Here is a 133,303-nt window from a genome sequence, read left to right as displayed (position 1 = left end):
TTTGTTGAAGTATATAAGCAATTTCTTTTATGTTTCTCCATGGAAAGTCAGTTCAGACAGGCAAGTAACTTCAGCATTCACCTTTCAAATAAGCTGTTCATACTGATAGATGATTTCTTTCATGTTTTCCTTTGTGATGCTAATAAACAGAGGAGAAAAACAGAGTCTAAGAAATGGCTCCACTCTGTGGAAAGATAGATGGAAAACCAATCACTATCTACAACTTCAGACCTTTTTTGAGAACACCTTTGCTAAAATAAGCTAATTTTCTAACTCCTTCCATGCCTTTTAATATTACCAGCAGCTGTCTTGTATGAAAATGAAGTAGGGAGCTACCGAAATGGAGCCTGAAGCTTCCAGGCACCAGCTTGTTTCCAGCAATTCCCATGACTCAGCCATGTGAAAGAATTGTGTTTCTGGATCTTGTATTGTTCCTTTGTCTAATGCACGTAGAGACATGACATTTCCTAGGAACATAATTGGAGCAGAAGCCTCGGGATCCCTCCTGGAAACTGTCCAGTGCTGGATGCCTCAAAGGAAGAATCAATATGAAGTAAGAGAACTGGCCCAGGCAATTAGGAGCTGACCTGCACACGGCGGTAGTTTCTTTACTCACATTAGTTAAGAGGCTGAATATTCTCAAACTTCAGAGTTCTTGTCTTTAATAACTGATGAGGAGTCCAGGAGCCAAGAGACGAGAACTCACAGCACTCACAGCTCTGCTATACAGCATTTTAAAATTCCTATAATGCTTTCACCACCTGAAAAGCACAGCGTTCCCCTTGCAGTTGTCCTCATGTGGTAAGGACAGTGGGTTGCCCTAGTAAGTTGTGGATGCCCCATCCCTGGAAGTGTTCAAGGCCAAGTTGGCTGGGGCCCTGAGCAGCAGCCCTGAGCTCGTGGGGGGCAGCCCTGCCCATGGCAGGGAGTTGGAACAGGGTGGGCTTTAAGGTCCCTTCTGACTCAAGCACCATTCTGATTCTGTGACAAAGTAGACAAGAAAGTCTAACTATTTAATGAGACAAGAAGGTGACACAAGACTCTGTGCACTGAGGAGCTAAAAGTAAGCAGTGTGGTCTGTCAGCCTGTCCTTCCTTACTTACCTGGTAAATTCATCTTGGGCATCTGTACTAAACATGTCTGGATCATCTAGATGGGTCAAATCCCTACCAGAAAGCTGTACTCTGGATTTCTCTCTGCTATAGTCATCTGAAAAAGAAAGCAAAAATGGTGGGAGCAGAATTATTGCTCCAGATGACTTGGTTAAGCCTGAGAAGGTGAGGACAGAGAAGATTATCCATCATTAAAGAGCAGTCGGGCCAAGATTAAAGAAAAGGAAAGGACAATTGTCAGTGTGGACGGAAGCCACTTCCATTCAGTTGGAGCAGCACATCAGAGATGGTAGGAAACATCTGAAATATGGAGCTAGATGAGGTGGCTTAAAGATAGTTATAGATCTATATTTAAAATAACATTCCCAGTTTCAGGGTACAGAGCCTTTTTTTTGTTGTTTTTGGTTTTTTTTCCCAATTCAATCATCAGCTTTTGGCGTATCTAAATCAGGAAATGTCTTAACCGAGTTACACTGTTCCCATGGCAGTTACAATGTAGAGCTAAAGTAGTGTATTGTATTGGCACAATTACACTGATGTATTTCCTAGCTCAAAAGCTGGCATAGAAAAAGATACATAGATGTCAAGTAGGGACAGCACGGGGATCTTCTGGATGAATTTAGTGAGTAAAATTGAGTGAAATTCTTCCTGGGGCAATCCAAGCAATTTTCTATCTTTCTGCAAGTTTAATCTGGTGGTAATTACATACCAAACATCACCGATAAATACATGTATGGTATAGCTCTTTTCTTGAGCCACTCGTTGAATTAGGGAAAGAAAAAAAAAAAAAAAAAAAAAAAAAAGCAAGAGAGAAAGAGAAAGAGAAGAGAAAGAGAAAGAGAAAGAGAAAGAGAAAGAGAAAGAGAAAGAGAAAGAGAAAGAGAAAGAGAAAGAGAAAGAGAAAGCCCTACGTGTTTGGCTCTGGTGTTCCAGATCATTGCCACCTACTGAACAAGCAAATAGTGCTCACCGTATGTAAGAATTGGAATTTATCAGACAATGCTTTCAGCTTTTTACTCCCTAGAGTAAAAATATTCACCAAGAAGAGAAAGAAACATTTTTTCATGTAAAATGTTCATGATGTTTTTCGTCAAGAAGCTCAATCTGAAAGTATTTCCACTGGAAGAAATATTGGCTTCAGTGGAAAAGTGCTACTGGGCTATCTTGTGGAGAAAAGGCTGAGCTTGATTGTTCTCTCAAAAGTTACCAAGTAATCCAAGTGTTCTCTAATGTGCACTTTACAGTGAAAGACCTTAGGAATAGAATCCACTTGGGCCTGGCGCTAGTTGTACCTCCAGTGCCTCTTTTGCCCCTTCTGTCCATGGCCTTAAGGCAATCTTAGCACGTTGGTGGTCATCAGATGACATCAAATTAAGACAATGTCTCCCATTTTGACCCAAGATTTATGTCACAACTCTCCATGGGATTTTTGGTTGACTGAACCAGCAAATGTTGTGCATTAGTTTTTCGACTGTATTCTTAAACTTGTGTCTATTAAATACCTAAAGAGTTATGTCTATAGAGAAGAGTAAGGTTTTGATTAAACATGATTAAACAGTACAAGGAGGAATCTTTCAACAGCTCGATGACTGTAAGAATGAAAATTATGTTTATTTTAATGTTTTTGTGGGCATCTCCTTCCTTCTGTGGCAGGACTACAGTGATGCAGCGCCATACTTGGGTAAGAACTGTGCAAACTGGGACAGTTAGGGCATGACTGAGTGCAGATGATTGTGTGTCTTCCATATGTACTCTAAATGAGAAGAAGAAGCGTGCAGCTGGGCTTGACAGCCCAGTAATACAGATATAGCTTCCAACAAAACTACAGTCTGCATGGAGTCTTGCCAATAAAATATAAAGTTTATTATTAACAAAACGTTCTCACTGTTTTTTTTTTTTTTTTTTCTGTAGTATTTATTGTGATTCACAGGGCTGTTATTTTCAGGGAACAGTGAATATTACGTGGCAAAAAGTTTTCTTTTGCATGTGTATTGAGAAGCAACTGCCACCTCAAACCTGTGTATAAATTCACCTGCAAACTACAATTACTAATAGTAAATACCATCAGCATTATCTGATCAGCATTACCCTCAGGCTAAGGAGGATAAGTCTTCCATAAGTGATTATTCAGTGAGAAATAGGAGTCTTGTTTGGAGGTTCGTCATCTCAGACCCTGTCCATGAAATGCCCAAGAGCATACAAAGGTTTTATTACAAAGTCACCAAATGATCAGCAGTCCAGGAGAATGGAAACACAGAAGATTTGCATCATGAATCCTTGCAAAGCTGTATGGGACCAACTGACTTGAGGCCAAAGACCTCAGCTCAGCTTGAGAGTTGTTTTGTAATAGCGGTATAAGGGCTATTACTACAGGGGTAAAATTAAATATAAAACTCAAACCACAACGGAGAAAATCGGTGCTGGAATTTCTGACAGGCTCTTGCCTTTGGCTGCATCTTCACTGTGAGTGATATTTCCAGCACTAAGAAGCGCTATGGTGGCTCCAGATCTGTTCTCTGTGGTTTTACTTCAGGTCTGAGCAGACTGTGAAATCTCTCTCCAATGGAGATTCTGTCCCAGGATACAATGTCAAATCATATATACATGCACCCATATCTGCACACCACGTGCATACACGGCTGTGCTTGCTGTGCAGGGCTGTTTATCCCAGGTGACAGGCGTGCACTGTGGCAGCACATTGCTGCAGTGCTTTTGCTTGTAGACAGGTGGAGGATGCATGCCAGAAATGCAGTGCTGCTGCTGGCTCTGAGCAGCACTTGGTACAATATGGGCATCACAGTTGTGTCATCCTGGTCTCTTGTTTCCCACAAAACTGAGGCAATGCAAACCCTGCTTCAGGCCTGGGGAGAGGAGGCAGACCTGGAGACATGTCTGTGGGCAGACATTGAGAATCATCATTGCCGTCGCTTCGGCTCTCCATTTCTAACCATGAGAGGGTTTGAATTTTAGAAGAGACTGCTGAATCAGTCAAAGCAGAAGGATGTGTGTCTTTTTTTTAATGGGATGTGTTCTCCTGACAGTAATTGTGTAATTGCCCTTTATGAACTACGCTCTTTTCTTCCTGCTGTGCCCATGTGACTCTCTCCAAACTGGGTTAGGGACTGTAATTGAAACACAAAGAGCTGGCCTTAAAATGAAAATTTCTAAAGAAATAAGTAATGAGGGGAAGGAAAAGGCTGACTGATACAGCTTCATCTGATTGGTGGGTAGAAATGAAAGCACTTTCTTTAAGGGTTTATATGATAGTAATCCCGATGCCCAGCCACTTGCTTTTCATATAATATTTCAAATTGCAGGACCGAACAGGAGTCTTAGTTGAGCACATGAGTAAGAACAGGGTAAGACCTGTTCACTTTTTCATTACTGGTATCTGTACTGAAAAGCATTTTAAGGACCACTCTGCAAAGGAAAGGATATGTAAAATTAAATGTATTTCAGAGTACAGCAGTAAGTTTTGTATTGGTAGTAGTGATTGAACGATGCAATTAAAATGTTTTTTTTTTCTTTCTTGTTTTGAAGTCTGCTTTAGGATAAACTGCTTCAATTTAAACCGTATGATGTACTCCCAGGATTTCTCCAATTATTTACACAAAGAATATGTTTAGAAAGCAGTTTTTTTCCCTCCAAATTGTAGAAGTCTTAGTTGAATGCACAAAATATTACTGAGATGTTATGCTCATTCCGACCATTAATAATTCTGTCTTTATTTCAGAAATAAATATGCTGAGTACAATACTGAAAAATTAGTTTTATATGTTTCACAGCTGGCTGAGACTGTTAGCCTCCTGTGAGCTGTGGTGACAGCCCAAAATACTATCTGTATCTGGCCAGTTGTGCCAGCAAGCTCTCAGCGAGCTCATGCAAAGTCGACAGGGAATAAGGAATCACTTGCTTCATCTGGTCATTCTTCCTGGTTTAAAATGTTCATTTTGAATCTGTATTTGTCAGCTCTGGATTCCCTCTCTGGCTTCTTTCCTTGTGTTTGTCCCAGCTATACCACTGATCTACTTCCTGTTCTCTGCCTTATTTTCACGCCAAATTTCAGCATCATTTTTACCAATGATATATACAGAAATAATTTTTACTCTGACATTTGTATCAAGAAATTACCACCATCCTTTTACTGCAGGCATACGCAGAGATGCCAGTCAGGCTTTGACACTCATGCTCTCTTTGTTGCCTAAGAGTTATCACTCTTACACCCCTTAGATCCTCAGGCTTTCCAGTAGACATCTTGTCATGCACTGACAGCCCAGTTCTTAACACTGCGCATCACACTGACAGCACATTACTTTACTCTTGATTAGGAGCAATTTTATATGTGCTTTCCAGACAGTTTAGGAACCCCAAGGAACTTCAAAGGAAACATCCGTTTTCAAAGCCAACAGTCCCACTGACAGCTGCTTTGAGTCACTCAGTCTGTTCTTGATGCACTGCATCTGTGCTTATCACTTTATGAAGTAATTATTTTTCTGATCATTAACACATGGTGCTAAGTCAAGCAGCTTAAAAATTAGCACAACTATGTAATTATCTTCTAACAGCTGAATCTGTAACCTCATCACAGCTTTGTTTGACCAGACCTACTTTTCCATTAGACATTGTTGACTGGCACAGATAATATACCAGTGCCTCACTTAATTGTCAGCTATTCTTTCACATCATTACTTCTCTCCTTACAGTCACCTGCTCCTGCCACAGCTGAAGATACGAATGCCATGCTGAGGAGTCATCAGTGGAGGTCTGCGTGTACAAAGGCAGTGCAAGACCGTACACATTAGACACTTGTCAGTACCCAGGAGTTGGTCTCTGAATGGGCTGGTCACTGTGATGCTGCTGATGAAGGTGTGTAATTGATTTAGGGAGCTTCCAGCAGGCTGGTTTTCTTAGAGGAGCTCATTTATTTCCTCCCTGTGCAATTAGCACCGCCTGGCTGCAGCTCAGTAGTGCTGGAACAAGTGGGCTTTAGGCTGTCCCCAGGGAGTTCTATTAGCATCCACCCTTCCTTGGCATGTTCCTGTTCCCTGGGTAGGTCCTTTGGAGGATTTACAGGCCGATCATCCATCCAGAAAACATAAAACCTCTAGTTTATTGCTACTGTTCTCTGGGCCTCACCATGGACCTGCTCCCACATCCGTCTCACTGGGAGCACAAGGGAACCTGCAGTGCCCTGACTTCCCCCGTCTCTGCCACACATTGTGGCAGCCTGTGACTCTGCTGGAAAGTTCCATCCTTTATACACCCTGAATGGTAAAATGCAGGCCTGCCAGCTGCTGCACTGGCCTTCTGCGTTTGCAAACATGGGCATGATTTTTTCAACAAGGCATGATCTTTCCAGCAAGGTTTGCTAAGGACTGAATGTGTTCTAGGTAGCTTATAATTACATGGGTCACATTTTCATGTGTGTTTTTGTTTTTGTTTTGTTTTTAATTTATAGTCTATTTTGACATAATTCCTTTGTTTCTGCCTTCCTCTGGAATTTCCCTGGTCTAGCAGTGTTTAGAATAAGCACTTCTGCTTTTCTTTTTTTTTTTTTTTTTCTCATTCTTAATGCTGTCATAGCCCATATCTTGCAAACGGACTTTTGGAGAGGGAGCTATTTGCTTTTGTTCCTATGACATTTTAAAACCTATTGACTTTATAAGCAGTGGGTTTCCTTCTACTTTGTCTGAGCAGATCTACTTTTCCATTAGACACTGTTGACTGGCACAGATAATATTCCAGTGCCTCATTTAATTGTTAGCCATTCTTTTACATCATTGCTTGTCTCCTTGTGGTCACCTGCTCCTGCCACAGCTGAAGATATGAATGCTCTGTTCGTGTTCTGCCTATCATTATGGTAAATGGCTAACAATTGCTTTCTACTTCTCCTGCCTTTCATGTCTTTGTTTTAATTCATATTTGTTTAATTACTGCTCCAGCTCATCCATGTGGGGCGTTTAGTGTAAGTTACCTCTGTATCCTTCTTTATTAAATCATGGAGTTTGTTTTTTCTAGCATTATATGCTCTTCGTAGAGAAGTCTCAGTTATGACTTCCACTTTTCACAGATCCATAAGATCATTAAGGTTGGAAAAGACCACTAAGATCGTATACTCCAACTGTCAGCCCACCACCACCATTCCCACTAACCACGTCCCTCAGTGCATCTACATATTTCTTGACCATTTCCAGGTTCTGTGACTCCACTGCTTCCCTGGGCAGCCTGTTCCAATGCCAGGCAGAATACAGACATATTTCTATGAAGAAATTCAAACTTATTTTCTAGTTTGTTTGGTGGCCTTTTATTGATTTCCAGCAATATCCCTTTATTGAGTTTTTCTGATTGAAATGGTACACTGAAAGCTCTCTGTAGCTGAGTCGTTAATAATAATGACACGTTATAGCATCTTCAAAACAAGTTACAGTGTCCCATGAGCAATTTTTCACAATCATTATGACTGTTAAATAGATTATATCCTATTATTTTTATATTTCAGCCATTCAAAACGTCCACACAATTTTCAGAAACACTATTCATATCACATTTTGTTAGTAATTTTTTTCCCCTTGCTCCATTCCCAGGCTGCTAATATAAACATATCGGAAAGTAGATGGACTTGTAATGTATTTATCCTCTCATTGCCCTCTTCTGATTCCCACTTGGTTGCCAGCCGGGAGGATCAACCCTCAAATGAAACCTCCAGACCACCTGCTGGACTGAGGACAAATTCCACACAGCAGGGAGCTCACATTTGCAGCAGCTGAGGATCCAACCATTTGCATGGAATATTTTCTGCTCTCTTGGGGTGCAGCTTCCCCGTAGTACTGCCTGGGGACATCTCCTCAGAAGAAAGGGTCAGGCACCAGCTCCATACTGCCCCTGTACCCAAGAGGGCTAAAGAGTGGGAATGTGACTTAACACTGAAAGAGATTAATCAATGATACCATTGGTCGGGTCCTCAGTTCTTTCAGAGTCTGTCTAGTTTCTGTGGGATTCCAATCTGTTTGTTCTAACGTCTCATAAAGGGAAATGTCCATATCTTACAGTCTCGATTAATCTTAGAAACAGAATCATTTGAACTGGAAGAGATCCTTAGAGGTCTTCTATCCAAATTTTTCTATTATTTCCTGCTTTTCTGTCCTCCCCCCCACACCCTCCCAAGAGATCCTATCTACATGTTCTTTGCTTCAATTTCTGAATAAAAACTCACACTGAAGGCCTATAGGAAATGAAATGGTGTGTGTGAATAGTTACAGCCAGATAACCTTAGGAATACCTGGGCTAAAGTTAAGCTTTTCTGACAACAAACATTTCTGTGGATGACAACTTTTCTCTCATGTACATATGTTACAACTTACATGCTTAATTTCCTACAATAAACATGGTACATCCACAGATCATTTTGAATAACATTGTCAAAGAACACAGTAATTACTATTATTATAGCTTAATTATTACTAATACAGTAAGAGCTGGAGTTACTTTAAAAACATACTCTGATCAGCAAAACATACTCAAGATAATGGCGAGATTTTCCCAAACTGAAGAAATGTGAAGAAAAATCTTAGGTATGATTAGGAAAGGATAATCTTAAAAAAGAGGAGGGGGAGAAACTGAGGAAAAGTTTACCTCCTTCTCATTCTTAGCCTAGAATATTACTCACTCTTCTTTTCTTCTTCTCCTGAAGAAGTAATGTATGTAAAAAAGTATGGCAGAATTACTCAAAAAATGAAAAAAAAAAACCAAACATTGACCTGACTGCTTTATTTTCGATTCCTGCTTCTCTTTTTTATTTGCTTTTTTTTTTTTTTTTTTTTTTTCTCCCCAGACCTCCAGTACCTCTTTTTCTCTGAGCCTGCTCTGAGCATCCTGATGTCCTCAGCTTCGCTCTTTCTTTCACCCTTATGTTCCTTTACTATAGGATTTGAGGAGAGCCCATTCCAGAAACAGCAGGAGAAAAAGAAACGTTAGACAGAGCACTTACAGCCTGAAAAGCACCTTCATTCCTGCAAGTGAAGATGCCTAGAGGAGGTGATTAATGTATGAACAGTGGAACAGCGGGCTGCTTGCTGTTCTCAGCATGTGCTCGTCAGTGAAGTGTTCTGTCCGAACCACATGGGGATGGAATTTGGCACAGCCTCACGTATGCCAGTGTACGTGTGAAAAAGACAATGTGAAGAGCAAGTGCTTCAGAACTGCTTATCCTGGAAGGAATTACATTTACAGACAATTACTCTTCAATACTGAACTTTTAAAAAATAATCATCTTTTTCTCTATAAGAATAAAGAAACAACAGCAAAACAGTTGTCCTCTGTTGGAATTGTTTTTTAGCTAGAAATCAGTTTCCATGTTTCACTTGTTTCTACAAATTGGAAACAAATTTCATACTGTGCAAAGTCTCCAAGCACGTTACTGAACCTGTCAAGTACATCACCATACATCAGCACTGAGTGAGTTGGTAAGATATGGGTAAAGAAAGTCCCGCTGGGTCAAGGTTCTTCCTGATTTATTTGTTCTTTTCTGTTTCGATTCACATGCTTTACATTTCTCCTTTATCTTTGCTCTTCATCTTAGGTGCCTGAATAGTCTTTCTTTTTGCAGCAGAATGCACCATTTTAATATGTGGACATTTCTTCCAGTATGCTTACTGAATTATCATGATTTAAGCAACCCAAAGTATTGCTCTCACCCTAGATGAACACATCTACTATACTCTCGATGGATAGGTTGATATTACTCATAATTGCCATATGATGGAATAGTGATTCCTGTCTCTTCTATGCTGGATGTTCATATCAGTTGTAATGGAAACAAACACACAAATTTCATTCTGAACATCTCTCATCTTGCTACTGTTTTATTAACTTCACGATAAGCTGGGCTTTTTTAACCTGCTCTTATGTCTTCATTTCATGGACAATTACACCGTTTCAAGGAGACATTTGATCCTATAAAACTACATATTAATTGGATAAGATTTCATGCTGTCTTTATTTTCCAAGTAAATCCAATACAATAAGAGCATTTTAGTGCAACATTGACAAATGGTGCTCATAAATGTTCCTCAAAGGAAAAAAATGCTAAGATAAGATTCACATCATCACACCATCTGCACAATAACTTCCACCTTTGTAGTTTATGCGGAACTGATAATTACCCAGAAATCACAGAATCACAGAATACAATCACAGGTTGAAAAAGGTTGAAAAAGACATCCAAGATCATCTCGTCTAACTGTGCTCCTACCACCAGTATTTCCTCAGTAAACCATGTTTCTTAGTATAACACCTAAATGTTTCCTGAACACCTCCAGGGACGATGACTCAACTACCTTACTAGGCAACCCATTCCAGCAAAGAAGAAATTTCAGAGAAGAAATTTTTCCTAATATCCAACCTGAACCTCCTCTAGCACAACTTGAGGTCATTCCCTCTCATCCTGTCTCTAGTTACGTGGGAAAAGAGGTTGACCCCTACCTCATTACAATCTCCTTTCATGTAGTTATAGAGGGCAATAAGGTCTCCCCTGAGCTACCTCTTCTTCAGACTGAAAAATCCCAGTTCCCTCAGCCACTCCCATAAGATTTGTGCTTCAGCCTCTTCACTAGCTTTGTTGCCCTCCAGTACACTCAATGTCTTTCTTACAGTGAGGGGCTCAAAGCTGAACATGGTACTTGAGGTTTGGTCTCATCAATGCTGAGCACAGCAGAACCATCACCTCCCTGCTCCTGATGGCCACACTATTTCTTAAACAAGCCAGGATGCCATTGGCCTACTTGGCCATGTAGGCATACTGCTGGCTCTGCTTAGCTGAGCATCAGCCAACACCTCCAGATTCATTTCCTCCACACAGTCTTCCAGCTACTCTGCCCCTAAGCCTGTAGCATTGCCAGGGATTGCTGTGGCCAAAATGCAGTACTCAGCATTTGGTCTCGTTGAATTTCATCCCACTGGCCTCAGCCCAGCTATCCAGACTGTCCAGATCCCCCTGAAGAGCCCTTCCTACTCCCAGGCAGATCAACGCTTCCCCCCAACTTGGCGTCATCTGCAAACTTACTGAGGGTGCACTCAATCCCCTCACCCAGCTCATCAAAACGACATTAAACAAGACAGGCCCCAGTATCAACACCTGGGAAACACCACTCGTGCCCAGACACCAGCTGGATTTAACTCCATTCACCATCACTCTGTGGGCCCGGCCATACAGCCAGCTCTTTACCCAGCAAAGAGTGTACCTGTCTAAGCCACGGGCTGCCAGCTGTCTTCTGCAAGGAGAATACTGTGGGAGACTGTGTCAAAGGCTTTGCTGAATTACAGGTAGACTACATTAACAGCTTTTTCTTCATCTACCAGACAGGTCACTTGATTAAAGAAGGAGATCAGATCAATTTCGTGAGGTCTGTGGCATGAAAAGTGTTCATGCTGTTGCAGGTATGACCAACTAGACCATAATCTCTGATGCACAGCTACTAAATGCACTTTATTTTACACTGGAATTGAGACATGTAACATTTTATAATTAAGTACATGATTTGCATTCTCAAAGATGACCTGAAGCAAAGGCTTGTGTAAAGTTGTGTAAACTACAAAAAGTAGTGGCAATAGACACAATGGTGCAATCAGTTTTGGTACCGTAATATCTGGGATAGGTTCTACAGAGGGGTCATGATAGACTGGATCAAAGGACCATGTCCAATTGTTTGATGTTCAGCAAGGTTCAGTACCGGACACTGCATTTGGGCCGTAACAACTCCATGCCCTGGTATGGGATTGGGGAAGAGCAGCTGGAAAGCTGCTCAGCAGAGAAGGACCTGGTGGTGCTGGTCAACAGCCATCCGAACGTGAGCTAGAAGTGTGCCCAAGAGGCCAAGACAACCAACAGCATCCTGGCCTGCATCAGAAATAGTGCAGGCAGTAGGGTTGGGAAGTGATTGTCCTCTTGTACATAGCACTGGTGACAGCTCTTCCACTGAAGCTGCGGGGGAAAAACACATGCTGCCAAGTCAGCTGCATTCCTCTTCAAACAGATTGAAGAGAATTAACCTGACTCCATGCAGGTGTCCACAAGTTAGATGAAAAGAACTCCAACCCAAGGGGCCATCAACTACATCCTCACTGTGCAGGGCATTTGTAGTCCTGGAGCTCATGCAACAAAAGCACTACTTTGTGTCTGACTGCTTCACTACAAAACCACTATCACAGTGCTATCGCCTCAGGGCCAGTGAGCTACAAGCTCCATTTTCAAACACATCTATTGACTGCCAGCCCTGTCTGCAGCAGCAGATATCCTGAATCTCAAGGGCAGTGATGAAGGAATACAGGGCTGTAAGTTATCTACAAAATAGATTGCCTTGTAAAAATAGTTTCTTTAAGAGTTTTGAAAAATGGTATGAAAAGATCCATATGAAAGAAAAATTAAAGCAGAAGTTTTGTAGAAGTATTTTTAGGAAGCTAGGTAAAAAGGGGAAGCACACCATATTAAGTGGAAAAAAAGGCGTTCTCAAATATTCTGAAATAAAGCAAGGACTTTCAAAATTAATTACCACTATAAAAATAAATTGATAACCATCACAGATATTTAGATTTGCGGATTTTAGTATCGCACACGTCAGATTAGAGTCAAATGTGACACTTTTTATAGCTCATACAGAATTTTCTGTTCTCAGCCATATCAGCCTTTTAATTTCATTTAGTACTGGTGGCTGAAATTTTGGATATTATAGTTTTTGCTATGCAAGCGCATCTGTAACCACAAGTTCCAGACAAGAGAGAGGAAAACAGTAATGATGGAACCAAGTAGTAACTTGAAAGTGCTTATCATCAGTGGGAAGATGCCTCTTCTGGCTGTGCAGCATGGCGCAGGTCTGTTGGAGAAATGCACTCTGACAGAACTAACTCCACATGGTGTCTTATGCTACGCTGTGCTCTGTTAGAAAAGCAGTGCTCACAGTTGTGGTCAGGAACGTCAGCTCATGGACTTTGTGCAGTGACTCTCCCTGATGACTCTTGTGGAGCTGTGCCAGCAGCTCATGCCCTCAAGCATCGACTTCCACTGTCTGTGCAACCTTCATCCAAGCAGATCTCACTTCTTCATCCGTTTGGCCTAGAAGACTTACTGACGTGCTGGGCAGTTGTACAGCTCAGACATGGAAGGCAGGATTGACAGAAGTCAGTGTCACTTTCCAGCAAGACAGTATTTTTATCCTAACTTGCTGAAATAACTCATTGCTGATAAAACTAGGAATGCGTTTAAAGAAAAGATACTCTTAGAGATTTTGACTGCATTGATTTTTCACCTTGTCCTGTTTCTTTCGCTTACATCAGGGGAAAACAAATCCATTTTCTATGTGAATGTAATGCTGCTCATTAATGAGGCTTCTTGCTCCAGGAAATTTGATCTTTGTTCTCCTGGAAGCGCTCTCCGTTCTTTCCTCTATTCGTTCTCACACAACAGAGCATTAGTCTTATCTGACAAAGGAAATTGCACTGTGATGTCTTTTCATAAGCATTACTTTTCTTACCACTAAATGATCACTGGAGAGGAGTTACATTGCAGCAGTTTGGATTGCTATGCGCAGAATGCTTTTAATTTAGGAAGAATATTCAATTTTACAAGACAGTTACCCGGTTCTTGGATGTATGAGATGCTGCTGGAGAAATACAGGTTAGTGAGCTGCCCAGAGGAGAGTGGGTGCCCCAACCCTGGAGATGCTCAGAGCCAGGATGGATGAGGCCTGGGCAGCCTGACCCAGCGGGAGGTGTTCCTGCCCACCACAGAGGAACTGGATGATCTTTAAGGTCCCTTCCAACCCCAAACATTCTCTGATTCCAGGAAGGAGCCCAGCAATCAAGGAGTTCTACAGAAGAACTGGGAGCTGTTGGAGAGGGGCCAGAGGAGGTCCACAAAGATGATCAGAGGGCTGCAGAACCTTCCCTGTGAAGACAGGCTGAAGAAGCTGATCAACCTGGAGAAGGCTGCAGAGAGACCTCACTGCAGCATTTAAAAAGCAGTATTTAAAAAGGGATTATAAGCAGGAAGGGAATCAACTTTTTACTTGGGTAGATAATGACAGGATGAGGGAATGGTTTAAAGTTGAAGGAGGGAAGATTTAGGTTGGATGTCAGGGGGAAGATCTTTACTATGAGAGCGGTGAGATGCTGGCACAGGCTGCCCAGAGAAGCTGCGGATGCCCCGTCCCTGGAGGTGTTCAAAGCCAGGTTGGATGGGGCCCTGGGCAGCCTGGTCTAGTACTACATCTAAAGGTTGGTGGCCTGCCTGTGGCAGAGGGCTTGGAGATTCATGCTCCTTGAGGATCCTTCCAACCAGGCCATTCTGCATGCGTTTTTCTTCTGCCTTTTTCACTGCCTGTTCCCACATCTCTGTTTCAAAGCATTTTGTTACTGACTGTTCATGGGCAGACAAATATTTAAGTACCAATAGTTTGTACGGATGGAGCTGCTGGCAGTGGGCAGATCAAAAGGCATGCTTACGTTTATCACCTGTTGACAGAGGTTTTATCTTCTCACTCACAGCACCATGGTTTTACCACAGGTGGAAAGCCTCGAGGAGACATTTAAGCACAAATCACATGTGCGCACGAACCTTGCGTGGCTTTGTTGGCTTTGTTTCCCTTCCAACACTGTATTTCTGGCTAAGGTAATCTATTGGTAAACCCCGAGTGCCTCATCGCTCCGATTTACAGGGCACCCAGGGGACTGCTCGGCCCCTTCACCTCCCCACACGACACCGCCGCAGCCGGAGCCGGGCGGCACAGCGCACCCCGCCCGCCATGCCCCGCCCTCGCGGCGGATGGCCCCCGCCCACGAGCAAAGGGCGGGCGTGGCCTCTCGCCGCCGCCGCTCCCGCCCCTCCCATTGGCGGCGACGGGGCGCGTGACCGGGCGGTGCGTGACGTAGGAGGAAGAAGACGCCATTAGGGGCAGCGGGGCCGCTTGCTGCGGGAAGGTGTTTGTGGTTGTGTCTGTCTGTCGTCCCCGCGGCGCCTCCTCCCGCCTGTTCCTTGCGCTCCTCCTCCCTGCGGGCGGCGGCGCCCCGCGGCCGCAGAGCGGGGCGGTGGATGTGAGACGGCCCCGGCGGGCGGCGGGACGCGGATGGCGGCGGGGACCGGAGCGGCGGCCGGTGGTCGCAGCTTCTCCTTCAAGGTGGTGCTTCTCGGGGAGGGCTGCGTGGGGAAAACCTCCCTGGTGCTGCGCTACTGCGAGAACAAGTTCAACGACAAGCACATCACCACGCTGCAGGTGCGGGCCGGGCGGGAGGCAGCGCGGGGCTGTGGGGGAGGGGGAGAGGGCGGCGCGGCTGTCCTTCCCCTGAGGGGCAATGCTGGGGGCTGCTGTTGAGCTTCTTCTCTTCGGCCGTAGCGGAAGGCGGTGCTTCGGGGTCTCGCTTTCCGTCTGGTGGCTCTTGCCTAAGCGTGTTCGTGCATATGTGCCTTCGAGTCTTGGGATGCGGAAGCGCGGCTTTAAAGTAGCGTGGCTGCTGTTGTGATCGTCGGCGGTAGGCTGGTGACTGAGTGCTACGTGTGTGCTGCGTTTCTGGTAATGACAGCCTTCCTCTGCTTGGCAGACGCGGTGCCTGAGTTACCTCAGTGCCAGCAGACAAGTGGGTCTCATCATAAGTGAGATTAAGGCTTATGGTTTAATAACTGACAAGATTCACGAGGCCCTCGTGTAATCTCCCTGAATTTTAGCCCGAGTTATCGCCGAACTTACAAACATCTGAGCAGCGAAATCACACTGGTGAAAGGGTGATGGGTGCCCACTGGAAAGCAGTGTTTGTCGCTGCCTGCCAGTGCTGAGCGGTCTGCATCCCACACAGCAAAACGCACATGTGTTCTACGTGGCCTTGGAAAATGTGTTTTGAGTTTCATGTTGTGGATTGTACAGTCGGCACGTGTCTCTTGAGCCCTCTCTGCATGCTTAGCCTCTTCATTTGCAGCTGCATGGCATCTTTTCTACCCATCATGGGCATGTATCTGATTTTAGCACTGCAGTGTATGCTATGCTCGCTATGTTTTCTTGTAAATAAAGAAACAAACCTTGCCACTAAGTGGGTTCTGAACCGCTTTTGAAGTCCTGTGAAATACAGGGTAGATGGTGGTGCCTCAGGGTAGCTGTGTGCTATCCATGCACATCTTGGGGGAGATTCCAGCAGGCTGGATATCTTGAAGTGTGTAATCCTGAAACTTTATAAAGAAAGGACGTGTTAGAGGCGTGTTGGAAACAGTATGCTTAATATTTCATCGACAGGTACTGTTGCTCCGTATTTATTTTAGGTAACTGAAAATATTTTGCAGTTCATTTGCCTGTGCTCATACATGGGCTGTTAGATGTAGCTATTAGTAGGTCTACTGAGTGTGATGCATGGCAAGTTAATGGTAGATCTGATTGCTACGGAGGCACGCTACAAAAGCAATCAGCGGTTGGTAGATGTCAGAGCTGCAGTTGTAACTTCTGTTGCTGTACCACCAGAAGCGTAGTGTTGAGCAAACGTGTTTAGAAGTGTGCTGCAGTGATTGTGTGTAGCTGAATTCTGATATCCTGTGTAAAAAGAATAGCTTGTCACGTGATATAGCTCTGGTTTTGTTGTCTCTTAAAATCTGCAGCGGAAAGCCTAAAATTAGAAACCAAAAGTGAGCTGGGTCACAGGCATTATAAAATGGAAATATAAGTGGCCCCAAAACACTGACAGTAAAATGTCTGTCTAGATGCTACAGCCCAGAGCTTTTGCTTGAGGCTGCCTGTAAAGGAAGGGGAGCACATGCTCACATGTGATATTGAAGTTCTGTCCCTCTGCTGTGATTAGGTTTCTAGTTGCTCTCTGTATATTTTAACTAGTTGCAGTGTATCTTAATTCACCCTGTTTACTTTTGTTCTGAACCTCCTTAGTTCTGTGTCTTATTGATTGTTAAATGCGGTGTCAGTTGTTGAATCTTACTGTATGTGCTGTGCGCTTGTGAATCATCATTCTTGTTTTTCTGCATCTTGCAGTTGTAGAAGAATGGCAGTGGAAGGAGTTACCAAACCTAATGAAAACATTCATTTTTAAAAAAAAAAAAAAAAAAGACAAGCTAACAAAACAGTGACATTTTTGTAAGAATTTTTTAAGGGCTTAATTTGATAAAGTGACTTTGCTTTGTGGCGTCAGTTCAAAGTATTGAAGCAAATAGGTTTCTGTTCCAACTAAGCCAAAATTAGATAAATATTGGATTCCTATTCGGCAAAGGAGCCACAGTGATGAGCCATATAGAAACAAATTACTGGTCAGTGGGAAGAGGGCCTCGCAATGCACTGTGATCTGATTTAGCAGGGAGTGCTGAGGTAGAGGTGCTGTTGTACTTCATGCCAACCTTTTTGCAGCAAAAACATGGTGAGACTACAACTTTCTGAAGTATTGTAGGTTGGGTTGCACCCAGTTGGCTGGGGCTTCCTGCAGTGGGGCCACAGTGATTGAGAGAGCACAGGAAGACCTTCAGCTGGTCAGCGTGAATCTTCTAGCACTGTGCAAGTCTGTACTTTCCAGTATCCTATTGTGAAGGTTGGTGATGTACTAGCAGTGGGGAAAGTCACCTATTTGTAGGTAACAGAATGCTTTATTGAAAGGGAGCTGTCTCTCTCTCCTCTCCTGCTCTTTTTCCATCTGCTGGTTTTTCCATCTGCTGGTTAGAAGGGAATAGTAAACTGGGACTTGCTTCTATCAAGATTAGGAGGCTGCAGGGCATGTTACTGGAGTTCTGTTAGCTTGGAGTCATTTACATCAGATACCAGTGATATGCAGATTGAAATTAAGGCAGCCTTTGATCTGCTGAAGGAAAACATAGGAAAGGTAGCCTTGTTTTTGTTGCGGCTTTTCTTTCTTGACAATGATGACAAGCCATAACCTTCTGTTAGGACTGGTTGGAATTGGTTCCCATTGATCAAAATATGGAGGTCAGTATTTTCTTCTTAAAAGGATTCTAAGCTGTAAGATGAAACCAAGTGATAATAAAACCTGTTATCTTTTTAAAAATGTAGATGGGTACTGTCTGTTAATTACTCAGGATAAATACAGCTTTTGTGTACTAAGCCACTGACACGATGATGCTAGTGGTATGTACTGATCCTCAGTGCTTCGGACTCATGTAACCAGGAAAAGTTGTCTTGGATGTGTAAGACAGCTTAGAAGAAGCAGTACAAGGAAGTCCAGTGCTGCAGGTAGTGTTTGTATGCCTGGTATAAAGCAGTTAAGGGGCAGATGATGTAAACCTGCTATATTCTAGAGACTTTCAAGTGTATCTTTTCCAGCTGAGTCTTCCTTGTGTTCTTGTCAGGTCCCTTTGTCAGCTCCCAGCATGGCATCACGCATATGTGGAACTGAGGTCTTAAAAGAGAATTAAAAGAACAAAGTTTTTCTAGGAGCGCACAAAGAGACTGATATTTTAGTGCTCATAATTGCATTATTCTTTCCTTCTAAGCATATGAGCATTCTTCACACTAGTCATAAGGCACTTGCGTCAAAACACCAAGGTTAGTTTACTTCAAAGAGCTGCTTGAGATTACTTATCTTGGAATAAACTGTAGTCCCATACACTTGTTTTTTGGAAGTCAGAGCTAAAATGAATTGCCATAATAATGAAAAGAGTGTGGAAAGGAGTCGCTGATTATAAATTAAGTCATGACTGACACTTAACTCCCTATTACTCAATCGGGTAAATTCTCAGGAGATGAGAACACATGTTGATCCTCTTCAGTGTGCAGTCATATAATGCTGTCTGCATGGCATTGCTTCCAAAGGCTTCCACACTTGGTAGCTGATGCTTTCCCTCACCTCAGAGCTGGGTTGGACAGGAGAACTCACAGTCGGTAGTGAAGATTCTCTTTACTCGTTGGACTCCCCAGATTTCTAAAAACTTAAGTCCTGCTGCTCCTTTGATCTTTAGCTTTTTGATCTCTTATTTCAGAATGAATGGAGAGCAATAACCTTGCTCTTCCATGAGACCAATGGAAATGTGTGTGGGTATAACTACAGAATGTCAAATATTAGCTGTTTTGTCTTTGGAGTGTATGGCTCTGTAGCTTTTAAAATACACGTTACTGATGCTAATTATGCCAGACTTAGCTATAGCTTTTAATTTAAGAATAGGACCTGCAAACAGTATTCTTCAAGTATATAAACACATTAGAGGAATGAGGCATTTAAAGTGTAATATAGTATTGACTGTTTCTCACAGCATTCGGCTCATTATTAGCTATGACTATCAGCCTTGTTAACAAGCAAGTTTATATATAAACTTCATTCTAATCAGGGTATCTGATATAGACTATCATCACTTTGCTTAGGAGTCTAGGATTTGATTGGACTGTAACCTAAAACAGTACAAATTCATCAAGTTTTGATGCGGAGTGCAAATACAGTAGTCAATCCTAAATGCCCTTGCTGCTGACTCATGTCACTTCTTGCAGGAAACACTAAAAGACTTGTCTGGGAGTATTGGCCTTCTAATGTTTGGATCTATAGAAAAGGAAATGCTCTATTTTCAGTGCTAAAAGATAATGTTTAATCCAAAACTATGGTGACCTGTGGGGTGTGTTACTATAAAACAAAACAGGAAAAAGAAACCACAGTGCCTTATCTGTGTGATGAAAACCTATTTTAATATTTGATATGTCAGGCAACTAAAAAGCACAGCTATCCTTACTGGGTCAATGTCCAAAATGATGACTTAACCTCATGAATATTGTTTTTTTTTGTGGTTTTTAATGCAAATCCTTTTTCAGTGAATATTTTTTTCTTTCCAGAGGTCCATAAATGTGGTTCTAGAGTGTTTTTTTTGTTTTTTTTTTTTCCAATCTTGCATCAACTGGGCAGAGTTGAGCTTTATTACAGTGACCAAAGCAAACAGTGCTCTGAACAGCTTTTCCTCTGAGATGTACAGTAGAATATCAAATGTTTTAGTGCAGTGGATCAATAAAATGTTGGCAGGTAAGCTTGATTCAGTATGGCTAGCTCATAACTTTTCTTAATATGATCCAGGTGTTGGTCTATTAAAATGTCTGAGCTTACAACTTTTAAACTGATGCTGTGGAACAAATTATGAGACTAGACACTGATTTTATGATCCTTAGGAACAGATGAGTGAAAGCTGCAGAAGAACTTCTGCACAACTTGCCCTGATGTTTAAGACTTGCAGCTCTGCTGTCAAGCTCTTTGTTACAAGTAGACCAGTGTTTTAAATACCTCAAACTTGCTCTCTGGAACTCTTCCTGAAGTTGATTTCCACCACCATACTGTAGACTGAAGGGGTTTTAAACCCTAGGTGTGTTCAACACAATGGTCAAGATTAGTTCCTTTCTGCCTGCGCTTGGAAAGTCTCAGGGTGTTTTTCTTTCCTGTGTTCTGTCTTTCTGGATCTGCTCCACTTTTTTTCCCAGACGTTGTGGGAACTTTGCAGGGAGGGTATGGCTTCTTTTAAAACACAGAGGGAAATTACTGACTCATCCTCAGTCAGACGCATGCCAGAGTTGATGCTAGATTAGTTTAACACAGGAAGGACTCGAGGAAGATACTTTTAACAGCAGTTTATGCTGGTGTAAATTAAGCAGCAAACTGGTTCATGCAGCTGACCTGGCCGATGACGTTTTCCCTTTCTACATACACATGATTTTTAGTCCGCTCAGTCCCTGATTAGAGCTCTTACACAGAGGGATTGTGCTGAGAAGCTGCAGGCCAGCCTGAAATGATCTAAGATGAATGTTTATTCACTCAGTACTTGATATCCAAACGTATGCTGAGGTGAAACTGAATGGGAACCAGATAAACTTGGGAAACATACTGAAGTTAATCTTGGCAATTGAATTGTCTGTTGTTAACCTGTTGCTGTTGATCTTCAGGATGGAGCTATAGGTTCTTAATGCATTGACTGCTTCAAAGCCTGTTCTATCTATTGAACTAATATCAATTTTTAATACTTCTTTTTGGCTGGTGAGTTATCTAATGGGTAGCAGAAGGATAACATTTGAAAATTGCATCATGCAGGCTCTGAGAGCAGACATCTTTTTGAGTTACAGAAATCAGGCTAAGCTTGCAGTATGCACTAGTCATGTCAAATGTTTTCAGAAGACAGTGTAGTAGAATATGTAGAGCAACGTGTATGCTGCTTCTGAAACTTTTCACCCTACCACTTGCTTTCTTTTTGTGTGTGTACTGCTTCTCCTCCTTCCTCTGGTTCTGTTATTACTTGAGAAACATTAACACGAGGCTTTCAGGAATGGTATCTGAATGATATTGAGGGAAGGAATAAAATGAAGAGAGCTGTGAGCTCATTTCAGCAGGGGAAAAAAATGCAGATGAAGGAACTTCTTGCAAAATACTAATGTTTTGAGAATTCTAGCTCTAAACTTGATTTATTTTTACTGTTTCACTAGTATTGAACTGTTGTGCTAATGCCTGCAGCCTTAAAATCCCAGTAGGTTTGCTTACTCTTGTGAAGTGTTTCAAGTTCATCTTAGGCTTATCCTTATTCAGAACTCAACCTTCTTATCTCTCCTAAATCATTCAAAGCAACAGCAAAAGATGTAGGAAACAACTTGCTTAAGGCAAATTTATTTAGAACAGACTTCTGGCAAACTGTAGTGAAATGACTAACCAGCTTAGTATTGACCCAGCCTTCTGGCTCAGGGAGTATTTAGATTCAGAAATCTGTTTTCTGTTGATTCGAATATTTTCATTAGTAAATAAACCTGAAGTCAGACAGACATGTTTGTATGAAAACTTAACTCTGTTTTTCTTTCCAGGCATCCTTTCTTACAAAGAAGCTGAATATTGGTGGGAAAAGAGTAAACCTTGCAATATGGGTATGTTTGCTTTCCTAACTGTCCTCCCCACTATGCACTCCCTCCCTAGATAAGTTATTTTTCAGGAAAATATTCTGTTTGATTGAACTCAAATGTTAGGCACTTCATAATAAAGTAGGGGTTAGAAGTCATTGGGATCTCTCAAAGTTACAGTGTTACATACTAAAGTGTTGTTTTTTAAAATGCAGGATACAGCTGGACAAGAAAGATTTCACGCACTGGGGCCGATCTACTACAGAGACTCTAATGGTGCTATCCTAGTGTATGATATAACAGACGAGGACTCTTTTCAGAAGGTACCAAACAGATTTTTATCTCTATGCAAAGTCTGTCCTGATTGGAAGGGAATCTATGATATGAGTGCGCTCATGGGGAATCTTGTGTTTTAGGGATAGCACCAATGCTTAATTTGCCTGAATAATAGGATTAATACCTGATCATGTCATGTGCAGATAATATTATGTCTGTAGAATCAGGTCATGTAATTTAAGTGTGCACCTTTATTTTTTTTTTTTTTTTGAAGCCCACTCTTTATAAAGATCTAGTGGAGTTATTCAAAGAACACCAGAGAATTAATGTGTGACAGACTATGAATGTGAAATGAGTACTTTTGTGATAATATACTGTTTTCTACTGCATAAATCAAATTGTTCAAATATATTAAGTGATGTTAAGCTTCAGATTATGAACACTCGAAATCACAATACACAGCAGCAAGAACATTGCATTCTTGATGATAATAGATATTTGAACTTCCTAGTCTTCATTTAATCTGAAATTTGATCATTAACTACTTTGAAGTATTAGTTCATCAGGTTGAAACAGGTGAGTTTTTGTCCAATCCTGTGTCATGCTGTTGCTCCATAGGATGCCCCAGCTGAAAACTGATATGCTTTCCTGAGGAGTCTGGTCCTGATGAGTTTGTGGCAAGAACAGTAGGACTTCCCTCTAGAGGAGTAGGAAATGTTTTGTCTGTCTCTGTTGCTCTGAACTTAGACTTAAGCAGTTAAAGAAGGATGTGGGCCATTTCCACAATGCCTAAACTGGCAGGGTGTCATGAGAAATCAAACTTATATCTTTTCTTTATGCAGGTAAAAAACTGGGTTAAGGAATTAAGAAAAATGCTGGGCAATGAAATCTGTTTATGTATAGTAGGTAAGTTCTCTTTAACATGTGATTCTAGTGACTGAATTGGAAATGTTTAGAAGATAATATCAAAAGAAACACTACTGTAACAGCTTGTGCATATGAAGGGATGAATCTTAAGTGAATTTGGCAATTGAAAACTCATTTGGAGCTAGAAGTTTCAAGGGATTGCAATGGAGGAAATGAGAGTTAATTTGGGAAAAGCTTAGTGATGCACTATGGCTGAAGCGCATGGTTAAGACAAGTTGCAAAGTTCATAGTTGAATGAAGAAAGATATATCAAATGTGTCAGATCCTTCTGGCAAGTACCTTGACTCCTTGTTTTTTCTTTATGACCTATTTGCAGTGGCATAGACTCAGTACTTGCTGCTTTCAAAATTAAGTGCTTAGGTGTGGGGATAAGACTAAAACTTGGATATTTCAGTGAATTTTTACAACTGCGTGTAAATACTAAAATTTAATCATTAGATCTGATTTAAACACTTTCAGGAGGATAGGTATGTATGTGGATATTCTATGAAAACAAGATTTTTGCCTAGTAAAAGCCATTGCTTTTCTTTTTTAACTAATCAAGGTACTCAGCTATCTTAATCAGGCTGCAGAAGTTCATGGTTTCTAAATGTTTGACTGAAAGGGGTCTTCTAAATGATGTTGTTGTCTGAATAGACTTGAGTAAGAATCTGTTTTTATTGAAGCTGCTTGTAGGAGGGGAAAAAAAGATGAGGTACAGTGATTGTGACTTTTGTTAACTTCGAAGTATGAAGACATGAAATATTAACTTGTTCTCAACAGGTAACAAAATAGACTTGGAAAAAGAGAGACATGTTTCAGTGCAAGAAGCAGAAACGTAAGTCGCACTAATTATTAATAGAAGCAGTCATTGCAGAATTATGTTGGAGTAATAAATTTGTGATGCTTCTAACAACTGGCAAGCATAACTAGCTGTGGCTGGCTGGCTTCTACAGAGTGTTCTATTACTATCTTAATTTTGGAGTGTCCTTAATGATCAAAGTGTAACTTTAGTTTTACATCGTTTCTGACAGAAGTCAACATTTCTAGCTCATGTCATGTCTAGAAATGCACGTAAGCTAATATTTTTTTAATGGCTCAATTTTAACCGCAGTTCCCTTTGTTAAATCAGCATGCGTGAATTAAGAGTTAAGAATAGAAAGCTCTCCTCTTTCCACTTCATGTAAAGTGGCTTAGAAAGACTGAGTTCTTCAATGCAACTTACTCTTCTGCATCTGCATTCTTACAGGTATGCTGAATCTGTCGGAGCAAAACATTATCATACATCAGCTAAGCAGAATAAAGGAATTGAAGAACTCTTTCTTGACCTTTGTAAAAGTAGGTACTATCTAATTTGTTCACAAGGAGCTTAGACACAGAGTTTTCAAATCCTATTTAAAAAAACAAAAACAAAAACACCCTTGATTTAAATAATTGAGAAGAACTGTTCCTCTGAGTGTACTTCAGTCCACTTCTGTATTGGATCAGCTATGTGAACTTGATGTGTGGATGGAAATTCATGCTGTACTTCAAGAACATCTTTCTTGCTCTGTTGGAGTCCTGAGCATTCTGTTTCACTCAACATGCTTTAAGTAACTTCAGATCAAGTTTAGTGTGATTGCTCTCACTGCTGTCTACTTCATACTCTGTTTCAACGTATCTCAAATATATTGTCAGATGATGTCAATTACAGTTCATAAACTTGAAACTGTACAGATGAAGCAGATGTTAAAGAATACTGAATCCAGGAAAAAACACCACACAGGGAAGCTATCCTATTTGTAGCATTCTTATAGCAGGACTTCACCTCCATGGTTGTGTGTGGTTTTAGTTGACCAAATGTTTCTAATATGGTTGGGTAAATCTAGCTTTTGAAGGTCAGTAACTCCAGAACATCAGAGCATTTAAGTCAACAGGAATTTCTGTATGTTTTATGCTCTAGGAAAAAGACTTAAGATTTTCTCTCATCTACACCTTGAGATTCCAGAGTGTTTACTTGTGCATAGTTGAGCGAATCGGTCTTGCTGAACTTTGTGCATGTAACTCAGATTAAGATCTTAAGGTCTTATGTCATAATAGAATGGAATGCTAATACATTTCATCTAATAAACTATATTTGCAGGAATGATAGAAACTGCTCAAGTGGATGAAAGAGCAAGAGGCAATGGATCCAGTCAGTCAGGAACAGCGAGGCGAGGTGTACAGATCATTGATGATGAACCACAAGTACAGAGCAGTGGAGGGTGCTGTTCTTCTGGATAGTGACAAAACTGTGCATCACTGCCCTCTCAATATGAAGACTGCCATATTCCAAGTCACGCGTTCTTTACCAATGGAGTAATAGAGTTAACAGTATTTAAAAGTAATCACATTTAACACTGCAGAGACCTTAAGTGCTAAACTAGTGGCGTCTGTGACCAGAGAATTGGCATTTTCTACAGTGGTTAACAAAGCAATTACCAATGGCCTTTTTACATATTTTTCTTTAATGAGGAATAATATGCATGTAGAAAAGACCTACTTAAAGGCTTCATTTATATTCTTTTAAATCAGATCATTATTTAATAACTTATATACGTTGTTGTTGGAATGGTATACATTTTTGCAGCTCTTTGTATTTTGTGCTAGATTGAATTGTATCACTTCTAAAATGCACATTGATTTTTTTTTTTTTTTTAAATTAGCAGATATATGAAGTAATATTTTTGCAGGGCCTCCACAAACCTGTAACTGTCAACTACTTTGATATATTCTGTTCATCCTGTATGCCAAGCTGGTAAAATACATTGTAAATTACCTATTAAATATTTTATCTGCTTTTACAAGTGCAGGTGCAGAAACATGTACATCAGTCTTGTCAGTGATTGTGAAGTGAATAAGTCAGTGAAAAGATGCAAGCTTTTCATGTGTACTGTTGAACTGTTGATTCTATTTCCCCTTCCTGAAAATTGAAAACAGCTTTTTTTTTTTTTTTTTTTTGGTTATGAACTCATAGCTACGGTATTTTTTTTTTTTTTCTTAAGCTTTTTTTTTTTTTCTGGCAAGCAGCAGTATTTAGAGTACCCCATTAGTAGGAAGGGAATGCTTCCTTAGCCTGCTGTTAAACGTTGAGGCATTTGACTTCCAGCTGAAACAGTTGGAGTGTGCATTTATTTTGCCTCTCAGAATATCACTAGAAAACTGGAGCAAATTTAGCCCTTGTCTATCTGGTAGCCACCTAAACCAGTTGCATGGGGAAACTCTTAATCTGCATTAGTACATTTATGCACCAAGACAGCATTATTAAAAAAAAAAAAAAAAAAAAAAATTGAGCATAAGTTTTTCTTGTGTTTCAAGGCTTGTGTGGGGAAAAATGAATTGGCATTAATTAGAACTGCTTCTGACTTGGAGTCATTATGTGGAAGTTAAGAAACTTGCCAGACACAATTGTAAATTTGGGAATACTAGACAAAACTGAACTTACTCTTGACTTGCTCTTTTACTGTAATGCTTTTTGAAGCCCACTTAAAGCTCTGGGAGGAGGGATTTCAGAAATAGTGTATAAATTACTATCACAGAAAGATCACAAATGGCAGTAGTTAAAACTTCAAAGTGTTTTGTGCTCTGGATTTTTTACTTAAGTTGTCTTGCTTGGAAAAACAGTAAAGGTGATGTCTATGACAAAATAGAGTATTTCTTGGCCTTCCTTTTTCTGAAGGGTAGTATTAGTATTGCATATAAATGCACTGAATGGTGTGAGTATGTTACAGTGCACAACAGGAGTAGTACTTACTAATCAGTCTGACATGTAAGAAATGCCTTCATCTGGTATCTGTTTTCTCTGAAATAATAGATGGCTTTGCTACAGACTGGTCCTGATGCTTTTATTTCCTTTCTGCTTAAACTAGTTTATAAACTCTCTCTGAAGTTAACATTGGTGTGCTCTGCCCATCATGCATACAACTATGTTAAAAAAAAAAAGGGTGTTTTCCTCGCTAGTGAAGACAACACTACATGACTGCACAGAGCCTTGCTCTGATTCTAAAATTCATGACTGTGTCAATATAGCAACACTTAAGTAAACACTCCAATATTACACCCAACTTAAGTGAGGCTTGCCAAAAATTAAAAACAGGTCAGTTTTTTAAAAATTGCCTCCAAATACATTCACTAGATAAGTCAGTCATGTAGGTGATACAGTACTAGGAGAAGTGAAGTTGAGCCCCTGTGTTCAAGATAGGAATCAGTATTAGGCTTGGTAAGTTCTCCAGAGCTATCTGCTTCCTTAGCTGTTCCAGAGTGTGTCTTCCCATCAGAGCAGAGCATTCTCTGCTTTGTGGATAGCTGCAGCAATGTGAACTTGGGTAAACACTGCATGAATTTGACCACAGTGAAGCAGTCTGCAGACATGCATTGCTGAGCTGCATGCAAAAAAAAAAAAAAAAAAAAAAAAAAGTATTCTGTAATAGGGATGTTGTGACTTCCGTTAAATACAAAACTAACAAAGTCATGTTGATGCCAACTCTTAATTCACTTGCAAAACTAAAACAATTAACTACTGAAAATTTGGGACAGGATAAGAAAGCTGGGTTTTTGTACTTAAAAATAAACAAAATATTTGGCTGCTATTAACAAAATGTTACTTTAAAAGGAATTCTCAGAAGTTAGTGAAACTACAACGTGACAAAGCCTGACTGGGAGCTTTGCTGTTTAAGCTGCAGCTTGGCTGGACTTGAGTTGGAGATCGAGTCTGTTTAGCAAGATATCATGTCTGATAATATGAGCATGAACCTGAGTATAGTTCTTAAAAATCCTACTTCTGACACATGTATTACAACACATTTAACAACCTAATGTCTCAGGCAAATGTTATAAAACGTTACAAAGACTGTAGTACAGATCGTTATGGCAGTTGTTTATAGACACTCCTATACTAAGATTGATACTTCCTTGAAGGGAAGGAAAGGATGGCCTTCAGTCAGTCACTTTTCTTAGCAGTAACAGTTTAATTGCATGAATAGTAAAACAACAGTCACCTGAAAGCCTGTTTCCTTAATATTACCTATTGACCCAGGGTGTTATCTGGAATACTTGTTCCTTAAAGTTTGAAAACACTTGATTGGACTGTGCATCTAAAAGGCTGGGATAGTAGAATTTGAGAGTAAATGTTCAAGTTGAGCATGAATTTATGGAAGCTAGCTTCCTAGATGAGTGAACAAATGATTGATTGAGACTGGTTTATGTGAGACTTGAGCTGTTCGTTCTTGCCAGGCAAAGTACAACTGTTACAGAAAAATCACTTTTACAGACAATATCTGGACTTGGTTTAAATATGTGAGAAAGCACAAATAGCACTTGATTTTTCTGTACTTGAGCCGAGTGTTACTTGAGTAATGTAGTACTAATACTTGTGTACTGAGTTTTTAAAAATCTTGCCTTTGAAGTTTATCAAGATTGACTAGTTTGTATGTCTGTATATATACGTATATGAGAAGGGTTCAAGAGAGCAAGTTGACAAAGTACATCTAGTAATGAATAGGTAATACCAGACTCCTAGCATGTAAGTCTGGTTGCAAAGAGTGTTTGCAACCTTGAATGCACCTACTCAGTGTAAATTTTGATAAGGATAGCATGTGGGACTACTTTTATTGTAGTATGTGAGTACAAACGCTTTACTAAAGCAGTTTTAAGTAGCTGCTCACAGTTTTGCTGTTACTATGAATACTTGAGATACTTATGAAATTTTATTACTTGCTGAAATATCTAAGAAAGTCCAAAAACTTAAATGCAGTCGTAATTATCTCTGTTAAGAGTTGTTTTTGGATGCGGTGTTATTCGATTACAGTTATGAACTATAAGCTATAGGTCAGAAGTTGTGACCAGGTAGGCAAGGAAACTCTATTCAATTATTTCTGATGTTGAGAACTTGGAACTGAATGTAACTAGCTCTGAAGACTTGGGAGTGGTTACTGGCTTTCAGTGGACCTGCATAGAATTTCAAGGTCTAATGATGAATTGCATTGAGTAGTCTCTTGAGACAGGTAAGTAACTGAGTATTACCTTGACTTAACACACAGTTCTCTGATAATACATGTTATGGACAGGCATATTTTTGATGTGGTAGTAAGCAGAAATCTCTGAGCCTTTTTATCCTGATACTTTTATTTGTTCTAAGTACTTAATTTAAGCTCTTGAAACCTACAAAATTTCATTTCTGCACTAGATTCAAAGCAAAATGAAAGAAAGAGAAGTCTTGCAAAGTGTTAAGTAGTCATGGAAGGTGGCTGGAGCCTCAGAAAATGTTGGTATCAGTTTACAGAAGGTAAGAGGAGTGGAAGGCCTGCTTGAAAGTAAATGAAAATCTCCAGAAGCTGAAAGCAGATAAGTGGGATGAATGGTGAAGTAGGGGAACAAGAAAAGTGGAGCAGGCAGCCTCCATTCTCTTTTTTTTTTTCTTTTTTTTTTTTTTTGTGTGTGTGTGTGGAGGGAAAAGGAGAAGTATGAAAAACTGAAGGTGCATGTGTTAAATTAACCAGTTCTTGGTGGGGCTGCTAGAGTGCCTTTCCAGCAATGCTAATCGCTTAATCCAGAGCTCTTCTGAGGTGACTGACTTTGTAGGTGGATTTTTTCCTTCTGTGAAATACAGGTTTTTTGCCTTGTTAAAGAGCTGAGTTCAACTAACTTTGAATGGGTTTTCAGGCATAGTGCTAACCTATTTAAATCTTGACCAAAATATACTCCTTTTAAAGGAAATATTCAGTTATGGTTTTGTTAATCCTCACATCAAAGGATGGGATTTCTTTCCTGACTTGTCAGAATGCATCATTCAATGAAGACAATTACTGTTGTGTCAAGAACTAACAGTAAAGACTAAGATCTTTGGCACCAGTTGTTGCACAAGCTTAACAGAGGGGAGATTTTTGCTTTGTTTAGGATCAACCTGTTCTATCTCAGTGTTGTAGCCATGTACTGAATTTAGACTTTTTCTTTGAGATATATTCTTTAATTCCTGTGTTCTCAGTGCTCACATCAGCCAATGAGACAATTCTGAGAACCCTGGAGAATCTGGAATGTTTCTTCTACTGAGCTGGCTTTAAGAGACAGAATGGAACAGTCACCATTACTACAAAGACAGGTGGGAAATATTTTTGGCTTAGAAAAAAAGATACTGTAATCTGTTTAAAAATCTCAATTTTTTTAGACTATTTCAACAAATTTATTTCAAGCTGAGGTATTTTGATTAGTTCTTGTGAGACTTCCTAGCTTACTAAAGTTGGCCAAAGCTATCCATTGATTGGCATGTTCCACAGCCCTGAAATGTCAGACTGCAGGGAGTAGCTGGGCACTCTCCTATGTTGGACAGCTTGGAAGTTTGATTATTTAATCAATAAAAGGATGCTGAAAGGTAAATGAGGAAAAATAGCTTCTACTTTCCTCTGCTGTGTGCCTCCAGGTGTGCAGCATGGCCTGATGCAGCTATAGAGTGGTCAGCAAGGGGATTATGTCTCTTCCTGCTGTTGGCTAGTTTTCATCATTAAGAAACAAATACCACAGGAAACCTTCCTTGCCAGAGATCCCCCTGTATAGGAAAAGAGACACATCATACCCTTTGCTTGCTTGCTTTACCAGCTCTTTCGTAGCACTAATACCCAATTCTTCCCAGTCTAGGAATGTGGGGTTTTTGTTTTTTGAGAACAGTTTCTTAAGAAGAACTTTTTTCATTTATTGACATTTGTTTTTGATTCTAATCTTGCTGAAAGTATCACAACGAAGAATGATGAATATTACTATTTCAATGATCTTTACCAGTCTGCTGTAGCCATTGTTTGTATCCTGCCTCCCAACCAGTAAGGGGCAGATACTGAACTCAAAGTCCCTGTTAGAGCTGGTACCTGAATTCAGACTCTAGGGTACTGACTTAGAAGAAATCTAAGTAGAGAGGATTGAAGAGAGTCATAACTACTTTTTCATCTGTTGCTGAATGTCTGATGGACTGTCATAAATCTAAATTCACGTCTTTTTTGAGCAGTTGAAACTGTTAAACTGAACTGTACACCCTTCAAGTTAACCATGCTCCATTCTGAAAGGTCAACAGACTTGGGATTCAAGGTGTAGGAAAAACGTTTTTTTCCTTTTCAGACAGGAAACTACACAAAAGCCTGATTAGGCAGTTTCTTAATGGAAAAAGAAGAGGAAAGCACTTAAAACAAAAACACTTGAGTGGCATCAGTATTATTTCATTGTTCAGGCATTTTACTGATTGTTTGACTGGATTTTTCTCATCCGATAAGCTCATTGAGTTTACCTGGCTTGATCAAATAGAATTACTTATTCTGAACCCGAGGAAAACTGTAGTAAGGCAGGAGCCAACACTGAAAAGGACACAGCAGTTTTAACATCAAGTAACATGACATTGTCAAGTATTGTACAAATACTTTATTTGGAATTTGTAGTTACGAGACTTCTTTGAAAAGATATTAAGAAATACTGTACCAGTTGTGATTCTTAATTTTCCCAATGCGCTGCTGCAGCTGAAGTTCCCAAATAGTTGTCAGAGTGCATTTAAAGGGAGATAGTTATGTGATAAATTAATACCAAGAGTCAAATAAGAACGTAAGAACTTTTTAGGCATTGATAAAACACTCATGCCAAGTAGGAAAAGTCAAAATGCATATTAGCTGGAATGGATCAATAGAAGACAAATGTGTACTGAAAACTGCTATAAGAAAACAGCTGGGAAATATGAAAAACCACAAAGCTAAAACCTTCTTACTGTCATATCTGAAAATTATTCTTACATATAATAAATTACATAATTTGAAACTTGAACAATCTGAAATAAAGGACCCCTTGAAATTACTGGGAGTGGGTGAGGAGTGGCCTGATTTTAAAAAGACTTGGTAAAGATTGAGGTTATGTTTTTCTTCATATTACAAGTTTTGGAACCTATCTGAGCATGATCTGCTGAAAGATGACTTGAAGGTGCAAAATCAGGTTCAGAAAGGTTACTTTAAATTATGCCATCATACACCCTGGAGAACATAGAATGAGTGGGGACCCATGAAAATGCAGCTTTGGTTCTGCAGACCTGTCTGGCAGCCTGCAAGTACTGAGAAGGGAGAAGCAGCTGCTGTTGAACCACACTTGCCAGTTCTATGAACGTGGAACCAAGGCTCAAGACTGGGAGTTTACCAGCAGTGTTGTGTTCATATAATACTGATGTCCCCTCTCTCTAATGGATGTTTGGTCTCACTTCTCTAGTGAAAGTTACTGTTCAGCTGATGCGAAGGATTTGAACTGGACGGATATTGTGAATGAAAATAGCAAGCAAAAGGAAGGGAGGGTCTGCACAGTTGCTGCCTTAGTGGTTCTTAACTTCTTTATTTGCACTTTTCATAAGTCAATACTTACATCCTACTACCTTTATGTCAGGGTGTATTTAATACTTGAGATGCTTATTGATCAAAGAAGTAAAATCTTAAGAGCTTCTAGGAGTAAATGTAGTTCTCCCATTGATTTATTCTGCCCATGCACTGTCAGCGCCTTACTAAAGGGGCTATATTAAATAGTGACAAGTGGATGGGCTGCTTCTCATAATGCCCTGTAGTGGGAGTCCTGTGGTAAACCCTTCAAAAAGCAAGGAGCCAGTGCACCTCTCATGGCCAGCCTGCTCTCATGAGGGATGCCTGCCATTGCTTTGTGACATTGCTTAGAGTAACTACAAAACAATCCTTCATCATAAAATGTGACCACAGACCTCAGAAATGTTGAAATTAAAAATGACATTAGATGATACTTTGCCTGGTGCATTGCAATAACCCTGACCGTCCTTTTAGTATGTGAGTGCTGCAGTGCTGGGCACTGTGAGACACTCATGCATTTTTGGGACTCAGGAATTTCAGCTTGTGTTGAAAACAGTGATCTCCAGAGTGGGTTAGAATGGCAAATTAGAAAAGGAAGGAAGTGCTGTGTTAATAACAGACCCATCCCTAGCACCACATTCTGAACAGTTAAGATGAAATGCCCTCACTCTAAAACCATTGTTTGGTTAGTTTACTTCTGTTTCTGGGAGATGTTGCTCTTTGATTGTGTTGTAATACATGCCTAGAAGTGGGTTACTACTACTTGTTTTTGTCTTCTGGATTCCTAGCTTTGGCAATACTTGTTCGTGCCAACCAGCAAACAACAGATCAGTTTCTGTTTAGTCATCACTCTCGGATAGTTTCCAGCTACTCTCTGGAGACTGATGCAATCACAAATCTCTCCTTGTATGGCAAATACAGAGCATTTCACGTTGGTATCTGTTCTGCTTGTTTTATATTTAAAAGGTAAATTTTCTTGTCCCACAGAGCAAACGAAATCACTGTAAGCTTGCCACTGGTTATAACAACTGCAATGTTTTCTTATTCTAAGTCCTGTATGTTTTGGGTTGTATCATATTCTGGAATTCTGTTCGTATTTGATAAGCCTAGATGAAAAAAAAAATCAGGTTCTCACACAAATTCACAGCTATGGTTATGTACAGGCAAAACATGACATGCTACAATTGCTTGAATAAAGCTCCTCATCTGCCTTCATGTACTGCCTTCATGTTTTTCATCTCCATGCCTTCACAACCAAATGCAAATAAACGTTAGCAGGGAAAGGGATTTCCCTCCTTTTAATTTCAGTGTGTCTTCCTAATTCCTTTGTTCTTGTCTGACCTGGCAGCAAAAGGAAGTCAAGCATATGACATCACTCTACCTGCTTACTCTACTTGTACAGGTTAGGCACCGTATGTTTTCTTAGAGGAACAGGTGGGAAAGATGGTTATCTCTGTTTCAACATTGAGAGAAAGGCAGTAAAATGAGTTTGGAAGATTCTAGCTTGTCCCAAATGCTACATTTTATTGTTGCTATATAAATTAGACCCGGGCATTAGCACTTCTGGCCTCAAGAGGAAATGGTACGGTACACCTTTCATCCATGTGCCTGGGTTACATCTGTCAAAGCAGGGCTTGAAACATCCATTTTTTTATAAGCAGAAAAAGAGGTCACAGGGAAAGACTTTTTTTTTTTTTTTTTTTTGGCACTATTATTTTTCTCCTCCCTATTGTAAGGTTTTTGTTTGTACAAATTAGGCTTCTTTGATGGAAGGACTTGACAGAATGTGTACTTGTCCTATGCAAGCCAGGTTTTTGCGTGGCTGAGTGTGTGGGCAGTTGACACTTCTGAATATGGGAACGGAGCCTGGAGCTCTGCTGAAATAGCTGTGTGAACAACAATAGCAACTGCTGCAGCTCTTGGCACAGCTATAATAGCTACAATTGCAGCTGTGACAGCTAGAACCCACAGGAAAGCCAGGAACACTTTCCAGCTGCGTGCTCACTGACTACCTTTATGTGGCTTCTTATTAGAGCAGATGGCTAGTTAAAATCCACAGAAGCATGGACAACCAAGGTGATGATGCCCTCCTCATGTGATTTCCAAATGTGTGGTGCATGAAGGGCTGGGCTCTAGCACAGGTCAGCAGAATGCCTCGTGTTCTTAATGGGCTTGCAGAGAGGAATCTCCTAACACTCTATCAGCTTGTGTATCTTGGTATTGTGTATGGCTCAGGTTTGTAAATTGAAATAGCACAGCGACTGGCTGGAAAGCAGCTTTGCAGATAAGAGCTGAGTGTCCTGGTAGACGACGTTAACTATAAACTACAAAGATGGCCAGTGGCCTCCTGAACTGCATTAGGAGGACTGCTGCCAGCAGGTCAGGATAGGTGATCCTATCAGCACTAGTGAGAGACTTCTGAAGTGCTGGGCTGCCCAGTACAAGGGAGACGTGCACATACTGGAACAAGCTCTATTGAGGGTTGCCAAAGGCAATTAAGGGACTCAAGCTAGAGCTCTTCAGTTGTAATAAGAAGCTGAGAGCTGGGACTGCTCAAGAAGGTCTCAAGAAGGTTACAGGGGATCTTGCCAATGTTTAAAAGTACCTCATGAGAGGAAGCAAAAAGTATGGAGCCAGATTCTTCTCAGGACAAAAAGAAACAGGCACAAATTGAAATACGAGAAGCATTTAAGCACAACAAAAATCTTTGTCACTGCAAGGTAAGACAAACACTAGAACAGATTGATCAGGAAAGCTGGGTTGTCTCTATTACTAGAGATAACTCAGAACTCAACCAGACAAGGTGCTGAGCAGTCTTGCTGTGAGCAGGAGGGCTTAGATGGTCCTTGCTGACCTCCACCTCTAAGTGATCCTATGACACTGCAACCCAGTAGCAAAGAGTCATTTTGCTCTTCATCTTGACTAGGGACATGTTCCATGTTATGCAATTGTAGTTTGCAAAAGAACAAGTTTAGAAGAGCCCAAGGGAAATGCCTGGTAATTTAGGAAACTAGCTGGACAGTGGTAATGCATCTCAGAGTAAATTAGTCTACAGGACCAAAGCTTTCTGATTTCTTGATGGCAGTTGGTGACTGGGACTCTACAAATGCACTGCAGTAGTTCCAGGAAGAGTCCTGCAGGAACTGCTGATTGTTCATCAAAGAATCTTCCAGTAAAAACTCTTTCTACTGTGTGGTGGAAAAAGAATAGAGCTATAGGGAGCCTGCTTTGCAGGGTGGTTGGAATTCACAGAATCACAGAATCACCCGGGTTGGAAGGGACCTCAAGGATCATGTAGTTCCAACCCCCCTGCCTAGCAGGGCCACCAAACGTACACATTCAGATCAGGTTGCCCAGGACCCCGTCCAACCTGGCCTTGAACACGTCCAAGGACGGGGCATCCACAACCTCCCTGGGCAGCCCGTTCCAGGGCCTAACTACTCTCCTTGTAAAGAACTTCCCCCTAACATCCAACCTAAATCTTTCCTCCTTCAACTTGGATCCATTTCCCCTAGTCCTGCTGTTGTCAGCCCTTTTGAAGAGTGTACTCCCCTCCTGGGTGTAGGTTCCCTTCAGGTATTGATAGGCTGCAATGAGGTCGCCCCGCAGCCTTCTCTTCTCCAGGCTGAACAAGCCCAACTCCCTCAGCCTGTCCTCATAGGGGAGGTGCTCCAGCCCTCTGATCATCTTAGTTGCAATTCATGATCTCTAGAGGTCCCTTCCAACCCCTACAATTCTGTGATTCTGTGACCTCCATCAAAGGAAAATAAAGTCTCAGTGCAAACTCTGGGAAGTGTCTCAAGTTTAACTTTGGGTCACTTTTAAGAGAAGACTTCTATAGGAAACAAGAATTACTCTGGTTGTGGAGGACTGCCACTTAGCGAAGATTAATTTTAAACTTAGGGGTGCAATTCAGTGGGTACCAAGCTGAGTTCAAGAGCAGTGGAAATTTCCCAAAGATTAGTTCTTAGGCCAATGAATGTATTAAATTGTAATGCTTTAGACAGAAAGTTGAAGATTTGTCCTGTGACCAGCATGATTGTTCTTCACCCAGAGACTTTACACACACACCCTGATAGGGTATATTCCTGTGATGTTTTCCAACAAAATTATATTAACTCTGGAAGTACAGTTATTAGCTGATGTCCAGCAGTAATGCAAATGGGTTTTAATTCTTTACTTGACAGCTCCTTCAGGTTGTGCTGTGCTGCTCCCTGTTGCGGCTTCAGAACAGAAGTAAAAACTTTTAATTTCTGACTTGTTTCATGGCCACTGAAGGCTACCTTTTCCCTCTATTCTGGTGCTTCTTGGAGAATTCCTGACAATCAAGGGTTTAAAACGTCATTAAATAAGGACAGATATTTCATGGTTCTAGGATTCTCCTATTGGCATACATTTCCCTATAAAACTTTATTTTCAGAATTACTTAAATGTTGCTTTTGCAGTTTACATGTATTTTGGCAAAATGTTGGCCCCATCTGCATACAGTCTCTATTTGAAGAATGCAGAAGTTTCTTTTTCATTCTAATCTCTTCTTTCCTTTTGAAATGCATACTGAGTAGGGCTGGGCACAACACTGGATTCAAAGATCAGGAGTGCTCTAAAGGTAAGGTTTTTGTTCATTGTCTTCTCATGTGTTTTGCTCCAGAAAATGTAACCAGAACACTGTGATTGTACAGGCATTCAGGCTCCATTGAGCTTCAGAGATGATCAACTATTTACTGGACAATGATTTTTGAAGACTGTATCTTTCTTATAACTTTTGTCCTCTTCCAATCTAGTCCAAGCCCTAGCTGTTGCCTTTTGTAGGGAATAATTGCATATAGCTTTGTCTTTTTATCAAGTTCTAAATGGGCTGGGTTGCTAACCACCAGATCAGTTTGCCCAAGGCCCCATCTAACCTGGCCTTGGACACCTCAAAGGATGGAGTATTCATACTCTGGGAAGCCTGTTCCAGCACCTCTGAATAAAAAATTTCTTCCTAACGACTAAGCTAAATCTATCTTCTACATTAAAGCCAATATCCCTTGTTATTTCACAATCAGACCATGTAAAAAGTCAGTCCCTCTCCTTCTTATAAACTTCCTATAACTACTGGAAGGCTGCAATGGGATCTCCCCAAAGACTCCTCCAAGCTAAACAAGCCCAACTGCCTCAACCTTTCTTCACAGGAGAGGTGCTCCAGCCCTTTGATCACCTTTGTGGTCCTCTGGACCTGCATCAACACTCTGCATCCTTACCATACTGGGGACCTACACACCATACTCCAGATAGAGTTTCACAAGGGCAGCGTAGAGATGGACAATCGCTTCCCTCTCCCTGCTGGCCACCCCTCTTTTGCTGCAGCCCACGGTGCTGTTGGCCTCCCAGGCTGCAGGAGCACACTGCTGATTCACGTCCAGCTTTTTGTCCACCAGAACACCAAGTCTTTCTCTACAGGGCTGCTCTCACTGAGCTCCCCCTGCCTTTACAGGTATCTGGGATTGCCTTGTGCCAGGTGTAACACCTTGCACTTGGCCTCGTTAAACCTCATTAGGTTTAACGTATGCCCACTTTTCAAGCATGTCCATGTCACTCTGGATGCCATCCTTTCCTTCTATTGTAGAAAGATAGGTTGCCCTAAAAGTAGTGCCTCTTATTTATTTCCATGGAAACTACCACAAAGAGTTCAGTAGCACTATTTGACAGAGCAAGTTCTCAGCTACAGAATACTGTTTTTATATAGTTATATAAAGCATAGTTACCACCTCCAGCTATGCTTTTTCGCCAGCAACGAACAAAAGCCCGCCTGCCACGCTCTTCAAAACGTGCACCAGCAGAGGTGACCCCACTGCTGCTGTCAGCGCTGCTGAAATGGGCCACCCATCACCTCTCCGTGCTCACATCCACTTTTTGCTCTCCAAAAACATTCAGCAAGCGTCAATGAACGTCAGCGGCTGCAACGTCTTCCCTATGAAGAAATTCAGCGAATTCCTTTGCCTCACACGCACTTGCGCGTCAGATGCCGTCCTGTCACATGACAACAAAGCGTAACGGGACATCGGCAGGAAGGTGCAGAGTTTACCACTGTACTCCCAGCGGTACCTTTTTGAATCCTATGAGAGAATCTCACTCCCGGAGCCCGCAACCCACGCACGCAGGAAGGCAGCTGGGTGACCTCCCTCCGCCCGCCGCGCAGGCGCACTCCCTCAGAGACGGGCGCCGGGGCGTCTCCTCCCGATTGCGCATGCGCCGCTCGCCCAGGGGCCGACGGGCGTTGTTGTGGGTCAGCGTGGAAGCACGTGAAGAGCGCAACGTCATCATAAACACTCCAGCAACATGGCGGCGCCTCCGAGCGGCAAGGTAACGAGCGCTGTCGCGGGACCGCCGCCGCCTCCTCTCGCGGAGGCCGAGCTGGGTTCGCGGCGTTCTGGGGGATGGGCTGCTGCTGGGTCTCTGCGTGGCTCTGAGGGCCGTTCCTCTGTGAGGCGTAACGGGTTTCCGTCACAGCCCCTGGGCCTGGCGGTGCTGGGAGGCCGGGGCGGTCGCCGTGTGGCACTCGGGCTCTCCTAGCCGACGCGCGTCCGCCCGCAGCGCTGCCAGCCCTCCCGATTCGCTCACGTCGCTGTTCCGACATGCAGAGCGCTTTGAGGACGAAGCAGAGCTCGACAAGGTGGAACCCGAGGGCTGGGCTGAGCTCGCGTATCCGCTCTGCCCTCGGGTCCTCAGGGGAAGGTTTTGCCAGGGAAATGCGTCTCTCCCCCCTGCGGAGAGGTTGGAAGGGACTGATTTGGTCGGGCAGCTTTACCATATCCTCTGTTACAGCTCAGAAATCCCTTAATTGCTGTTAGGCATTCGAGCCGTAGCATAGCTGATCTGGGATGACCTCGTGGCTGTTTCCAGATATGCCAATTTAGTTTTCAGTTAAGTGAAAGAATAGGTACTGCTGTATTTCTTCTCCACTCAATCCTGAAGGTGAAGTAGATTGTTTTCATTCAAGGCCTTAATGCAGGAATCCTCATCTTATTAAAAAGCATCTTCCTCAAAAGCCTAGAAAGTAAATCTTGAGATCTTTCTGCTCATTAAAATCCAGGTTAAATGGTAGTTTATTGGGTGCTGATGAGCATTTTGCATTATTTTTCACATAAACTTTTATCAAAAACTTTCTCCTGCAGTTTTTTTTTTTTTCTTTTTCTGAAGGCAGCTTTATTATCATAGTTATCAGTGATACTGCTGGGGGGTTTATTTGTGAATTTAACCTGTACTTGGTGTTCATTTAACTAAAAGTCGGTTTGTCCAAACTTGTGCAGATCTCTGCATTGTGGCAGTTACTCCATGTTCACAGCTACGTGTTAACACCACTTCTGATTTGACATTCTTTCTGTTCTTCATGTTGTTTGATTATGGCATCTCAGTAAAGTTACTAAGAGCTCTTGAAACAGAGGACGAAGGGACACTTGTGTTTTCTAACACTTTACAAAGTAGTTGATGTGTGCAGATGCATTCTTCTGCAGCTCTCGCCACCTGTGTGTTGCACTTCTGCTTGCTTGGATGCTGTACTCATTTGATCACAAAGTGATTTGTTTTAGCAAGCTGGAGCAAAATACAGAAAGAAGTGCTTTTTTTTTTTTTTTGTCTGGATTACTTTTTCATTGGTTTATGTAAGGCGCTGGGTCACAAGTTGCTTCTTCGGGTAGCAGCAGGATTCTCGATGGCTTCACAAACTCAGGAAACTTTGCTGCAGGTGGAATAAACGCAGTGTGACTTGGTATTCTCATGTAGGGCTTTCTGCATTTTGGTGTGTTTCCAAATGATGAGGGTCTTAAATTAATTCTGCTTTTCCTTCTGTCTGGGCAGTGTTTAATGATGTAGTTCAGGTGATAGATGTTTGGGAGAGTAGTGGGTATTAGCTTGTGCAGTGCTTTAGATTCACTTGGCAGATCATGCTCACTAATATGAAAGTAATGCTTTTTATTGTGTAAATAATTTTTTGAAAAGCATTACACAAGAGAATCCTACAGAGTGTATATTGTGATATACTATAGAGCTGAGATAGACTGCCTTGGCTCAGATTTCATGAATCATAAAATGGCCTGGGTTGAAAAGGACCACAGGACTCTCGTTCCAACCCCCTGCTGTGTGCAGAGTCGCCAACCATCAGACCAGGCTGCCCAGAGCCACATCCAGCCTGGCCTTGAATGCCTTCAGGGATGGGGCATCCACAGCCTCCTTGGGCAACCTGTTCCAGTGCATCACCACCGTCTGTATGAAAAAATTCCTCCTGAAACAAATGAAATCTTCCCTCAGCAAATCATATCAGAAGGAGGCTTTTATTTTCACCCTCTGTGTGCTTTCCCCTTCTGCCATAGCTTTCTCTTTTTTAATTTTATATCCCAGACATTATTCATAGCAATGGACTCTAACTTGATTATTTCATATTATCTCCTGATTTTTAATTTTTTTTTTTTTTACAGTTCTCTGGTTTCTTTTTCATACATGAATGTGGTATGAACTATAGTTACCTCATGCAACTGTATGTATTGCTTTCCTTAGATTCCTTTTTATTCCTTTTTACTGTGAAGGTTTTTTTCACTGTTTTTTTCAGTACAGTTAAGCAATTCCAGAAAACCTAATGCTGTTGACTTATGGAGCCCAAAGTTGTTCTTTGTTAATGACAGTGGATGTTTTTTTTGCCTTTTCTTAGAGATTACATTTTTTTTACTGCGAGTAAAATGTCAATAAGTTCTTCTGTTTTCAGAGCTTTTGGTTTTATTCAAGAAAGCAGGTGTATTATCTCTTTTTGTTGCTTATTTATTTTCCTTATTTAAGAGAATGATTTCTGATCTGACTCTCACCCTTGCAATTGAAAATGGTTTCAGAAATGAGGTAGAAAGTTGTTTGTGGGGAGAAGTATAAATTTAGCCTGTCAGTGTATAGGCTATTACTACAGCTGTTCTAAAAACAGTAATGATTTTTGGTTTATGTTCTTGGAGTTGAGTCTATCTTCAGCATATGGATTGTTAGATCTTTCTCAAATTACCAGCTGACGCATGGGCTGTCAGAGAAGTTATTTGTCATTTGCTGGTGTCCTTGCTCTTCAAGTTAAAGCTTGGTCTAAGCTGAGATATTTGGCCTGCATAGTTTTACAAGTGTTGAAGTAGCACTGTAGGTATTACTGAACAGTAATGTGATGCTGTAATGTGTGTATGGAGGTGACATCATTGAGATTTTTTCGTAATGAGGATTGACAAAGAGATCTACAGCACTGTCTTACAAAACTTACTGCTGTAAAGCAGGGTACTTTTTTATGATACATGGTTCCCATTGTTGTAATCTTTCTCACATGAATATTTTGTTTTCATTTCCCTGCTTGGAAACTGACTGCAAGAGTTTTATACTTCTAAGACTAGCAGGGTGAGAAATTTTACTGTCTTAAGAAGCAGGTTGAGCCATAGACTCAACAAACAAGACATACAAGGAAACAGTTTTATCCACTTACTAATCTCAGATATCTTTGTAGATATCTTCTTTGCAGCAAAAGATCACGTTGGTCAATTGACATGAGCTTGATGCTTTGCAGAGTACTGAAATATGGTGTCTGGTGACTGGAAGTGGACTGATGTAGCAGTGCCCAGCCATGGGCCTGGTGACAGCTGAGTGATGTTAATGAGCCCTGGAGAAGGCTCAGCTGTTCCAAGGAGGGAGGTGGAAACTAAAGCAGCATGATGCAAATTTGTAAATTGAGATCTATTTTTTTCTAACTTAAAGACCAGCTCTGAACTATGGTATTATATTTTTGTTGATATCAGTTAGCTCAGAACAGCTGCTGACTAAATTGAATTTATTTTATTGGCCTGTATTGTTTTCCTTACTGTGTTGCATCTTTTATTGTTTACCTTCTTAAAAAGGTACCTTCTGTAATAGCATCTGTAAAATAAGATGCTAATCAGCTGCTGTATCTGTTGTTAATGCTTGCAGACAGACCCATTTTTCCTTAATTTGTAGTCTGTGGAGTGTTCAGACTTTTACTCAGTTGCTTTCTTATGAGCAGCCTGTTTGCTGCTAAAGCTGTTGAATCCACAATGAGATCTTTTACCTGATGTTATAATATGAGGCAAAAATATAGAAAAGTTGCTAGAATCTGGATTTGCGCAGTGCCACAGTACTCAGCGATCCAAACTGGCTGGTTCACTCTGTAAGTGCTGCATGCTGTGTCTGTCAAAAGCTGGATGGCATCTTGGAAGAGTGATTGAAGCCCTGGTTTTTAATTTCTGGCAGAAAAGGAGAATGTGAGTAAGGATATGTGGGAAGAGAGTGTGAAGCATCTGAAAGACAGGGTTAGCAGGATTGTTGCACAGCTTCTCCACTTTCTCAAATGTCCTGTGTTGAACAAATTGCTGGTGTATGACAGAGAGGTAAGAGAAGGAAGGTAAGGTGTGAGCAGTGAGTACACAATAGCATAGGGTCACAGAGTGGTTTTGTGTTGGAAGGCACCTTAGAAGACTATCCAGTTCCAAGCCCTCCTACTGCCACCCACTGGGTCAGGCTGCCAAGTGCCCCATCCAGCCTGACCTTAAACACTCTAGGGATGATGGGGCATCCACAGCTTCTCTGGGCAACCTGTGCCAGTGCCTCACAAACTTCCAAGTAAAGAATTTTTCTTATATCTAACCTAAACCTACCCTCTTCTAGGTTAAAGCCAATAACCCTTGTCTTACCGTTGCACTCCTTGCTAAAGTGTCCCCCTCCATCTTTTCTGTAAACCACCTTTAGGTGATGGAAGGCCGCAATGAGGTCTCCCTTAAGATTTCTCCAGGCTGAACAAGTCTGACTTCCATAGTCTGTCTCAATAGATGAGATGCTCCAGCCCTCTCATCGTCTCTCATGGCCTCCTTCAGACTCTCTAAACTGTGGGTTTTTTTTTGTTTTTTTTTTTTTTTTTTTTTTTTTTCTTTCTGGGGTCCCCAAGCCTGGACACAACTCTCCAGACAGGGCTTTATGAGGGCGGAGTTGAGCAAAACAATTCCTTCCCTCGCTCTGCTGTTTGCCCCTCTTGTGATGCAGCCCAGGGTATGATTGGCTTCTGATCTGCAAATGCACACTGCTGGCTCTTACCAGTTAGCGGTGTCGAGCACAGACAGGATGGCTATTAACAAGTAAGACAGGCAGGACCACCTGCTCTGTTCAGCTCTCCTGTTGCCTGCACCTCACTGTCTTTGGGTGCAGTGCTGCCTCTCACTAGCTGGTTGCACAAAACCATAAATTGCCATCAAATGACAAGAGTTTAATCCAAAACCGTAGCTTGTGGTCTAGGATGTATTGTGATTTATGTGCTATGGTGAAGGCCGCCTTATGTACGTCTCTGACAGTAAAATGCAACAAGCATTACCCATTGACTCCTCCTCATACACGGCATAATGAGCTTGTGATATGAATTTTCCATGCTGCCTCCTTCAGTATAAGAAGGATACCACCTGTTTACTGGGATAACAGCAAGACTTCAGGCAGTTATTCTGCTGGATGTGGAACATAACTACTTCAGCAGCCTTTCATAACCTGATCTAGCATCGCCCTCAAACAGTGCAGAGCAGGCTGCTCCTCAGAGGGTGCTTTTTGTCAACTGAGCCCGTGTTGAACCTCTTCCTTCTGTTTTCTGTGCTCAGTGGAAGACAGCCATTGCACAGTTTTCCTGAGTTTTGTGCAGTGCTCCTTGTTTTTACAGCCCCTCTGTCGCTTCAGTCCGTAGAATAGCCACTGTCTCCACATGGCACCGAGTTGGTAATGACTGACTGGAATGAATGGTGAATGCCATATCTTTCCTCAAATTAGATACCTTGTTGCATCTTGTACGCTACTGTATTGACTCAAGCTTGTTTCTTCAGTGTTTTGTTGGTTCTAAAAACAACCCCAACTCCGTAAGCTCTGTTGCATGGAGTATTTGATAACAGAAGTAGTAAACACAAGATTAGACTTGTCAGATGTTATTCTTATCCAATAACAACTCAGCCTCAAGTTTGTTTGTTTTTGTTTTTTTTTTGGGGGGGGGGGGGTAGGCGGTTAAGATAGGAATAAAATCAACTGTGCTGTTACAAGGGCTCTGTTTTACAGACATCATCCTCTAGACTTCTGAGCATGTTCCAAGTTCCTCGATTTCATCATGTGTTACAGCAGAGTTGAATCTGTTACGTAGAGCAATGCAGAGTCTTCCAGTTATGTGATTACTGTCACATGGATGAAAAAGAATATAAATGTTAATAATTAGACTGGTAGTAGGGCTGTTTTGCTGTAGTATAGTAGATTGAGGAGGTGTACTTTATTACACGTAGTGAAATTGCTGGCAGAAATGCACATCTACCAGTATCACTCCAAAGCAGGGTTTTATCTGGAACAGCTGTCCCAGTGATTGATCACTTTGGTTCATACTTCTAATTGTGGTGATAGATCAGGTCCAAGTACTGGAAGGCACAATTTAAATAACGTCTAAAGTTGCGGTGTTTAACCAGAGACTGAATTTCAGAGCAGGTATTTGTTAGAAATAGGAGGAGGATCTCAATTTTTTTTGTTGTTTTTGGTAGAAAATCAAGGTCTGTAATAGAGAAAAGGAAAAAAAAACCTCCTAGTATTTAGGTGGGAGCTTAACAGTGTTGCCTTGAGGCCTTCAAGGAGTTTAGACTGAATGACCTCATCAGCTCCTACGAGCAATATTGCTTGCACACCTGAACTTCTGGCTTACTGTCTTGACTGCAGACATGATGAATTTGTATCTGATGAATTAATATGTTCAGAAAAAGATCTGATATTTTAGTAATAAAGAAATGTAGGCTCTCTCTATTGAGTAGTTAAGAAATAAAATTATTTTGACTTTAAAAATACATGTATTTCTTAAGACAGCGTTTGCTGCTTAGTTTGAAAAACTATCATAAAATAATCATAGAAAATGATTGCAAAATCTTATCTTGGTGGATTAGGGACTTCTTGCACTAGAAGACTTGTTTAAAATAGGCTTGTTTACATTGTTCATAGAGCTCTGGTATGCAGTGTGGCTTAGAAGAACCTGCTGGATTTTGGTAGAGAAGAACTGTTCTTAATTTTTGTTTTTTTAAAAGCATGATCAGAATTATATGAGCATTGTCGCCTTTGGATGTATTTTTGTGAACACTTAAACGCTGAAGTTAGGTGGGCAGTGCATTGTCCTGTGAACCTCTCTTATCTGACTTGCATATTCCAGCACTGAAATGGAACCTTTGCTACTCATGCTGAATGTAGGGCCATTTTTTGGTTTAAATTTAGATTATCAATTCAACATGATTAAATAGCAAATGAGGGGGAAAGGTGAGCCATGTAAGAAAGTCTTCTAATATATTAAATGCCATATGGTGCTTTCTTATTAACTTCTGTCTGCTAGTTAAAAAAACAAACAAACAAAACAAAACAACAAAAAAAACCATCAACAACACACCAGACTGTTGAATGCATTTTGGTGACTTTCTGACGGAGTAATAATAGCTACTGTATTGGTTAGAGAATAAATGTAATCAGTTCTAATTTCTATTGCTTCTTGATTTGTGTAAGAATCTTAGAAGGGGAGGGGAAAAAAAGGAAGATAATGTAAGAAGCTTCAGGTATTCGCTTCAACCTGTATAGGTGAATCAAAATGATAATGGATAATGATTTGTCTCCTGTCCCATTATATTCTTTGTTTTAGGTTCTATATGAGCAGGATGGAGTGTTCATTCATCCGTCCTGTGGAAAAAATGATGATCAGGACAGCTTCATATCAGGAGTACTACGTGTCATAGAGAAGGTATTTGTGCAGTGCAGTTGTAGAAGCCTCTTACATTTGTTGGTTAAGCTGATGTGTTTGAGAAATTGTAAATGATTTCTTAAGTATTGGATTTCATTAATGAATGAGCATTGCGTTGTTTTTGACATCTGCATCGTTTGCCCCGAATCATACTGTGACTAAATAGGGGGATGTGTAATTTATTATACAGATTTGTTGTTTGTATTGTAGGAAAATGAAGTTATAGTAGACTGGAGACCACAGGATGATACTTTGGATACTTCTAATATCCTCTGTGCAGGAAAGGTATGTTTGTTAGTTGTCCTTCATTTTATTTTTCTAGAGATTTGATTCTGTATGAACTTGTGGGTAGGTGACCTCATAACTGGAGGCAAAATCTGTTATGCATGACTGTCGTTGATATTAATAGCTATATGTAGGATATTTCCTGTGTGTACTACACCAGGTTCAGGTGTGGGGGTATGTGTTTTATGTGTATACATGAAATAAAGGGAGAACTGAGTGACAAAGACCAAATGAGTGTAAGCAAATCGCAGTCACCAGTCTCTCCACATCTGTTTTGTTGGATGATGGTGATTCATTCTTCATAAGAGAGAGACACTGTTATAATGCAAAATATTTGAAGTCTGTTAAAGTTCTAAGGTTCAGTGGTTAAGCTGTGTTGAGAAGATGTGATGGAAGATGAAAGTTTTATGTTTAAATAAACTTTTGTGTTGGTGGAGTCTGTGAAGGAGGCTTAGGTATTTAAGCACTGTGTTGAATTTAAGTAAAACCTTACTTCTTTTTAGTTCTTGTTATAAATAAAAATTTATTGCGTTGAATTGTTAGAACTTTATACCAAAAATTCTTTTCATCCATGAAAATGAAGGTGCTTTCTCTTGTTCTTGTTGAATCTGGGAATCTTGAATCTTGTCTTGTGCTTTTTTTTTAATGGCTACTTTCTTTGTTTAGGATTCCAGCTCTGTGGTAGAGTGGACTCCAGCTCCCAAAGAAAAATCCTCCCGAGGATCAGACCGTCCAAACAATTATGAAGCAGAATGGGACATGGTCACCACCGTCTCTTTTAAAAAGAAACCCCATTCAAATGGAGGTACTTCAAAAATAAGTGAACTTTCTTTTTCTTTCTTCTGACTTGTAACTGAAGAATTGTCTTCATTATGCAGTGTAATGGATTTCATTGGGAATTGAAAAGCTGGGCTCATTTGAGGCAAGAGTTGAATTTTGGGTGTGGAAAATCAATTCAGCCTGTAATACCTGCTTTCTGCCTCCAATCTAATTTCTTCTCTGAATTAGTAGAGAAGCATATGGAAAATAAATGATAAATCCAACATCGTGTGATCAGGCAGTTTAAATGATGCGACAGTTTTGTTTTCGTTGAACTCTTAGAATCATAGAATCATGGAATTGATGATCTTTAAGGTCTTTTCCAACCTGAGCAAGTCCAACCGCAACCCAACCATACTACCCTAACTAACAACCCTCTGCTAAATCTTGTCCCTGAGCACCACATCCAAACTGTTTTTATACACATCCAGAGATGGCGACTCAACCACCTCCCTGGGCAACCTATGCCAGTGCTTAACAGCCCTTTTTGTAAAGAAGTGTCTCCTGACATCCAACCTAAACTTACCCTGGCACACCTTGAGGCCGTTTCCCATTGTCCTGTCACCAGTGAGAAGACACCAACCCTGCTCTCGCTGTAAGCACCTTTCAGATATCAGGAGAGAGCAATAAGGTCTCCTCTCAACTTCCTTTCCTCCAGACTAAACAGCCCCAGTTCCTTCTGTCGCTCCTGTGGGATTTGAACAAAATGTATTATTAGAGAGGGAAAAAAAGAAAAAAGTTTATTACTCAAATGTTTTTCAGCATAGAAACAGCAGGGGGAGATGGAGTGGATAGTTGTGTTTATACTTAAGTCTTTTCTGTGCAGAAGCTTAGAAAACCTGTTTTGTCTAATGAACATACTTCGGGAAAATAATTTCATGGCTGCATTATTGTTATTATGTTATCTCAGTAGATATGTGATTTTAAAAAAACTGTAGCCAGCTTTTTCCTTTGATTCATCACTGTATTTTTCTTTATAATTCTTGTTTATATTTATCAGCCTTAAACTTGCAGACCTTGTGGCTGTTTTTTCCATTTTTCTGTTAGTTTTAAGTAGTGCTGGCTGTCATATATATCATTTATAAGTACAGGTTTTGGACTTTAAGCTGTGAACACTTTGGGGTAAAGTGCAATCCTAGCTTGTATGATTCTGTGTTTAAAAAGAGCTTCCAAGGTGATACAGGGCTAAATGTCTGTCGTGCATAGAATGTTTTATTATGCTGTTGGTTTGTATTGATTTTTTTTGTTCTTAATTTTTAAGAGGCAGAGTCCATCTTAATCCAAAGTGTCAGTGAGTCACGTTGACTTATATTTTTTTGCTACTTCTTTATTTCTGGTGGCTGTAATTGGATGGTGGTAGGAGGGGGTGTGTGCCAGTGTCCCTGCCGGCATGCTGGCTCCTTCCAGTTTCCTGGTGAAGTAACATTGAATCCCTTTGTTTTGAATGTATTACTGTCTTGCACAGATTTGCACAGTAATGGAGGAAATAGCTTTGCAGTTCCAGCTCCCTTATATTGGTTGCAGCCTGACAAAGCGTCTGCATGGTGTGCAACAGTATATACAGTATTATACAATGTTAGGATGTATATTACATTTAGTTTGAGCAGTACTACCATGTGAAGGTGCTGGTGGAATTTATCATGTTGCTGCAATTTTGTACAGCAGTTATACGTCACCGACTGGATCATTTCGTACTCTGACAGATCTTAAAGGAAGCAGTCTGATGGAACTGCTTACTTCAAAAGTCGGTATGAAATGAGAATGAAATGAGAAAATACAATGAGAAATGGCTGTAGTAGTTATAGTATGTATTTTTTTATCAGAAATAACGCTGGGTTTTTGTTTACTGTGGATTTTTTGGCTTGTTTAGAGGAACAGGGAGAGATTATAGATTTGTAGTTGCTAATACTTTAAACCAAACTAAAATCACATGGTGATTTTGTTTTTAAGATGCTACAAATCACACAAATGGAGAAAGCACGTGGTCGTTCCTGTTCAGTTTGACAGATCTGAAATCAATCAAACAAAACAAAGAAGGCATGGGATGGTCTTATTTGGTGTTTTGTCTAAAGGATGATGTGAAGCTTCCAGCTCTACACTTTCATCATGGAGACAGCAAACTTTTTATTAAATGCCTTGAAAATCATGTTGTGCTGAGAGAGTAAGTATCAGACAATCTTATTCTGATTTAAAATTTGGATTATTGATTTACTTCTTTGATTCTTCAGTGAGTTTCAGATTAATGCTTTCTGATGTATTTTACCATCTCTTTTTTGTTAGTAGCATCAATTTCCAAGCTGTCTAAAGGTGTAATTTTATGTAGTGAATATACAGGCTGAAGTTTTAAACTGTGGATTGCTTTATAAGCCATTTCAGAACCTGTTGAAATGTTATGGTTTTGTCATGCCTCAGTAGCTCCCTCTAGTGGATTTGGAAGCTTCTCATGGACACTCAGATGATGTAATGTTAAAACTTTCATGAGCAGCTACTTGGGATAACTTGTGTTTAAAATTTGAGATCTTCTCCTATAAGGAAAATATTTGAGTATTGCCATTGGTGTATGATCCAGTGAGCGTATGAGATACTGTACTATCAATTAAATCACTTGATATATAAATATTTTGCCACAGAACTCAATCTGATCTGCAAAATGATCTGCAAAAGGCTTTGGCAATATGAGGATGTGGTGGCCAAGTTTGTGATTAAATTGTCAACTGCTTGGAGAAGGTGATATGGTCAGTGTAACCAGCCAGTGAAACGGTACAGTTGGTAGCATTGTCTGCAAGCCTTTAAAGAAAAATATCTGTGAAGACCAAAGCAGGAGGGTAGTAGGGAGACAAGGTGAAGAGACAGTTAAGAATATTCTCTATACAATGGAGGCTAGGAAACCTCAGGTGACAGCTTCAGTTAGTTTCAATTCTGTAGAGTCATGTGTAACAAATAATTATAATTCACATTGCTACATAACATTGGTTTATTGGTGAGTAATTGAATGGAAGTGGAACAGGTAAGGATTTTGGTTCCTGTTTCAAACACTGTCTCTTTCAGATAGTCAGTGGTGAATAGTTGGCCACTTAACCATTCTCCCTTTATTTGACCCAGTAGATTCTTAGTTCTTGTCCTTTGTAGCCTCTTATTCAGATAGCGTGGATATTCCTGCAATAACAGTACAAAACATTTCCTCTCAGACTGGGGAGGAAACTGTCTCTGGAGAAGCTGCCATATCCTCAGATCTATTCTTAAAAGGCCTGTGCAGTCTGATCCAACAGCTGTATGCATGGGAGAGTTCAGGAGTGCTTAACAGGTAGAGTTCCCTGGTGATATCAGGGCATTTGGAATGTGCAGAGCTTCATGGTATTTCTGCCTGAGACTGTACTCAGTGTTGCAGGCTGGAACAGCAGATACTTTGGGAACTATGTATGTAGTTTGAGAACTATGATGAAGCTATGAAAATTAAATTTGCATGAAGTGAAGCATTGAGCTGAACAGGAACTTCCAGTTTTAGTAAGAACACTTAGATTCCTGTCTTCCTTTTAGGTCTGTTTTTGGCACCAAAGTCGTCTTTGTGCTCTATTCATGTATGATTTTTTTTTTCTTTCTTTTGTAAGAAAATAATACACTAAGTAACTTGTGGAGGTGACAAACCATGCTTTACACACTGTGTCATTTTGTGGTAGATACTTATGCTTAATTAAGTATCTACGCACACGGAGCGCACAGCCTCTCGTAGGGAAAAATGTTTTCTGGATTGCATAAAGGAGTATGCAGTAATGCAATTATTCCAACCTTTCTATCTATGTAGATATCAGGTATTGATGTTAAGACAGAACTAACTTTTTTCCTAAAATACCTTTCTGTCTTAAGTATTTTCTTCCTCTGTTTATGCTACCTCAAAGGCTATTGCCTTTCATTGCCACTGTGCCTTTTTAAATCTTGTGACGTTGCTGAAATTGGTACGTGCAAGGGAGCTAAACTTGAACAAAATACTTGTAATCTGTTGCTTTAAAGATTTTTTCTTAGTATTGTTGCACCAGGCTAATATTGAGAAAATACCACACTGCTGACACTTTCTAACTTTCAGTATTGTGAACAAATGTTTAATGAAGTTTCTTGTTCACAAGTGTGTTTTGAGCACTGGCCAAGTTGCTGCCCATACTGAACAAGCTGTCCAGAGCAAGTGTTTGATTACAATGAAAGTGTCATACAAAGATTTTTGTTCTTTTGGGTGAGAAAAACAGAGTACGTGACTCAGCCTTTGCCTTTTTTTAGTAAAAGCTGGTTGAGCTTCATTAACTTTCGCTGCCTCAGATCTTTGGCTGTGGTGTCTGGTTGTTTCAAAATGAGATCTCTTGTTGGATTTCATATCCGACAGTGTTCTGTCATGTTGGAATTGAAGACAGATAAGGCTTATTAAAAAGTTCTTATCTTTGATTTTAATAACATGGTAGATGAGGCAGGTATTAATAAAAATAAAGTAATTTTTCTTTCGAAAACTAGAAATAGTGAATTTAAAATTTGGGAAAAGGTGATACAGTAAGGTGTTCTATAAATGCAAGTCTGTGCAATGGGTAGGATTACATGCAAAGAGCTTAGCGTCCTCCAGCCTGGCTACTAAGTCCAGAGCTTGAACATCAGATTGGCTTCTGAACTGTTGTCATTGCTTTAGTATAATGAGCTGTAAGTGGTGTTGATTCAGGAGCTGTTTAGTTGATCATGTTACCGTGCCAGAGGAGGGAAGAGGATGTAGGAAGAATAAGAGCAAAAGAAAGATGAAATGCTGGCACACTTCCAGCTGCCTATGCTATCGTTTTCATCTGGCTGTGCAAGCCTGGAGTACATGAGTATACAAATGCAGTGAGTTATGTCAGATCAGGTTTGTGTTCATTTAGAACTTGGAGTCTACACAAAAGTGTGTGACGGTAATCAGATGTTTTGTTTCGCAATGTGGTTGTTGGAGTACTGTGTTGGTAAACTCTTACTGAGATGAATTTTAGAATTAGGCTGACAGTAGCTGTTGTAGTAGTGTTGGTTAGAAATTTGTTGATTTTCTTTCATGCAATGAAAGGCAGTTTGTAGTCTTTTAAGTAATGTTTTACAGTGTATAAAAACATGAGGTTTATTAATTGGTAGAAAGAATTGTTTAACTGTATGGTGACATAGGTTCTTTTCACACACAGTTATGTTAAAGGTGTTTCAGGTGTGTGTGTAGAGTTTGATTATCTCAAAGAATTTCCTTTCCTGTCATCTTTTTTTGTCCGCTCAAATACAGAAAATATTTACTCTGAAAGTTGTCACCCTCATGTAATTTCTCATTACAGCATAGTAATCTCTTGAAAAGGTATGTAACGTTACTCAGGGTAAATGACATAATCTTTTTTAAGAAAAAAAAGTCCTGTTTTCTAAAGTGTTGGCACATGGAGTCTTGCCAAAAGTGATCTTGCATCAGACTTGTTTTCCTTGCATAAAACCTGAAATGTGACTTTTGAGACCTGTAAGTGTTCTAGAACATTTTTAAGAAAAACTTGTAGTACTTGCAGAAACCCCATGCTTTAATTTTATTGTAGATCTCCACAAGATAAACTCATTCTTCTTGTGAACTCTCAGAATAAGTCTCCGTCTCAATCTTTTGAAAACCTCCTAGATGAACCATCATATGGCTTACTGCAGGTATGTATTGTTTATTTTTTTTATATTTGGAAGGAGTTTATTAAAAGAAAAATGCCAGCCTTTCTTTATCACAAAAATCCCCTTAGTCATTGCTGTTCTAGGACCATTAATTGTATCCTAAAATGAATGCTTTCACGGAAGCACGCTTGTGAGTGAGCTGTGTAGTATGCTACGTGTTTCTTAACCTCCCTGTTTAAAACCTAAACCTACTCAAGTTACTTTTGTCTGCAACTGTGTACACCTGAGTACAGATAGTTTTAGAAGTGGAAAAGAAATGCTGAAGCTTTCCTAGACCAAGTATTCACTTCTTGTTTTCTGGTGGTTCCAAAGAGAGGCTGGAAATACAGCAGCAAAGAGCACAAGTATTGCTTAAAACAGTGTTTTTTCTTAAAACTGTTTATCGCTTGATAGAGTTTATGGCCTTGTGAGGGTCAGCAGCAAAATTTCTGGTGATTGAATGAGGCCAGAGTTCTGACCTACTGACTCATTTTATTTATGGGATCTTCAGAAGTGCATTAGTTTCTGGACTTAGTTGTCATATAAAAGTTTTCTGTGAGATTGCTAGCAAGGTACTTGAATTTTCAAGGTACAACATGATGTAAAGGTAAACAGGCTTAGGCAGAAAAATGATTTTGTGGCATTAATCACAGGAGAGTAAACACCAAGTCTGATCTGATCATGTACATAGGTCAGATTTACTCAGCATACTGCTATCTGATCTTTCATTTCAATCAGTGGTATTATTTAATACTTAGGATCTCAACTTTTTGAATCATGCAATGAGCGTACTGTATGAAATTACTGACGTGTGAAGCTTTAATAGCTTTGAGTCTTACTGTGTTCTACTTGCTGTTTTTATGTCCTTTAAGCACAAGAATTCTAAGTGATCTGAGGCTTTTCGTAATTTGCTTGTTTTCCTTGTTATACCACAGAAATGGAAGAAAGATCCATACACGGTAACAATGGGAAGGTTTTCCAAAGTCACAAACTATATTTTTGACAGCTTCCGATTAAGTGACCCTTCAACTCAAAGGCGACCACCGTCAGAAATGGCAGACTTCCTCAACGATGCTATTCCAGGGTTAAAGATAAATCAGCAGGAGGAACCAGGATTTGAAGTCATTACACGAGTGAGTGTGTAAATGAATATGACACAGATGTATTGATTATTTATTTATTTTTTTTATGCATATCTTTGCAGGAATTGTAGGCCTTGAAGCTTGGTGAGTGGTGCTGTTAATACTTGGCAGTTGTGACACGATCTGCCTTGCCATTTGTTGGCAAGAGTAAAATCATCAGCAGCTACATCTGGAGTACGTCATTTTTATGCCTGCAAATACAAATTTTGCTTTTAAAGCAAAATGTTTTGATTATTGAAGCAGGAGTTTTTTTTTTTTATCATATGGAATAGGTACCCTTTAAACTGAACTCTCATTTCATGTTTAATGTTTCCTCTCTGGCTGGATATTAAGTAAAATTGGGGTATTCAGACTAATAACTTCCGTGGCTAATCGCTGTAACACTTCAGTTTGTTTTAAGAGATTTAAGAAGATAGCTTAAGAAGATTTAAAAATAATAAATTAAATTGCATAATTAGTGTCCATGGTTTGTAAGTGTATGGATTTATGTATCGCTTGAGCCAAAACTAGGATAAGTTGTAGTTGGATCAGGAATCACTTTAGGCTTCTGTTGTCATTTTTCACAGATGAGTAGAAAATATATTTGATTACTATTTAAGGAGCTCATATGTTTTTAATGTTAAACTATTTTGAATACTGTTTTTCTTTGAGGTCAAAATAGTCTTGATAGCTTAACAGCTATAACTATGCAATTCTGAAAATTTATTGCCTAGCACTTAATTTATTAGTGGAAAAATAATGATTTTTTTTAAAGGGGTAGCTTACTTTAATTGATCTGCAGTCATGTTGTTCAGTCTGGTTTCAGAATAACATCCTTGAACCTGAGTTCGTTCTTCAGTTCTCTCTTTAGATGCTCCAGTGCATTTCAAGAATGTGCTTTTGAAGTGAAACTCCCTGTTGTCTTTGTTGGCTGTGCTGCACTTATCTATTGCATTTCTAGTTGTTTAGAGGATTCAGTCCATGGGACTGAATGTAGTTTGAAGGTGTTGGTAGAGATCGAAGGCTATGTCAAATGCATCCTTTTCCAGAGTCTGAAATACTAGCTTGGATAGCCAGATCCTCAGCACACTGCATCTTGCTCTTTCTGCCTGCGGTGCTCCGTACTGCTTCCTAATGGAGACGTGTAACTCTGAGCATCTAAGGCTAATGCAAATATGAACGTGCGAAAATATAGTTGAACTAAGTATGAGGATCTAACAAGCTCAGCAGTATTCGTGTGATTATTCAAAAATGTTGAAGCTTTTAATTGGGCTTTGTATAACACCTTTGTGTTTGTTTCAGATCGATCTAGGAGAACAGCCTGAAGTTAGTAGAAGAGAGCCTGTGTCAGTTGAAGAATGGGCTAAAAATATGGATTCTGAAGGAAGAATTTTAAATGTAGACTACATAAAGAAATCAATATTCAAAGGGGTAATCTGTTTTTCTAAAGTCCTTTTTCTCTCCTTCCCAAACTATAGTAATGCTGGTTTTGTTGCACTTGTAATGCTTCATGCAGGACTTTGGGCGTGAGCTAGTCGGTATTTTTGGAGTGGCTTTACAAAAGATGGTGTAATGCTCATTGAATACCTCATGAATACTCTCATAACCATACAGTGTACTGCACAAATAGAGAGATCTTGCAGTGGCTGACTAAAAGGGAATGGAAGGCCTCGTGGCGGCCTGCAGCTCCTCATGAGGAGGAGAGGGGCAGGGCTGAGCACTGCTCTCTGGTGACAGCAACAGAGCCTGAGGAAATGGCATGGAACTGCATCACAGGAGGGTCAGGTTGGGGATTAGGAAATTTTTCACCCTGAGGGTGTTCAGGCCCTGGAACAGACTGCCCAGGGCAATGATCACAGCACTAAGTTGCTGGAGCTCAAGTGTTTGGGTGACACTTTCAGATGAGGGTTTGATTTTTTTGGGCCCCTTGTGTGGACTCAAGAGTTATACTCTGATCCTTGTGGGTGCATTCTAGCTCAGGATATTCTTCTGAGTGTTAGATTATCGGGTTTATTCTTTTCTTCTTAAGGATGTTTTCTTGTCCATCAAAAGCTTCCTTCCTTTGAGCAGTTTACCTGGATTTGTCCCTCAGTACTAAACACTGACCAGTATTTATTATTGAATTGCAATTCAGTAATTGTGAAATTGAATCCACTGAATGTGAATTCAGTCTCATTCATGCAAGTTTTATAAGTTTTTATTATTTGCTGTAGCTGTTCTACCTGATGTTACTTTAGTGTTGGATTGTTTTCCTTTTATTTTAGTGGAAATCCTGCAGCCTTAATGCTTTCTTTCTAAACTTGTTGATGCAAGAATAAGATAAGAATGATAAGAACGCAGTCGTCTGGGGATTTAAGCATAAGAGAATGATAACATTGATATTACAGTTATTAAAAATACATATTGAAGAGGACAGAGCAAAATTGAAAGATTTTTAAGTTTGTGTGACTGTTCTTTAACATACTTGTGCCTGAGGTGTCTAGGTAAGGACCCTTGTGCAATCATGACAATTCCTGCAAACCTTTCTTCCCAGCCACCAGTGTTTCAGTGTCACTTGTGTTTTTCAGTGCCAGAGGAGTGAGTGCTCCATGTTATTCATGACTCTTGATAACAAGTACATTAAATGCTGATCTATTAAATGGAGATCCTCTTTAAAGACAATGCTTCTCTTGCATTGTTACATGCTGGAAGAGTTCCAGATGCTGCTTGGCTGGAGCACCAAATTTCAGTGGTTGATGCTATTTACTACATCATCTTCCTTGCCTTAATTTAATAGAAAATGGAAAAAACGCAGTGAGGCAGGAGTATGGCCTTGGATTGGTAAACTGTGGGTCTTCCAAGTCTTAGGACTTGGAAAAAAATGTCTTTTGACATATGAGATAGCACTCAGCTAGTACATTTTTGTTATATGGAAATGATTACTTAGAAAGATGTCTGACAAATAGTGCCCTTGAGTGAACAATGGTTTTTTTGTTTGCTTGAAAGGTTCATCTGCATGTTGGCAGTGTCTTGTTAAATGAAACTATTTGTTTAGAAAAGATGGAACATGGAAGGTTATACTTAATATGAGTGTGTAGAGGCAACTTCAGCAGTTAAACAGCATCATGTTCAAATGTATAGATTTAAAGGTACTTTGGTTTTTTTGTTTCTTAGTATCTGTGGTGCCCTTAAGGTTTTTTTTATTTCAAGCAGTGATGCAAAAATATAGGAAGAAATACCTTTTAAAAAGCTTTTTATATTCTTAGAAAGTATCTAATAGTCTACAGTTGAGAACATATGTTAAATTGGTTTCCATTCCAGTTTTTTTATGAATCTGAGTTGTATTGCTGCTTAATCATGTTCTCTTCCTCCTTTACCTTTGAATGTGTTAATTAGCAAATAAACTGTGGCTGCAGTATAACAAGAACGAGCTTATTCATAAGTTTTGTTTCTCTTAAGCTGTTACCTTCAGAAGCATCGTACAGCTGTAGGAGTGTTTCTTCACAAAATTGAGTTAGTGTTTTTGTTAATGTTTCCAATTTTTCCTTAGGGACTCTGCCATACTCTAAGAAAAGAAGCATGGAAATTTCTTTTGGGATATTTTCCTTGGAATAGCACTAAAGAAGAGAGAGCAAACTTGCAAAAAAGGAGAACGTGAGTCCAGTTTCAAGTTGTAAAACACATGAAATTGTTTGGTGTTTTTTCTAAGGTATAACTTGAAAGGTAGCTGTTAAAGATTGTTCAGTGCAGTGAAGTGTTTGACAGACCTTCTTAAAAAGATTATTCCACTGAAGTGAAAACATTATATCAACAGGTTGCTGTTACCCAATTTATTCCAAAGAACAAATAGAAAGAATATTTAAATTAGATAAAGAAAGGAAGAAAGAAACGTAATGATAAAGCATGTTCTGGTTTCAAAATGATTTTTCTTCTTCAGGGATGAATATTTCAGGATGAAACTGCAGTGGAAGTCTGTCAGTGAGGAACAGGAAAAACGAAATTCAAGATTAAGAGACTACAGGAGTCTCATAGGTAAATTTGGTTTTAGAAACATGCAACTGTGTGAACTCAAACCTTTGCAACTCAACATGAAATTGAAGAAATGTAAGCTTTTGAGTAACCTATGTGGGAAGAGGCACTGAAAAACTAATATGTAGCTATTCTCAGATGTCTAAATTTTCTTATAAGCTTAAAGCCTTTTCTTAACCGGAGAAATTGGGAGCTTTTACACCGTAGTGCTGCAGAACAGCTGGATTTTTTTACTTCCCTTACAAAATAACAAAATGCTTTTTCCTTTTTATTTGCCTTAAAATAATGGTGATACAATAAGAATTTTATAAGGATTAAGAAAGATCTTGAGATTTATAGAATGAGTGTGTACTTGTGTACAGCTTATTAACTGGACTGGATGATCTTTTAGGTCTTTTTCAACCTTGGTGATTCTGTGATTCTGTGAAACTGAAAATAATATTCAGGGTTAAAAAATGGCTGAAGTTCTAAGTATCTAAAATGTAAATTAAAATATTAAACTTCTGTAAACTAGATCCAAAACTATGAAAAAGTCTTTTATTTTTTTTTCTTCCCCTTAAAGCCACTTAAAATTTTTCACATTAGGATGTGCTTTTTGAATTCTACTTTAATAAAGAACATGCTACAGGCTTAGTTTATTTGAGGCATCACAACTGTCGCAGGAAAGCAGTGGTTTCTGCTCAATATGAGCTACAAGAATTTGTTACAAAGAACTTCTAATGTGCTGTAGTGAACTATAACCGTCTTTCTGCTGATGGTATGGTGACCTTTATGTGCTTGTGATGCTGTGGCTTATGCTGCATCTCATAAGTATTCATGAATGGCACTGCACAGCTAGCTTACATAAAATTGTTCTTAATCCATGTAAGTGAAGAAAATTTCCACTGAATTATAATCAGGATTTTTTCCATTTGAAACAAAAGCTTTCAAACCTTTTTTTATAAACAATACTTTTATTGGAGGAATTTTCTTCCTTTTCAAGTATTCTTTCAGTGATACAACTGTTATCTTTAACACTCCAAAGCTTTGCAACATCATTTGAGGGAATAAACTGCAGTTTAAAAAAACCAAATTGATTAGAATGCTGGCTTTGTACAACATGTTCTGAAAATGTTTTTAAATCTGGACTGTTTTTAGAGAAAGATGTGAACAGAACAGATAGAACAAATAAGTTCTATGAAGGTGAAGATAATCCAGGATTGATTTTACTTCATGATATTTTGATGACCTATTGCATGTATGACTTCGACTTAGGTAAGTTGTGCTCTGAACTTAATAGCTGGTTTAGTTTCTGATGGAAAGCTTTGCTTATGTTAAGATCTGTTACTACAAGCGATCTCATATTGCTTACAATGCTTTCTTGAAATTCAGGGTTCATATTTTAATAACATAGGTAACTTTGCTTTCTCATTCTCTCTGACCCAATCTCATACGTGTCTGAATTCATCAGATGAAGTGGGATTAGGAATTAAGTGGCAGTTTGCCTTTACTTTATCCATACTGTTGTTTTCTTACAGTTGAGGCAGGTTTGCTTTTCAGAGTTTTAACTGGATTTAATAAAAAGTGATAAACCAGCTGCCATCTCTGTAATTAAAACTCAACATGCTTAACCAGCTGTTTGTGAACATGACTGTATTTCTGAATACTTCAAAAGCTGGTTCTCAGGGGGTATACTTTGCAGCTTTTCAGAAGCTGTACTTCAGTGTTTGCATCTGGCATAGATAGAGAAAGAAACATAGCTGTTCTGAAATCACAGTACAGGTGATACTCATGTTGGGATTGAATAGGTCTTTCTAGCTTCATCCCTAGCATGACATCTGGCTCTTCTGTGCTTATGTGTGGCTGATTCTTCTAAGGAAAGGCATTGCGATTCTAGAAGTCTGTTTTGTGATGGATTCTGAAGGAAAAAATCAGAATAAATCTTTAATTACTAAAACATTTGCTGCAGAGCTGTAGTTCTTGTCAACTTTATCCCTTCTGTCAAGTCTGTAAAGAGACTTAATCTTTGGCTTTTGAAAGAGAAGGAAGATTAAAACCAAAAGTCTTCCTGAACCTTGTAGTTCTATGTCTTTTCACATTTCTACCTGCATAAACTTGCAGTAACGTGCATTTTATGAAAGCAAAGCGCGTTTACCATCTGGTCTGTTTAAAAACAGTTTGGATGGCTTAGATTTGTACAGGGAAGAAGTCTTTTGTTTTATGAACAAGAAAGAATAGTGGAAATGCAGTTACATGTGTCCAAGGATTCTAAGCCACTGAAGTATTGATATAATTCTCATTTTAATATTTCAGCAACAGCTACAGCGAGTCTGGTTAGTGCCACAAATCTCCCTATGAATGAAGGGGACTGCTGTTCATATAACATGTTTTTTATGAATGTATTTCTCAAGACAAATGATAATGAAACTGGTATTGATCCATAAGACTTTTAAACTGTCTTGTACAGCAGCATTTTCTCTAGACTTATTTTTGCCTATAGTATTAAATGTACAGTGAATAGATTTTTCTAATCTTCTTGAATTATTTACCTGTTTTCTGTTTTGTTCTATTTCACTTCTCACACCTGCTCCCTATTTTCATTCTCACTGATTCCAGTTCTTGTCAGTTACTCAATTATAATTACATTATTAAGAAATGTAACTGTCTATGCTTGAGTGTAAGGGAGAAATGTGTTAGACCAGCTGCTGCTGATAGACATGCACATAATTTATGTTCTCCCTTAGAGATGATAGCAGTGGGACATCAAATGACTTGAACAGTAAGGTAAGGTAGTTGGGAGAGTGAGACAAGGGAGAGAAACAAGCTCTGAGAGTCCTTCTCTATTCTCCTCTTAATTGTGCTGTTAATTCCAACTGTAGTGAATATGCAAACTTGTAATGCAAACATCAGTTTAGCTCAGTCATTCAACACACTTGAAAAATGGCTGCTTTACTGTTGAGTTTAACTAAATTCCGATTTGTCTTTTTTTTTTATCTGTCAAGGTTATGTCCAGGGAATGAGTGACTTGCTTTCACCTGTCTTGTATGTTATGGAGAATGAAGTAGATGCCTTTTGGTGCTTTGTGTCATATATGGATCAAATGGTAAAAATAAGTTGTTTTTTCTTTAAAAAACAAAAGCTATGGGTAGCATTTGGAGTTAAATTTGTGAACTTTTTTTTTTTAATACTTTTAAAGCAAGGATCCTCTATTATATTTGAAGTTGATGTGTTTCGTCTCTGAAAGAAATTATAGTGGGTTGATGATAATCTTACTGTGTAATGTGGACAGATTTGACTACTTGCAAATTCCAAAGTAACTCAGAGCCGGAATGCTCACTTTCATGTTAATCAATAGTCCTCTTATAAAGATTTTGTCCAGGAGTCTGGAGCTTAGACTTTCCACAAACAGAAACTTCTGTGCTTTATGCATGTGGTGAAACAACGTGTGAGTAGGACAACAAAAACAAGAGAAGTTGTCTTTTGAGTACAGCATTGCTGCTTGACAGTACAGAGTGTAGACTAATTTAAATTAAAATTATCATTTGTTACATAACAAAGTAAATGAGGATGATGGATAAGCATGGTTCACTGCTTAACTTAATCCTTTCAGATTTCATTAATTACAGGTAACAGTGCTTTAAGTGCTCCGCACATGAAATATCTAAATGATGAGAATCACTTGCTGTGATAAAACTTTGTTATAATTAATCATGTATGTAAATCTACGTTGTCATTATGAGTTAATATAAATGACAGTGCAAATATTTTATTTCATCCAGCATCAGAATTTTGAAGAACAGATGCAGGGTATGAAGACACAACTAATTCAGCTGAGTACTTTGCTTCGTTTACTAGACAGTGGATTTTGCAGTTATTTAGGTAGGTGTGTTGCTCATGCACAGCAACTAAAACAACTTACTGCATTCTGTGTGCATTGATATTCTGACCAGTCTTCAAACGTATTTCCAAGGGTAATGCAGTATGGCTACAGGACTTATATAGAAGATTTCTAAATTAGAAATACCTATAAGATTTCACTAACTGCTTTGCATGTGCTGAAAAAGTGCCAGCTTGTTCCTGACTTATGCCGTCGTCCACCAAGTATCATTGATTTTGAAGAGGGACTACAGTTTTATCAATTGTATGATTTTGTACCTTTGAAGTCTATTTTTCCCATTGTCTTAACCAAATGTGGTATTTATGAAATGTAATGCTCGTGTTTCTAGAATCTCAAGACTCAGGCTACCTTTATTTTTGCTTCCGATGGCTTCTCATCAGATTTAAAAGGGAATTTAGCTTTCAAGATATTCTTCGGCTCTGGGAGGTAAGCAAGAATTTCATCACACAAAATCCAGTGGTCTTTTTGGAGTTCTATAAAGTACCCTTCATTTGTATGACAGCATAGATCATTCTACAAAGTGATTAATACTCTAATAGATTAATTAAAAAATCTCTGTTAGTGTAAGAGAAGACATATTAGCACATGTTATGTTTTCTAAGCCAAAACAGTAACTTGAGATAAAAGAGGGTTAAGTTGGCTTATTTTTGTAAGGCTTGGACAGGACCTCTCAGATGAGACTCTGAAGTGAGAGTAGTAACTGGAGAGTATCAGGTCACCTTTCTGTGTGTGAAAAACATCGTGTGCCAGGAGAAGTGGTATTGGTGTAACACTCATAGGATCCAAAATGTGCAAAACCAAAAGAATTCCCGTATTCTAAGGTATAAAATGATAATGAGTTTTTTTTGGGGAAAAAATTGCTTGTCTTCATGTTTCCTGTTTGCAGTATCTTATCAGTATTTTTAAAAGAATAATTTTTCTTTTTAACATGATGAGAACTGTATTTGTATTCATAGTTTATTATCCTAGTCTAGGTGTTCTTATCACCTGTGCCTTAGTTCATGTATAAACATGTGTACAGAAGAACAGCACGCTGTATATCAAACTCCTTGGAGTACTTTTACTATCTTAGGAGGATGATGGAATCCTGATGATACATGATAGTCTCATAGGTTTTGTTTATCACATAATAATGTACGTGGACTGCTCCAAAAGTAATTGCTCCTGTTTATTTCCATGGAAACTACCACAGATACAAAGAACACAATGACACTGTTTGATGGAGCAAAATCTTAGCTACGAAGTGCTATGTTTCAACATAGTCACCACCATTAGCTATGCGTGTTTGCCAGCAGTGATCAAGAGCCTGTGTGCAGTGCTCATTAAAACCTGTACCAGCAGAGATGGCCCACTGTCACCACTGCTGAAATACACCACTCACTGCTCTCACACCCATTCTTTGGTCTCAATAAACATTCAGCAGGAGTCAGAGGGTGCAGTGTTTTCCATGTAAAGGAATTCAGTGCCACCCCTTTGCTTCATCCGCACTTCCATGTCAGATGCCATTCTGTCAGACTGCCCCATTGCTTCCATCTTCACATGGCGACAGCCTGGAATGGAATATTGGTGGGAAAGTTCAACCCTTACTGTTGTACCAACACCATCGGCCTCTGAAGTTGTGGGTCATCATAAAATAGGCATTAATATATGCTAAAAAGGCATTACTTTTAGAGCAGCCCTCATATGCTTACTACAAGTATTCAGTATCTTTGATAGGGGATGGGGAATGAGGTATATCTTGTTTTCCTTTTTTTTTTTTTTTTTTAAAGGCTTTATGTTAATTTAAACTTATAATTGCCACTAACTTCACAAAGTTAGTGAAGAAAAGAAGAGAAATAATTGTGGAAATTAGTAGTTTCCTCCAAAAATAGCTTGTTCTTGTTTAAATCACTAAGCTTCAGGGTTTATTGAAGATTTATTTAAACATTATTTTCTAACATTTGTCTGTCCTTTCAGAGGAAGTGTGTAAGCATTTCAAAAGTTTCTCATATTTTAACAGGTCATGTGGACAGAATTGCCTTGCCAGAATTTTCATCTTCTCCTCTGTTGTGCTATCTTAGAATCTGAAAAACAGCAAATAATGGAAAAGCAGTATGGCTTTAATGAAATATTAAAGGTATTGAGTTCTCGTGTGTTATTTAATTCTCTGGCATTAATGCAGTGTCTTTGGTATTCCGTGTTGGGGAGAATGGAGGTAGGGAAGGTGAAATACCCTCCTCTGAAGCATTACGTTTGAAATGACTGTTTGCCATGCTTTCAGAATGATTTATGGGATGATGTAGTTAGTGAGATGATGAGCATGGGAAGTGATTCTCCCTTTTAAACTGTTGCTTGATATGTTTAATTTTAATTTTTGCTATGTCTTTTATAATCTCATTTGATATCTCACAGAAAATATGATTTAGGGAGTAAGTTAGGAGGGCTAGGTAGTTTGCCACATACAGAAATATTATGGATTCCTCATACAGGTCTCAGTGATGAAGGCATACTGCATCTTCCATTTGTCAATACAAATAGACAACGTGTTTAGCACTTCACAGCTTAGGGGGCAGGCCTATGAGATGATATTTATGCATGCAATATATTTAACAATGCAGCATATTTCGCGCAGTTTGTTACATTTACTATTTGTGAACGTATTTTTTTAGCATATCAATGAACTGTCTATGAAAATTGATGTGGAATATATACTCTGCAAAGCAGAAGCAATTTCAATGCAGATGATGAATTGCAAGGTAATGATATTTTGAACATATCTACTGTAAATAGCTATATTAAAACTAAGTAGTTGGCTCTAATTATACAAGTTGTGAAATAACTTAATGTCTGGCTGTGATAAAAGATATGCTGTGCCTAAATAAGCACCTGTATTCCAGAAGTCTTTAAACAAGATAATTTTATAGGGAAATGCTTTCCACTGGTGGAAAGCTGAATTTGTGCCTTTTGATTGGGATTTCTTAACTCTTACTGGATAACCTCAGTACAAGTAATTTGATGTGTGATGAGCTTAAGAAAGATGAGATATAAGATCTGTTGCACTGAAAGAATACCAGATGAATACCATACTTCACTAGATAAAAATAATTTCAAGAAGATAAAGTGTAATTTTAATCATTGTGTGGACTTGTATTTTGGAGATGAAAATCATTAATTGGTTATTGAGCCTTTCTTTCTCTGTCTGTTAGAGAAGCAGATGCAGAAGATGGTACTAATGCTGAGAGAGATGTTTGTAATACAGCTAAATTCAGATGAATTATTACTTTGGGGATGGGGAGCTTAATAATTAAAAAAATCAAATTTAATTTCCCCTTGCGTTTATAGGAGTTGCCTCAAGCAGTTAGTGAGATCCTGGGGATGGAAAGCAGTTCTGTAACACCGGATTCAGATACTGGAGAGGATGAAAGTGGAGCTGTGCTGAGCTGTCCTGCGTCTCATGGTATCTCAACCCCTGTAATCGCTGCCAATGGAACAAGAGAAAACACTCAACAGATGTGTGAGACACAGAGCTTGGCACCTGCATAATTACAACTGATTAAATTGAAGAAGGACTTTACTGAGCACGTTGTCTCTGAGCACTTGAGAGATGGATATTTAAATTTGGTGTTGATTAAGCTTTAAGGTTGGAAAGAAAATCTGTACTGTAATGCTCTTGCATTAAAGCTTTACGACATGACTCAACTTAACTATTTTTGTAGTTTCTTCTACCAAATAGCCTTTTGTTTTCAATAACATTCCTTAATATTTTTGTAGCCAAGTGCATTTTCTTTTTCTGGTGAACTGGAAATGGATGGTGATCAAGGAAGAATTTGGAAATTATGCATTTGCTGAGCTTTCACACATCGATCTGAGACAGTGTGAGTTCTTTGATTTGAGCGGATCTGCAGTAGTCCAGCTGAAACTGCTGTACAAATTTTCAAGCTGAAGAGATGCTGATATGTTAAAGATAATTTTGTAAATGAATGAGTTTTCCCTATTTCAAATGTTTACAAAAATACTTCTAAGTATTTGTTGCTGGTTGAATGTAGATTTGAAATGGACATTTTTACTTAGGCAGTTTAATGTCCAAATACTGAATTTTGTGTAACTGGGAGTGGATGAACAGTATATTTTTACATTAACATATCTTCACTTTATATATGCATATATATTTACACACATACACTATATACACAGATGTTTGTGAATACTAGAAGGATAGTCATATTTTCAATATCTGAATAAACGTGACTGTTCATTCATATGAATCAGTTTGGCCAAATTAATGCACAGCTCAAACCTGGACTCTTTTTCAGAACTGTTTTCTAACTGAAGGTAGTTCATGTGAATACTTTCAGTCTTACATTTGAGGTAATTTTGCGATGGTTTCTTGCAAACTTTACTAATGTTTATCTTTGCTAATATATTAACTGATCAGTTAACTACTTACACTGTTTTTATGCCAAAATTATTTGCAGAATTAATAAACAGGTTATTAAAAAGTAATCACAGTTAACACTAATGCATTTTTTTGTATATGCAAAAGGCAGTGTGAGTTTATTCCATGCCATGCTGATGTCTTTGACGTTATGTGAAATTTAACATAACTGATCAAGTGTATTCATTATTTGGTAACTATTGTACATATTATAAAATAAAAATCAAAGCTAATTTAGTGTTTTTAATTAAATCGTATTTAATTAAACTAGAAAAAATCTAGTTGTCTCTTTGATGTAAGAATGTGAGACGGGACAGCTAACAACTGTTAGTCCGTTGGCATTGTGCATTCTGTGTAGTAAAGAGCAGTGGGAATATTTGCTTCTTACAGAGTGGTGTGTGCCTTTCATCTGTAGCCTCTTGGTGGTGGATATGAAGGAGCTTTCTTTTCTGCAGCAGTCTGCTGTTACAAACATGGCTTGTACCATCTAAAGCAAATACAAGCAATAGAAAAGGGCTTTAATAGATGAATAAAGTTGTTACAACTATCTGAGACCCGATTAAACTTCTCACACTGGTTGTGAACAAACACTGAAGAGCTGAATCAGTACCAGCTTTGTTTTTAATATTGCCCGTGTGCTATCTCTCATCAGTTAATAAGAGAACCTTATGAGTTAAAAGTCAAGGATTCACAGCACAGCGAATCTGTGGCCTTTCATTTCCTGCTCAGGAAATTACTTGAAGCATCAGGCCTTTGTTCGTTGTGGAGCATTGTGCTTCTTGGCAGTAAATCTAACGTGGCACAGAATACGTAAAGGCTTTAGAATTTATATCATCAACACTGTGGCTCACATACACCGAGTTTCGGTATTTTTGGTGCACAGAATTCACTTTGAAGTGCATTTGTTAAATATTTTTGTGAAAAAGTGTTAAAATTAACCTAGGGAAGGGAAAGCTACAACTGAGATGTTGTGGGCAAGTCTATCCATTAACTATGTGTGTGTCTTAGTTATTTAGGGTATGCAGTCAACAAATGGAATATGTTCTAATCTCGAAGAAAATCCTAATTGAATGTTTAAATGTTTAGGAAAAGAATATTTCATCATAGAATGGCTTGGGGTGGAAGGAACCCCAATGGTCATAAATCTACAACAGCCCACCACAGGCAGGGCCACCAACCTCCCCATTTAATACTAGACCAGGCTGCCAGGGCCCCATCCAACCTGGCCTTGAACACCTCCAGGGAGAGGGCAAAAAGAATATTTAAGTGGGGTTCTGTTATTTGCTACCATTTTAATTATGCTTGATAAGAAATACTACAAAGCTTTGTTTAAAAAAAAAAAAAAAAAAAAGAAAGAAAAAGTGAAGTTTGTCTTTCTTTTTGTGGGGTAAAATTCTTTTCCCTTCATGGGATGGCAAGGGTGAGAAAGTTGCCCCTGAACTACAGTGAGCAGCTATTGTGGAATGTAGAAAGTGGTAAGCTTACTCTGCCTTCAGCAGTCAGGAGACGAATGACCCCTTTCGTGTTCATTGCCTGTAGGTTCCTTGCTGCTCCCTTGCAGCTTGCAAAGGGCTGAAATCAGGAGGAACCTCATCCTCATGCTGGAATATAAGTGGCAATAATTGTAAACAGATTACTGCAAACCTGTTTTGTTTTGTAATGCTTGGACTTGAAGGCAATTTTTTATTTTATTTTATTTTATTTTTGGTGTGGGGGGGTATATTTAAAACTTAATACTTCTCAGTCTTGGTGTTCAAATAGCATCTCTTCCAAGGTAAAGTTTATTTTTATGTACCCCTCAAGAGATGTTGCTCCCTGGCTAGCATAACTGGTCAATTTTATTTGCTCAAAAGTAATTTCTTCAGGATTTTTGCTTCTGCTTGACAACAAGAAGTTACCTTAACAAAAAGGAGAATCTGCCAAAGGTTCATAGGAATTTGGACCAATGTGAACGTTTAATAGAATAGATTTGGTACTGGGAGGTCTAAAATGGTTACAGAAGGATGATGTATTTAGTTACCTGTTGTAGTCATTCACGCTTCAGTTATACAGAATGAATTTAGCAAAGGTGTCCCTGTCCATCTGTCATCAGTGTATTTTCACCCAGCAAGTGTCACAGCCAGTGGTCTTCAAACCTATATCAGGTGTGGAGGTTTTGTATTCACTGTTGTGGGTGATTGAACGAAGGCTACATAACACGTTATGGTCCTGATTGCTTTAGGAACCTGGTGTGGAAATATTGTGATTTTGACTATATTAGCAATTTTTTTTTTTTTTTTGCATCTGTAGTATAATTAAAATGAAGGCAGTCAATGAGCCCAGCTTTGTTGCTAACAATTTCTTCATAGCATATTTGTGCTTTTCTGGTGGACAAACTACTGATGTTGATAGTGCTTCTTCAGCTGCTCTAAGGGATTTTTTTTTCTCCTTTCCCCCACATATTCCGTGCTGAAATATGTTTTTGCTCCCAGTCAGCCTAAGCAGTGAGATTCCTCACTGGTTCAGGTGCAGATTACTGAGCACCTAAGCAAATCTCCACTGCAGAAAATTGTCAGCAGTAAAAGGTATCCTTGGAGCTTTCTGAGATAATGTTTTGGTTCAAAATATGTTTGAGATACTTTTTTTTTTTTTCCCTGAAATGATTTTTGTTACTAAAATTGAAGAAAAAAGATTTTATTGTAAATGAGTTGGCATTCAGTATTTAGTCCATAAACAGAATTCTTGGTAGCACTAGCACAATTGATGCATACTGCAGTGTAATGCAAGTGGAGCCTGACCAAGTTGGGAACCAAGTCTGTAGGCAACATCTCTGCTCTCCTCAAAAGGATCCTTGTTAGACAACAGGGGAAAACACTAATGAAGTTGTTGGTGTATTAAAAGTGCATCTGAGAATTGATTGACAAAGAGGGTTGTGAGGAAAAACAATCAGTTTTGATCAATACTCTTACACAGATACAGCTTAAAATAGAAGTTAGTTGGTTCATGGGCTGTAGGAAGCTGTCTGGTAATGTTATTTTTCTGTAGCTGACTAAATATCTTGGAATATATTTTCCAGCCTTTTGGCTGCTTTCTGAACACTTTGAGATCATGCTTGGTGCCACTTCCGTCTGTGTGAAAGTGATGACAGAGGTCAGCACTTGTTCATACAGGAGAAATTCTCTGAGATGCTCTATGGATGGTGTGCCTAAGGCAGGCATCCCAACCCTTGGTTCTGCTCATGCAGTTAGGCACCTGGATTTGAAGCACGTACTGCATGTGAGCATCAGTAAGACGCATACCTAACCTAGCAGACAGATTTCATATGCATGTGCAGTTGTGTTTGATTTAAAGATGCTTTCAAATGCTTTTCTTCTAATGGTGTTAAAAAAAAACCAAAATGAATTATGCTTCATGTTTAGTAGGACCTGATAATGTCTGCTATTCAATTTAGCGTTATGTCACTGCATTGCAGGCCTTGTATATGTTCAGCTTTAATTTCACTTTTCATTTAAGTGGGGATTTTAACCATAAACATTTGCAGAGAATGTGTGCTATATTTTCATGTTAAATAGCCGTATCTTTGCACAAATTGAATTTCCTGATGCATTCTAAACAAAAAAAATAATTTGTAGGATGTCACTTTTTACCTCATCCCAAATAAATGTCAGAATTGAGTCAATATGTATTTCAAACTCCATGTAATTCAAATAAATTAAGTCTTCCAGATGGGTTATGTTTTGAAGGAATTGGATTATAATGTAAGTTTTGATTATATAGGTTACACACCCTACTGTAACGTTAGTTCTTATGCCTTTCAGATATATTTCTAACGAACTGTAGGGCCCTGTTGTGTAGAAGCAAACTTTCTGCCCAGGCAAAGAGAGACTGCTGGCCACACTGTTCCTCTGGCTGACTCCAGCAGAGTGCCCATCCAGGCTCTCTCTGGAGATGGGTATGGAGGAAGGTGGAAATACTCATGGATGGAGACAATGGCATTTTAACAGGGAAAGCAAAAGGTGCTCCTGCAAGCAAAGCATTACGAGGATTTCATTATCTACATCCACAGGCAGGCAAATGTCCAGCTGGCACATGGAAAGCAGGGCCTCAGCACGTGTGGACAGATAACACTGTGACTGCACATGTCCCTGCTTCCTCCTCCTTTCCCTGCGCTTCTCTGGCTGAGCACAGCGTCATACAGCAAGGGATGTCCCTTCGGTTGGATTGAGCCAGCTCCTGGCTGTGTGTTCCTAACCTTGTGCCCACCCCTTGATTAAGAGGAGACAAGGCCTCAGTGCTGCACACAGCCTGCTCAGCCGGAGCCAGAATATCAGTGTTACCAGCAGTGTACAGCTGCAAATCTAAAGCAGAGAACCATAGGGGCTGCTATGGGGAAAGCTCACTCCATCCCGGCCAGACACAGTATGAAATGATGATGGCCACTCTTCGTGGTGTCTGACCTTGAGCTAGAAATAAATTAATCCTTTCTCTTGAAGTTGACACTTCTTAAATGGTCATTTAGATTTGATACAGAAACAATTGTATTACACAGAAGCAACTTGTATTCAGTTGTTCTGTTTTATGTCATAACTCCACATAACACCAGAAAGTTCTCCCATAGGCTTCTGGTGATTGAATCCTAGATGGAATCGTGCTTTGAGTTATGTGAGCTTGGGCCAGTTTTGGGTGTTGGTGTTGGAGAGCTTTCCACGTGCTTTTCTGATTTGACTTTTAAAGTTACTGACATAGGAGACCAAGGTCTTTAACATACAGGCACTTGGGTTCAAAGTCCTGGTAATTCTTCCAGCAGCAAACCAGTATGACTATTGCTAGAGAAAGTGTCAGTCCTGATTCCTTGCTCTCTCCCTTGCACTGCTGGCTTGCTTGTGCTGGCGGGATCCATTTGTGCATGCAGGTGTGCAGTGGATCACGTAGAGGACCTGATATATTTCAGAGCTAAATACCTCTTGTCTCCAATCATACTGCACATTTTTTCACTGTGTGTATATACCTGGATGTGTGCATACCTATATTTATTAAAATCATGAATTTGCAATACTGGAAGGCACTTCTAAAAGCTCATCAACAATAGACTAGTGAGTATCTCCTGTTGGAAGGTGTATCTTACATCTGCTAGTTGCTTGTCTAATCTCTTCAAGGCTTCCTGTAAGGTTGCATCTACAGCCTCTGCAGGCAACCATTCCGTGGCCCTTGCTCTTGCTGTTAGAAGCCTTTGCTTTACGGTGAATATTCTGCTCTCCATACTGACATGGAAACATTTTTTTCCTTCCAGCAATCTTCTATGTTCCTAGTTTTGTCTTTACTTCTGCTTAGGACAAACATAATTGGAATAACTTCTTCTTTTTTTTTTTTTTTTTCCTGTACCAATCATTTTTCTTTCTACCATCCAGACAAGTGTTGGTCCATATAATTTATTTTCCCCACTGTTGAGATGTAAACCAGACATAGAAGCTTGAATGAGATTACCTGCATTGAACAGGATTGGAGGTTATCTCTGTAAATATGGCAGAATCTTACTTAAACACTTGTGTATGTTTGTATGTTTTGTGTATTGTATGCTTCCAGGTAGAGTGAATGGTGATGATTTTCTGCAACCTCTGACTCCCTTGATGTGAGTTCTGCCTTCTCATAATTGTGTAGCTGGTCTACAAGAAGCTCCCCAGCAACACACATCCAAGATCTGCTTAATTTTTTTAACTGCTAAGCACCTCCAAGTTAAGTATAGTAGAAAGTTAAGGGTGGCCACTACATGTTGTGCTACACAGTGTAGGAATGGGGACAGGTACTTGTATCTCTCCCATTCCTTACACCCTTCCATTTAACAGCAAACCTGCCCTTTTGTCTAATCTATTTCATCTTTTCCTTATCTGTCTTGTGAGAATGTTATGAGACTATGCCAAATGCTTCACTACCTCCAAGATTTATGACGTGAATTGCTTCGCCTCGATCCACAGGACTGTCATAGAAGGAAATGAGATTAGCTTGACTCAGTCTGTTCTTGGCAAATCCTTCTTGACTGTTTAATCATCTGCTATCTTTTAGGTGCTTACAAATAATACTACTGTTTTTTCAAAAGAAAAAAAAAATTAGACAGATTTATAAGTCTTCAGCCCTTCCTCCCACATATTTTTTCAAAGATTTATGTCATTTTGGTCTTTTCTGAGTCTTTTGCCACCTCTCCATTCTCTGAGTTCTCAAAACAATTATTGATGGCAGAGATTTAATGAGTCTATTCTGCTAGCGTGGTTTCTGTGCCAAGCCATTCATTATCATCAGACTTACCCAACTATTCTCCAATGTTTTTTTATCCTGCAAAAAGCTGAGAGCTTATCTCTCTGTCCCTGCTATTAAATATGCTAGACCACTGGTCACAGTGGATTTCTTTGCTAAAGAATAATTAAAAAACAAAAACAAAAACGAAGCATTAAATACTTAGGCCATTTTAAATTATTTATTGTCTTGTCATTTTCTTGTGTTCAGTTGTGGGGTAATACTTTGATTTTTTTTTTTTCCTGACTGCTACTGTATTTATAGAAAAAAACATAGTCTTTTGAGGTCCAATAATAATTACTATGAATTTTTGTACTACAGCTTTTATAGAATCATATAATCATAGAATCAATCAGGTTGGAAAAGACCTTAAAGATCATTGAATCCAACCACAACCCAACCATAGTACCCTAACTAACAGCCCTCCGCTAAATCTTGTCCCTGATCACCACATCCAAACAGTTTTTAAATACATCCAGGGATGGCGACTCAACCACCTCCCTGGGGAGCCAATTCCAGTGCTTAACAACCCTTTCTGTAAAGAAGTGTCTCCTGACATCCAACCTAAACTTACCCTGGCATAAGTTGAGGCCATTTCACCTCGTCCTGTCACCTGTCACCAGTGAAAAGAGACCAACCTCACCCTTAGATATTGGAAGAGAGCAATAAGGTCTCCCCTCAGCGTCTTTTTCCCCAGACTAAACAATCCCAATTCCTTTATTCTCTCCTTGTAGAGCACATTCTCCAAGCCGTTCACAAGCCTTGTTGCTCTTCTTTGGACCTGCTCCAGCACCTTCTTCAGCATCTTACACATCAACATGTTATGCTGTTCATATTTAAAAGCTCAGTCCTAATTTTCATCTTCTGCATGTAACATTTTTGAATAGGCAGCAACAAAACTAATGATTTATAATGCTAGTAGTATCATAGTAGTACTAGTACTAAAAGTGTAGTAGAGGACTGCAATCTCTCTTCAGTGAAATAGTTTCCCAATTGAACTTCTGACTTCTACCTTTAGTGAGTGCTGTAGGTTAGCCCAAATTGGGAGCTAAGCCCCAGTAGATCGGGGAAGAGGTAAAAGTAAGAAAACTTACAGGTCAAGATAAAGCTTATTAGATAAAGCAATAGATGTGTGCTTAAATAAAGCAAATAAAGAATTCATTCACTACTTTGCATCAGCGGGCAGATGCTCAGCTGTTTCCAGTAAAGCGCAGCTTCATCACGTGTAACCACCTGGGAAAATGAATGCCATTAACTCCAAATGTCCCATCTCTCTCCTCTTTTCCCATATTTTTATTGCTGGTCATTATACTACATGGTGTGAGATAGCCCTTAGGCCTGTCAGGGTCAGTTGTTCTGGCTGTGTTTCCTCTCAGCTTCTTGTGCACCACAACCTACTCACTAACAGGGCAGCGTGAGCAGGAAAGGCCATGATGATGTGTAAGCATCCCCCAGCAATAGTAAAGCATTGGTGTGCTAACAACGTGATTTTGATTACAAATCCAAAATGCAGCACCTTATGAGTTATTATGAAGAAAACTAACCCTACTCAAGCCAAAACCAGTAGCAGAAGGAAAGAATTGTCTTTCTACACTGGGTTTCCTTTTTTTAGAAGGCTATAATAACACTGAATTTTAGATCTTTTTCAGAAATTCTCCATTTCTGCGTTCTTTTCTGACCTCTGTTTTGCTAAAGACAATGTAATCCCCATTCTACATAATATTTTCAACACATTCCTCATTGCTGGCTCATATCCAGTCTATGAGAGTTTTCTCTTTTGTTGTTTTCTTCCAAATCCTGAACCAAATTTTATCACCTGTATTTCCATATCTTCCTAGTCAGTCTATCATTTGGTAGATACCAAACAACAGCTGTTGGTGAATTAAAATCCCCTTACTGCTATTAGAACTTGGGATAATTTTGTTAGCTGCTTGAAAAACTTTGCCTCTTTCATCTTCATGACTTAAAAATAAAATCTATGTTTGCATCACGTGTTTCTCATTTAGAGAAATGTACGTAAGAGTTAGCATGTCCATCTTTGGTAACCTGGGAATTGTACATCTTTCCTTCCTTGTTGAAGAAGCCCCTTGGTTAGTCCACTTGTAAATGATTTCACAAAGCCCTGTGTAAATTATGATTTGGTTATGTTATAAGAATTCAATTTTCTGCTAGTGTCATCATCTCTTGCAGTAATAATAAATGTGTCTGTTCTTATTCTCCCTGCACTTCTGACCTTTTATTGAGTTAATATTCTTCTTTCAATTTTTAGATCTCTATGATGTCTACCTTTGTTTATGCCTCTTTTGATACTTCTCCATAGCTTCATTTCTTTCTGACATGATGACTTGGAAGTTCTCCTTCCCACTGTAGGAAGCCTGTAGACAAAGACTTCATGGTGATCTGGCAAGCAGAGATAAATTCAGATTAATTCTTGGTGTACACAACTGTAGTCTGGGTTGCATCAAGAGAAGCATGATCAGCAGGTCAAAGCAATTCTGCCCCTGTACTCTGCTCTTGTGAGATCTCATCTGAAGTACTGTGTCCAGTTCTGGTGCCCCTAGCACAAGAAGGACATGGAGCTGTTGGAGCAGGTCCAGAGGAGGGCCACAAAGATGATCAGAGGGCTGGAGCACCTCCCTTAAAAAAACAAGCTGAGAGAACTGGGGCTCTTCATCCTGGAGAAGAGAAGGCTCCAGAGGCACCATATAGTGGCCTTCCAGTTGCTGAAGGGGCCTACAGGAAATCTGGGGAGGGACATTTTAGAAGGGCGTACAGCAGTGGGACAAGGGAAGAAGGCTTTATCCTGGAAGAAGGTAGATTTAGGCTAGATATCAGGAAGAAATTGTTTACTGTGAGGATGGTGAGACACTGGAACAGGTTGCCCAGTGTTGCTGTGGATGTCACTCCCTGGAGATGTTCAAGGCCAGGCTGGATGGGGCTGTGAGCAATCTGGTCTAGAGGGAGGTGTCCCTGCCTACAGCAGGGGGGTTGGAACTGAATGATCTTAAGTGTTCCTTTCAGCCCCAACCATTCTATGATTCTACTGTGCACTGTGAATTTTATCTTCCTGCTAAAATGAAATGGAAGGACTTACCATTGCTAGTATATGTCATGAAACTATTGCAAACTATTTTACAAACAGATTTAAGAAAAGCTATGCTGAAATGGACAGTCAGTGCCTCTAAGAAGAAGAAAATGATTGAAACTTGAAAACATCCCACAGATCTACTTCAAATTTAGAGCTAATTTTCCACTTGAATTCTGAGTTTCTTACATAATATACATTTTAGGAGTTCAGTCAACTGTGACTTTGTTCTCCCGTAACAGGAAGGAAAATGTGCGTAAACTAGAGATCTTAGAGTTACTTGACTTCTGATTATAGGCAATAAGAAGACTTTTAGAAATGAAAGTGAGCTTATCCCTGTGTGCTAGAAAGGCACATTTATTTCTTACTGTAAACATTAAGTGCATCTTCCAAAGTAAGATTGCCATGTGGCACTCTGAAATATGTTACAGAATAGGTATTTTTGAATAGCTACTTCAGTGAACTTACAGAGCAATACTGTCATGTGGCACTCTGAAATACGTTATAGAATAGATATCTTTCAATAGCTACTTCAATGAACTTCAAATTTTTTTCTTTTCTTTTCTTTTCCTTTTTTTTTTTTTTTTTTGAACAGCAATTTTAAGTTTTTACTTGGTTTATGTATACGGAACTGTGAACTACAGAGAAATGGATTGATCTCTAAACAAACCCTCTAGCTTAGCACTATTCCCAGAGCCATATATCAGCTCTATTTTAGTGTGACTTGAACAAAGGAACAAACATTTTCAGTCTATAAATGTGTGTCCTTCAATGTAATTTGTATGGAAAAGCCCACCTACAGAATGAGTTGCAAAATAATACTTTCTTGTCAATCTCTTTGTGGCAGTCACGGGGAGTCAGTGTGGCTAAAGCAGTTGAACCACACATCTCGTGCCTACCTGTTCATAGTTTATGCCAACACAACACACTGTTGTTTGTTTTGCATTCACAAGTCATTCTGAAGAGGTTATGACAGACAGAAAATCTTTGCCATGATCCAGCCATCAGACAGAGCTGTGATCATTAGCAAGGCTGAGGGTAGCAGGGTCATCTCAGATTTGTGTGGTGTCGAGCTGCAGAACTAGCATCTAGCAGCAGATAAAATTGCGCTCTGTCATCATGATGGAGAAAAAACTGCTCAGTAAAGCTTGTTGTCATCACTGGAACATTTGGAGAATGCTAAGCAATATCTCTCCTGCAAATTGTTCAATAGCAGGAATGATGTCTGGGTATCTCAGGCACAGCCAACAGGAATATCAAAATCCAAAGACCTGTCTTGTGTTCCTATGATTAAAAATAATGAATAAACATGAAAGAGAGTATTTCTTGGTAACTTTGGGTATGAGACAGAACTAACACCTGCAGACATCCATCTTTCCCTCAACTAGAAAAATTAAACAAAACTTTGTGGGTTAGCAAGACAAAAATGATTGATTTCCATTACAGGCACAAGTAAGGGAACCAAATATTATGCAACTTTATTGTCAAGCAAAAGGAAGAACCATTATTACATGGAGCAGCTGTGATCCCAACTCAGTCCTGAACATCAGGCATATGTTTCCATTTTACAAAAGGGCTCATCTGTCTGACAAGGGCTGGTTTAGACTTGAAACTCTTGCTGGTTTGTTAGTTGTGGTAAATGATCTCATCATACAAAATCATCATGATCTCATCATACAAAACAGTATAAAACTTCCTGTTGTCCTTTTGAGATGGTCTCTTTTTATAACCAAAAAGGGTTCCTCAGAGACGCAGGTATGTAAATGTTAGGTAAAAGATAGTGAGTCTAGCAAGGATAGAGACACTGACTTTACATAAAGTGAGCATGCTAAAACTGAGCCTTAGATGTAGCACGAAACATAGCACCATGAGAACTCGGCCTTTCTGCTACTTTCCTTGAGTAGCTCTCTGCTCAGTCTTTCAGCTTCAGAGTCTGATTTTAACTTTTCATTCTTAATCCATGTGATCTTTGCATGTATGTGAATGCCATGAAATGCCAACTAGGGCTGCTGCAGGGAAGGCACCACTGGAGACTTCCAAGGGGAAGCAGTGACCATTTTACCCGGTGCTTCAGAACAGAGAAAAGTGAGCACGTATTTGAACAAACTTACTGACAGAGCATTCCCAATCCAGCTGTGATGTTCGGTTTACGCTGTACAGCTTACTCAAAGTAGCCAATGGAAAAGTTTTGGAAAGTGAGAGATGTGGAGAGGGGAAAAACAGGAAGAAAAAGTGACAACAGTAAGTGACAAAACGAGTATTAGTTTTCAGTATGCGGGTATAAGAGAAATAAAAGATCCTAAAACTATTTCACAAGTAGTCAAGTTATTGTCTTAGCAATTACTTTCTGCTCATTTACAATTTGTGAGGCTCTATAGGCCTGATATTAAGTAGGAAGCAAATTCTTTAGAAAAAACCTTTACCCTTGAGATATAAGCAACTCAGAGACAGGTGAAGCTGTCCAATACAGAAACAGACCTGGAGGATCCATACTGGACTGTTTCACCTCCGTAGATAATTAATTGCTTTATTGATGTTGTGCTTAGAAGAAAATCTTATGATCAAGCCTGGCCCTTATATAGCTGAGGTAGAAAACGGCTGTTGCTGCCTCTGCTAAAAACCCTTCTCCAATTAAGCATCCTTTTTCAGTGGAAGTACTCTTTCCATGTCATCAATCGCGCTCTAATACAGAAGGTTTGTTAAGCCTTTCATTATAAGACAGATCTCCTACCCCTTAATGCTTCCTCTCTGAACCTACCTACATTTTTCACTGAAGAACATAAAAAAAAATGAGGAAAGATGAGTTTCTACATCAAAGAATTCCTCACATCAAAGCTGACGTGGAAATAACTCTGTGCAACTTTTCACTCCTTTTATTTATTTATCGTTGGTGTTGTACTGAGGCCCGCTGTCCGTGTCCACACGTGCTCCCCAGGGCCACCTGCATCTCAGCTGCCCAAAGCCGGCTGGTGGGGCTCCTAACACGGGGTGGTTTGGGGCTCTGCGGTTGGGTTCAAGGCGGGCCACCACGGTGGGCTATTCACTGAGTATCACTGAGATGTGAGGAGCTGCAGCCGCTGCCCCGAGGCTCTGCGGATGAGGTAAGCGAGGCCGAGGACGCCCGCCCGCACACGGCTCCGTCAGCGGCGTCGGGTCCCCCCTCGGCGGCTTTCCGTCAGCCCCCGCGGGGCCGGATAAAAGGCGGCGCGGCGAGCGAGGAGCAGAGCGTGGCGCTGCCCCGCCCGGCCGGTCCCATGCAGCCCGCCATGATGATGTTCTCCAGCAAGTACTGGGCGCGGAGGGGCTTCTCGCTGGACTCGGCCCTGCCGGAGGAGCGCCCCGGCGGCCTCACCGTAAGTGGCGGGGCTGGGACAGAAGCGGCGGGGGGATCCGGAGGTAGGGCAGCGAGCTGCCGGCCCGCGGGCTTAACTTTGCGGCCGCAGGCATCGCTGGCGGCTGCTGAGAATCCAACGGGTGCTGCTTCCCAGCGCTGCCGCGAGGGTGTCCTCAAACAACAGCGAAAGTTTCGCTAGGAAGGCACGGAGGGTGAGCCGCGCTGCTGCAGCGCTCTCAGAGCGCGGGAGCCCAGCACAGCTGTTCCCGAGCGCCTAGGCTGTGCCAGTGCGCTTACAAGCCTCGCAGCGTGACTCTTGGAACGTGTTTGATGGCAGCAAGCGGCGGTCGGAACGGTGCTCGTGGGGAGCAGCGGTGCAGCCGGACCGCTAATCGGCTCCGAGTAGGCATACGCTGTCTGTAACGGGTGCTGATGTTCTCATCCGCTCTGAATGGGGTGAACGTTTCGGGTTTTCAAAACTCAGAGCTCATAAAGTTGTATGTCAGATCTGCAGCGTGTGGGGGCTTTGGGAATTTGAGTAGAACCCACGGGATGTGCTTGCTTGTACCAGTTGTGAACTGGCCTTGCAAGAAAACATGTAATATCCTTGTTTGTGTGTGCTTTATTTCTGTCAGAAATGTTGAATTAAATGGGATCTGTTTTACATATTTTGTTTGAGTTACTTTGAGTTATTCTGTAATTCAATCCTTTGCTCCTGAGTACTTGCACTTGCTCCAGGCAACTCATTTTCATTAGGATGGTTGATCTGCTTACCATTAAAACACTTTATAATTAAATAATAGGCATGGCTGATAAGATTTGAGCTCTTGCAATATCATAGCCTCTTCAGTTGGGCTTGTGATGATTAGCTAATCTGGTTTTCTTACACTCAAGGGAGGCTTTCAGTCATCACTTCAGGTAATGCTTATTTTGAAGTAGTGCTGAACCTTAGGCAGTCATGGAGGGTGCCAGGTGCCCTTGTTTCCCTGAGGAATCAGTGGTACTGAGGTGCTCAGGATGACTGTGATCCTCTGTGTGTAGCTTCCTGGAAACAGCTTACAGTGAAGAAGCATGGATGCTATATAAACAGCATCTGTGCACTTCATATAGATGAAGACTGCTCAGCCAAATCCCAGATATTGTTGAAGTTAAAGCCAAAGTGACCTTCCACTAGACTGTCCCCAAGCAAACCCCTCGGCAGGAAGAACCATATAAGCTCAATCGCTAAAAAGTAAATGTGTTTAAGTGTCTTCACAAGCAGAATTACTTTTTCCAAATGGTTTAAGTATGATCTGATAAATGATAAGAGACCACAGAGACCTTTGGGTATGTGGTAGGGGTAATTTCACCTGTGCTATTTTAAGTTGTTGCTTTTGGTAAGAAGATGCATTTCAACTAGCCCTTCTTTAAATTCAGTGCATTCTTGTGCTTTTTATGTATATGTGTTGTTATGTGTGTTTATGTATGTGTGTATATATATATACACACATATATATATGTCCAGTGGGAGCTGAATATCCAGTGGTCTCATGCAGCAGAGGGAGGTACCTCAAAGTGGACTGGGATCAGGTAGAAGAGCAAACTAGTTTGACATGTGCCGTGTGGCTGTGTTGAAAGGGTGTGATGCAAATATCTCTGCCAGCAATATTTAGTGCTAAGAAAACTGTCTTAACTAATCCAATTTGGAAAAGGAATTAGAGTAAACTTTACTAATCTCTTTTTCCTGGGACAAAAAGCTCCTTATGAAACGTAATGTTTTTTGGAAAGCACAGGGAGACTTTAGTAAAGCCCATTGCCCTAGACAGAGCCCCAGACATCCTGCACGTGGGATAACCCACCTTGGCAGCTCTAAGAAAACAGGAATAGATACTTGGCTTTAACCAAGAGTTGAGACCTGTTCAAAGAATGGGTGGAATTTTTGATTGTTTTCTACAGTTTACAAAGAACTGTTAGTAGTTGTGGAATTGTTGTATATGTCTCTTAGTTTCTAAGTTTGTGTCTTTTAGCCACCATATTAGAGGTGATACTGTTGTTTAGAAAGTGGTGAGCATCTCACTGAGGACAGCATTTCTCTGAGTCACAACTTGGTTGGAGAATGCAGGCTGGTTTTTGAAAATCATGGTCAGTATTATCAGAACTGTCTACAGAACTTATAAAGCCCAACTTGCTGTTCTGTTGCATCTCAACAGAATTTAAGTTAACTGAAAAAAGTCCACGTTTCTTGGAAACTACTGGATGAGGCAAACCTCATTTGAAGCAAAGTTTTCACCTTCTTGATTAAGATTGTAGATTTCTCAGGAGAAATGACATTACACAGCAACTGTACTACAACAGATAGCATAAAGTTTATATTTTAAATTTAATCAGCATGGCTGACCAGTAAACCCCAGCAATGGAAGAAGGCTCAGCAGTGATGGGTAGGAGGATGTGCCTGTGAAGCTCAATGAATAAGGCTGAATGTGAGTGACCACAGCGTTTGCAGAAAGCTAATCTTATCTTGGTGGGTACCAGGGAGTGGCCTTTGCTTTAGATACATTGCTGCCCTCAGTTACACAGATTAACTGTTGATTTAGGTATCTCTCCAGAGTTACAGCATGAAATGACTCCTTGAGTTAAGCCTGACCAGTATGTGGAAGTGAATACATGGCTCAGCCCAGTATGGGTATGAAAACTACATCACTAATAGGATAACAGCAGGAAAATCAGTGGCCTTAATCCATATATTCATTTCTGGTGACTGGGTACACCCAGCATAGTGACGGTGAGCACAAGATCAGAGAAGCATAGAGTTGTTTGGGTTGGAAAGGACCTTTAATGACCATCTGGTCCAATTCTCCTGCCGTGAACAGGGATACCTACAGCTAGAACAGGCACTTGCTCAGACACTGGTCCAGCCTGACCTTGAATTTCTTCAGGGATGAGGTATCCACTACCTCTCTGGGCAACCTGTTTGACTACCTTGCTGCCCTTATTGTAAAAACAAAACAAAACAAAAAGCCTTTTTTTCTTACATCCAGTCTGAATCTCTCTGTTTGAAACTGTTTTCCCTTGTCCTATCACAACAGACGCTGCTAAAGAGTCTGTCCCCTTCATCCTTATAGCCCTCCTCGTCCTCCCTCCCCCATTAGGTACTGTAAGGCTGATCTCAGGTCTCTTAGAGCCTTCTCTTCTCTAGGCTGAACAGCCCCAGCTCTCTCAGCCTGTCCTTACGGGGAGGTGTTCCATCTCCTAGACCACTTTTGTGACACTCCTCTAGGCATGCTCCAACAGTTCCATGTCTCTCATTTACTGAGGGCTCCAGATCTGGACACAGTATTCCAGGTGAGGTCTCACCAGTGCAGAGTCAAGGGGGCAGGATCACCTCCCTCAACCTGCTGGTCACACTGCTTTTGATGCAACTGAGGATAAGGTTGGCTTTCTGGGCTGCAAGGGCACATTGCAGGCTTGTGTTCAAGTTGTTATCCACCAGTATCTCCAAGTCTTCTTTGCTAGGGCTATGCTCCATCTTTTCATCCCCCAGCTTGTACTAATAGCAGGGATTGCCGTGACCCATGTGCAGGACCTTGCACTTGAATGTGTTGAACATTGTGAGGTTCTCCTGGGCCCATAGCTGGAGCCTGTCTAGGTCTCTTTGACAGGCATCCTGTTCTTCGGGCATGTCAAAAGTACCACACAGCTTGGTGTTGTCTGCAAACTTGCTGATGGTGCACTTGATACCGCTGTCCATGTCATTGATGAAGGCGTTAATGAGGCTTGGTCCCAGTACTGACCCCGAAGGGACACGACTTATCACTGATCTCCATCCACACATGGAGACATTGGGCACCACTCACCGAGTGTCATCTCACAACTAGTAATAGACAGACCAGTAATGCAAATAACACTGAGGTTGTGATTGAACTGTTTACTGAGATTGCAGCTTTTGCCAAGTATCACTTGCATTTGTAGTCTGTTTTCAGTGTGTTAAGTATCACTGCTAAATCTGAATTCCTGTGTAACATCACACATCGTCTGTTAAGAACCTTTCGTACTAAGCATTATGCACCCCATGTGTGGAACGTCTAAAAGCAGCTGGTCAGAGAGTATTGGACTCTTGACAATAGATAATACAGAAGTACAGACTAGTAAAAATCATCTTGGACTGACTTAGAGATAGAATAGCATCACTGGAATTAGTGGTTTTGTGGTAATTCAGACCATCATCTCCTTTTGCTTTCCTTATTAGTCTTCATAGTGTGGCCCTAAAAAGTCAATATGTATCCTGTGTATATGTATATCTGTGATTCTGGTTTCAGGTAAATAAATTAACTTTTAAATTAAGTCTGGATAGGTTCAATTCAGCTATTTTCTAATGAAAGTTTCTCTTTATGTAATATGTCTTACTTTTGGGAAATACCCTTTTGCAACTGAATCAATGCTGTTCTTTATCTGTTTGTAGATAAACAGATCAAGCTCTGGGAAAAATGAGGAGAAAAAAGGCAGCAAGGGAAATGGGAAAGGCGAGTCAGTTTCTGAAGGTGGAAAGACAGCTGTAGTGTTTTCCTTGAAGAATGAAGTTGGCGGATTGGTGAAAGCTCTCCGGCTCTTTCAGGTAAAGCTTACATATCATTGTGCTGATCAGATGACGAAGAATACTGAGGTCAGGCTCTTTGTTGGTATAAATTAATGCACCATAGAGTGCAGTTACTTTTAGTGAATCTGCAGAGTGTAACTTCGGGCTTTATGGGTCGTTCAACAAAGCATTTAAGACTCTCAGAGAATTTTCTGGAACAAAGTGTAACTGTGATGGTGATATTCGCACTGTTCACTTTAGATTTCCAAAGTGTGATTCTCAGCATCATAAATTAGGTTTGAAGTTCTTTGTGCAGACCATGATGAAAGGAAGCAGTTTCAGAGAGCAGTTCAGTGTCTGAATTATATGCTCAAAGTCAGATGGCGATGACAACCTTGTTGCAGAACAGTGTTTGGTCATAAATTTAAGTGCACCTTTAAGTGCTTGCAGGGTCAGAGCTTTCTGTCTAACTGGAACTTACATTGTGAAGCATTGGTTTCCAGATAGATCCCCGTGCAATTGGTGGTTTTCAGTCTGACTGCTGGTACTCTATGTAGTCTGCTTACCTTATTAATACATTGAAGAGGACTTGAAGGCATTTCTAAGGACAATTCAGGCAAAGCACCATGATGAAAACCTTAGGCTGCTCAGTCTGTGCAGTGAAGAAAATGTTAAGAGGTGATTAGGAATCTACCACTTCATGCTAAACCATCAGAGGGGTATAACTGTGGGAGCACAGGGTGTTACTGAGCTTAGATGACAGGAGTTGGTTCTGGGCACAGATTCCCCAGGCTGATGCAGATATCTAGACTGTCCAGATGTTGAAAGTGGAGTGAGCTGAGCTTCTGCTGCACAACAGAAGCAGGAGAGGGCTAAGTAAGCCAATAGGAACTGCAGGAACTGTTTTCAACTCATCTTCTTTCCAAAGTGCAGCTCTGGCTTAAATTATTCAATGGGTTCAGACCCGAAATCCTGAATATATATGTCTGCTCTACCTTGAGAACAATTTGCTTACATACAATTCATTTGGCTTAAATGTATTTGGAAGATGTTGCAGAGAGATCAACTGCATTCACATAGTTGCTGAGCAATTTGAGCATGGGAAGGGTGGGATTATGTTGTCATCTAAACCTAGGGTTAATCAAAGCCACTTTCTCTACTTCAGAAGAGAATGTCTGAAACCATCATCCCTGTCAGTTGAAAAGGAGTCCTGTGGCCTGGTTTACTCAGGAAGAGATCGTCAAAATGATTCTGCTTGGCTTCTGTAATCTGCTGGTCTACAATCAGCAGATTCAAAGCCCTCAGCAAATGGAGTCTTTTCCTTCTGCAGATTTGTTGCGTGAATGTGTTAATTAAGAAGACGCAGTGTATACATACTTTATGGAGTGTGCCAGTGAAATAGTTGCCTACTATGTGGATTCACATGTGGAAGATCAGAAACTGCTGGCTGCCTGTACCAGAGGGGACCTTCATTTGAAATTTGAAAAAGCTTTCCTGAGGAATATGCCATCAATATTGCAATCCTAACTGATATGTCTATATTTAACCCGTTGTTTCTTCTTTCTGCAGGAGAAACATGTGAGTATGGTTCATATTGAATCACGAAAATCAAAGAGAAGGAACTCAGAGGTAGAAATTTTTGTGGATTGTGACTGCAGTAAGAAGGAATTTAATGAGCTAATCCAGTTGCTCAAGTTTCAAACTAACATTGTGTCTCTGAATCCACCAGAAAACATCTGGACTGATGAGGAAGGCAAGGCTATTTCTGTATCGCTGTTTTATAGACTCACAAATGTTTTGCACAGTTATAGCCATAATCTTATATTCAGTATATTTAACTCACATTCTATCTTCTGCAGATCTTGATTGTGTCCCTTGGTTTCCTCGGAAGATATCTGAATTAGACAAATGTTCACAAAGAGTATTGATGTATGGATCTGAGCTGGATGCAGATCACCCTGTAAGTGTAAAATACAATTGTATTGCAGATAATTTGTTCACATTCTTTGCCAGTCAAATAAAAATCCTGTTGACTGCTGGTTTTGAGTGCTTTTCTGAGCATGGTCGGTGTTTAGTTTTGTTCACTGTTTCCAATGAATTAATTATCCTTTTCCGTAGCTGGACATGAAAGAAGGAAGTCCTCCATAAAGGACTCTTGAAAACTTTGTCTTTTTTTCTGTTCTCATTTATTTACTTCTTATTTAGCTGGTTGTTAGAAGTTTTCAGACAGAGAAGAGTTTAGATCGCTGTGACCTTAGGGGCTGTCACAAGTGGCTCTTAAATAAGAATAGATATAAACTTAGTTGTCAGAGAAAAAATAATTGTGGAAAAAGACTTCCTGGCCACTCAGGAGATAATTGCAAAATAAAACAGCAGCACATTCCTGTTTCTGTGTGCAGAAAGGAATGCAACAGATGGGAAGGTGTCTCATATTGTTTCCTGACTTCAGTGACAGGAATCAAGCTTGCATTTCATATAAGTGATACCTGCAGTGGTGCCAAATGTTCAGTGTAAAAAGACAAAAAAAAAAAAAAAAAAAAAAAAAAAGTTTGTTTTATTCCATTTGGCTCAAGTCCGTACATGCTTAACATCTAATTCTTTACATAGCAGATGATTGCAAGCATTTGTGTTAAGGGATTTTCACTTGTTTCAAATCGAGATTTCCACCTTTGGACCTGTTGGTTGAGCAATACTAATGGCAACTTATTGTATTATTCCTACTCTGAAAGCTGAATTCAACTGGTATTTTAGGAAGCTCCCAGGTGAAAGGAAGGAATGAAGTGAAGTACCTGAATATGAGCTTTTCCTGCACTGTGGGCCAGCAGTTGGGAAGCATGTTCCTGGGTCCTGATTTCTGCCACATACTTCTTAGTGACAAGCTAGGATTTACCTACTATTTTTCTCAGAATGGAAAAATCTGTTGATTACCTTCAACCATTAGCAGTAATTTGGTTCAAACAGAGGCCTTAATGGCAACTCATTCTAGCCTTGAGTTGATGATTGTGATGAGCCATTTGATACTGTTTTATGTTCTGAGCTGGTGCCTTCATTAAATTGTTGAGTGCTCTACTGAAAATCTGCCTTCAGTTTTACAGACAATGAAAAAAGACATTTGCATTATATGAATATATATTTTACACTTGAGGGAACTATTATGAACATAATTTACACACCATTTGTTAGCGTATGCAGCACGCTAGATATTAGAGATGGGGGAAAAACTATAAAATCTGTGATTGGCCTTTCAAATGCCAGTTCTGGTGCCTGCTCTGTTCCTTCATAGTAATGTATTGATGCCAGACCAAAGAGAATTGCTCCATTATGGAATCAGTACAGCACTAGTTTAGGTTCTAACCCATTCCATATTGACTAGTGGTTTCAGTCTTGATTTCTCTGCACGTGCTGGACATTTGAGTCACCTATGCTGTCATCCATTCCATTTTGTCTGTTGCATGTTACAGCTGAGTAACAATGCTAGTGTAAAGGGTATTAAGCAGACAGACGTACGCTTCAAAATGTCACAAGTTTTTGCCTGTCAAAAAGCTTCTCTATATGAGCGGTGTTGATTACAGCACTGTTCTTGACTCTTCTGTAGCATTTCACAGGAGGGTGATATGCCCTGTTGAAAGCAGGCCACAAAAATGCAAGATTAGGGAGGCAGGCAGTTGTTTGAGTGCATGAAGTTCGTGATAGTTATGCACAGCAAGTTGATAACCGAATGAATGGCATGTTTAAAAAAAAGTAAATGAATCGTATACTCATAGAATGGCTTGGGTTGGAAGGGACCCCAAGGATTGTCAAGTTCTAACCCCTCTGCCACAGATAATAAATAAGGCTGCTCAGGTCCCCATCCAGCCTGGCCTTACGCATTTCTAGGGGTATCCATGACTTCTCTGGGCAACCTGTTCCAGCACCTCACTATTCTCTCAGTAAAGAAGTTCCCCCTGCCATCTAATCTAAATCTCCCTTCTTTTAGTTTAAAATAATTTCCCCTTGTCCTGTCGCTATCCATCCATGTAAAAAGTTGATTTTCCTCATGTTTATAAGCTCTCTTTAAATACTGGAAAGCTGCAATGAAGTCTCCCCCCAGCCTTCTCTTTTCCACGCTGAACAAGCCCAGTTCCTTCAGCCTGTCTTCATAGGAGAGGTGCTCCAGCCCTTGATTTGTCCTTGTGGCCTTCTCTGGACTCTCTCTGATAGCTCCACATAATAATTCCTGTGTTGGACGCCCCAGACCTGGACACAGTACTTCAGCTGGGGCCTCACAAGGGCAGAACAGAGGAGGACAGTCACTTCTCTTATCCTTCTGGCCACCTCTCTTCTTATGGAGCCCAGGATACCATTGGCCTTCTGGGCTGCAAGTGCACACTGCTGGCTCATCTTAAGTTTTTCATCAGTCAGAACTGCGAAGTCCTTCTCAGCAGGGCTACTCCCAAGGAGTTCTCCCAGCTTGTATACACTGGATTGCTCAGTACCTGAAGGGTGTTTTGTAAGGCATTTGCTGTCCTGTGTGATAGTGGAGGCTTGAATTCTCTCTACAGTCCTCTGACATTTTCCCTTGCTCAGCCCTAGCAGCGCAACTTTGGTTATGGGGCCATAAAATACCTTTTGAGTTTTCTCATGCAAACTCATAAACATTTCAAGTCAAAATACATTGTGTTTTCATTCCCTTTGCAAATCTGTATATGTGAACAGTAAGGAAAAAATGTGTTCTACTTTTCAGCTGTGTCTAGGTGATGGGAGCATCCCATTTAAGTCATGGCACTTGAGGAAATTTAAATGCACTTTCTGAGCTACTAGTTGTGGCACTTAGATAGCTATTCTTTTCCATCTTCAAGAGGTTACAAGTCCTGCTTTGAAAGTAGGCAGCTCTTTTGTAGTCTAAAACCTAAATTGTCTAAATTTTTTGTAGATACAGAAGAGAATGTTTTGATTTTGAATAGCTTGAAGGGCTGTTACTGACTCTAGTCTGTATGTGTAATACAGCTCTTTTGCACTTAATATGCAAAAAGCAAGAACCTGCTGTAGCCTAATATGTAGGGTGTTTGATCTGCAGCTCAAATTGGAGGAATGTGTGTATTTGCTGTTGGAGGCTGTTGGCTCAGTCTCTAATGTGTTGGTTAAGATGGCAACTGCTGAAGTAGCATCTTCAAAATGAGTTACTTGTGAACTCTGGGCACCTTCTGTCTTCTAGTGATGACAGATGTATTAAGAAAAGGTCAGTTATTCTGCTTTATGCCTGCCTGTAGATCTCCATACAGATTAAGGAAAACCTGCATGAGATGAAATGACAGGAAAACAGTTTTGCTTTTTCAGTGCCTTGGAAAAATGACTACCTATGCACAAATGTATCTTAAAAACACCCCTGTGGGACTTTGGTGGGGGGAAAAAGGCAAAAGATATTTTTCTCTTACAATCCATAAGATGGTGTTGATCAAAATACAATATAATTTGGTACTGGATAAACACTTTAATGATTTATAATTCTCACAGCTAATTTTCTGTCTTTGTTATAAATTACTTTCTTCTTCCTTGCTTAAGGGATTTAAAGACAATGTCTATCGACAGAGAAGAAAATACTTTGTGGATGTTGCCATGAGCTATAAATAGTAAGTACTGGTATAACTCTTCCCTGGGCTGCTGACTAGTTAGAATTCATGCTCTACTTCATTCTGTAGCAAGTTTTGCAGTAGACAAAGTCATCCTTTAAACTACCACCGGTTCAGCTATGCAAACCTGACGCTTGAAATCCTGTTACATTTTCAGAACAGATACAGACAAGGAAGGAAAGCACTTGAAATGCAAGCACTACCTTTTCAGCATTTTATTAATAGCAGATTAAACTTAAGGAACTGTTATTAATGAAAAACTGATGTACTGCTGAATTGTATGTAGCTAGTGTCCCTGTGTGGTTGCTCTATGCCAAATCATTATTAGCTATTTGAACCAAAGAAAGTTGTGTTTCTTGTGAGGAGGACTGTTAGACATACCTGGAATAGCACCCAAACGAAAGTGGAGCACTATGCTTCACACAAGGGCCATGTTTGTCGTAACAGTTTGACTCCTACCATTGTAACAGGATGAATTCTCAAAATTAGTCACAATTAGGACTAAAAATGAAAATGAATGACATCTCTACCTTCAGGTACAGGATAAGAGTCAGGTCCTGAGGATCCTAAGATTTGGTCCAAATCTGGGAAAGCTGTAACTTAACGATTAACTTGCAGTTAGCTGTAGCTATCTGAACAAGGCAGTAATAGGAAATGATTCTTTTCATGCTCTTAATATGCTGGATGCTGTAAAATGCCTTTTATGAATGTTGCTACCACGGCTATCAACTTCTCAGAATTCACTGAGTGGATTTCCCTGTAGTTTATGGAACTGGTGTCTATGTATAAGTATGCTGTTTGTGGTTCCGCCTTCTGATCCTTTTCCTTGTCAAATCAGTATTTTCAATTTGCCGCCATGTCTGGAAGTTGGGAAACTTTCTGTGCTACTTAAAAATACCTACCATGTTGCAATTTTCTTCTCAAGTAAGGATTCAGCTAATTCTAATTAGGCTCTGTTTTGTTTGCCCTCGCTCTCAGCGGAAGGAGCATACTAATTTCATGTTCCTTTCCATTTTCAGATTTTTGCTTTTCTTTTTCTCCTTTGAGATTTCAAAGTATATTGTTTAAAGAATGCAGAGCACAACAGTTATTTTCTCCCTTCATGAAAGGCATATCCTATCAGGAAGCAATTCAGAAAAGCATTTTAGAAGTTTTTTTGGTTCTGCTTTCTTTGTTCTTATTGTAAAGTTAATTCATGAGCTGTAGAAGACTGGAGGTTGGGACAGGAAAACTAAGTCTACTTTGTGACCATATAATCCTATTTATCTTTCTCCTTCAGTTTTGTTCCATTCCTGTTGTTATGCTGTTACCAATACAGTAAATGTCCAAGCACCAGTGTTTGGTTTTCCTTTCTTCAGCCCCCGGTGGCATTTGTTTGTCTGGGTGCTCTTACAGCACACTGATGTTCTGCATGATGGGACAGGATGGTGGGTGGAGAAGCTTCCCAGGCTCTGTGTTTTGATCCCTTTGTCACTGTAAGTCCTAAGCTTAGCCAGTTTTCAGATTAAAGTTGAGGCAAGTTTTTTGTTTGCTTACAGCTGATTGATTTTATTTCCCAGTCTCATGCTTGCTGCAGAGTTAGTTATTCTTTCCTAACATTTGCTGCAGTGTGAAATGTCAAGCAGATACCTGTGGATGAGGGCGTACTGTGTGCTTCTAGATCTCTCTTGGTAAACTAGGACAGTTCTCCTCTTATTAGTAAGGAAAATGGTAGCGTCCTGCATCTCACAGCTGCTAGGCTGTTGGCAATATCTTCCTCTTTTCTCCCCCTCTAAGCTGTCTAAATGCTGGAAAGGTCCTGATGGCTCACTGAGCAGTGGTTGGTGTTCTGCTAGAAGGATTTATTTCTCTGAAACTGGCAAGAAACATCTTTTCTGAGAAATCTTGCACATTTCCAGAAAAAGAGATAAAAGGAAGGAAAATGCTTTTTCTTCTTTAGATTTTGAAGACTCAGTACCCATTTCTGCAGATTACAAAAATCAAAAAAATTGAAACAGGTTATTTGGGGGCAAATCTACTCACAAATACTCCCTCATCCCAGTGATATTTTCAAATGTTGTAAGACATTTCACATTCTTCATGGTAGCAGCTGGAACAGGAAAATGAGATTCTTTGAATGTTTTTAACCAAAAAATGGCTTAGAGGCCACTGACCTTCACAGTTACCTAAAATGTGGCAAAAACTCATTCATATTCCTCAGATCTGCCAACATGACTTTTTTCACCCCTCGGACATGCCATATCCATGGAGCTGTACAGTCGGTCTCTCTCTGGATACATCTGCTCTTAGAGACAGCCCAGCGAGGAGAAAATCAGGAGGAGCCTGTGCTGCTGCAGCTGAACTATTTCTGCTACCCATGCTGGTGCATTCAGAACTAGTTTAGGTGTCTTAACACTACATTGCAGTGTCATTGCACCTTCTTTTCTGGAGAAGACTACTTATTATTTATACAAAAAGAATAGGTATGTCAGGAAATGTTGGGAGAGCTTCACAATAGGGTAAAATACAACTTATGGTATAAGGGCTTCTCTTAGAGGCAAATTTAGAGCATTGTCGCTAACCTCTCAGTATTTCTTCCTCATTGAAAGCTGAGGTTGATGCATTGCTAATTTTCATCCTCCAGTGTTTAAAAAACCCCGCAAACTTGGTTCCTTAAAAAAACGAAGAGATTTGGCCGCAAAAAAATTGGCTCAAGGAAATGGCTCTGTCAAAAATTATTGAGTTGAAAATCCCTGACTGACATTTCCTTTATGAGATGCTGTTCTGAAGCAGTAGATGTCCTTCTTTAATAGAACATAAAGAGGCCTCAGCTGGGGACAGAGAGAAAAACACTAAGATGTGAACCTACAGGAGCAGATCCTTGCTGGTGCTAGGTGTTAAAGGGAAAGATGTGCTAATAGAGCACATCAATGAAGATCAACTCTGTGAAATAAATGGACCAAAAAATAAATATTCCTCCCTCCTTCACATAGCTTATATCCTAAAGATAGTGAAAATGTGTTAAACTTGCTAATTAGCCCTTTGAGACTGATTAGAGATTGCAGAAGTGTTGAGAAAATTAAATCTGGAAGAGAAATGCAAGGCTTATAGAGGGGATTCATAATATGAGTTGATAGCTCATGACTGTGGCAAAATGGAAAGACCATTTTAATAAGGGGAAATGAAAATTCAGGTTAGGTTAGCCTTTAATGTCCTTGTAAAGCCAGTTTGCTTGTGGCTGACTAGGCTGTCCTTTGGTGTGATTTATTGGGTGATGAAAGCAAGGTGGGTCATGCTTGTAAGAGGGTGAGAAAAGTGAAAGAATGGCACAATCCACCCTTGAGTCTGGCTACCTCCATCCTGTCAATAAAGAAAGCACTCTTAATAAAGAAAGCAGTATCACCATCATCTTTAAATAAGATCAGTGCTACTAGGCATAAATTCTAATAAGGAATTAATGTTCAGTGAACCTTATTTCAGTACTAATGAATTAATTGAAACAATTACTGTATTATAAACCTCCTAGAGAAGAGTGAACAAGCGTCAGGACCCTGGTTTTCCTTATACTTTTCTAGTTATGTGCTAAATAGAATCTTGATTTTTTTTTCCCACTGGCACTCAGATTTCTTCAGCTTTGCTGGGCCAGTGCTGACCTGTAATGGCAGTATCCATAGCAGATGCTGCATCTAGGGAAAAGGGATGAGGCTCCTGCACAGCTCTGGTAGCCCCAAGTGGGTGGAGTACCAGTCTATTTGTACCTGGTGTGTATGATACGATTTAGAGTAGCTCTGTTATCCTTCCCATGAGCTGGCAGCAGTTTAAGATTGATGGTCTGTGCAAGTGAAGACAGTTACTGGATCTGAAGGATTGGCTCCCACAGCATAACAGACATGGACCCAGTGCAGCTTCTGCTGGTGAGCAATGCTTCACCACATGCATTGCAATTCTTGTGTCTGCGAAAGAGTGGCTGAAGGAGAACTAGCAAATTTAATGTATTGGATCTTCAGGGCGTTTTTGACAAGTGTGAGCATCTCATACAAAGTATCCTTTGACTGACAGATACCTCTATGGATCAGAATACTTTGACATAGTGAAAGGTGAGGGGATTAAATAGTAAGTTTTCAGCAAAGATAAGGGGACAACCACAAACAAATGTAGGGCAGAGGCTCTTCTCTTTATGCATGGAGAGACTGCTTAACAGCAGTCGCATGTGACAGAAGGGCTCGTTCCTTGTTACTTGGCATGGTGAAGACAAGATTATAAACCAGATGAGAGCCAGGAGTGAAACTCAACTGCTCTAGCAAATACACAGCACTGTAGTTCGGCTGCAGCAGGATTATGCTGTGCACACTGCTGGTGGGACAGCCAAGGCTGTTGTCTGGGTCTGAGGAGGACGCTGCAACACTGAGCTGGGAATAGCCATGGTGCCAGCTCTGTGGCTGGGCTGTGGGAGGTAGGGACCTGGAATCCCTCTGCCTAATCTGTGCTCATCAGCAGTCTGAGGGAAGAGAAGGATACCTTAGGAGATGGCAGATTTTGTAGTTGCTTGTAGTAGATTGTGAACGTTAAATCCAGAGAAAGATTATAAAGTTTCTAGAGGGAAGTCATAATGATAGATGAAGATTATGTCATGGGAAATTCCTTAAAGCTAAATGCAAGTCAGTGCAAATTGGAAGGAGCCCCTCACACTCTGTGCTGTCATTCAGTTTTGAATTAGCTGTAACCACTCGAGGCAAATCTTGGATGTGAGAGACAGATCAGCAGGCTCCCCGGGAGGCTCCTGCTCTGCAATTTCTCTGCATCTATGTAAGGTGGAGGAGGCAGAGAAATTGTGCAGAAGAAAAATACTGAGAGAGGTATTTAAAGTCTTAGTTTAGTTTATTCTGGGCTGTTGGCTCCGAGGCGGGCTTCCTCATCATGTAGTCCTGAATGAACGTGGGGTTCCAAACACACATGCACAATGGTCTAAATAATAAGTATATGTACTTTGTTGTTTCTATGTGTTTCTAAACATCTAGATAATTGCCTAATCTTCATTTTTAAAATGAGAGCCTGTGAATATTGTGTGTTACAGGGAACAGACAGAGCAATCAACTGATGGTTTTACTGAATGTACAAGTTAAACTGAATTTGGAGCTTCAGTTAACCATTACAAAAGTGGCAGAAAGCAAAGCTATTACTTTGGTATACAGATGCATCATATAAGAAATCCGTCTTTCTGTTATGTTATGGAAGTCATCTCACTGCATATTAAGAAATGCAGTTCTTATGAAATAAATGTAATACGTACATCATAGCATTAGGAAAAAATTCTAAGGAATTCTGAGGATCTAGTTATCACTTTAAAGTAGTTTGTTTTTTTTTTAACAGGCTCTATGTAGTTGTAATTATTACAGTAGCACAGAAATTCTGCCATCCAGAGTCAATATACAACCTGATTATATTCAGATATACTCTATATCCCTTTTTTTTTTCCCCTCAACAGTGGTCAACCCATTCCCAGAGTGGAGTACACAGCTGAAGAAATTAAAACATGGGGGGTGGTGTTCAGGGAACTCAGCAAACTCTATCCCACCCATGCTTGTCGTGAATATTTAAAGAATTTTCCTCTGCTGACTAAGTATTGTGGATATAGAGAGGATAATGTGCCTCAGCTGGAAGATGTCTCTGTTTTTCTTAAAGGTAAGATTCATGTTTGATTTATCAGTAGGTAATGCTTCTTGAAACACTCCTTTCTGTTAGAATGTAATGCAAAGCATATTGAATAGAAAGGCTCCCAGTGCTATCAGCCAGCTGTGGTTTATCCTTTTCATGGAAGAGGATATGAAGCTGAGATGAGTTAAATAAATAATCACATGCTGCATTGGTGTTGTCCTACACAGGGAGAAAAGTCCTTGTGTATGGTGAAAAAGAGCTGAGTTAGCTCTGCTGTCCTGATAATGGAGCATGGGTGTCCTGGTAACCACAGTGTGTGTTCCCACTTATCTAAGCATTTAAGGAAAAAGGAAAATATGAGGCTCTCCAGACCGCTTAAAACCTCATGAGGCTCACACTGATGTATGGAGAAAATCAATGGGGTTCCATGGATGATCTACAACTTCTGTGGTATTTTTAAATGATCAGGATATCACTTATTTAAGTTTGGAAATACTCTGCTTTCTCATCTGTGATGGAAATGTATCCCATGTGGAAGGAGAAGCGAGGGATGAGAAGAACCTGTTGGTTTTTAACTCCAGAGCTGCCAAAGCGTTCAATTAAGATTTTCTCTTCTCCCAGGGCTTCTTTCAGACACACATCCTTATGCCTTAATCTTCTTACTCAGGTGCTCAGGAATTAAAATACTGTACAGACATGTGTTTAGAAAACAATGTTATGGGCTGTTAAGTGTTATGTAGAGGAAAAAACAAAAAAGGCTAAGTGTGTTTTCCCAAGGGTAGATTTTTAACTGAAAGAAATACAAAATTGATAATGAGCGGCTTACTTTCCTCAGTCCCTGCTTCATCCTTAACTCTTGTTTGTCAGTAATTGCATTTACTGATAAGTGACTCATTGATCTTTTGATTTTGATGTGTCGTGGGATTCTCATAGACTGCACTATGATTCCCTAAGGAATTAGGCTCTTTTTCCTTAACTAGAAACACAAAAATTAGCATATTTTTCACAAATATGTTTTTAGACTGAATAGAATGCACTAATATCTGTTGAAGAAATGCTTGGAACAATATCTTGTAAACACTTGCAAGGAATTAAGAATGAGTTTGGGGGAGAAATGTCCTCTTCAAAGTTATTCAATCTGAAATAATTCTCCACTGGGACTAATCTGTCAACTGAACACTTTGTTAAACATTTAAATGAGGACTTTAGATTTGAAATTCAGGATTTTACTATCACAAATCAGTATTTATCTGTAAAAAAATAAGAGCACGTTTGGTTTAATCCTATTTTGTTCTGTTTGTTTTCAATACATTTTGCAGAAGTCATCCTCTGTTTTGGATGACTTTTTCCTGCTTTGCTGCGAGATGTAAAAATCAGATGCTTTGTGATTTGAGAACATCCCTTATGGCACTTTACCTTCCTTTCTATACAAAGTTATTTAAACAAACTTTGAAGTACCTCGAGGTGTTTTCATTAAAAATACGCTAGCAATGCAAAATAATTCTTGTTCTTAATAGATGAAGATTATGTGTGGTGACCTTCAGCCATGACTCTCCATGCCATGTTTCTGGTAATTAACTGCAGACCTGTTACTTGTCCTTAGAAATTGATATAGTAATTTATAATATGGTGTTTTATTATCTCCTTCACTTCAGAAAGGTCTGGCTTCACAGTGAGACCGGTTGCTGGATATCTCTCTCCTCGAGACTTTTTAGCTGGCTTAGCATACAGAGTTTTTCACTGTACTCAGTATGTACGACATGGCTCGGATCCTCTCTACACCCCAGAACCGTAAGTTGCTTCATTTGCTTTAGTGGTGAAAAAATGTGCTTGTAGGATTCGTAAAAGACCCAAGTGAACTAGGCAAGGTTGAAAAGAAAAACCGTGTCACAAATGTAGCTACCCTGTTAGTGATAAAGCCCTTCATGCTGAAGAATCTGAATTTGATTAGGAGTTTTCTCATGGACTTTTTACAAAGGTCTTAAATAGCTGTTTTATTTATCTAGTGGATCAAAAAATCTACCTGTATTATTTTGTAGTGGAAGATGGAGCTTTCAAATATGTATTTTGAAAAAGTGACTACAGTTCGACTTTTTCTGGTGGACAGCTAAAGAAAGAAGCTTGAAAGGGAAGCCCTGAATCTCTTGAAAAAATTTGCTTTTGGAATTATAGTTTGGTTGTCTTGTATCTCCATTTATCTTTTTGGGGCCGGACTCTGCAGCTGAGCTTTGTTCTGTGCCTAGGAAACAGCCAAAGCAAATCATGAGGCACAGTTCTTTCACCCAGAGAGGGTGTTATGTATGAAGTTTGTTACAGAGAAAATTATTAGGAAGAAGATGAACATCAATTATGACTCTCATGGAACAACACTGCAGCTTTTTTGGAACAGAATATTATGTGTTGAGATGAAATATTCTAGCTGTTGATCTCTTGATGAAAATGTGGAAGGAAAAAAAGATTGAAGTGATTTTGATTGTTGTGTTACATGTGTTGTGCTCTGTGCAGTACTAACATGCCAGCTAGTATGGAGGCAGTTTCACCAAAAGCATCAGCTAATCTTGCAAACCACAGGAATGGTATTTATGTAGTGAATCACTTACCCGAAAGCTACCATGAAATTGCAGCATTGATTATTCAGCTCATGCTACTTTCTGTAAAATTTGGCAGAAATAAAGGGTTCATATGTATGTATTCAGCTTCACTCATGTGAACATTTGGACCCATGCCTAACTTTGATTTCCTGAATAGAGTGCTGAAACCATGGAATAGTATTTTTTTTTATGTAAAAGGATTAATGGAACTGCATAGTAAGCTGCATCTAAAAATGCTCTAACATTATTCTGGACAGAGTCAGCAGGTGGTGCTGTACCACGCATATCCACTCATCTTTTCAGTGTGTGAACAGAGCAGAGTATCTGCTGAGGTACCGTGAGGCTAGTTTTGTGTGCATGTTTGTGTTGGATAAAAGGTGCTGGTCTCTGAATTAAGGCACTCACTTCTGTAATCTCTGTACTTAGGACTTTAATTTTTGAAAGTTTTAAGGTAATTGCTACAATGTAAAACCCAGAAACAGTGCCTTGTATGTATGGTGCTGGACCTCCTCTGGTCTGCCTGAGAACATCTGTAGGTATTTCAAAAAAATAAATTACACTTAGGAAATACTAGGCATTGCACCAAATATTTTCCTTAGTGTTTGCAACACCTGCCAATATTCAGCAATACTCAGATTTTTAGTAACCTCATGTATAATTAGGAGTGGGCTTTCATCTATTGATAGGGGATTTAGGTATATAACTCTAAGTGGAACATCATCCAGGAAACAAGCAAGTGTGCCTGTATTCTTGCTAATGTTCTCACGTTCATTGATTTGTATATTTGTAACCTGTATGGTTTTCAGGATACTGCTTACTCTCAGAATTACTCTGTATCATACTAAAACCTTAGTAATTACACCTACTTTCTGTAACCTTTCTGGTTATGGCATCTGGAAAGTCACTGTCTGGTAATACTTATTAAAATAGAATTAATAATTTTGTTCCCTGTTTGGGCTGAGCTTAAAAATTCAGGTTTTGGTCTTAACAGCTCTGAATATGACTAATAGAGGAAGGAAGTTGTCACACCCTAATTATGTTGCTTTCTTTCTGCAGACCTGCTTGTTCTGAAACTATTTAAAATGTTGCACTGACTGGGAGGAACTCTGTAGGAAAATTTTGAAAATCCTTTTCATATTTTGTGTGATTTCTTTTCATAAAATGGAGCACATAGTAATTGTTATTGGAAATGTAGAGTAAAATTCTGGCTTTGTTGAAATCAATGGCAAAACTAAACTGACTTGAGGAAGGACAGCTCTTCATCTTCTGCTGCAGCTGCAATGCCCTGAGATGTACTAGTTGATATATGGGACCATAATGAGGTTTGTGGCAGGTCCATGGCTTGGTGAATGTTGCATTTCAATGATATAAACCTGCTAAAAAGACTCCTTTTGACTTCAGTGGGCTTTCCATCAGATTTAACACCCAGGATATAGAGCTAGATACAAATTAGAGAGTTCATTTGGTTTGATCTGTATCACTACTATATGCATTTTAAAACATTTCGTCCTCAGTTTCATTATGTTCCTACTACGTTCACAGAGTTATATGGATTTCCTCTGCTCTGCTAATTTACTTCAAGAAAAATCTTTTGCTGTGAAAAGTGCAATACAAAAATCTTATTTTCTCTGAGCGATGTGTGGGAATAAATTAAAGGAACTTAATTATTTTCTGAATGAAACAAAACAAAAGAATCAAGCTTTGGTAGTTAAGCAGAGAATTATGTTGTTTAGGCTATCTATAAAGGACCAGACTGGCAGGGAAATCTAGCAGACTCCAGTGACAATCTCAAATGCTGGTTCATGTTTCTTCCTGGAAGATGTGGGCTTTTGTGGTGTTTTTCTGTTACTGTTTAGTTTTTTGGTTTTTTTTTCCCCGTGCTCTTTGGTTTCAAGCTTCCTTTTTTTTATAACTACTCAGTTAAAACAATAGTTTTAATGGAAAAATCTACAAACTGAAGGCAGAAGAGAAGTATTTTCTGCCTCTGCATTTTCCTCCTCTTGCCAGCAGAAAGACAAGTTTATAGGGCCAGGCTAGCCTTTGTCTGTTCTCTTTTTGTGTGAGGGTGGAAGTGACATAAAGAGCCAATACCCCAGTGCAGAACTAGGAAAAACACATCTTTGCTCACTTGTTTCTGGGAGCTGCAACTTCTGCACAGGAAAATAGAGATGTAGATAGTCACTCAGGTACCACAGGCATTGCAGAATCCTTCCTGGAGCCAAGAACTTGAAGCCAGTCCCGCTTATTTTTCTTTGTTCTCCTTATTTGAACTACTAGTATGAAGTTACCTTAAATAGATCTGGTGAAGTGTTCGGCAGTCTGTGTTGATTTCTTCAGTGTGGATGGGAAGTGGAATTACAAGCTCTGGACTTCCAGGGAGTGCGTTTGTGGTCCCTTTCTGCACTGAAGGTAATGGCTAGAGAAATCAGACTCCTCCAGTGAATTGTTTGGCATTGGTAATTCTCTCAGTGTATCCATCATACAGCAAACTCCATTTTTCTGCAGTTCTTTGTGTTATTAGTGAGCTAAACCTTGCAGGAGATGACAAGAAATTGTTGTGACTGAAACTAAATTAGTAAAAAAGGGTCATTACCCTTTGATTATCCGCCCAAGTGATGCAAACCATCTCCTGAACAAAGAGATACCATGCAGAGCAAGCCAATGTTTCAAGTCTGAACTCTAATGAGGAAAGGAATACTATCTAAGCTACAGGTCTTGTGGTAGGAAACTTTGATCATCTTTCACATCTCAGAGCACCACCAAACGAAAGAGTATGGAGGCAAGGAAAGAAAAGTCTTCTTGTCAGCTGTTTTGAAGAAAAACAGAGAAAGCAGGAATCTCTTGTGTTCTAGAAGGGCATGCTGTGATGTAGAAAAAGGGAGAAAAGATCTTACTTTCAGAAAGAAACACAAACTTTGCCAGAGAATGAGGGAGGAAAACAAAAAAGCAAACAATTTTCTTTAGCTAAGTAACTAAGTGATACTGTTCCTGGCCAGCTGTACTTATCATACATGTTCCTTAGCTGTTGAATAGAGAGATAAGAACACCAGTAAAGGTAAGCATACAATCACAGAAGATCCTGATTTGGAGGGCACTGATAAGGATCATCGAAAGCAACTCCTGGCTGCACACAGGATCACTCAAAAATCAAATCCTTATGTCAGTAGTGTTGTCCAAATGCTTCTTGCACTTTGTTGCCTTGATGCTGTGACCACTGCCTTGGGCTGCCTGTTCCATGGCCGGACTACCCTCTAGTGAAGATCATTTTCCTAATCCCCAGCCTGACCCTCCCCTGGCAAAGCTCCATGCTGTTCCCTCTGTTCCTGGTACTGTTACCAGAGAGCAGAGCTCAGCGCTACCCTTCTGCTCCCCTCAAGAGGAGCTGTAGGCCACCACGGGTCCTCCCTTCAGCCTCCTCTTTTTCAGGCAGTACACTCAGTTGGTATTACTGCAACTGAATCTCTAGTCAGTGTCTATGGAACGTGTGCTCATGTGTCATGAGCGTTTGCTTATGTCCCCCGCATCTTTTGGAAATACTTATGCCTGGGAAAGAAGAGAAGTGAGATTTGGTAATTATTCTGGATGATCGAATGAATTACTTAAATGTGAACTCAGTTCCAACTTGTCGTGCGCAGCTTCAGAGCTGTATGCATCTCACCAGAAAGTGCAAATGTAACATGAGCAAATGTTGGTAAGCAATGAGTGAGACCATCTGAGCGGAGAAGATGGCCTGCAATACCCGAACTGCATTTCTGATAGGCTGTTGCTGAGGCAAACTAGGAATGCCAGAAGTGCTATGGTAATGCTCGTTTGCACACATTCAGAAGGTAGTGTCTATCTAGGCACAGATGGCACAGAATTTATGGTAAGGAATAGCGAATAAGAATCGGAAACTCTAAATTATATATAGCATTGTTTTTATGATTTATCTGAAGTGTCAGGTTCTGTGTCTTTTAGAACAAAAATAGTTTATAAAAGACAAATAGGATGATTTTTGGATAGAAAGCAAATATCTTGATGTTTTCTCCCTGCCTTTAAAACATTTGTTTACAGCTTAAAAGAAAAAAAAAACAAGAGAAATGTCTTTGAAGAGACAAAAGCAAAGGAAATGTCAGATCTGATTTTTTAAAGTGAACTTTACTACCAAGTCCATTATTTTCTGTGAACAAATGCACCAAAAACTTTCAGAATTGTTTGAGAGCTTTTGTAGATGATACATGTGCACTTTTGTGTGTTTGGTTAGCAGTTTTTTGTAGACTTATATTTGCACTTTGTTGTGACTAATAATGCACTTACAGGTGTAGACAGTAGTTCTTTTTGAAACAAGACGGGTTATCTGCTTTTTTCTGAAACCTGCCTGGTAAAAACTGGACTTCATAATGAAAGTAACCACTGATTACAATAGGAAGTCAGGGCAAATGTGTAGTTAGACGCACCAGATAACTTTGTAATTATTGTGCTAAATTTCTACAGGTAAGCTGCGAAACGTTTGGTTGTGGAGCTGTACCGGGATGTGGAAAGGGGAATGGAGAAGAGGAAGAGTTTGTGTTGGGTTTTGAACTTGATTCATGCGGATAGAATTGCTGTAAACTGTATCGTAAGACAAGCAATTTGCTCTTCATGGAACTAAGCCTGAAAGACAGCAGTGATTGTGCCTTCCAGTTAGTCTGTAAACGATGGGGAAATCATGGAAAAAGTGGTGCTAATCCATTTAATAGAAATAAACTCATGTCTTTATGTAGAACTGTGCACAGGGAAGAACCATAATGTAAAAAATATGTTTTGTGATAAGACATTTTGAGTAGAGGTCTGACCAAAATGGTTTATGTTAAATTGATTATGGAATTACGATAGCATTTATTCCTGTAATGGCTCTCTTCTCATTCCCATGTCCTCTAGGGATACATGCCATGAACTTCTGGGACATGTGCCTCTACTTGCTGATCCTAAGTTTGCCCAGTTTTCACAAGAGATAGGACTCGCTTCATTGGGAGCATCTGATGAAGATGTTCAGAAATTAGCCACCGTGAGTTAAATTGTTCTGTAGCATGCTCTCTCTTACCTGTCATCCTTTTTGATTAATGAAGTGACATGTATTGTTTTTACCAGAGCTGGTTCGAATTATGAGTGACTGTGCTGTGACAATCACAGAGCTTTAGGTCTTTTCCCATTGTTTTTATTAGGAGCAAAGCTAAACACGCTAATGCTTGGGTAATCCAGTTTCAACAATCCAGTTTCAAGGGTTCACTGAAATGGATTTTGTTTGCTTTAAGGTACTGAAAACAAGTAAGTAAGGTAATTTTGGGGGGAAAAAAAATAGAAGAAAATATTTTGGTGCACACTCTCAGCTCTGCTTTGTTAGTTCCTCCACAGGTGGCCACTTTGGCTCTTAGCATTGCTGTTCCTGCATTCACTTATCAGTCTTGCAGATGCTCACTGCATTGTAGTGTGTGATGGATTTTAAAATGATTTTACATCCTTACTACTGTTCCTGTTGGAGAATATGTAGTTACTAAGCCAAGATTAAGCAGCAGTAGATCTAGACTGTGGTCAACTGCCTCAGCCAGTGGCTGTGAGCTGAATTTTGTATTTCATCAATTTAACTGGACACTATTACAAGCAGATTCAATAAAAGTTCTATTAAACTATCATAGTTTTGATACACTGTCTTAGCAGTGTTTTAGAGTCTGCTGAAAAAGGAGTTTGTACCTGTTTTTTTTCTTTTTTTTTTTTTTTCCTCCTGTAGCCTTCCAGAAGAGGCCAGCAAATTTATATAATCAGACAGCTCCACTCTCTGCTTAGACAGGCTTGATGTTTTGCTCCTGGCCTCTTCCCCTCACACATTTCAGGATATGTTCTTTGCTTTTATAATGGCTACCTGCTGAGAAGAAACTGTTGTTTGTAGGGAGGACTCAAGAAAGCTGTGTGTTTGCAAATTTGCTAGGAATGGACTTGGTAGGAAGCAGAGCTACCTTGTCATGACCTGCATCCTCAAGAAGAACTAGCTAACTGGCTATTTCTGTGGGTATTCTGAGGAAAATAGTATGTCCAAGTCTTTCACCCCATAATAACCTTAGATGACGTGGACGTGGACCTGTTGCAGCGTACAAGGTTGAGACTAATCTGTTTGGGAGAGATATTAATATAAAATGACCTCTGAATATTATATAAATGCTTTTACTCTTCCCCCTCACAGAAATTCAGTTATGACTATGTCATCTGAACAATGAACTGCTCCCGAATCACAAAGCCAAAAATAAAAGAAGACAGTTGAATCACTTTTCCTTATCATACTGAGAATTTGATATCTGAGTCAAAGTTGATTTCTCCTCCCATGCTGGAAATAGCTCTTTCAGGTGGAAGAGACATTTAGAAAAGAGCCTTATGGTAACCCAGGTGTTGTTATTTTTTTGTGGATGCACAATGAAGAGCTATTCTCCCCTGAGGCAGGTGCTTGACAAATACAGAGATGTAACTTGCCCTAAAATTTGCAATGTAAACAAAGTCAGTTTGAGAGCAAGTAGAAAGAACATCTCTCAGTGGAGAGGGTGAGGAGGCCAAGAAATGCATTCAGTTGGGCACCAAATGTCACTTGATGTGCTATTAACTGACTTTTGCAATATTCTGTTCCATTTCCAACCTAGATTAAAAAAAAAACAACAAAACACAACACAGAATCAACAAAAACCAGATGCAGCAAGCTGAAAAATGCCAGCCAAGAGTCTTAATGCAGAAAAGCAATGCAGGTTCCAGCTAGGCAACTTCAAAGTAAATACAGAAACAAATGAAAGGAGAGAGAACATGCATATTAATGAGCTTGAAGCAATATGCCCAAAGCTAGCTTGCCATTATCATGACCTGTTTCAAAAGATAGTGACATTAACAGCTGAGCCCTTACAGGGAGGACAATGGCTCTGGAAGAGAAGAAAATGCCTCTTAGGAATTCAGACTAGAAAGGGAAGAATTATTACAGGTGATTTCCTAATCTTCCACTCCATTCTGCTCTCAAAAGCCACTGTGTATCTGCCTTGATAGATCTGCTCTTTGTGTATGATCAGTCTTAAGCTACAAAGGAAATGTGTGGGTGGCTTTGTCTCTGTAGATCTGACATGGTTCATGGAGAGCAAGCAGGAGTCTTGTCCCTGGGCAGGCCAGGATAATTTGGTACATGGCAATCAGTCACCTCTGTGCAGTGCCTCTGAGGGCAGGGATTAAATGGGGGAGCATTGCAGAAGTGCTGGTCAGCTGGAGGGAGGACGCCTGTAGGGGAAGAGGGCTGAAAATAGAGGGATTGGAGAGTACCCCATCCCCTTGCTGAAGTCTGTTGGTCAGATTGGAGCAAGAGGGGTGGAATGGCTGCTGCTCCTTTTCAAACTTAAGCTCTCTTGCCTTGAAAAATGGAGTAGTGAAAGATCCTAAAGACTGCATATGCGGTAGTTTTTAAGAGATGCTGTTCCACTTACAGTGTTTTAGGGGAGTAAAAAAAAAAAACAACAAACAAGTGACTGAGAGACAGATTACTGAAACAAGGCAAAATATTTCCACAATTCGCTTTTTTTCACTTGTCCTGTGGTACAATGCAGTTACGAGCTGAGGAAATGTAGTATTGACTTTGTATGTCTGGGTGCTAATTACAATCATCATAACTAATGTCTTGTGCTACTCTGTGTGACGTTCTAAAAAATGGTTTTGAGTTGATTTTTCAAGTGTGCCTGGTCTTTCTGTTTATTTTAGTACTGTGTGAAAACAGTCTGTCTTTTCTACTTAGCTCTCAAACTAAGCTGAGGGGTGGAATTGACATGAGATGTTCCAATTAATTTATATAATATATAATTTATAACACATTTAATAGCACATAACATAAGGTTTTGTCAGGAAAATTGTACAAAAAATATACCTCAGTTTATATTCTGATATAACCTTGTAATTTGTGGACTTGGGAGCTGGAGAGCAGCTGTCTTTGTGAAGCTGCAAGTTGATAAGCAGGATTCTTTCTTTTTTACTGATGGCAGGAATGACTCCCACTCCTGTTGGGTTCTTCCAGCACAGCTCAAGCTGCCTTCTGCAAGGGAGCAAGGGGAGGATGTGTATGTACAATTCAATCACCACCAGTCAGTTTGCTCCACTCAGAACAGAATCAGTTAGCACAGTGTCTGTGGTTTGTATGCACTTTATCACCAAATCTTTCCATCCAAGAATTTGACAATTAGGGATTAATTAGTCCCAGCAAGTTTTTTTCCAAAAATTTCTTGATGGAAGGTGCACTTAAACCTTTAGTTCTGCAGAACTGAAAAAAGATTGGCACCTTTTCATTTTTCTTGACAACGTTTTTCCTGGTATTTTAATAGCATGAGGCTGTTGTTTTGTCTGCCTTTATGCAAAAAAAAATAATAAAAAAAAAAAAGCCACCAACCCCACAATAGTGAATTGAATCATAATCTGACGGAACTGTGAGAAATTGTGTGATGAGGTCTTGAAAATGTGTTTCAGGCTTATTATAAATCTAAATGTTTTATGTTGCCTGGATAATGACTGAGGCCAATTGTATATTTCTACAGATGAATTTCATTTGTCTGTGTATGTATCACATACTAAATATTTTACATACATATACTAGGATTAAACAAAAATAAATTGCTCAGAACTGCTTATCTGGGAGAAATTGATGGTAATTCGTGTGAACTCATTTGCCTGTTTTCCTCAAAGGTCTATGCTGCCCAGTTCTCTTGTCTTCATTCTAGTTCTTTGCCCACACTGAACCACTGGCATATGATTCAGGACAATTACTCATTGTTTACTGAGGTCATAAACAGAATGGAAGAAACGAGCATTGCAGACAAAGGGTGGGTTGCATGTGGTAACTTTGAGTAGATATCTTGAAGGAGAGGACAAATTATTGTGATCTCATCTTCAAAACAACAGATAACATTTCCCAGAGGTACTATCACTAGTGCTAGGCCATAAGTACAGCTTGTGAGTTGGGTAACTGTCTTCCTCCATAAGGAAACAAATGGAGCAGAGAAGAAAACTACAGAAGTGCAAGAGATTTTGAACATTCTTAATATACATCTGAAAAATTAAGGTTTCTTGGATATTCCTCATTTATATAGCAAAATGACAGGCAACAATTTACCACTGCTCTAAGTCTGCAGTCAGCTCCCTGCTGAAGCCATTCTGCCACATAAAAATAATTTTGTACTGGCCACCTAAAACCTACTATCATAGCTGAAGAGCTATGGCATTCACTGAACATTTTGAAGTTCAACGTTCAAACATTTTTCTTTATCCCAAATAGTATGCTGTATTGTGTGACAAATGCCAGGAGTGAGCAGAGCATGTAACCTAAGTCCAGAGGTGACATAATAGAGTTTCTTGTAAAAGAGATGCTTCTGTCTGTGCCTGCTGTTTATTAATAGAAGAGCTGCAGCATGAATTACTGAGAGTGAATATGATGTGAAAACTGCTTGAGTAAATTTTAACAGACTTAAGAGAGTCATGAAATGACTCTTGACTGGGGTGCATGTCACTTAGAGAAGATGAACCTGTTCCCAGTGTAAAAGGTAGGACATAAAGTATATATGAAGGAGCCAGACGTTGTCCTGCCAGACAGCGTGAGACTGGAAATACTGATATCCTTATTGTTCATCATTTGGGAAGTAAAAGCACGTGGCTAGGGCTGTGTCTGCTCCTGATTTTCACCAGGCAAAGATTCCTATATGTATATGTTGGAAATTGCCTGAAAGCAAAATCTGAAGTGATACAAGAACCAGAGAACAAGGGTGTTGTCTTCTCAGCTGTTGCAAAGTCATACAAATCTGTTTGAATCAGGAGAATTGGATTGCCCTTCTTTGATTGGTGAGGTATTGCCTAGCACACAGACTGCAGCTCTAAAGCATACTCTAATCTCTGGTTTTTCTCTGTATAATATTCTGAAGGTATTAATAACAGATAATGGTCCCCAGATTTTAAGGACCTGTTCCAACAATTCTTGATAAAATAATTGAAGTGCTGATATCAAGTCTGTCCTCCAGCATGTTAACCATATAGGTGAGCACAAAGGTGAGCGAAAAAGACAGTACAGTACATATATCACCGAACCATATTAAGGGAGAGAAAAAACTGTAGATTCCAAGGATCAATATTTAATATTTTAGAGTACTGCACTATTCCCTTGCAGTGCATTTTCATTGTCATCACACAGGAGATTCATGGCACGAGAACAAAATCTCAGCAGCAATGCCTAACTAGCTTTGTATCTCAAAAACAAAAGACTGTACTACATAAAAATAAGCCAGCGCTTCAGAGAAGTTACTACAGGGAGAATGTGAAGAGTTCTGTTGATGAAATGGGAGCAGACACTCAACATCCTCTGTGGGAATTGTGTTTGTGGAAGTCTTTGTTCTGGGTTTGGACAGTCTGTTGCCAGGTTTGGATCTGTAGGAACTGCTGTACTGGTTAGCCCATGTGGCTGGTACATTGACCCCAAGGGGAACCCTGCACAGCTGCTCTGGAAGAGGGTAAGAACAAGATGAGCATGCCTGATTTTTTTTTCAAAAGTATCCTGTTTTCTGACCACTCAAACTCAAGACTCTTAAGGCAGATGTGGATGTAATGTATTTAATTATCTGGAGCAGATATCTGTTCATTGACAGCCTTCTGTCCTTGAAGAAGTGTAAATCTTTAGTACCTATCGTATCTTCTGCAGAGGGCTCTGTATCTCAACTCTTCACTGTCCGATGAACTGTGTCATTTGGTTGTTTCTATTCTGATTCCTAGTTTTTGTTGTTGTTGTTCTCATGTCATTCTTTATTTGAGGAGAGAATAATCAGTCATAGCTAAACTCTTTCTCTGTGCCCCCGTGACTTCACAGGGTTGCATATTCTTTGTCTCCTTTTTTGGATTGAAAAGCACTAGTTTATATAGTTACTCATCATTAGGTAACTTTGTGCATGCGTTTCTTCCCTGAACCTTTTTCACTTTCCAGCTGGAACTGGAAAGAAAAAAGAAAGAGAGAGGATATCTTTACTGTCATACTGGGGAACAGGGTAAATGAGCAGTACCAACTCTAAAGTGACTTTTAGTTAAGAGTAGCACTGCAGAGTTGAGCTAGTTTCGAATGTGCTCCCTGCAAAAGTGGGAATCTGTATATTTCGAAGACTTTCTGTATGTCAAGAAAAGTGGACCTGATGCTGTATAGCTGGCATGGTCTACTGCTTGAAGAGGGGACAAATGAGCTGTATCCAGGTGCAGGAGGGGAGCAGGATTCAATAGATCCATCTTTATCAACCAGCATCACTGTTCAAGTTTGTGAGTTCCTGCAGTTTCTGATCAGCAGAAGGTACAAAAAGGTGATTCTGCTGCTACATGTTCTGTGAGGGAGTGGGAGAAGTAATTTAGGTGGTGGTAAAATCATATTGCCAGCCAGAGCTGCGAAGGTGGGGAGCTGGACTCTCTTTTGTTTGTTTTTAATTTGTGAAGGGTGGTATAAAATACTGGCTTGCAAAACATTTAATACACGAAGTTCCTATTTTTATCTAGTTTCTAGGCAAAGTAGGTAATCACAGGATGAGTTACATCTGGAAATGAAACATTTCATGTTTCGTATGGGGCCACTTGAAATTAAGAACAGTAAGGAGAGTTCATCTGCTGTTAGGAGGTGATACAGAATGCATTCTAGCAGCTGCTTGGGTTGGTGAGCTCTTTGTGTGAGAATCTCAGGTTGCCCTACCAGACCAAATTTTTCACCCACAAGTAACTGGAAATGATGTTGTTTAATAATATGTTTGTGTACTTAGGCCCAACCCTGTAATAAGGAAGCCAGATGGAAGAGAGGACCACTTTGACTTAATTGGGAGCAGGGAAGCAATTAAAAATTGTTGTGGAAATAATATGACTCCTTGTAGACAGGATGCAGTTTATGAAGATCAAGCCCTAAGCACTTAAAAGCGCTGAAGAGAAAGCTGCTAATAAAATAACACACTACAGCAAGACACTGGATTTGTTTTTATTTCTTGTAAGATTATGCTTCCAAAGTGGTTAGATCATGATCTGCGAGGTTACTGAACCGCAAATGCAAATTTACATGCACAAAAGTAATATGTTTTGACATATAGGTTAACAAGAGAATGGTGCAAATTTCACACAGCAGTGGCTTGCTAATTATATTTGTTTATTTTCAGAAGCAACTTCATTTTCATTAAGAAAATGCAGATTCTGCAATGGTAATCTTTGCTGGTAGCTCAGCAGCTCACAGAATGTGTGCTCTACTGCAACAGTAATGAAAGTGACTAAACAGCTCAGGAAGAATTTGTAGAATTTAGGAATGCACACAAATAGCAAACATTTACCATCTCACTGTTGCATCCACTTGAGATATGTTGAGGAATAGGTGGAAGCAATCTATGAATTTTGATAAGGTTTTTTGCATATTTTTCTCTTTTGACCTCGAGTTGAAAATATATCAACAAAAGGGTATAAAGTGTCTTTTATAGACCATATGTAACCGGGACAAATTGTTGTTTCCAGTGTGCAACAGTTGCACACAAGTGTTTTGGGTAATAACTACTAACAAAGCACATAACTTATAGGAATAAATATTTAAAGAAAATGGGCAAGAAACAACAAACATTAGAGGAAAGGTTCACAGTATGTTGCTGCTCTTTTGGGCTCTCCCTGTGCTTTCACCTTTATTTTGAAGGAATGAGATAAACCTGGAATCTGTGTCATTCATACTGAGATTGCTACGCTGATTTTTCTTTGCTTATAGCACATAAACATGGGAAATTCATTTGTAAAAAATGTATTCCTGTAGTGTTCAGAGCTGTGAAAGTTTCGTGCTAGTAAGGCTTTATTTGTACACCACACTACTTCCTGTAATAGATCAAGTATTCCCAGAGGTGATATATAGCCATCTAAGCAAATTAACAAACTAAATTTTATAATGCTTGTTGCTTTTTCTATTGCGTTTGTTTCCATACTTAAATCAGTAAGGTTCTGTAGCAAAGTGGTTGGCATGTCATCTGCTCTAGAGATCCTCCAGCTGGAGGGTCCTCCCACAGCAGCACATAGGTTTGTGTAGAAGTGAAGGAGCCCAGCACATGGCAACTCATTTTGCCACTTTGGGCTCAGGGAACGTCTGCTGCAAGTGCACAGGCAGGGGAGTTAGCGTTACCCTCAAGTTCCATGGAGCCCAAGCAGCTGGAGATGCCATGGAAAAACATCTAGGTGTCTGCACATGGGGAAGGCCCTGCTGAGTTGTACTGGGAACAGCGCTGTCAGAGCAGAATCACAGAATCACAGAATTGTAGGGGTTGGAAGGGGCCTCCAGAGAACATAGAGTTCAACCCCCCTGCCAAAGCAGGTTCCCTACACCAGGTGATGTACCAGCAGCTACCTGTTTATCTGGCTGTGATGTGTAATGCTGTTGGGGTGAGGCAGCTGTAGGTTTTCTTAGCTCAAGCATTGTAGCTCCCTACTGTACTGCGGAGTGCAACCATTGCTGCAGCCCTGCACACCCAGCCCTCCTCTTGTGGATTGGTGGGAACATCTGGAAAAAAAAGGTAACGAGCAGTGTCCTCAAATCATACTCTCGTCTTCTGCTTGTCTGGGACATTTCAGTAAATGATTTTGCTTGCAGAAGGAAAATTATGCTTATTATCTACTATGTATAACCCAAATGCCATCATCTTATGGATAGTCTAAAAATTTTTGTTCATGCAGAGCTGAAAAGATCCCGCTTTAATATTCACAACTGTGCTAATCTGAATTGTTTTAAATACAGGCTGAAGGACTGAGCATACTACATGCATTTGGTCTAGTTCTCTCATCCAGCATTTTCCTGAGTATTTTCTTTGTATGCTCAGATAAAAGTATGAAAGTAAGATAAAATACGTCTGGTATCCATAAAGAGCTAAGTCTGCCTAGGGCTCAATTACTTAGTGCTACAGCTTTTGAAGTGGTTCTTACGTCTGTCGTCATCTTACTACCAAATGCCATCAGAGTGCTGCATAGAATATGGTTTCATAAATCTTTCATTGAGATATTTTTGGATGATCTGCCATAATATTTCTGTAAGTATAGCGGAATTATATATTCATAGGGCCAGTCCTGACACCACAGAAAGCCAAGGGTACATTTGCCATTACTTTCAAACACTTTAGGTCTGTGGGCTACCTTTGCTTCCATGTGTACATTCTCCTATTAAAGTCAGTATGTGTACATTTGTGTGAACAAAGTCAGGATTTATTGGTGTTAAACTATGTTAGTATTTTACTTGGCAAAAACTGTTACTTAGGACTATTGTTTTCTGCAGGGAAAGATTCTATTCCAGAGAGCCTTTGATTTTGCAGTCATGCATCTCTGTGTCAAAATCAAATGCATGTAGTATTGCATGCCAGAATTTCCCTTAGCTGCTTTTTAGGGCTGAGGGGCCAGGGGGCCTTGGGATGCAATTGTGTAAAGGGATTTTTTAATTTTTATTATTTGTTGATGATTTTAGAAAATTAAAGGAAATACTCCAAATTTCAGATCATTGTTGATGAAAAAAAAAAAAAAAAAGCCTGCAGAGAAGGGCCTGGTATCTGATAAATGACACTATGACTACTATGTGGCTAACAGTGTCATAGGCAAAATGAGCAGAGCAGTAATGTGACAGTGCCTGTAGGCACTCTGAACATCCCCTACTCCAATATATCTTCTTCAGTTCTTAGGTTCAGCCTTGTCTTCAAATTTTGCTTTTCTGTTGACAAAGATCAGTTTTTGACACGATAATTTTGCTTCAGTTTACATCCGTAAGCTTTGTATTTTTTGTGCATTGTAGAGAACTTTCTGCAGATTATGGCATTTATAGAATATGGTATCTGCTAACAGTGCTAGATAAAACAGTTTGATCACAGAGCTTTTAAAAGAAATGCTGAAAAGAGTGGGTGCTCCAAGATTATCTTCTTTTTTTCCCTCCCATAAAACATACTACTCTTTATCTAAAAGCTTTTCTTCCTTCTCTTGAAGAAGTAGGCCATAATTGTTACAAATATATAAATTCTATCCATTTTCATATAGAAAACTTACAGTTTAACAGCACACTTTCAATTTCTAGTATGTAAAAAGCTTTATAGAATGACTTTTTCCACTCTCAAGAAACATATTAACTTATGAGCAGATCCATGTAATTTATCTGCAGTGAATTTAGAACCTACATGAGAGCAGAAATCTTGCCAATCAGTGAGAGCCTGGCCATTCTGATCATTTCTAGAGTGAGTTTTGTATCTGTTAAGTCACTTTTAGACCAGAGCCACTGTAAATTGCTTGGACTTTTGTCTGTACAGGGAAAAGCTGCAATCTGTGCTCACAAATGCTTGCTTAATATACCATTTTTCCACTTTACTGAATACATATTCATATAATTTGCTATGTGTTTACAGACTTCTGGCAGGTAACCCGGTGTTGACTCACTTGACTAATCTGTAGTTATGACAAATTCTTTCTACATGCCCTCACTGCCAAAAAATCAGTGAGAGACAAGGAGATGCTCAGCTGTACTTGACAAAGATATTGTTTGAGGCTGTGAAAGCCATCTTCAGTTTGGATATATTTTTAGTGTCAAAATTAATAGATATTTAAAATTCCCTGAGTTATTTCTCTTCTTTGATCCGTCTGTCAGCTTGACATGAATAGAACTTGCACCACTTTTGTGCTGATGCCTACTATCTTTTTTTTTTCTTTTTTTTTTGTCCTTATTGCAAGGCAGGTTAAGCAAATGCATTAAGAGCCAAAAAAGCTTTTGGGAGTCCCCTTGCATTTATGTGATGAAAAGAACATTGAGTTTAAATGCAGTGTTGCTGTTAGAAACTGTGATGTTTGAAAACAAGCCTTAGCTATCTGGTTATTAAATCGGTTTTCAGAAATAGATGCAAGAATTTAAATATTTATTTTAGGCATAGAAAATTAGTGTGGGCGCTGTTATTTTTGGAATGAAGACCTTTTTTTTTTCTTTCTCCTTAAAAACAAACATTTGAAGGAATACGACTGCCAAGAAATAGTGCATTTTTTTCTTGAAATGAAAATATGGTAAAAGCATTGCCAATTGTCACTGCCTCTTCAGTGCCTTTCTTCACTTACAGTTTCAGAGCTTGCACAAGTTCTGAGATCCTTCTGGAGCTGTGATTTCTCTTCTTTGACAGAAACTTCAGGACTTTAGCTGCTGACCTCATACCCCTCCTCAATTAAAATGTCTGAGGAGGCTTTCTTTAAGCAGCATCACAACTCTAGGCCTTTTCTGCTGAGTCTCCTTCTCAGTCGGCTTCTTAGGTAGTGTAATATTTTATTGTTGGAGAGAGTGGAACAGTGCCGGATCAGTGCTAATGTTCACAAGGTAGTTGTGAGAAACAGGTCTTAGGGGCTGGGCTAGGCTTTTATGGAGGTATTTACTCTGACTGTCAGATGAGGAAGTGTGTCTGAAGGTTCTGAAGGTGTTCTTGTCTCTCCTCTGGATGTTTTTCTAAACAGTGCAGCTCAGAATTGTGGCAACAGTCCTAGGGTTGGTAACTCTTCGTAAAATGATGATGTTAGTAGACGAAAGATGACTCAGTGACCTCTTGTAGTGTATTTGTTCCAAATAGTGCTCTTACTTGGGTCATGCCAACTTGTCACTTTTTGAGTTCCTGGCTCTTTTGCTAAAGCAGTGGTACAGTACAAGGCGCAGTATAAGCCAGAATGCTGAGGGAGCACTTCCCTTCTGCCGGCCCGTGCTGTATTGCACATGCAAGTAATATTCTTACTTTAGTAGGTTTTGTTAATGCAAAGTCTTCATTTGAAAGAGTAGATTTGGAGAACAGGAACGTCAGAGTGTAACGACAGGCTCTGTTTGCAGACTGTGAATCCTGAGAGATCATGGAGGATTAGGTTGGGTCACATGAAACAGCACAGTTTGAAGACTTTGGGTGGACAGCTGTGACATATGTTTACTTAGCTTGTTTTTCCCCCCTTTTCTTTGTAATTTGACATTCAGAGGACCTTATCTCTTGGAGTCTCAGCAAACAAGTCAAATGACCTGTCCGTGCCTCTTGAGCTAACTGTGTGAAAGGGCTGGAAAGCTGAAATTTGGAGCAACAGCTTGAAAAGAAATGAGAAAATGCACACTTCAGCTAGTGTAGGGAGCACTGAACATGAATTCATGTTACACATTGTAAAATAAATTGGAAAGGAAATGGTTCATTATTGCACATCATTTGTTCTTAATAACTCCATATGAGATTAACAAACCTTAAAACTCCAGGTTTTAGAAGTTCTTCAAGATAAGAGTTAAATGAAAGGAAATGGGAAATAGGAAGGGTATAGCATTAGGGCTTCAGTGCTTTATGTTTAACCAATGATCTCGGCAACAGTTCATAGTTTCGGTGGTTTCATCTCCTTAGCTGCATATTAAGCCCCAGCACAATTGGTTAATACATTGAAATAAATTAGGAATTCTTCTGACAGTATTAAGCAAGTTGAAGTACGTGTGCTTTTGTGAGAATGACTTTTCTCCCATCTCTGTGACCACTACAAGGTTTTCAACTGAGATAATGTAAGAGAAGTGGACAAAAATCGAAGTGCAGAGCAAGCCTAAGTGCAGATTATTTAGGAGCAATTCACACGTGGAATGAGAGAGCCACTGGCTCCAATTCTGTGGGAGCTAACTTCTGGAGTAGCAGCAGCAGAAAGATTCCAGAAGTGTTTCACCCTCTGCCCACCTTTCAGAGCAGCCAAGAAGGATCTCTCCATGTGAGAACAGACAGCAGGACACATTCTCTCAAGAGACACAAGGGTGTTAGTAGGAGAGTCCTCCAGATCTTACTGTAGAAGATGGATTGCATTTGCAGTCATACATGTTTTCTTGTCTTAGATGAGCTCTCCAGTGTTGTACCTTACAGAGTTCCCTCCTTACTGATGCTGCTGTAGTGTTGTCTTAGTTGAGTGACAGTTTCTGTTTTTTAAGAAACTCGGGATGATCATTTTATTTTGGTTACCATTATGGGATTTTTCTCCAGAAATTTCTGTAAAAAGAAACGTGTTGTTTCAAAGTGCTCACAAAGGGTAAAGACCTTCATTGCTGCCTATAGTGCATGCTTTCTCTGAACGTTTCAAGACACTGTTAGAGGAATTTGCATGAAGTGATGCTGCATGCGATGGCTGTCAACAGAAATGCGAAGGCTGGTGTGCTTCTAATACAGAGTGCTCTAATGAGCAGCACCACATCTACTCAAACTTCTGTTTAGAAAAAGATTATTCCAAACATTCACCCTTACTGAAAGGTCTGAATGCAAAGTAGTCAGATGAGGGGAAAAAGGAGAGTATTGTTAAAAATATATAAACTTGGAAATCTCCAAAGAAGGCCTCATTTTGGTGAGCCTAAGTACATTTCAAAGTGGCAGACTAAACAAAAAACTTCAAGAAGGCAACTCTGAAAAATTAAACTCTATTTTCTTATTTAGAAATGCTGTAGGCTGTGAATAAGGTCATTCCCTTCGTTGGAGGTGGGCGAATCGTCTATAAAGAAAGACTTATCCACTGAATTTGTCTTCTTTTCTGCTTTTGATCTATTCACAAGCTCATCATGAGATTTATTCGTTGTTCAGTAATCTCCCTGCTTTTTTTGTGCAATAATGTTCTCACATGAATAGCTGTCAAATAGCTGATACTGCTTGCTGTTTGGATGCCAGCATTGGACTCTACTGGCTAGTTGCCTGGGTTACATATATCTGTTTCTTGTCCTGGGATATTCCTGATACTAATCAACAGACTGTGGGTTTTGAATAATTCAGTCAAATGTGAAATGCTAGCTGTGTTTTTGGTGACTATTGATATATTTGAGATTGAAAAATAAGCAGCTATTCACAAATTTATTTGCACCAGCTCTGAATGAAGAAAGCAAGCACAAATGAGAGTCGTACTCTTTGAATTACCATTTATGTGTTATTTGAGCAATTTTTATGAGAAAGGTGTGGGGAAGAGACAACAACTGTATTTCACTAATTCTCAAGATTAATTTTTAACTAAAGTCTTTTAGTTGTATATAACTTTCTTCGTACAAGGTTATTACAACTATATGAGAGATTTAATTTCTAGACATGTAATTTCAAAGCTAAAATATGAATTACGTTCTGAAGAAGGAAGAATCCTTGCAAATTGTTGACCATGTTACATACAGAATCACAGAATCATCCGGGTTGGAAGGGACCTCAAGGATCATGTAGTTCCAACCCCCCTGCCTAGCAGGGCCACCAAACGTACACATTTAGATCAGGTTGCCCAGGACCCCGTCCAACCTGGCCTTGAACACGTCCAAGGACGGGGCATCCACAACCTCCCTGGGCAGCCCGTTCCAGGGCCTAACCACTCTCCTTGTAAAGAACTTCCCCCTAACATCCAACCTAAATCTTCCCTCCTTCAACTTGGATCCATTTCCCCTAGTCCTGCTGTTGTCAGCCCTTTTGAAGAGTTTACTCCCCTCCTGGGTGTAGGTTCCCTTCAGGTATTGATAGGCTGCAATGAGGTCACCCCGCAGCCTTCTCTTCTCCAGGCTGAACAAGCCCAGCTCCCTCAGCCTGTCCTCATAGGGGAGGTGCTCCAGCCCCCTGATCATCTTAGTCGCCCTCCTCTGGACCCTTTCCAAAATCTCTCTGTCTTTCTTGTACAGAGGGCTCCACACCTGGACACAGTACTCCAGATGGGGCCTCACAAGAGCCGAGTAGATATACATACATTGAAATTCAGTGTAGTCCATTTAAATATCCTTTGAATTCATAAGTCCGACTGAAAGAATGCGAAGATGTTTCCTCAAGGATATTTAGCACTGATCTTGCAAGTATTTACACACAGTAGTAATTGCACTGTCTCCTTTGCAACTGGTACATTGTTTCCGGTACTGTGTGTCAGCACGGGATGGTATCCTCATCCCATGAGGAGTTCTTGAAGTGGTGAGTACTCCTGTCCATGCGGAGTGGTTGCAGTCATGCTGTTACTCCGTCCCTTGTGACAGGGTGCAAGTTAATCAGCTCTTGGCAGTCAGCCTTCTCAAGACTCATTCTGAGAACATCTTTTTAGAGCTGTTTTAGGGAACAGACAAAATCTCATTATTCATCTTACTGAAAATTGCCCAGTGAACGCAAACATCTGTCTCTCAGCTATACCATAAGAAGGCTATATGAAATTGAATGGCTTGAGTAGTGTTTTTCTGGACGAAGCAGATCTTGAGGTACTGAGTCTTTGACATTAGCACCCAACACCCTGCACAAGCTCTTAGCACAGGTTCTAGGAGACAAATTCTCAAATACAAAACGATACGAGAAGTGATTTTGAAAGTCTTCAAAACAAGAAGACCTCTTTCCCAACTTTGAAAATTTTGAAATATAATTGAATAACTTTTTTTTTTTTTTTTTTTTAAATTAACTGTATGGCTGTCATTGAACTTTTTTTCTTTTTGGTAGTCCATTTTTTAATGCAGGCTGGTTTGTGAAGAATAGACACTGCGTTTACCCCAGAGAACAAATCTGGAGTTTGCCAAGCCTTGATCTATTCTATATCTTTCCAATCAACTGTAGATGTCTGGAGAACAGTGTAGGTCTAAAGCCATACAGTGGTGATATTTTTCTGGTATATTGCTTTAGTTGACAGTGACCACTGATTCAGGGATTCTGAAGGAAGGTATCTACTGTATTAGTATATAATAGCACTTAAAAGCACTTTTTCTTCCAAGAAACTATTTACTCATTTTTGAGCCCATGTAGAGAATGTTTCATGAACATGACTATAGTTATCATTCATATATTTCAGTTAAATAAGAGAAACAAAATAATATCCCATGCTGCTTTGTGTTTCTGGCACAGTCTGGATCATTATGTTGATATCTCTTGGTTTAAGAGTTATTTTTGCTCCTTTATTTGGCACCTTGATTCTTCATTTTTTTTTTGCTCATTTGACAAACAGAAAGGCATTTTAGTGAAAGCTTTTCTAGAACTCCAGAATTTATAAGACGTCTTATCTACTGCTTTGTGTCATCTCGAAGCTTGCTGCATGGGATGATGACTTTGTCAGGAAGCTGCTGTCTTCTTGCTTTAAAAGTTAAACTTCCTTCTTCCTTGATCCCTTTTTCCAATTTGATTCACTTTCCATGGACACAAATAATGTTGCTTCTGTTGATCTCAGCGTGAACTAGGTCATATCACTGCTTAGGAAGACCTATTTCTGGGCTAGCAGATAGCTGCTGTGAAGCAGTGAGTGATGACGTACTCACTGCTGCTATTAATGTATACAGTAAGACTCATGAATGGAAGCAGAAAGTTTTTGTTCTCCTATAAAAAAGTAATCTTTTTCTTATGAAGGAGAGACTAGTACTTGAAAGAGACTACAGTGGAAAAAAGCTGACATCATCTGTCGTATTTAGCATAATTTGGAAGCATCTTAATAGCCATCGAGTGTATTTCTAGTGAGTTGTGGGCACAGGGGTCTTTTGGGGACTTGCAGTTTTGGAGGCTTTGGGTGGAGAAGATAAGTAGAAGAAGGGGGTGTCTGAAGGGATCATGAGGACAATTGAGATGTCTTGGTACTGGCCCCAAGAGAACTCCAGGAGCCTACCTGTGAGATGCAGTAAAGCCATAATTTGCTCCAAAGATGAAGTGGAAGTAATGGGAAAAGATAGGATGTTGCTGTTACTTGTAGTGGAGCCAAGTGTCTGGGGCTACAGGGTGGGCATATATCTGTAATTTCAATATTTTGACTATGCCAGAGAGAGGCCAAAGATTTAAATCTGAACGTGAAAGCCTGCACGCCCCAATTTGTGCTTAACATTCACCAGCCTACACATAATGATGATTAAATTATCATCTATTTACCTTCAGGGAAAGCTTTTAAAATTTTATTAATCTAAACAGCCGTTTCTTCATTAAGTCACTTCAACTGCAGAAGCAGTTATCTTCTATATGTTATATACGGGTATAATAGTAACCACAGTTACTGAAGTTTACCGCACAAAGAGAGGCACGTGCTAAGTGTTTGTGCATCTGGTCTATAATAGGTACATATATATTGTTAATATTTAATCTCCTTCTCAATATGCTTCTATGTTTTTAGGCTTGTGAGCAAGGCTTTCTAAAGCCTACTGAGCCTTGCAATGCACCAAACCTTCTTTAGGGGTGTGTGTGAGTGGGAGGGTGAGGGAATTGTGTATTACTAAGCAATAAGCTGAAGATGGCAGCATTGGGTGAGCTATCTCATTTTCTTAGCTAAGTAGTTCTCTCTTAAAATCCAGTAATTGTAGCTGTTGTGTATGGCAAACTTATTAAAAAATGAGCTTTTCATTTAAAGGGCTTTTTAAAATACTACAGCTTAATACCACAAGTTAGTGCAAGGTAGGTGTTTTATCATCAGTCCTCCCAAGTGAGGACAAAGTTATAGCCACTCTGACAGATCTGTAATAGACAAACACCAGACTCCCCCTTTTTAGCTGTTGTTTGCTTTCAGACTGAAAATGACTGTGATCACTGTACTTTATGAGCAGCCCAGTCCTGCTGTATATCTGTCACGATGTTTGTGCTCACCACACTGGTTCTTTTAAGAGAGCTGAGGGGGCTAATTCAAACGTGCTCGTGGGGTTTAAGTGTGAAGCTGAACAGTTCACTGCTGACAGTGACAACATGTACAGAACCAGGTCTGCAGCCCCCCGAAAGTTTTTTTGGCAAAAACTCAGTTAATATTCTTCAAGGTGGCAGTTTCACTCAGTGATGCCTACGTCGTTTTGTGTATCTGGTTGTTTGTTCCTCAGATGTCTTTTTTGAAAACCATTTGTTTTGGCATCAGCTAATTGTACTTAGTGAACAATTAGATGCCAGCATGGCTTATGCAAGTCAATAGCAAAGTCAGAAGTGGAACTTTGGTTTCTTGTTTGACAGTGTTGTGCTTTCAACTCCTCTTGTGAATATCTGTGCTTTGACTGCTGTACTGGAACCTAACCTAAGGCATCTTAAGTCACTACAACCTTTCCTTCTTCATAGATGACTTTGCAGGTTTAGATCAGACACAGGGCTCATGTTTTTATTCTTTTTTATCATGTTTTTCTCCACAGTGCTATGCTGGCTCTACAGGAACTTTTATAAGAGGCAGAGAAATGAATCATATCGCAATTTCTAAACATTTATTGAATTTAAAAGAGCTGCTAATTACTGCTCTTTTGCATTTAGGATGGAGAGAGTCTAGAGGAGAGGGGTTTGTAAGAAAAGTTGGAAGTGGCAAAAAACCAAAAATCATCTGCTTAGGATTTGTCTTTAAGATATGCAGAAAATGTTAAGATTTAGTATCAAATGCTGAGTTAAAGCCCATCCTAAAAAGAAATATAAGCTTCGCCTGTTACATAGTTAATTGAAACTGCAGAGTAAATTCATATTTCATGCAAAACTGTGTAAAGCTCTTGGTTTCAGTGGAGCTGTATTCTATGCACAGATACTGAAATTGTCAGATAATGTAATAAATGTTTTCACATGTGCACACAAATGGTATGTATGTGTATATATCTGCATGCAGAATTTTTGTAGAAGTTGATTTACAGTTTCCTAAAACCCTTATATGTAGGAATAATTACTAACAATCTCATCTGTTTGATCTGGCATCAAAAACAATCATGCTGCATTATAATAACGCCAAACGAAAGCTCAGTACCATAGGAGCAGATGTGATTGTTGTCTTCTGGTTTTATTGGATACTGAACTATCTGTACTTCTTACAGTCTGCCTAACGTTTCACTTTGAATACAGCAAATTAGATGCATTACTGTTAATGTTGATTTAACTAATGTCTTTCACAGTTCTCACCAGCTCAGATATGTCAGCTGCCTACTGGTGACACAGGTTGAAAGTAGACCTAGAGAACAGTTGTAATGGATGAGCCAACTAAATTTGCTGTACTGTACTTATTATATATTTGCTGTACTTACTTATTACTGACTGTAATTTTCTTTCTGTCATTGAAGATGCCAAGTGGCATATTAGTTCTTCATTTATAATGAAGTAAAATTTAGTGAGAAATATGACATAGTCTCAAGAAGTTCATTCTAACACAGGACAGCACTTAGATACGTGCCAATCTTGAGTGCTCTGAACTAGATTTTGGAGATCTTCAGAGGTTCTTAGACAGGCAGACCAAATACCTTGGAGGATTTTCTTTTAAAGTGGTTCTCTTATTTCTGAAAGTGTCCGCACAATTGTCTCTGCCTTTCATAGCTAAATCATCACAGGATCATGGAATCATAGAATGGCTTGGGTTGGAAGGGACCTCGAAGATCATGAAGCTCCAACCCTCTTGCTGCAGGCAGGCCCACCAACCTCCATAGCTAATAGTAGACCGGGCTGCCCAGGGCCCCATCCAACCTGGCTGCTCTTACCTGTCTGTTCCTAACTGGCCATTCCTGTGAACTGTGAGTGCCCAGAAAAAAAACAATCAGATTTTTGCCTAAAGCTCTGTTACTGCAGAAAATGACATTTAAATTACTGTATCTGATTTTATATTAAAGACATGAAATTCTGAAAAAGTGGGGCAATTAAGTGAATATGGCGCCAATTGTCATGGCTGAAATGCTTTTTTTTTTTTAATCCACACTGTATATATCTGTATATCTGTATATTTTGCAGTGCTATTTTTTTACGATTGAATTTGGTCTTTGCAAGCAAGAAGGACAGCTGCGTGCTTATGGGGCAGGACTTCTGTCTTCTATTGGAGAACTAAAGGTACGTTGATTGATATGCTCTTAAAGCAGAATCAAGTTTCTTTTAATCATAATACAATTATAATTGGATGCAAATATTTTGATTTGAAAATAACAGTTAAACTTATCAAGATGAAAAGCTTCCTTTTAAATGTGATACTGAGCTGAAAAATTCATTTGACATATCAGCTGGCACCTGAAGCATGAAATAGATTCGTAAGGACTGAAGCACCAAAGTAACAGTAAGCTACAAAACTTATTTCTGTTTGAAATTTAAGAAATAACTAGCCTGTGAGACGCTTGAATTGTGGGTAAATGGAGGCTCAGTTAAGGTATACTGGGTTCTGAAAACTTTACTTAGAAGAGAAGCATATGTTTTTTTGTAGGTGAAAAAACTGTTTTGAAATGAGACACAGTTCTTTTAAAAGTAATGCAAAATATTTCAGTGGATTTGTTATTGATATTAAAAGAACATTTATTAAGGTCTTGATTCAGTAGATTATTTGTTTTTAAAATTAAGGAATGCATGTAAGCTCATACTAGACTTGTAGTATATGCCTGTGTTGCAATACACAGAGACTTATAAAGACAAAAGTCTTTGACCTTTCATGGTGAGTAACTGCAGTAGATCAATTACTACCTATTTTTAGGCATAGAGAACAAGCAGAAGGTATTTTGTCATAAGTTTAATATTTTGAGATGTAATACACCTCACTGTTAGTACAAAGGAAGGGAAGAGGAGGAAGAGGAGGGAATGCCATGTTTATTCTGGGACCCAGGTGAACTTTTGATGGCTTTTGTTTAAAAAATTGGTTTCAAAAAGCGTATAAAGAATAGTGTTTGCACACTGTTTTGCAATATATCTCCTGTTTATTTGCATTTGAGCATCTTTCCACCCATTTTCGGTGAAGTACCTGACATTTTAATAGAAGTATCTCAGTCTCTTTTTGCTGTTTTACCTGTAATTGAGAATATTAATGCTGGAGCTCAGCAGTTAGATTGCTATTCTTTTATTAATAAGCCTGTATAAGGGGATTAAAGAAAGACATAGAAAAAAAGGTCAAAGAAAATTATTTTCTCCAGTACATATATATTTTTAATTTGATTTCATTATAGTTGTTCTCAGTTCAATGCCTACTTCAGCCACAGGAGCATTCAGTATCAGTATGGAACTGTTGTACACAGTGCAAAAGATGATTAAACACAAAGATGAAAATATTCCACTTGTTTTTTTCCCTGCCCAACAACATTCAGTGTGATCTCCAAACTGTGCAGGTTTCTGCAGAGAATCAGGGTTTTTAGTTAAACTAACAGTTACAGCCTTTAAGTGATGACCCTGAAAATACCTGTCACATCATTTACAAAATCTGAAGGCATAAAAGCAGAGAAATAAATAGTCAAGAGCATAATAAATCTTGTACCATCAATGTCAAAAACAAACACATTATTCTTATGGAGTGTACATATTCTGTTACCACACAGAAATCTTAACTGTGATCCCAGTTCTCTGTTCCTCACTCAGCAATAATCTCAGAGTGTAAATGCAAAGAATAATCCTTTTGAAAAGCAACAGAAAAAATTAAATAAGGCGTACGTTAATGGAGTGTACTGATTGGCTTTAAAGGTTAGGCTATATATCATAATAATTTTGCCATATATCAAAAATACTATACAATTTTCTATTACATTACATTTATATTTCATAGATCTTAAGCCAGAAGGGACTATTAGATCATCTGGTTTGACCTCTTGTGTATCATAAGCTGTTAAGTTTCATCCATATCTTGAACGCACTGCACACAGACTGAAACATTTCAGTTATTGAGAGACTGAGCACTTGTGTGCTGCAGGCACAGAACACCACTGTACCACAGAGTCCATAAAGGGACTGATAAGGTGAAAAACATCCAATTTTTGTGAAACTGTGCTCTAAAGCAGAAGTGAAAGTAAGAGGGGAAGGGAAAAAAACAAGGCAAAATAAGTTTTCTGCTAATCTGACAAAGGGAGGAGCTCTTTCTAGAACAGAAACCTGGTGCTGAATATGCTTCTTGTCAATGAGATATATCAGCCAGACCCTTAGGAAAAAGAATTTCTGGACACCTCACAGCTCTGTTGCAGAGCCTCGCATCAAGCCATTACTGATCTCTGACTTTTCACCAGAAAGCAACTTCCCATACCTCTGCCCTTATCTCCAAGCACCCACTGGGAGGAAAAATTTCTTCCTTTATCTGAAGATCGTAGAATGGTTTAGGTTGGAAGGGACATTATAGCTCACCCAGCTCCAACACTCTGCTGTGGGCTGGTTGCCGCCCAGCAGCTCAAGTTGTCCACGGATCTGTCTAACCTGGCCTTGAATGCCTCCAGGGATTGGGCACCACAGCTTCTCTGGGCAGCCTGTGCCAGTGCCTCATTGCCCTCTGAGTAACGATGGATCTGGAAAATAACGCTGATGTAACAGTCTGTGGTTGAGATCCTAGTTACAGCTGAAATGCTAATTGATGTCAGGAATTGCTCTGAAAATAATGTGAACAATACAGGTTGTTTCTATGCTGGATGGGAATGAATCCTCTGGAGTTTGCTTGGTCACAAGGCCAGACCCCCATACTTTTCACAGAATCACAGAATCACCCGGGTTGGAAGGGACCTCAAGGATCATGTAGTTCCAACTTCCCTGCCTAGCAGGGCCATCTTCATTGAAGTCAGAGTGAAGAAGACCTTTTAGAAATAACTTCTGCCATTCTTCAGACAACAGTGCTTGTGAACCCAAAGTCCCCTCTGTGAAGAAGCTAAAATGTTTATTTATCCTTGTCACTTGAATGTATATCTTGCTGTGGAGTTGAATTTTGCTCCCTTGACTTTACGGGTACTTGATATTAATATGCTTCTGTCAGCAAGAAGAAAAACCCCTCTCTAGCTGCCCTCCCTATAGTTATTTTTTCAATATTGCAGTATTTGCAGGAAACAAATTGATAGGCAGCTTCACAAGTGGTATCTAGTAATTTCTATCGCCAATCATATTTGGGACTTTCAGATGAGTTAAATATTTGTTCAGTCATCCCGACTTCTATGTTAACGCTGTTCCACTCTGCAAATCTGGTCAATAGCTTTAGGAAAAAAGAACTAAAAGCTAGAGAAATGTGGGCATCATCCTGTCAATATAGGATTTCCTTCATTTTTTTTTTTCTCCCTACTCAGTACTTAGACTTCAAATTTCAGGTATTGGAAAATGCACCTCATGATGAAGTGCATGCTGAAGAAGCATCAAGCAGAAATTTTGAAAAGCACAACAAAATAAGGTGAAAGAAAAGATTAAAAATGAAGCCTAGATGGGGAGGAATAATCAGTAAGTAGTTACAAATACTCTGCCTAATAGTCAGGTTAACACTCCCTAGTGCTTTTATACACTATATGCTTGGGACTTAAAGATAAGGCAGAAATAACATACATCTCATTTATTGAAGCTATTTCTAAAAGGCAGTCAAAATGTCTTTGGAAATTTTAATCCATTTACATTATATGATGGTCTCGTGAACTCTTTGATTAAAAGAATGATCCTATCAACTTCAGTTGGCTGTACATCAAGTCATATATCCCTATTGTATGCTTCTGTATTTACCAGAGAGATGGCCTTCAAATCTTTCTGTACAGATTTTTAAGTCAAATACAATATCCAGTAATGTTTTCTTTTAATGATAGCTTATGTTAAGAGAAGGCAGTGTCAGCTTTTATAACCAGAGAGATTCAAGTACAAGGTTTGGTTCTGTTTACTGAAGAGGACTAAGAGGATGGAGATTTCCATCCCAGATGGCCATTACAGTGTTTTTTTAAAATAAAGTCTCTCTTCCTAATTTGTCTAAACGTTATATAAAATTATACTGATAACAACAACAAAAACCTCTGATGAAATCATATCATAAATCTGGAAATGTCCTATGCTGAAAAGCACAAGCAGAATAATGCAGAATAGTATTTAGAAACAGGTTTTCCAAAATTATATTCTCTCACAGAATAACAAGGTGATAAAATCAGTACTGGCACACAGACAACTTCTCACCAGTATTCTTGTTCTGCCCTCTTGTAATCCTCAAACAGTGCAGTATTTATAACTCAACTCAACCTTACCCCTCACTAGTTTAAGCTTTTTTCTTTTCTCCTCTTTTTCCTTTTATTTCTGTATCACCAAAAAAAAAAAAAAAAAAAAGAAAGAAAATCTCCAAGTTTTTAATAGTCCATTTTTAATACTTAAAGGAGAAAGCACAGACAGAACTCATTTACCACATGTCAGTGATGGTTACTCCATGAAAACACCTGGTGCTATCTAAGATGCCCCAGTATATTTAACTAGCTCTCCACCTGAGGTACTATGTAATAGTTTCCATTCCTGTACAGATACCTCAAGCATTCTAGACCCTAGAGGCCTGTGGTTATGTACCTGAATTTTTCTTTTTTTTTTTTTTTTTGTCTTTTGTCCAGTGGAACTAGGGAATTTTCTATAGTGCTATGCTTATTCCCTAGAAAAGTAGTTGCCTAATTCTGGAGGTGTTCCATTGTTTAATATTGCTGTGTTTCTTGGAAAATAGTTGCAATCTGTTTGCAAGTTTCACTCCAAACTCCTATTGCTTAAGCCTAAGGAGAATCACCAACAACTGTATTAGTGTAAGCATTGCTACTTGTGTGAGTGTGCCTTCAGAGACTGTTGTCACGAATCTACAGGGTGGTGAGATGCTTTCTGGCTGAAAGCTATTTCCCATCTCATCATTATCTGTGACATCCATGGAAATAAATAAAGTAAGAGATTTCTGAGGATAAATCCATAGTAGCTACTCAGATGTTTAAATTCACTGAAGAACTGAATGTCCAAACAAAACAGAGATGAACAGCATTGTTAAAAAGCTACAGGTTTGAGCTTAAAAGTTTTTAAATTCAAGCTTAAGTGTTGATATTCTGTACTTCACAATGTTGACAGTGCCAAGGACCAATGTTTCGGAGCACTGTGATGTTTTTGAAAAAACAAAAAAAGCCTAGTTCAGCTTTGGAGTCAGCATTGTCCTGACCATCCTGGTTCATGCTAGACATTTTATGATCTGCTTGATGGTTTGTCTGCAGCCTCTGCTCAGTTACCGAATGCTGGCATTACTGGTGTCAGCACATCAAGTCAATAGTAGACTTTCCAGACACCAGGCTGCAGAGTTTCAAAGCACTGTCCAGAATATTGGAGGCATTTCCCGTTGCTCTGGTCATCATGACAGTAAGTACCTGATCCAAGAGCAAGAAAGCCATATCTTAGAAGAGATCTCAGTTGGGAGTTCAGCAGAATCTAGACACTTCATTCACAAACAGCTATGAAGAATAATTAATCAGATGTCAGCTAACTTAGAAGGCATGTCTGAATTTACTCTCTTTCCCAGTTGCATGATTCCTGGTGTCTACAAATCCCGGTTTCTTTATGAAGCAGCTTCTCTGTTCATGTACACACTAAACTAGGATCTACAAAGTAGGAGTTATTTCATATAGATGATGTGAGGAGAACAACCTCCAGGTTATTTTTTCTCAGAAGACATGCACTCTGATAAAGAATTAGCATTTACTTCCATTTAAACTCTCCTCCTTTATATAATTAGGAGTTCAGTGTCTAGAGCAGCTGTCAGTGATGTTGCTGAATCTTTTCTCACCTTTGACAGCTTTGATCCTCTGTTTCTGTCCAAGGAGTGTATATGCCTCAGCAGATATCATTAGTGAGGAGAAGATAGTCATAGAATCATATAATAGCTCAGGTTGGAAAGGACCTTTAAGACCATCAAGTCCAACCACAACCTAACCAGAACACTGTCACCCTTTTTGTTGAAGCTGTCATGGTACAGGAAAGAATCCGTGTACCAGAAGTGGTCACCTACTAGTTCAGTTCCTAAGAAAGCTTGGCCAGTAGCACTCTTAATTTTTTGCACAGGGCTTTGCTCAACCCATTCAGAGTTTTAAAACTTTGTCCTTTACATATTTGAGGCATCAGGTCGCACCTGAAGGTAAAGAGGCACCTTGAAAGGAGATATTGTTGTCTAGGTTGAACTCAGGAAGGCCATTATAATTCCCAGTAAAGACAAATTCCATTCAATGGAAGGAGGTAGATGCCTAAACTTTCAGGCACTCAACCACAGCATGGCTCTGCCTGAAGACAGAGACAGTAGGGATTTAAACAGGCTAATAAGGTGAGGCTGTTCCTGCAATCCATTTAGAAGAAGGTTCTGGTCAAGATAGTCCATTTTAGATTTTTGTTTTCATACCTATGTAACCGATGACTGACTAGAAACAGCAAACTTTGTGAGAAGGAAATGATACATGTTCTAAAGAAAGTGAATTCCAGCCATTTTAAGATACCGTGCATTAATTTTTCATGTATTTATTTTTGGAGAGAGAGAAGGTAGGAGGAAGAGGTTCTTGTTCCAATTTTATGTCCTGTTATTTGGCAACAGCAGGTTGAACTAAGGAGGAGAACTAAGTACTGTGATATTTTCAGAGCCTTTCACAGGGATATAGGAATGTGCATAAGCAAGAACTCAAGTAAACAGTATGGTTAATACCTTATTCTGCTGTAAGGAATGTCTATGCAGAAATATAATAAAGAAATAAGAGACTCCTTCATGCTTCGGGGATCTGCTCCCTCCATGTCATTTCTCAGTGCTTTTCGTGTGTGTTTTCCCTGTGGATAGATACTAGGGGACTAAAGAAAGTTGACCTACATGTGCTTTTCTTCCTCAGAAACATTGTGTTTCTGTACAGGGTATTGACGATGAAAACACACATGCTCTAAGAGTTAAAGTAGGCCCAAAAACTAACCACAAGTATCCAAAGGGAAAGAAGAGGTAGAAATAATTTTTTTGTGTGAAATGTCTCAGTACCAGATTTTCAGTTCTGAAACCTCTGTTTTTGAAATCTTTCCAGTGACTTTTGCCAGTAGGGTAAAGAGAGAGGCTAATGGCTAATCTGTAACCTTTTCTTTGAGCAGCATAATTTGATGTCTCCTCTGTCTGATGTCTGCTCTGTACCTATCTCTGCTTGTGTTTTTGGCTCTTTTTCCCTTACAGTACTAAAATGATGATTGTAACTCATGTATGTAGCGGAAGGGCAATGCATCAGCACACAATACACAAGTAGTATTTAATGGATTTTTGGGTATATAGTTTCACTCTTAAGCTCACTGTCAGGAAAGTAATATATGAATTTGCTCTGAAAATGTAATGCAGAAGTTATGTGAGTGATTTGGTCAGACTCAGTTCACCTACCAAGTTGATGATCAGTTCTGCCTGTTAATTGACATTTGTGGACATACATGTTTATAGCTGTAGATAATTTTCCAGCAGTGGTTTTTTTTATGACTCTCTCATTTCCATCTGAAGATTTGTGCCTGCACAGCAGGTAGATTTCTAATCTGCTCTTTAGTATTTTATTAGTTAGGTGAAAAAATGACTCATAAAAAGAGTATTTTCTAAGTAACAAATTATTTATTCTGTTCACACTGAGATTGCTCTATGTAAAACAAGAGAGGCTACCAAATGACTGGAAAAATACAGCACAGTGATACAAAAGTTGAATATGTAAACTGTTTTATAGATACAAAGCAGTATCAAAATACAGTTTAACAGAGCCAGTGGTTTATTTTGCAGCACGCTCTTTCTGACAAGGCCAAGGTGAAAACATTCGATCCGAAGACAACCTGTTTGCAAGAATGCCTGATCACCACTTTTCAGGAAGCTTACTTTGTTTCAGAAAGTTTTGAAGAAGCCAAAGAAAAGATGAGGTAAACTATTTCCCTTGACTGTAAAATCTAATTTCTCTTTTTCAGTGGTAGACAAAAAAGAGGTGTTAATTTTCTTTTTTCTTTCAGGGACTTTGCTAAATCGATCAATCGTCCCTTCTCTGTGTACTTCAATCCATATACACAAAGCATTGAGATTCTGAAGGATACCAGGAGTATAGAAAATGTCGTCCAGGACCTCCGCAGTGATCTAAACACTGTATGTGATGCATTAAGCAAAATGAACAGATATTTAGGGATTTGATATATGTCCCACTGTGATTTGTTGTCAGCTGCTTATTCTGTAGCTGTTCTAGTGACATCACACGACATGGCTAACTTTTAAAACTCATCAGTTTGCTCTTCTGAGCTTGGCCTGTGGCTTGTGTCATTGTGTAGCTTTGTCTAATTGTTAAGTGCAGACAAAACAAGGCAATGCTAATTCGTAAATTCTCTATGGAGTGTGGCAGCATATAACCAGCAATTCCTCAACACAATGTTGTGTACAAGTATACCAGTAAAAGCTTGCCTAGCAATGAGTTTGTTTCTTTAAGATTGGTGTTAAAATGGTGTTCCTGATTTCTTTAAGTCTGACATTATTTCCCTTTCCAACTGTCAGAATACAGAAAAAAAGTATTTGCAACATTTTCCATTTTCCTTGTAAGAGAATCTGTATTTGGTGGTGATGACAGTGTTTTGCCCATATATTTGTAACAGAACTGAGTGTCTCTTGTGACTGAACAATACACTTTACATGTATACCAATGCAGAGATCAGGAAGACTACGTATCGGTACTAAAAGGTCTGTGAGGATTATGAAGAAACACTACTGACAAATGTTTGATGTGGCTAAGTAATTGCAAAACAACAGGAGTAATAATAATAAAACCTCTGACAATTCATGCATAGAGGTAGTGATAGTTCCATACATGTATTGTCTGTGACAATCCTGATCATACTTCCACTGCAGGAAGTATGTTGTTTATCTGGAAACAAGAGGGGAAGCACCTTTGTTAATTCCAGGTTGTTAGATGTGAATATAAAGCCATTCTACATCACTCTGTGCCTTCTGCATTCCCTCATTCTTTGAACATAGTCCCTTGCATTTCATGCATAATTTGCCTTTCCTTCTTCTGCCACATTCAACCTTGACATGGTGTGCATGAGTGAGTCTACATTGTATCAGTATCAGTAGATATGAAAAGGTGAATATGGAAGTTGTTATTTAATTATAGCCAGGACAATTATCAGTTAGTAGATTACTTGTGGGGTGCTTAAATCATACCGACACCTAAGCTGCCTAGCTTGTACCAGATGGATGCAGGTAATGCCTGACTTAATGAACTCTGTGTTAGCAAGTTCTGACAGAAGTACAAGCTCTGTCTGGGGAGCAGTGTGGAAATATTTGAGCCGACTCTTATCTGGAAGCAATAATTATGCATGTCTTTCCTTTATCTGAGTTATTCTGTTCTCCTATTAGCCAGAATAATGGAGAGTTGACCATATTGTATGGACCTCTAGTAATGGAAACTGCGTGGATCTTATGCAGATCATGTCAGTACAGGTGAAAGTTCATGGCTTGTCTACTTACGTGGAAAATAGATATCTATTGAACCTGCTCTCTCAGCTGAGAGACTCATGCAGATACTCTTTAAGTGTCGCTAGCAATTTCAGCATGAAGAGAGCACCACTTGATAGTATCAGCACATCCTTAAATAAGAGGCAATCTATAATTTTCATAGGGAAATATGCCACCTCCTCAAAGATAACTACAAGATAACAGAAAGTGCTCTATTCTCTGGATGGTCCCTGCTGCATTCTAATGCTGCTGTTAATAGGGTGTGGAAAAATCCAGTTTTAGATCTAACCGTGACTGCCACTGGTATAAATGAAGAGCTGTTGAATTATCCCACGGGGTCAGCATGCTGGAGGAGTTTTTTAACTTCCTGACATTAGTGCTGACTCCATTAACTAGCACTTATCGTAGAGGAGTCACCAGCACGCTTGGCATAGAAGTTTCTTCTTCTTTCTTTGGATGGAATCTGATGAACCCCTTGCAGCCCTTTTTGGAGAAAATGGACTGAACTGATATTTACTTTAAATGATCTGGAAAATCATTGCACAAGGAATAGTAGTTCTTAGTTCAAGACCTGACAAAGTATTGTTGCTTGCTTAAGTGAAATAAAGGCACAATGAGTGAAGAGATAAAGAGTTTGCAAAATTATTTTTTCCTTTGAATCAAAATTATACAGGAAAGTGTTAAATACTTACAGTATCTGGATTTATTCTTGACTTTTCTGAACTGCCTAAAATAAGGATTGCACAGAAGTAAAACAACAGAAGCATATCTTTGTTTTGTTTTGTACTGTTAACAAGTAAATCTTATTATGGATTAGGGAGAAACCCTTGAAATCCAATAGTCATTTTAGGACTAATGATGGCACGGAAACTGTCTGCAATGAAGATATAATGTCAATGAAACAGAACATTGTCAAAGGATAATGGGCTCCTGCTGCTAGATATATGCTTAATCCAATGATTTTATTTCTATTATACAACGTGATTAAAAATAAATTAAATATAATGAGCTAAGGAATAATAGTGATTTAGAGAGACAATTGCTCGTTGTTCTTACATGGGAAAGCTGTGTTCTTACAGGCTACAGGGCAAACTTTCTTTGGGCTTCAGCCAGTCAGCAGTCGTGAATTGGAAAGAAGGCTTTAAAAAGTGCACTATTGCACTTTTATGAATCAAATAGTTCCAGCTTAGCTGACATCCTTCTCTGCAGTTTTTATTAGCAAATTAAGATCAGCCATGCAGCAATCTCCTTGGATGACAAGCTCATTTAGGCATAATGAGGGAATTATTGACAGTTATCAAATTACACTAACGTTTCATTTAAAATAGACCATATTTATCTAAGGTGCTTGTTTAACTTTAGTGAGCTGGACTCTGGAAATTGGACTTCTTCTTAGGCTCATTTATTTCCTATGTAATTCTGAACTAATGCTTTATGGGTCCAAGATATATGTTCTTGCTTTGCCTGCATAGAGTAAATGGGCCTGAGCTTAATGAATGTAAAGCATTGCAGTGTTTACTACCATGCAAAGTCTAAAATGAAAAACAGCACTCTGAGACATTGCAGCAAATACAAATACCAAGTTTCATTTGCAAGCCAAGACATGGTTCATGCGTTTCATTTCATTTATTTGGTGGAGGGAATGGAGTGGGAAAGGTGTTAAAACAATATATTGCGTTTTCTGTTGTGTTTTTCTCTCTAT

At 39.5% G+C, this 133,303-nt stretch overlaps 3 protein-coding genes across 4 annotated transcripts; all 3 read left to right on the top strand.

The window, feature by feature from the left end:
- The first annotated feature begins 15,023 nt into the window (after positions 1 to 15,023).
- Positions 15,024 to 33,767, top strand: RAB21 (RAB21, member RAS oncogene family). Of its 2 annotated transcripts, XR_008202884.1 has the most exons (8): positions 15,024 to 15,373; positions 21,905 to 21,964; positions 22,153 to 22,260; positions 23,056 to 23,119; positions 23,903 to 23,957; positions 24,369 to 24,457; positions 25,242 to 29,420; positions 30,120 to 33,767. XR_008202884.1 is itself a non-coding variant. In XM_052669001.1 (7 exons), exons 1-7 carry the CDS (start codon positions 15,227 to 15,229, stop codon positions 25,379 to 25,381), a joined length of 663 nt encoding a protein of 220 aa, XP_052524961.1. In that variant the 5' UTR covers positions 15,024 to 15,226; the 3' UTR covers positions 25,382 to 33,767. The 2 variants fall into 2 exon arrangements, 1 of the variants encoding a protein (XP_052524961.1); XM_052669001.1 differs by having other exon boundaries at positions 25,242 to 33,767.
- A 4,921-nt stretch (positions 33,768 to 38,688) lies between these two features.
- Positions 38,689 to 66,664, top strand: TBC1D15 (TBC1 domain family member 15). Its single transcript, XM_052668429.1, has 17 exons — positions 38,689 to 38,802; positions 46,145 to 46,243; positions 46,454 to 46,528; positions 47,195 to 47,333; positions 49,298 to 49,508; positions 52,912 to 53,014; positions 53,947 to 54,144; positions 55,435 to 55,563; positions 57,662 to 57,765; positions 58,049 to 58,143; positions 59,278 to 59,394; positions 61,122 to 61,222; positions 61,899 to 61,998; positions 62,346 to 62,443; positions 64,017 to 64,133; positions 64,666 to 64,752; positions 65,339 to 66,664. Exons 1-17 carry the CDS (start codon positions 38,779 to 38,781, stop codon positions 65,537 to 65,539), a joined length of 1,998 nt encoding a protein of 665 aa, XP_052524389.1. The 5' UTR covers positions 38,689 to 38,778; the 3' UTR covers positions 65,540 to 66,664.
- A 12,212-nt stretch (positions 66,665 to 78,876) lies between these two features.
- TPH2 (tryptophan hydroxylase 2) lies at positions 78,877 to 132,868 on the top strand. The gene is made up of 11 exons (XM_052668951.1): positions 78,877 to 79,136; positions 83,556 to 83,708; positions 85,239 to 85,422; positions 85,529 to 85,629; positions 89,211 to 89,278; positions 94,743 to 94,939; positions 96,568 to 96,703; positions 102,403 to 102,529; positions 122,160 to 122,255; positions 129,892 to 130,025; positions 130,113 to 132,868. The coding sequence occupies exons 1-11, from the start codon at positions 79,038 to 79,040 to the stop codon at positions 130,285 to 130,287; spliced, it is 1,470 nt and encodes a 489-aa protein (XP_052524911.1). The 5' UTR covers positions 78,877 to 79,037; the 3' UTR covers positions 130,288 to 132,868.
- Positions 132,869 to 133,303: the final 435 nt, after the last annotated feature.

The sequence above is a fragment of the Tympanuchus pallidicinctus genome, unplaced genomic scaffold (genome assembly GCF_026119805.1).
Source record: "Tympanuchus pallidicinctus isolate F22 unplaced genomic scaffold, pur_lepc_1.0 scaffold8, whole genome shotgun sequence".
NCBI lineage: Eukaryota > Metazoa > Chordata > Aves > Galliformes > Phasianidae > Tympanuchus > Tympanuchus pallidicinctus.
Note: the sequence above shows the minus strand (reverse complement) of the source record. Positions and strands in the feature narration are given on the sequence as shown.

What these genes read in the sequence shown, in the direction of transcription:
- RAB21 (XM_052669001.1), top strand. Translation starts at nt 15,227, where the DNA reads ATGGCGGCGGGGACCGGAGCGGCGGCCGGTGGTCGCAGCTTCTCCTTC. An exon ending in TCAGTGCAAGAAGCAGAAAC is followed by an intron (nt 23,958 to 24,368) that starts GTAAGTCGCACT and finishes GCATTCTTACAG; the next exon opens with GTATGCTGAATCTGTCGGAG. An exon ending in CTTTCTTGACCTTTGTAAAA is followed by an intron (nt 24,458 to 25,241) that starts GTAGGTACTATC and finishes CTATATTTGCAG; the next exon opens with GAATGATAGAAACTGCTCAA.
- TBC1D15 (XM_052668429.1), top strand. Translation starts at nt 38,779, where the DNA reads ATGGCGGCGCCTCCGAGCGGCAAG. An exon ending in GATTTGAAGTCATTACACGA is followed by an intron (nt 54,145 to 55,434) that starts GTGAGTGTGTAA and finishes TGTTTGTTTCAG; the next exon opens with ATCGATCTAGGAGAACAGCC. An exon ending in TGTCATATATGGATCAAATG is followed by an intron (nt 61,223 to 61,898) that starts GTAAAAATAAGT and finishes TATTTCATCCAG; the next exon opens with CATCAGAATTTTGAAGAACA.
- TPH2 (XM_052668951.1), top strand. Translation starts at nt 79,038, where the DNA reads ATGCAGCCCGCCATGATGATGTTCTCCAGCAAGTACTGGGCGCGGAGG. An exon ending in AGCTGGATGCAGATCACCCT is followed by an intron (nt 85,630 to 89,210) that starts GTAAGTGTAAAA and finishes TCCTTGCTTAAG; the next exon opens with GGATTTAAAGACAATGTCTA. An exon ending in GAAGCCAAAGAAAAGATGAG is followed by an intron (nt 130,026 to 130,112) that starts GTAAACTATTTC and finishes TTTTTCTTTCAG; the next exon opens with GGACTTTGCTAAATCGATCA.